General features: G+C 44.9%; 2 protein-coding genes across 2 annotated transcripts; both read left to right on the forward strand.

Annotated features, from left to right (window-relative positions):
- The first annotated feature begins 14,940 nt into the window (after positions 1 to 14,940).
- Positions 14,941 to 81,308, forward strand: TTK (TTK protein kinase). Its single transcript, XM_040428687.1, is given in 25 exon segments — positions 14,941 to 15,066; positions 22,554 to 22,711; positions 35,843 to 36,065; positions 45,662 to 45,768; positions 48,347 to 48,490; positions 48,581 to 48,695; positions 48,775 to 48,844; positions 48,923 to 49,008; positions 49,385 to 49,475; positions 50,357 to 50,492; positions 54,148 to 54,341; positions 54,724 to 54,857; positions 56,007 to 56,127; positions 56,296 to 56,388; positions 66,013 to 66,135; positions 66,137 to 66,174; positions 66,256 to 66,404; positions 68,051 to 68,082; positions 68,084 to 68,176; positions 68,795 to 68,875; positions 68,969 to 69,145; positions 70,251 to 70,265; positions 70,267 to 70,338; positions 77,395 to 77,497; positions 80,813 to 81,308. Coding segments are annotated over 24 exon segments (2,592 nt in total). The 5' UTR covers positions 14,941 to 15,066; positions 22,554 to 22,569; the 3' UTR covers positions 80,866 to 81,308.
- Positions 40,328 to 41,182, forward strand: LOC120998145. The gene is made up of 2 exons (XM_040428688.1): positions 40,328 to 40,351; positions 40,382 to 41,182. The coding sequence occupies exon 2, from the start codon at positions 40,389 to 40,391 to the stop codon at positions 41,154 to 41,156; it is 768 nt and encodes a 255-aa protein (XP_040284622.1). The 5' UTR covers positions 40,328 to 40,351; positions 40,382 to 40,388; the 3' UTR covers positions 41,157 to 41,182.
- Positions 81,309 to 144,179: the final 62,871 nt, after the last annotated feature.

Raw genomic sequence — 144,179 nt, forward strand, 5'->3', positions numbered from 1 at the left:
GGTGATCTCTTTACTGTATACCTTACTAGGTCTTAGCTCCGGTAACTAGTGATGTCCGGTTCATGAACGAATCGTTCATTTGAATCGATTCAGTTCAGTGAACCGGAGGAGTCGATTCACTTGAATGATCCGATCTGTTTGAATCGGCTCTCAGTCCCAGCACACAGACACTGCAGACAGAGACGCTCAGCTCACCACCTCACGCTGGCAGCAGGAGCCTGAGGGAGGGACTGGGGAGGAGTCAGTAATATGATCTTAGAGTGGAAGCTGCTTCTGCCAGCCCCACCCCTCCCCGCCCACCAACCAATCACCGACCAGAGCTGAGGGGGCGAGGCCAGCACAGTAGCAGCTCTGACGCGAGTCCTCGGAGTAGTGCAGGGTCAGGGAGTCTAAAGGAATCGAATGAGTCACAAGAACCTAAAGATCCGACTCAGTCAGTGACTCATTCGATTCATTGAGTTAGAAGAGCCGCGAGTCAGACTGTAGAACAGGTTACACTGAGGCTGTGAGTCAGACTGTAGAACAGGTTACACTGAGGCTGTCAGCTCTTGTTGCAGCAGTGATAAGGAGCAGAGAGATAAGAGAAGGGACAGATGACACAGAGTTTAGATTACAGGATGAATTAAATTAACCCTTTAGAATCAAATTGGCTTCTCAGGAGATATATATGTTAAAGGCATATATAGGCAGTACTACTGAATGAGATGCCTTTAACATATATATCTCCTGAGAAGCCAATTTGATTTGTGGGATCTGTGGATGGCACCGTTTAGGGGAGGGGGGGGATCTGTGGATGGGACCTTTTAGGGGAGGGGGGGATCTGTGGATGGCACTGTTTAGGGGAGGGGGGGGGATCTGTGGATGGCACCGTTTAGGGGAGGGGGGGGATCTGTGGATGGCACCGTTTAGGGGAGGGGGGGGGATCTGTGGATGGCACCGTTTAGGGGAGGGGGGGTGTCTGTGGATGGCACCGTTTAGGGGAGGGGGGGTGTCTGTGGATGGCACCGTTTAGGGGAGGGGGGGTGTCTGTGGATGGCACCGTTTAGGGGAGGGGGGGTGTCTGTGGATGGCACCGTTTAGGGCAGGGGGGGGGATCTGTGGATGGCACCGTTTAGGGGAGGGGGGGGATCTGTGGATGGCACCGTTTAGGGGAGGGGGGGGGGGATCTGTGGATGGCACCGTTTAGGGGAGGGGGGGGGGGGGATCTGTGGATGGCACCGTTTAGGGGAGGGGGGGGGGGGATCTGTGGATGGCACCGTTTAGGGGAGGGGGGGGGGATCTGTGGATGGCACCGTTTAGGGGAGGGGGGGATCTGTGGATGGCACCGTTTAGGGGAGGGGGGGGGATCTGTGGATGGCACCGTTTAGGGGGGGGGGGGGATCTGTGGATGGCACCGTTTAGGGGAGGGGGGGATCTGTGGATGGCACCGTTTAGGGGAGGGGGGTATCTGTGGATGGCACCTTTTAGGGGAGGGGGGGGATCTGTGGATGGCACTGTTTAGGGGAGGGGGGGATCTGTGGATGGCACTGTTTAGGGGAGGGGGGGATCTGTGGATGGCACCGTTTAGGGGAGGGGGGGATCTGTGGATGGCACCGTTTAGGGGAGGGGGGGGGGATCTGTGGATGGCACCATTTAGGGGAGGGGGATCAGCTCCCTGCTGCTGTGTGCACAAAGCACAGGGCAGCAGGGAGAGTGTAAAGTCCTATTCACCCTAATAGAGCTCTATTAGGGTGAATATGACAAGGGTTATACGTTCTAGCCCTTAAGGAGACTAATAGTTATTAAATAAAAAGTAAAAAAAAGTTTAAACACGCCCCCCCAAATATAGAAAACAATATATCGCAATATATATCGCATATCGCACATGCTTAAAATTATATCGCAATATAGATTTTAGGCCATATCGCCCACCCCTAGTCCAAATGTCAAACAGGGGGTATTCTTCTGAAGAGGCCTACAGGATTCTGACCCAGTCGGATGAGGAGTGGGAACCCTCATCTGACGAATCTAGCGGGTCAGAATATGAACCTGTAGAAAGCAGTGGCTCTCTGACCCAAAGTTCGGACGAGGAGGTTGAGGTCCCTGGCAGCACCAGGCGTACCCGGCCCCGTGTCGCTAGACCACAGGTTATGCAGGATCCGCTTCAAGAGCAGCAGAGTGGGGCTGTCGCTGCCGGATCACGTGGTGAGGCATACACCAGCAGCGCAGCCCTTCCTGGACCTAGTACCAGCACTGCCGTACAACATGGTGAAGTAGCGAGCACCAGAAGGGCAGTTGAAGCTGGTACGGTGGCACGTGCACTAGTTACCCCGTCGCAGCCACCGCACAGACAGGCCCGTAGAGCCCCTAGAATCCCTGAGGTGCTGGCAAACCCTGATTGGCAGTCACCAACTTCAGCCGCACCAGTAGTTCCCCCTTTCACCGCCCAGTCTGGAGTTCGGGTTGAGACGGCTCAGATCAGTACGGCCCTGGGATTTTTTGAGCTGTTCTTGACTGCGGAGCTCTTGGACTTAGTCGTGGCAGAGACCAACCAATATGCCACACAATTTATAACCGCAAACCCGGGAAGCTTTTATGCCCAGCCTTTCCGGTGGAAACCAGTCCAAGTTTCCGAACTTAAAATTTTTCTGGGCCTTCTCCTCAACATGGGCCTGACAAAAAAGCATGAATTGCGGTCATATTGGTCAACGCACCCAATTCATCACATGCCCATGTTCTCTGCTGCTATGTCCAGGACACGATTTGAGGCCATCCTGCGTTTCCTGCACTTTAGCGACAACACCACCTCCCGTCCCAGAGGCCACCCAGCTTTTGACCGGCTCCACAAAATTCGGCCCCTCATAGACCATTTCAACCAGAAATTTGCAGATTTGTATACCCCTGAGCAAAACATCTGCGTAGACGAGTCCCTAATACATTTTACCGGGCGCCTTGGCTTCAAACAATACATCCCAAGCAAGCGTGCCCGGTATGGGGTCAAATTGTATAGGCTCTGTGAAAGGGCCACAGGCTATACCCACAAATTTCGGATCTATGAGGGAAAAGATCAGACCCTGGAGCCGGTCGGTTGCCCTGACTACCTGGGGAGCAGTGGGAAGACAGTCTGGGACTTGGTGTCACCCTTATTCGGCAAGGGGTACCATCTTTATGTGGACAATTTTTACACAAGTGTGGCCCTCTTTAGGCATTTGTTTCTAGAACGGATTTGCGCCTGTGGCACCGCGCGAACTAGTCGCGTGGGCTTCCCCCAACGGCTTGTAACCACCCGTCTTGCAAGGGGGGAGAGGGCTGCCTTGTGTAACGAAGAACTGCTCGCGGTGAAATGGAGAGACAAGCGTGACGTTTACATGCTCTCCTCCATTCACGCAGACACGACAATCCAAATTGAAAGGGCAACCCGTGTCATTGAAAAGCCCCTCTCAGTCCACGACTATAATGCGCTCATGGGAGGGGTGGACTTCAATGACCAGATGTTGGCTCCCTATTTAGTTTCCCGCAGAACCAGACGCTGGTATAAGAAGGTGTCTGTATATTTAATTCAATTGGCGCTCTACAATAGTTTTGTTCTCTACAGTAAGGCTGGGAGAACACGATCCTTCCTCAAATTCCAGGAAGAGATCATCGAGAACCTCCTTTACCCAGGAGGTTCCGTGGCCCCATCCACCAGTGTAGTTAGCCGTCTACACGAGCGACATTTCCCCAGTGTCATTGCTGGTACCTCAACCCAACCGCCACCCCGAAAAAAATGTCGTGTCTGTAGCAGGAGTGGAATAAGGCGTGACACCCGCTATTTCTGTCCTGACTGTCCGGACCACCCTGCCCTATGCTTAGGAGAGTGTTTCCGGAAGTACCACACACAGGTACACCTAGCATAGGGATCACATCTCACCAGGACAGGCACACAGGGCTATTAGGGCCCTTTCTCTCACAGCTGCTGCAAACCTCTCCTTTCACCTGGGATAAAGTGCATAACGTACTTCGCCACATCTTTGGGCGATTTGCGCTTTGCACATTGTCCCATGGGGAAGGAGAGGTTTGTTCTATAAAGGAAAAAAAAAAAAAAAAAAAAAAAAAATTACCGGTAAGTAAAAAAGTTAAAAAAGTTTAAAAAAGTTTATATGTTCTGTTCTAAAGTTAATAAAGTTATTGCTTTGCGGCCTGGTTTTTTCTTTTTTGTTTTGTTTTTTTTACCTTCCAGGTGGACCATCCGATCGACCAGCTGCAGCACTGATGTGCATTCGGACAGAAGCATTGCGCTGCTGTCAGATTACACGCAAGTCGGTGTATGCGGCGCTGCAAGACGAGATTTCTCCTCTGCAGTAAAAGATATGTTTGCCGAGGCATATGAGCTGAGGAGGTGGCGGTGTTCATATACTTTGGCAAACACTTTGTATATATAAAAAAAAAAATCCCGGCAATGATTTATTCATCCACATCGATTGATGTGAATGGAGAAATCTGGTTTGCCAGGGCATACGAGCTGAAGTGGGTATGGATGTTGGGCGGAGCTCCTATGTCCTGGCAGACGCCTTTCCCCTCCTTTTTCTTTTTTTGGCAGAGATTTTTTCATCCACATTGATCGATGCGAATGAAGAAATCTGTGCCGTTCATTTTTTTCTTTCAGCCCAGAGGCTGAACGGAAAAAAAAAATCTCATTACCCGTATGCTCAATATAAGGAGAATAGCAGAAACTCCTAATGCTGGCCATACATGTAATGATTGCGGAGACCCTCAAATGCCAGGGCAGTACAAACACCCCACAAATAACACCATTTTGGAAAGAAGACACCCCAAGGTATTCGCTGAGGGGCATATTGAGTCCATGAAAGATTGAAATTTTTGTCCCAAGTTAGCGGAAAGGGAGACTTTGTGAGAACAAAATCAAAAAAATCAATTTCCGCTAACTTGTGCCCAAAAATTTTTTTTTCAATGAACTCGCCATGCCCCTCATTGAATACCTTGGGGTGTCTTCTTTCCAAAATGGGGTCACATGTGGGGTATTTATACTGCCCTGGCATTTTAGGGGCCCCAAAGCGTAAGAAGAATGCTGGTATCCAAATGTCTAAAAATGCCCTCCTAAAAGGAATTTGGGCCCCTTTGCCCACCTAGGCTGCAAAAAAGTGTCACACATCTGGTATCTCCGTACTCAGGAGAAGTTGAGGAATGTGTTTTGGGGTGTCTTTTTACATATACCCATGCTGGGTGAGATAAATATCTTGGTCAAATGCCAACTTTGTATAAAAAAATGGGAAAAGTTGTCTTTTGCCAAGATATTTCTCTCACCCAGCATGGGTATATGCAAAATAACACCCCAAAACACATTGCCCAACTTCTCCTGAGTACGGAGATACCACATGTGTGACACTTTTTTGCAGCCTAGGTGGGCAAAGGGGCCCATATTACAAAGAGCACCTTTCGGATTTCACAGGTCATTTTTTACAGAATTTGATTTCAAACTCCTTACCACACATTTGGGCCCCTAGAATGCCAGGGCAGTATAACTACCCCACAAGTGACCCCATTTTGGAAAGAAGACACCCCAAGGTATTCCGTGAGGGGCATGGCAAGTTCCTAGAATTTTTAATTTTTAGTCACAAGTTAGTGGAAAATGATGATTTTTTTTTTTTTTTTTTCATACAAAGTCTCATATTCCACTAACTTGTGACAAAAAATAAAAACTTCCATGAACTCACTATGCCCATCAGCGAATACCTTGGGGTCTCTTCTTTCCAAAATGGGGTCACTTGTGGGGTAGTTATACTGCCCTGGCATTCTAGGGGCCCAAATGTGTGGTAAGGAGTTTGAAATCAAATTCTGTAAAAAATGACCTGTGAAATCCGAAAGGTGCTCTTTGGAATATGGGCCCCTTTGCCCACCTAGGCTGCAAAAAAGTGTCACACATCTGGTATCTCCGTACTCAGGAGAAGGTGGGGAATGTGTTTTGGGGTGTCATTTTATATATACCCATGCTGGGTGAGAGAAATATCTTGGCAAAAGACAACTTTTCCCATTTTTTTATACAAAGTTGGCATTTGACCAAGATATGTATCTCACCCAGCATGGGTATATGTAAAAAGACACCCCAAAACACATTCCTCAACTTCTCCTGAGTACGGAGATACCAGATGTGTGACACTTTTTTGCAGCCTAGGTGGGCAAAGGGGCCCATATTCCAAAGAGCACCTTTCGGATTTCACAGGTCATTTTTTACTGAATTTGATTTCAAACTCCTTACCACACATTTGGGCCCCTAGAATGCCAGGGCAGTATAACTACCCCACAAGTGACCCCATTTTGGAAAGAAGACACCCCAAGGTATTCCGTGAGGGGCATGGCGAGTTCCTAGAATTTTTTATTTTTTGTCACAAGTTAGTGGAAAATGATTATTATTATTTTTTTTTTCATACAAAGTCTCATATTCCACTAACTTGTGACAAAAAATAAAAACTTCCATGAACTCACTATGCCCATCAGCGAATACCTTGGGGTCTCTTCTTTCCAAAATGGGGTCACTTGTGGGGTAGTTATACTGCCCTGGCATTCTAGGGGCCCAAATGTGTGGTAAGGAGTTTGAAATCAAATTCTGTAAAAAATGACCTGTGAAATCCGAAAGGTGCTCTTTGGAATATGGGCCCCTTTGCCCACCTAGGCTGCAAAAAAGTGTCACACATCTGGTATCTCCGTACTCAGGAGAAGGTGGGGAATGTGTTTTGGGGTGTCATTTTACATATACCCATGCTGGGTGAGAGAAATATCTTGGCAAAAGACAACTTTTCCCATTTTTTTATACAAAGTTGGCATTTGACCAAGATATTTATCTCACCCAGCATGGGTATATGTAAAAAGACACCCCAAAACACATTCCTCAACTTCTCCTGAGTACGGAGATACCAGATGTGTGACACTTTTTTGCAGCCTAGGTGGGCAAAGGGGCCCATATTCCAAAGAGCACCTTTCGGATTTCACAGGTCATTTTTTACAGAATTTGATTTCAAACTCCTTACCACACATTTGGGCCCCTAGAATGCCAGGGCAGTATAACTACCCCACAAGTGACCCCATTTTGGAAAGAAGAGACCCCAAGGTATTCGCTGATGGGCATAGTGAGTTCATAGAACTTTTTATTTTTTGACACAAGTTAGTGGAATATGAGACTTTGTAAGAAAAAAAATAAAAAAAAAAAATCATCATTTTCCGCTAACTTGTGACAAAAAATAAAAAGTTCTATGAACTCACTATGCCCATCAGCGAATACCTTAGGGTGTGTACTTTCCGAAATGGGGTCATTTGTGGGGTGTTTGTACTGTCTGGGCATTGTAGAACCTCAGGAAACACGACAGGTGCTCAGAAAGTCAGAGCTGCTTCAAAAAGCGGAAATTCACATTTTTGTACCATAGTTTGTAAACGCTATAACTTTTACCCAAACCATTTTTTTTTTTACCCAAACATTTTTTTTTATCAAAGACATGTAGAACAATAAATTTAGAGCAAAATTTATAAATGGATGTCGTTTTTTTTGCAAAATTTTACAACTGAAAGTGAAAAATGTCATTTTTTTGCCAAAAAATCGTTAAATTTCGATTAATAACAAAAAAAGTAAAAATGTCAGCAGCAATGAAATACCACCAAATGAAAGCTCTATTAGTGAGAAGAAAAGGAGGTAAAATTCATTTGGGTGGTAAGTTGCATGACCGAGCAATAAACGGTGAAAGTAGTATAGGTCAGAAGTGTAAAAAGTGGCCTGGTATTTCAGGGTGTTTAAGCACTGGGGGCTGAGGTGGTTAAAGGGATTGGCCAGTGGCCACTTTATGGTTATTGTTGAGCAACCAATCAGACTCTACCTTTCATTTTTCAACGCTCCTTTGGAAAATGAAGGGTGCAATCTGATTTGTTGCTGTGGGCAACTAAGGCGGTTTTCCTTTATATCAGTGTAGTAAATCTCCCCTAATGTGTTAGGGGTTATTGCAGTTTGTATTCCTGCTGTCAAAAAATGACAGAACCTTGATGGCGCCCCATTATAATTCAGTAGGGTCCGAATGGCACTGTTTAGCTTCATCACAGCCCTACATTCTGCTCACTTGTTGAAAACTACCAGGCAAAGCTGTATCCATTGCATCAGATGGATCCAACTGACTAATGTGGTACTTTGGGTTCTTAGGTGTCTGTTGTAGGTGCAGTGACCGGGTCGCAGGGGCAATATGTGAGTTACGGTGGACCGATGGGGGTAGTAGTAGTAGTTTACTCACAGTTCTGTAGAGCTCCCTGGGTTGGCGTGCAGTGAATGGAAGGACAGCACCAGTTCCTTCGCGGCACACTCTGTTGTCCAGGGACTCCCGCCGATGGTGGTTGAGGTGCCCTTGGTGGTGTGGTTTTTAAGGTGCCGTGGAGGCAGGTCCCTGGTGTTCGTGATGCCAGCACCGTAAGGTGCAAGGAGAGATAATGCCAAATAAGGAGAGAGTCAGGAGTTGGTAACAAACTGGAACTTTACTTGAATAATTGCCTTGAGGTAGTTATAATCCAGTAGTAGTGCTTTAGTATACAATAAGATGGCAGAGCTGCAAATCCCAACAACAGGCTCGGTAGGGCTGGTTAATACAGGCTTAGGTTTGGCTGGTGTGGGAAAGGTACTTTCTTTAGCTGTGGCTTCCCTCTAATAACCCAGACCTGGATCTTGATCAGAACTTTGCAACCAACAGGGCGGTCTCTCTAGCGGCAGGCATCAGTCTTCTGCTCCATTCTTTTGACAGGTTGCCTTAACACACAAAAGTCCACTTCGTCACTGGCTGGACAGTGGAACTACAGAAAGGATCCCATAACCTTGGCCTTGATTCCTTTTCTATATTGTCCTACTGGAGAGTGACCAAGGGCACACATCTGCATCTACATGCTAGACTTCTCTCCTCTCCTCCACTAACCTCTCATCTGATCTACTGTGACTGGCCTGTTCTATATATATGAGGATATGGCACCTAATGGTGACTGAAGGGTAGTGCAAGTGACCAGCCTGTTGTAAGGAATTTGCAGCTATTACAGACAAAATTGACATTAGCAAGACATGACATTATAAAAGGTTTATTGACCCACTTCTAGCACAGAGTAGGACATTGCATATGGACGACAGAGCTTTTCCTGTCAAATACGTTGTAATCTGTTGATGGAGGCTCTGACCTGAGCCTGGATACAGGTGTCTACAGAGCCTAACCCTGTACTATAATATACTACGTTACAGCATCCAATTGTATTGGTGTCATGTATCACCTGTCCACACCTCCCAACTATCAAAAAGCCCAAGGAAAGACAAGCTCAGCGATGCAGCAAATGTTTTTACACTAAGCCACGCCTCTAACTTCGCCCAATCCCATCCTCTAGAATGTCCCCTTAGTGTCTTGTTCACAATAGAATGCTTCCTTAGTGTCCCCACACATAGTCGATATGCCCCCTTAATGCCCCCACACAGTAGCTATGCTCCCTTAGTGCCCCCTCACACCATTAGTACCTCAACAGTTATGTCCCATTAGTGCTCCACATAGTAGAATGCCCCCTTAGCAGTGGCGTTCCCAGGGTGTTTGGCACCCGGGGCGGGTCATTTCTCTGGCACCCCCCCCCAATACTTGACCACATACCTCTGACATCCAGGGACATCTCCTGTCATGTAGACCTTCTCTTTCCTCTTCTCCTCCGTTAGACCGCCATGAGAAATTCTTTCAGCCGCATCTCGTCTCTACAGAGTTTGTAACACAGACACGTCAGATTTCTCAATTTTTCCATCAACCTCCCCATCCTGGTGTCCCCAACAGTGTCATCCTGCTGCCACTCCCAATACTGTGCCCGTTGTGCTCCCCAATGCCCCAGGTACTGAAAAAAATAGTGACCCCAGTAGACATAATTGGGGTCATTTATCAAACTGGTGTAAGGTAGAACTGGATTTCCAAAAGAGCTGTCAAAAATGAAAGGTGGAATCTGATTGGCTGCTATGGGCAACTAAGCCAGTTCTACTTTACACCAGTTTGATAAATTACCCCAAATGTTCCTATAGTGTCTGCAGCAGTTATAATGTCCCCTAGAGTACCCCCAGTAATAATAACATCCTATATTGTGCTCCAGGTAATAATCTCTGTATAGTGTCCCCAGAAATAATAGAATGGCCCCTACAGTGCCTCCCCAATAGAAAGGCCCCCATGCTGCCCCCACACAGTAGTGTCCCCCACACTGCCCCCCACACAGTAGTGTCCCCCCCACTGCCCCATACAGTAGTATCCCCCACACTGCCCCCATACAGTAGTGTCCCCCACACTGCCCCCACACAGTAATTTCCCCCACACTGCCCCCACACAGTAGTGTCTCCCACACTGCCCCCCACACAGTAGTGTCCCCCACACTGCCCGCATACAGTAGTGTCGCCCACACTGCCCCATACAGTAGTGTCCCCCACACTGCCCCCATACAGTAGTGTCCCGCACACTGCCCCCATACAGTAGTGTCCCACACACAGTAGTGTCCCCCACACAGTAGTGTCCCCCACACTGCCCCCATACAGTAGTGTCCCCCACACTGCCCCATACAGTAGTGTCCCCCACACTGCCCCCCATACAGGAGTGTCCCCCACACTGCCCTCACACAGTAGTGTCCCCCACGCTGCCCTCACACAGCAGTGTCCCCCACACTGCCCTCACACAGTAGTGTCCCCCACGCTGCCCCCACACAGTAGTGTCCCCCATACAGTAGTGTCCCCCACACAGTAGTGTCTCCCACACTGCCCCCCACACAGTAGTGTTCTCCACACAGTAGTGTCCCCCACACTGCAGTGTCCCCCACGCTGCCCCCACACAGTAGTGTCCCCCACGCTGCCCTCACACAGTAGTGTCCCCCACGCTGCCCCCACACAGTAGTGTCCCCCACACTGTCCCCATACAGTAGTGTCCCCCATGCTGCCCCCATTCAGTAGTGTCCCCCACACTGCCCCCATACAGTAGTGTCCCCCACACAGTAGTGTCCCCCACACAGTTGTGTCCCCCACACAGTAGTGTCCCCCATACAGTAGTGTCCCCCACGCTGCCCCCACACAGTAGTGTCCCCCACACAGTAGTGTCCCCCACGCTGCCCCCACACAGTAGTGTCCCCCACGCTGCCCTCCACACAGTAGTGTCCCCCACACTGCCCCCCACACAGTAGTAATGTCTCTTACATTACCCATATAGTAATTTTCCCCCCAAATAGTAATCTCTCCCATAATAATTTGCCCCCCACACAGTATCCCACCCCACATCCACCTGTGTGCACCCCCCTCATGTCAACCAAAGTTGGCACATAAAATAAAATAAAAAAATTTGCCCCCACACAGTATCCCACCATATTTTCCCCCCACACGTCCTCCTGTGTGCACCCCGGCCCCCTCATGTCCCCCAAAGTTGGCACATAAAAAAAAACAAAAACTAAAAGCTAAATACTTACCTGCGCTTGTTCGCAGAGTCCTGTCACTGTGCTAATGTGTCCCGACACAGGCACGCGCGCTGATGTCATCACGCGCGCCTCCGCCGGGATTTCACTATCGCATAGGCTTCAGGCCTACTAAGCCTGAAGCCTATGGCGGTGATCGGTGGCGGGGCAGGGAACTATGTGCTCCGCTCCCTGCCCCGCCGCAGTATGTGGGTGTCAGCGCTTCAGCAATGAGCGCTTCCATCTGAATTGATGGAAGCGCTCATTGCTTTTGAGCCTGCTGGCACCTGGGGCGGCTCGCCCCCCCCCCCCCTTCCCCCCCCGGGCACGCCACTGCCACTTAGTGTTTCAATTCCAATAGTGTTGCCCCCTTAGTTCCCCCTCATAATAGTGCTGCCCCCTTACTGCTCTCCTCACAATAGTGTTGCCCCCTTAGTGACCTCCTCACAATAGTGATTGATTTGTAGTGTTAATAAATTAAAAAAGTAATCCTCATCTAGCCCCGTTCCCCCAGTAAATGGAGCACATCATCCCCTGGCGTGTGCTCTCTCCTGCTCAGTTCAGAAGGGCTGATGATGGCACCACATGGCGCCTTCTGCTGGGGAGCGCACAGGCCGATGAATGGTGGAGCAGAGAGCTGACGGCCATCCACTTCACCATTGTACTTAACTGTGTATATGCCCTGAAGAGCAGGGCCGGTTCTAGGCAAAATGGGGCCCTGGGGCGAAAAACAATAAGGGCCCCCCATGACACTTGATGACTTTTACAGAAGAAACTGTATATTGTGGGGCACAGTGTATGCTATATGTGTATAACATAAACATATTTCACATGAAAACTTACAGTTACTTGGCTTGACCCTTGGGGATCTCGGACACCACTTCAACACTTTGGCCTGGGGCTCGGTGGAGCTGATGTTGTGTTTTATCCTAATGAGAAAGATTTCATAATAAGGATTTGGAGAAAGGGCAGAGGGATAGCAGAGCAGGGAGAGGCTGGTGCTGCTACTAGGGGGTCATACCATGGGGGATTAATAAAGCCCACCATAATGCCCCCCAGTAGTAATAATTCTCCTTATAATGTGACAGTGCAAAAAATACCCCGTTGTAATGCCCCCAGTTGAGCTAATGTCCCCATAGTGCCCCCATAATGTGCCAGTATAAAATACCCCTATATAGTGACCCCAGTGAATGCCCCCAGAGTGCTCCTCTCCCCCTCCCTCTTAGTGCCCCACATAATGTACCAGTATAAAATGCCCCATATATAGTGCCCAGTAGATGCCCTCAGTGTCCCCCATAATTTGTAAGTATAAAATACCCCTTCTCAGTGCCCCCGTAGATGACCCCATAGTAGTCCTGTCCCCCCTTCCCCATAGTACCCACCATAATGTATTCCAGTATAAAATGCCCCTATACAGAGCCCCCATATAAAATAACCGTTCTTTGTAGCCTCAGTAGATGCCCCTATAGTGCCCACTAATAATGTGCCAATAAGAAGTGCCTCCATAGATGTCCCCCAATAATGTGCCTGTACAATGTGCCCTAATAGATGCCCCCCAATCATGTGCCAGTAATAAGAGCCCCCCCACCATCATGCGTCAGTAACAAGAGCCCCCCCATATCATGTGCCAGTAGCCAGAGGACCCCCCATATCATGTGCCAGTAGCCAGAGGACCCCCCATATCATGTGCCAGTAGCCAGAGCCCCCCCCTATATAATGTGCCAGTAGCCAGAGCCCCCCCTATATCATGTGCCAGTAGCCAGATCCCCCCCTATATCATGTGCCAGTAGCCAGAGCCCCCCCTATCATGTGCCAGTAGCCTGAGCCCCCCATCAACATGTGCCAGTAGCCATAGCCCCCCATCATGTGCCAGTAGCCATAGGCCCCCTATCATGTGCCAGTAGCCATTGGGCCCACCCCCCTATCATGTCCCAGTAGCCAGAGCCCACCCTATCATGTGCCAGTAGCCTGAGCCCCCCATCAACATGTGCCAGTAGCCATAGCCCCCCCTATCATGTCCCAGTAGCCATAGGCCCCCCCGATCATGTGCCAGTAGCCTGAGCCTCCCATCATGTGCCAGTAGCCACCAGTATTGTACACACAAAAAAAAACCCACTTATACTTACCTCCTTGGCCTGTGTCCCGCGCTGTACGGCTCAGGGCTCAGGCGGCGCGATGATGTCATCGCGCCGCCCTCTGATAGGCTGCCGACCTAGTGCCTGCAGCCTATCAGAGGAAGGGGAAGGGACACACCTCTCCCTCCCCTGCCTCAGCACAGCCATCTGTATCGCTGTCCTGAGGACGGCAATACAGATGACTATGGAGATGAGCGCTTCCACAATGGAAGCGCTCATCTCCGTGTGACACTGACTGTCCTGCCTGCCTATAGTTAGTTGCGGGCCAGCGCGGGGGGGCCCCTAAGGACTCGGGGGCCCGGGGGCAATTGCCCCCCTTGTCTCTATCGAAGCGCCGGCCCTGCTGAAGAGGCAGATACAGTTCAAATCAGGACTTGCTGCAGCACTCCTGGGACCATGGGCAGGGTTGCCAACTGTCCAGAAATTTCTGGACAGTCCGTAAAAATAGGTGACTTTTTTCATGTGTCTGTAAAAAAATTGATGTGTCCGTGATTTTTTGAGACTTGACTAGACTATTTTGGTGTCAATTATCATTTTACAGCTCACAGTAAATGCTGGTAACGAGTTCTTATCAGTTTGTAGACATGTATTACTTATAATCTTTATCATTCATTATATTTTTCTAATATGTTTGTATAAAATGTTGGCTGTCTATGATTTTGGGATAAGTTGTCCAGAAAAAAAGAAAAATTCTGGTTGGTGACCCTGGCCACAGGACAGCCACTAAAATCCGGCACTGGTCCACCAGACCTGGGACATTTAGGAGGTATTCCCGTCCCTAAACTAGAAGCACAGATTAAAAAAACTGTTCAGGAAATAATATCCACCAACCACAGGATATCCTCCTCCACCATTGATAGTCACACCTTATAATCGTACATAGCCCTAAGCCACACAATGGTGAACTGAAGGAGATTTAATATTCCCAGCACACACACCAGACCCTATAGAATAGGGCTCATCAACCTTCGGCACTCCAGATGTGGTGAAACTACAACTCTCGGGATGCACACTTGCTTCGCTGTTCTCAGAACTCTCATCGACGTGAATAGAGCATGCTGGGAATTGTAGTCTCCCAACAGCTGGAAAGCCGAAGGCTGCTGATCCCTGATATAGAATATCCAGAAAATAATCCCACTGGGCAGGAAAACACAAAGCATCCTAAATAATCGCAGTCACATGACCTGTTCATGTGACCTAAACCTCCCGGGAGCCCATACACTCTAGGCATTACCCTGGCCTAACATTACATTGTCAATGAGAAACTTCCCTAAACCAACATGGCCGCGGCAGACTAGGAAGGGCACACTGTCAATTCCGCTTCCGTTTGCGCCGGCCAATCATATCCTATCACTGGGGAGGTGGCGAGTTTGAAACTAACGACTGTGTGTGCTGTATGAGTCGGGGCTGGGGCGCTGATCGCACTTGATAGTCCGCGGATTCTTCTCCGTCCCCGGCCTGGGACATTGAGACTAACGGTAGCCCTGGCTGACAGGTAGGTAGTGGCGGTGCACACTGCACTTGATGAAGTCACGGGCCCTTCCCCTGCACTCTCGTCTATGGTAATGGAGGGTCCCAAGGAGCCATCATGCCATTGATGTCACTGAGTGCGCAGGGATCAGTGGACTGTGTAGTAACTGATTACAGCTGATGACTTTTTACATGCATTTATCCGATCTGTGGATTTTTAGGGTTTTCCTAGCTCTGCACTCAGCGGCGACATTTAGGCTTCTTGCACACGAGCGTATTTTTCATCCGTGTGCGATCTGCATTTTTTGCGGATTGCACGCTATCCCATTCTCTTCTGTGGGTCTGCAAATTATAAAACACGTCTTATTATTGCCTGTATTGTGGACAAGAATAAGCGTTTCTATTGATGGAAGTGAGAAAAATGCCGCGTGCACAGGGAAGGTGTCCATACTTTGTGGACCTTAGTCCTGTGTATGTGGCATTAAAGGGGTTGTCCGGGTTTAGAGCTGAACCCGAACATATCCCCATTTTCACGCAGGCAGCCCCCCTCATTCTCCGATGCTCTCCCTTGCCCTGCGCTAAATCGCGCAGGACAAGGGCTCTTTTATTTACTATAACACACTGCCGGGCTACTGGAATCGTACATTTCCATTAGAAAAATAGCTCCTTAGCAATGCTGCTCTGTCTTCAGTTTACATAAGGGTACTTTCACACTAGTGTTGTTGGATTCCAAAACTGCCTATGCAAACGGATATCATTTGTATCTGCATCCGTCTGACAAATGCATTGAAATACCGGATCTGTCTCTCCGGTGTCATCTGGAAAAACGGATCCGGTATTTATTTATTTCACATTTCTAAAGGTCTGTCAATGCGGAAATTTCCTGAACACTTGGTACCGGATCCGGCATTAATACATTTCAATGGAAATTAATGCCGAATCCAGCAAGTGTTCTGGAATTTTGGCCGGAGAAAATACTGCAGCATGCTGCGGTATTTTTTCCCCGGCTAAATACCATAAAAGGGACGGAACGGAAGACATCCTGAACGGATTGCTTTCCATTCAGAATGCATTAGGAGAAAACTGATGCGTTGTTTTTTTCCGGTATTGAGCCCCTGTGACAGAAAACTTTATTGCTAGTGTGAAATTACCCTAACGCAGTCAGTGTTAGCACGTCTCCACTGTTATGTAAACCGAAGACAGAGGAGCGTTGCTAACGGTACTTTCACACTTGCGGCAAATGGTTCCGGCAGGCAGTTCCGTCAAAACGCATGCAAACTGATGGCATTTGTCCCAATATATTGAAATGCCAGATCTGTCTTTCCGGTGTCATCCGGAAAAACGGATCTGGCATTTATTTTTTTCAATTTTTTTGTGGTCTGAGCATGCTGCGGTATTATCTCCGTCCTGAAAGGTTAAAAAGACTGAACTGAAGACATCCTGATGCATCCTGAACGGATTGCTCTCCATTCAGGATGCATTACGATAAGGGTCCATTCACACGTCCGCAAATGGGTCCGCATCTGTTCCGCAATATCGGAAACGGGTGCGGACCCATTCATTCTCAATGAAGCAGAACGGGATGTGGAGAGCACACTATGTGCTCTCCGCATCCGCATTTCAGGAGCGCGGCCCCCAACTTCCGGGCTTTGGCCCCGAACTTCTGGGACGCAGCCCTGCAAAAAAAACAGAACATGTCCTATTCTTGTCCGCAATTGCGGACAAGAATAGGCAGTTCTATGGGGATGCCGGCCGGGTGTATTGTGGATCCGCAATACACCACGGACGTGTGAATAGACCTTTAAACTGATCAGTTCTTTTCCGGTATTGAGCCTCTGGGACGAAACTCTATGCGGGAAAAGAATAACGCAAGTGTGACAGTACCCTAAGGCGCAGAATTGGCCACTTTAGAGCTCTGTTTCTAATAGAAATGTATGATTTCAGTAATTAAAGTATATTACAAAAACGGTCAGTATCAATGCCCCTATACATTACACAAATAAAGATAAAACGGCAGTTACACTTTAACAGCAAGTAGAAGAATTAGCTGCCACATTGTAATTTTCTGGGAAGAACCGGCTGTATACAAATGATATGGTGAGAAAAGGTATACGTCCAGATTAATTATTCAAGCAAATATAAATGTTCATTGACGTTAAAACTAAAAAAAACTAAAAAAGTTTAATGGTATCCAGTATTAAGAAATCTAAGGGGTATGTAATCTCCAAACGTGATATAATAAAAGTACAGGCCAGGTATACCCCTAGGGTAATCTAGTGTGTATTGCCACAATGACCACCAGGGCTAAATGTACTGACTGGTGTTTTTGTTGTCACACATGTAATTATTGTCACATTTAACGTGCCTGCCCAACATATGGATAGATATATTTTTGGACCTCAATATCACGAGGTTACCATCCACATGATATAGGGATCAAATTGGGCCATATTGAATGTGCCATAATTATTGCTCCCTAGGGATAAAGACCACCAGAATCTAGGCAAGATATTCAGTGCTAGGCACGGTAACCGCACCTCTCTCGCCACCGGGATATGAGCGTCACCCAGGAGATGGCCGTGTACTATGCCATCCACCGGGGACGAAACAATGGTGCTTTACTCCCACTAGTAGATGTATCAGCTGATATGGTTCATATACAGCCAGCTAGCAAGGAGTACCGGTACTAGACGGCTCGACGCGTTTCTGTGCGCCTGGTACACGCACTTCTTCAGGAGCATAGCGCACCAGTTATAACAGAAGAGCCCTTCCTAAGCCGCACTTCTCTAGTGTGAGAGTCTGCGTTCTAATGTGACTTGATGTGAGCCACGCCACCATAATGTCCGCGAAGCAGGGCGTGTATGTGCAGTAATAAATAGGGTAAACACTCCGCTCCCCAGGCGTGCCCCCGTGTGTTCAGCCAATCCTGGCGAGAGACAAGTATCTAGTATCGCCGGTCCGCTGACAGGCAGGAGGTACAAAGTGCACCCCGGGGAAGGCGCCTCTGCGCAAAGGTAAATGGGGGAATAAACGGCGACCACACTTTGGAACGTACAATAATAAACAGCCGCAAGTAGATAACAGCAAAGGAAAAAATCATTTAAAGCGGCAAAGATGGTAATATGCCTAAAGACAATGTGACCACTACCATTAGATTATAAGAAGGGACCGGACACAAAGAGGGAGACCATAAGGGACGAAGTCCCAGTGTCATCAGGACAAAGAAAGGGGGCACAAAGTCCATAGGTACCATCTGGACACACACATCAACCCCTCCCGCTGATAACTAGGGTATAGCAAGCCAAGAACATATGCCCTGTACACCAGACCAGTGGACACAATGCCAACCAGAAGGGTACCAGAGCTACATCCTCTATGTGCGATAAACATAACCCACACAATTTTAGCATTAGGGGGTTAAATAAATGACGTGTACAAGACAGCATCATTGAGGCCATTGGGTTTAATGGTATGCAGTCTGAAAATCCATTGGTCCTCTATTTGCAACAAGATGCAGTCCACATCACCCCATCTTGATGACATATTGATCTGTTCAATGCCCTGAAACTTTACGGAGGTGACCCTGCCCTCATGACAATCTGCCACATGCCGAGCTGTTGGAGTATCATTAAATTTAGCAATGTCTGAGATGTGTTCACCCATACATCGCCTCAGCTCACGTCTCGTTTTTCCGACGTATTTAATGCCACAAATACATGTCGGTAGGTAGATCACCCCAGCCGATTTACAGTTAATAAATGATCTATTGTAGTAGATCTTGCCAGATGTATTGCAATTTGCAAAGGATTTACTTTTCTTGATATATTTGCAGAACTTGCAAGACCCACGAGGGAAAGTGCCAGTTAGAATATTTCATAGCCATGGTTGTTGTTTAGGACTCTGAAAACTGTGGACCAAGAGATCCCGAATATTCTGGCTACGGTGATATGTAATAGCTGGTCTTATCGGGGTCCGATCTCAGAATGTCCCAATTTTCCGCTAGAACCTGGCGTACTTCCTTATGGGCCCTGTCATAGGCCCCTATGATTCGCACGGCCTCATCAGCATCCTCTCTATTTTATTTTTTGGGGAGAGAAGTTAATCTCTATTAACACCCAGTGAATGATGATAGGCCTGCTTGAGCAGTTTCTGTGGGTAACCACGATGTACAAATCTCTCCTGTAATTCCTTCGCTGCATTTCTGAAATCGGCTAGTTGAGAACAATCTCTTCTAACCCTCAGTTACTGTCCTTTCGGAATGCCCTTTTTCAGGGCAACAGGATGCCTACTCTCCCACCACAAAAGGTTATTGGTGGCAGTGGACTTCCTGTATACATTAGTGATGATCTGGCCTGAGGGTTTAAGGGTGATAGATAAATCCAAGAACGAAATCTGGTTCTTATTAATTTCGGACATGAAAAAAAGGCCGAGGCTTTTATCATTGAGGGCTGTCACGAACTCCTGGAACTGTGCTCCACTGCCCAACCATAGGACAAGCACGTCAGAAACATACCTGACCCACAACAGGATCAGTGATGTAAAACGTTCCATGTCGTCGCTGAACACCACCTTTCTCTTCCACCAGCCCAGGTAGAGATTCGCAAAAGTGGGGACACAGGGACTGCCCATTGCGCAGTGAATATCATTTAAGCGGCCCAATACGTCCATCGTATCCCTTACGTATGAGGGTATACTACTGACGTATGATATCCACATACGTACTGATATTGGCAGTGAGACTGCCCATACCAGACACAATCTGCCTGCCCTTCAAAGGATCACACCCTTTAAGGGCTTTGGGCAGGCCCTAAAAAACGGCTGTGACAGGAAATTCTGGGAGGAGGAATGCATATTCGGATTTATTAATCAGCTCTGCCTAGGGGTTTTATGTGATACCTGGCCTGTACTTTTAATATTATATCACGTTTGGAGGTTACACACCCCTTTGATTTTTGAAGAAGTCGGCTGTTCAGCTATCAAGCTACTTTTATGTAATGTGTGTGGCCACCTTGTGCCTTCACACCAGCATATAGAGTGATATCAGAGTTCTTTGTCACAAAACATTTGTCATGTAGGAATACCTAAAGGGGTTGTCTGGGTCCAGAGCAGAACCCGGGCATATCCACGTTTTCACCCAGGCAGCCCCTCTGAGTTGAGCATTTCTTGCTCCAATGCTCCCCCTTGCCATGTGCTGTATCGCGCTGGACAATGGCTGTTTACCTTTTTGCACTGCTAGAAGGAGGCTTCTGCCTAGCAGTGATCCCGGTGACCTCACCGACACTAATGAACGGTCTTAACGCTGCCCTAGCCTGTTTTAAAGATCACCCATTAGTGCTAGTGACGTCATCGGGCTCATAGCCTGATACATCACTGGATCTTAAGAAAAAGCCCTTGCCCTGCGCTATACAGCGCGGAGCAAGGGAGATCATCGGAGCATGAAATAAGGGGCTGAATGGTGGAAGAAGGTGATATGTGCAGGTTCAGCCCTGAAAGGGGTTGACTAGTTGTTTTCATGAGTATGAGGACTCATCGGCATGTGCTAGAGCTTTTAGGCCTCGTTCACATCTCCGTTTTCGGATCCAGCAGTCTATTCTGGCACAGAGCAGCCTGCCAGATTCTCTACTACACCACTGGATTCCCGTTGACTGCAATGGGGTCCGGCAATGATCCGGCTGATTTCCATCATAAATGCTGGGTCTTGGCCAGAAGAAAACCATTGCATGCAGCGGTTTGTGTCTGGCCGGAGCAGCCTGCCAGATCTGAAAAATGGAGAAGTGAACGAGGCCTTAGGGCAGTATAAAACTGGTGTCAGATTCCCTTCAAAGGAATTGTCTGGGATTTTAACTATTGATGGCCTGTAGTTTGACACCCTGCTCTGGGGTAACTCCATCCATTGTGTAGTGGATGGAGCTGCTCACTGCAGTGCTGTTCATTCTCAACTCAATGGGAGCAACACTGCAGCAAGCAGCTCCATCCACTACTCAATGAATGGAAGTGTAGTTCACGTCTAGCTGCCTGAAACATCTGATCGGCTGGTGTGTGGAGTGTCGGACTCCTGCCGTTTAGATATTGATGGCCTGTCCTGAGGATCGGCCATCACTTGATAAAGGCTGGACAACCATTTAAAGAAAGTGATTTTTCGTTTTACTGGCCAGATCAGTAACTATTTCATGCTGCCCCTAGTTAGGGCACTATAAGACAGATTATTAAAGGAGTTCTCCAGGATTTTCCTTTTGATGGCCTGTTCTCAGGTTATTTCATCATTAAGAAATTGGCGGGGGTCTGACTTCCGGCTCCTATGCTGATCGGCTTTTTGAGTAAGCTGCGGCGCTCACCGGAGCTATGGTGAGCACCATGGTCTCCTCACAGCATCTCCTATTGGATAGTGGCTGTGCTTGGTACCGCAACCTGAATTGGACTGAGCTGCACCTGCAGCCTTTTGACCAATGAACAAGTGCAGTGGCCTCTTCATACAGCTGGGCAAGTGCAGTGGCCTTTTCATACAGCTGACCCTTGATGATCACATATTGAGGACAGGCCATCAGTATGAAAATCCCAGGAAACCCCTTTAAAATGTCACTGGACTTTGAAAAAAAAAATAAAAATTTGATATGCCATAGCAACATATCAAACATTTTGATAGGTGGAGGTCTGAGTCCTGAGACCCCCTCAAATCGTAAGTTCGAGGCGAGAATGGCACGTTAGCCGCCACTACTATACCTCTTATTACGCTGTGACAGTTTGATGTGGGATCTAAGCCTTGACTGTGGTGTAACTGATGAATAAAATTGTATTTACCTAATGTATATTAGAGAGGGTGAGCACTATAATAGTACAGGAGGTTTTTAAAATGTTCCCCTGTCTGCACAACCTATTTTTTATACATCCTGTTTAGGCCTCCCGTTTTGGGCAGAGTAGATAGTTACCAGAAAGAGTGTTCCCCTCTGGTGGACTGAGTGGGACCATGGGACAGGAGTTTCAGGAGAAATGGGTAACTACCCACAACTTCCAGGAGACTTCTGCTGGTCATGTTGTGTTTTCAGAAGCCGGGCCTGTGGCAATCAGTTGATGGAAGGTACAGCTTCTTTCTTGTAGGACGTGTGAACAGGAGCTGAGACATGAGACAACTATTTTATCCCACAGAAAGTGTATATCACCTATGCACAGGTGGTAAATGTCGGATTGTTGAGGTTCAGCCTCTGGGACCTCGAGTGTTCCAGAGAACTTAGGGACCTCAAGTCCACTCTCTGAATGGTGCAGTCCATCACTCCATCCCCTTCTTTGGGGCTGACGTAGAGTGTATTCCATCTGTTCCAAAAAAGTGAATGGAGAAGTGGACCGACCTGTGCACTGCCACACCATTCTGAGAGGGACAATAGGTGACAAATGCTTTTGTGCGATAACTGCACATGTGGTAATGAGTTGACTATTTCCATTATGTTATAATGTAGGCACAACCATTTGGTTGTATTTAGCATTATGAGATTGCTAACTTGACATTATCATTTTTAGTCCTGATCTGTATAAAATGGAGGATGAAGATATAAGTGAACGGAAGTTAAAGATTGCCTCCATTTTGGATAGAGTTAAGAGTTTCAAGACAAAGTATGGTAATGAAGATAATTGGACGGATGAACTAACATACACAAAATCATCTGCTGATACAACTGGTAAGTGCAGGCATTAGAATATTGGTTTTGGTCAGTAACATAACAATACAGGTGAAATTCGAAAAATTTGAATATCGTGCAAAAGTTCATTTATTTCAGTAATGCAACTTAAAATTAGAATATTGGGAAAAGGTTCAATATTCTAGGCTCAAAGTGTCACACTCTAGTCAGCTAATTAATCCATACCCCCTGAGCAAAGGGTACCTGAGATTGTGACTTTGGCGTTTTCATTAGATTTTAAGTTACATTACTAAAATAAATGAACTTTGCACGATATTTTACTTTTTCGAGTTTTACCTGTATAGCCTTCCTTGCATGTTGCATGTTAAAGCTTTTGAAATAGTTTACCAATTACCTTTTTAAATTCAGAATTATAATTACCTATTTAAATACTCCATTTATAGGGGATAGAGATAGAGAGAGATATATATATATATATATATATATATATATATATATATATATATACATACATATATATATACATTTTTTATTTTTTTTTAAAGTCTACACACCCCTGTTAAAATGTCAGGTTTCTGTGCTGTAACAAAATGAGACAAAGATAAATCATTTCAGAACTTTTCCACCTTTTAATGTGAGCTATAAACTGTACCACTCTATTGAAAAACAAACCTTTTGATTTTATTACAGCACTCAGTCTTTTTGGGTATGAGTCTATCAGCAAGGCACATTTTGACTTGGCAAGATTTTCCCACTCTTCTTTGCAAAAACACTCCAAGTCTGTCAGATTGCGAGGGCATCTCCTGTGCACATCCCTCTTCAGATCACCCCACAGATTTTCAATCGGATTCAGGTCTGGGCCCCAGCTGGACCATTCCAAAACTTTAATCTTCTTCTGGTGAAGCCATTCCTTTGTTGATTTGGATTTATGCTTTGTGTCGTTGTCATGCTGAAAGATTAAGTTTCTCTTCATGTTTAGCTTTCTAGCAGAAGCCTGAAGGTTTTGTGCCAATATTGACTGGTATTTGGAACTGTTCATAATTCCCTCTAGCTTTACTAAGGCCCCAGTTCCAGCTGAAGAAAAACAGCCCCAAAGCATGATGCTGCCACCACCATGCTTCACTGTGGGTATGGTGTTCTTTTGGTGATGTGCAGTGTTGTTTTTGTGCCAAACATATCTTTTGGAATTATGGCCAAAAAGTTCAACCTTGGTTTCATCAGACCAGAACACCTTTTCCCACATGCTTTTGGGAGACTTCAGATGTGTTTTTGCACAATGTAGCCTGGCTTGGATGTTTTTCTTCGTAAGAAAAGGCTTTCGTCTTGCCACTCTACCCCATAGCCCAGACATATGAAGAATACAGGAGATTGTTGTCACATGTACCACACAGCCAGTACTTGCCAGATATTCCTACAGCTCCTTTAATGTTGCTGTAGGCCTCTTGGTAGCCTCCCAGACCAGTTTTCTTCTCGTCTTTTCATCAATTTTGGAGGGACGTCCAGTTCTTGGTAATGTCACTGTTGTGCCACATTTTCTCCACTTGATGATGACTATCTTCACTGTGTTCCATGGTATATCTAATGCCTTGGAAATTCTTTTGTACCCTTCTCCTGACTGATACCTTTTAACAATGAGATCCCTCTGATGCTTTGTCAGCTCTCTGTGGACCATGGCTTTTGCTGTGGCATGCGACTAAGAAAATTTCAGGAAAGACCAACTAGAGCAGCTGAACTCTTTATTTGGGGTTAATCAGAGGCACTTTAAATGATGGCAGGTGCATGCTGACTCCAATTTAACATGATTATGAATGTGATTGCTTAATTCCGAACACCACTACATCCCCAGTTATAAGAGGGTGTGCACACTTATGCAACCACATTATTTTAGATTTTTTTTTGTTTTCTTCCCTCCACCTAAAAGATTTCAGTTTATTTTTCAATTGAGTGGTACAATTTATAGGTCACATTAAAGGTGGAAACAGTTCTGAAATGATTTATCTTTGTCTCATTTTTTTTTTTTACAGCACAGAAACCTGACATTTTAACAGGGGTGTGTAGACTTTTTATATCCACTATGTGTGTGTGTGTGTGTATCTGTGTGTATATATTAGGGCTGCACGATATGGGAATTTTGTGCAATTGCGATTAGGGCCCTAAAAATTGCGATAACGATATGCAATATTTTAAGGGAATTGTGCTAGAGGTCTATTTGCTTGGATTTTCAAGGCAAAAAGCACACAGAAATTACTGATAATGCTGAAATGTAGTTATGCTTGACTCAAGAACTGAAATGCACAGTGTTTTTCAAAATAAAACATCTTTTACTAAATTAAATAACATTTGCATTACTGCAAAAGTACAAAATACAAAACTCGCCATTTTCTTAATGGTACTGCACAGAACAGATAAACAGAATAAATAGAAGAACATTTGTTCATTAAAATAACTACTTGCCTCCAGCCCCTCCTCCCTCCCCGCACTGTAAATGATGTATTCGCCGGCCGCGCTGTGCAGCATAGCGGCCGGCGATACATCCGTGTCAGCCACGTAAAAAGTCAACCATCGCTTTATAAGACGCACTGCCATTTTCCCCTCACTTTTGGGGGGAAAAAAGTTTTATAAAGCAAAAAATATGGTAATACAATTGCAGCATTTTTGGGTCGGCCAATTGGCGATTGCGATATGGCAATTTATTGCGATTGCTTTGGCGATATATTGTGCAGGCCTAAAAAAATAAATATATATATATACCTGTCATCAATATCAGATCGGAAGGGGTAGCCGCCATCGCTGGAATTACAGTGGACGAAGCTCATGCAGCAGCTTTGTTCGCATAGGATGGAAGGCTCACGCATATCAAATATACGGTAGCATTTTGTACGATTCCACAATGTCCAGCGACTGGTCCTTCCTCGCAGTGCTAAAGGTATTCCAAGTTCCAGTGTCGCAGGGAAATCCAGAGGGGAGAACGACTCGGCTTGCTCTCAAATCCTCTATTACTAAGTTCTCCCAGTCACGGAGATATACAGACAAAAGAAAAAGGAAAACCTGTGGTACCTGTTATCCCGTAGAAAACTTTCTCTTTTTCTCTTTCTCAGACAGAGAGCAGACACATGGTGTAATGAATGGGGAATATAATATCTCCTTATGGTGTCTCCTTATATCTGCTTGGTCTAATGAACGGACATTTGAAAAACAACAGGATTTGAAAAAGATCTTGAGAATGAGTCCTTACTTATCTTACAGATCGGCTGCGGGAAAGCTTTATGGTCTCCCAATTGATGTGATCTCAGAGAGCTGGTGCCCCCACTGTCTGCAGCGGACTCTTTAGATCTTGTGGTTTGCCATAAATCCCTGGGGCAAATTTAAGGTGAATTTAGATGGGCCAATGGGCAGCAGATTGTCGGGAAGGAAGCGCGGCATTTACATGCAGTGATCACCTCCACAGTATGAGGACGAGGGATCACAATTGCGATTGCCCGCCCTCATACAGCAGCATTCTTTCTGGGCAGCAGATCTCTTTTTAGACTGCACAATCTGCTGCCCAGAAATGATGATTTAGGTGCCTGCACAAATGACTATCACCCAATAAATGAGCGTTACGCTTGTTCATTGGGTGATCGGCTGCAACTGTAGACAGGCAGGTTGTCAGGAATGAGTGTTCACAGGAACGTTCGTTCCCGATTATCTACTTGTGTTAATCCTCCTTCAGTCTAGTATTCATGTCAAGCAGTGTCGCACATTTGTGTTCCTAAATTCTTCCGGCTGTTTGAGATTGCCTTTTTATTTTACTATTTTCATTACTTTTTCATTGTGTCCTGGACTACAAATATGCTTAGCCACAGGAAAATGTACCTTTTTCTCTTTTTAATGGTGTGGTGGTGGGACCTCATCCTTAAGTCCCATTGCCACACAAGTTGTCTCGAAAGCTTGCTATGTAACATCATTGCTTCTATTTTTTTGTTAGCCGTTAAAAGGTTTCAGACCTGCAAGACGCTTATTTTGTGTCTCTTAAAGGGGTTAGCCGCATCTCCCTATTGCGCTGATCAAAACATCTGGTGACGGAATAGGGCCAGCCAATAGCAAGCTGCGACGGGGTCGAGTCTCCCTAGCATCACCCGCGATGCTAGGGAGGCTCCTCCTATGTTGGAGAAACAGGACAGAAACTTAAAGCTAGGATTAAGTCCCACCACCACACAATTAAAGAGAAAAAGGTGCATTTTCCTGTGGCTAAGTATTTTTGCCCAGGACACAATGATGAACACATGAAAGTGGTAATATTAAAAGATAATTTAAAATCTCAAAAACCAGAAGAATTGCCTGACATGAATACTGGACTGAATTTGTCCCCGGGATTTATGATGTACTTTAAGATCTAAAGAGTCTTCTATAGACATAGTGGGGGCACCAGGTTTCAGAGATATCATCAGTTTAGAGTAGGGATCGACCGATTATCGGTTTGGCCGATATTATCGGCCGATATTGAGGATTTTGAACGTTATCGGTATCGGCATCTATTTTGCCGATATACCGATAATGTATGGGGAACACAGAACGCGCTGCTCTCAGCACTCTCTGTGTTCCCTCCACAGCACAGGGGAGAAGGAAGCAGTGTCTCCCTCCCCCTGTGCTGCTGCTGCCGCTGCCGCCAATGAGAGGAGAGAACATAAGAGGAGGGGCTGTGGCCACCACTCCACCAATGAAGATGAGTCTTTCATTCATACACAGGAGACGGGAGCTGGCTGCAGAATCACATAGCCGGCTCCCGACCTCTATGAGCTGTAGCTGCGGTCCGCGGTAGTTAACTCCTCGAGTGCCGCGGATCGCAGCCACCGCTCATAGAGGTCGGGAGCTGGCTATGTGATTCTGCAGCCAGCTCCCGCCTCCTGTATGTGAATGATTGAGACTTATCTTCATTGGTGGCGCAGTGCGCCCCCCCCCCCCCAAGCCCCCCAGTATTAATCATTGGTGGCGCAGTGCGCCCCCCACCCCTATCCCAATAGTAAAAACATTGGTGGCGCAGTGGCCACAGAGTCCCCTCTCCCCTGCTCCTCCGATCGGAGCCCCAGCTGTGTAATCCTGGGGTTCCGATCAATTACCATGGCAGCCAGGACGCTATTGCAGTGCTCCAGACTAAAAAAAATACCTAGTAGCCATTGGTTCCTGAACTGAAAAATTTAGGAGCCAAATCAAATTTTTAGTCGCCAAATCGAAACTGAATCAAAATTTTGCTATCGTGACAACGGTACGCTGATCAGATCGGCGTAGGGTTGTTTTGAAACCAAAATTTTGATTCGCTTTCGTCACCATAAAAAAGTATTTTGATACTCAATACCGCGGCAAAAAAAAAAAAAAAAAAAAACACCAAAAAAGGCTGTGTGCATTTAGCATTTTATGAAACGTTCGGCCCATAATAGAACAGTCCTATGCTATTTTTTGGGGTGACAAGGTGACTAAAAAATGGCGAATGCTCACCGCATAGGAGATATTTTTTAATAATTTAATAGTTTGGACTTTTCGGACGCAGCGCTATGTAATATGTTTATTTATTTATTGTTTATATATTTTATATGTAAAATTGGGAAAGGGGGGATTTAAACTTAATATTTTAGGGTACTTTCACACTAGCGTTTTTCTTTTCCGGCACTGAGTTCCGTCACAGGGGCTCTATACCGGAAAAGAACTGATCCGTCATATCCCCATGCATTCTGAATGGAGAGTAATCCGTTCAGGATGCATCAGGACGTCTTCAGTTCAGTCATTTTGACTGATCAGGCAAAAGATAAAACCACAGCATGCTACGGTTTTATCTCCGGCGAAAAAAACTGAAGACTTGCCGGAAAGCCGGATCCAGCATTTTTCCCCATAGAAATGTATTAGTGCCGGATCCGGCATTCAGAATACCGGAATGCACCCGCACTAAATCCGGACCCATTCACTTCTATGGGGCTGTGCACATGAGCGGTGATTTTCACACATCACTTGTGCGTTGCGTGAGAATCGCAGCATGCTCTATATTCTGCGTTTTTCCCGCAACGCAGGCCCCATAGAAGTTAATGGGGCTGCGTGAAAATCGCAAGCAAGTGCGGATGCGGTGCGATTTTCACGCACCGTTGCTAGGTGACAATCGGGATGGAGACCCGATGATTATTATTTTCCCTTATAACATGGTTATAAGGGGAAATAATAGCATTCTGAATACAGACTGCATAGTAGAAGGTCAATATAATAAACATTGGTGGCACAGTGCGCCCCCCCCATCACCCCAATATAATAAACATTGGCGCAGTGCGCCCCCCCCCCATATAATAAACATTGGTGGCGCAGTGTGCCCCCCCCCCATCACACCAATATAATAAACATTGGTGGCGCAGTGCGCCCCCCCCCCCCCCATATAATAAACATTGGTGGCGCAGTGCGCCCCCCCATCACCCCAATATAATAAACATTGGTGGCGCAGTGCGCCCCCCCTCAATATAATATACATTGGTGGTGCAGTGCGCCCCCCCATATAATAAACATTGGTGGCGCAGTGCGCCCCCCCCATCACCCCAATATAATAAACATTGGTGGCGCAGTGGGAAGTGCCAATGAGGGTTAAAAATAATAAAAATGAGCTCAGTGACGTCACCACAGGTCCTGAAGAAAGAAGTAAGTACAGGAGACTGGCAGCTACGGATCAACTGGAGGAGGTGAGTAAATTTTCTTTTATTATTTTTAACCCTCATTGGCACTTCCCACTGAGCCACCAATGTTTATTATATTGGGGGGGGGGGGGGGGGGGGCGCACTGTGCCACCAACGTTTCTTATACAAATACAGGAGGCGGGTGCCGGTATCAAATAGCCGGCACCCGACCTTTGTGACAGGGGGCTGCGATCAGCTACAATTAACCCCTCAGGTACCGCACCTGAAGGGTTAACGCAACTGCAGCTGATCGCAGCTCCCTGTCATAGAGGTCGGGTGTCGGCTATTTGATTCCAGCACCCGCCTCCTGCATTTGTATTTCAGGTCAGTTTTCTTCATTGGTGGCGCAGTGGCCACAGCCCCTCCCCTCCTCCTCCCGTCTCTTCTTATTGGTGGAGGCGGCAGCAGCAGCACAGGGGGGAGGGAGAGACTCCTCCTGCGCTGCTGAGAACGATCATCAGCTCCTGTGCCCGCCGCTGTATTGAGCAGAGCTGCGGCGGCGGGTCTAGTCGCAAATGGCGACAAGACTAAAAAGTCTTGTCGCCATTTGTAAATTCTAAGTCGCATTGGCGACCATTTTGGTCGCCATCTGGAGCCCTATATTGAAGCCCTGGCTGCCATGGTAAGCTCCATGCTGCTGTGTGCACAAAGCACAGAGCAGCAGGGACAGTGTGAGCTCCTATTCACCCTGATAGAGATCTATCAGGGGGAATAGGACAAGGGTTCTAGTCCCTAAGGCTACTTTCACACTAGCGTTCGGGTGTCCGCTCGTGCGCTCCGTTTGAAGGGGCTCACGAGCGGCCCTGAACGCATCCGTCTGGCCCCAATGCATTCTCAGTGGAGGCGGATCCACTGAGAATGCACCCGAGCATTGCAGCGTTCGGGTGTCCGCCTGGCCGTGCAGAGGCGAGCGGATCCGTCCAGACTTACAATGTAAGTCAATGGGGACGGATCCGCTTGAAGATGACACCATATGGCTCAATCTTCAAGCGGATCCGTTCCCCATTGACTTACAATGTAAAGTCTGAACGGATCCGCTCAGGCTACTTTCATACTTAGAAAATTTTCTAAGTTTTAATGCAGACGGATCCGTTCTGAACGGATGCGAACGTCTGCATTATCAGACGGATCCGCTCCGAACGCTAGTGTGAAAGTAGCCTAAGGGGGTTAAAAGTTAGTAAAAAAAAAAAAAATACACATTAACAATAAACAAAAAAAATACACATTAACAATAAACAAAAAAAATACACATTAACAATAAACAAAAAAAAATACACATTAACAATAAACATATTAATTTTCAGCAGATTTGTGTAGGAAATTTTTTTTTTTTCTCAAATGAAAATTCCCAGAATATCGGTATAAATTATCGGCTATCGGCCTGAAAGTTCACAAATTATCGGTATCTTCCCTAAAAAATCAATATCGGTCGATCCCTAGTTTAGAGACCATAAAACTTTCACACGGCCTATCTGTAATGTAATAAAGAACTCATTCTCACAATTTTTTATATTCTGTTTTTCAAATCTCCATTAATCATACCATGTCTCTGCTCTTTTTTGTATGTGTGTGTGTGTGTGTGTGTATATATATATATATATATATATATATATATATATATATATATATAACATCTCTATCTCTCCAGTGAAAAAACACCCAATGCAACGTTTCAGCTCTCTCAATGGAGCCTTTGTCGAGCAGTGAACACACTGCTCTAAACACACATATAAGTAGGGCTGTGCATTAAGATTTACATAATTGTTTTCAATTTGTGAATAAACATGATTTGACTAAATCTAAACGGTGATTTTGATCATAAAATAATTTAATATAAAAGTATAATATCATGATTCAATCGAGTGTAATTTGCAAATATATACATCTCATGTCTCCCAAATACATTAGAATCCATAATAATATCTCATCAAAGATAATGAATATAATAAAGTGCACATGTGCTTATTGTGAACATAAATAAGGATTGAAATTGAAGACAAATACGCACCATGATTCTGTAGGTTAAACATTCGCCCCATGATGTACAAGGCACCTGCGCTAGTGTACATCAAACCAGCATGAGAACTCTGCGTCATTCACGTGCATGCGTACTGCGAAAGAGGCCGGCTTCCTGCCCATACATGAGATGGAGAGCTGGGTACAACCAATCTAAGGCTACTTTTACACTCGCGTTTTGTGCTGACCCGACATAAACGGATCCGTTCAGATAATACAACCGTCTGTGTCCATTTGTATTATATTTAACATTGCCAAAACGGATCCGTCTTGAACACCACTGAAAGTCAATGTCGGACGGATCGGTTTTCTATTTGTGCCAGATTGTGTCATAGAAAACGGATCTGTCCCCGTTGACTTACATTGTGTGTCAGAAGGGATCCGTTTGGCTCAGTTTCATCAGACGGACAGAAGAGCGCTGCAGGCAGATGTCCGCCTCCAGAGCGGAATGGAGACTGAACTGATGCATTATGAGCGGATCCTTTTCCATTTAGAATGCATTAGGGCAAAACTGATCCGTTTTGGACCGCTTGTGAGAGCCCTGAACGGATGTCAGAAACGGAAAGCCAAAACGCCAGTGTGAAAGTAGCCTTAAAAGATGTCAATTAATTATCTTTGATCAGATATTCTTATAGATTCTAATGTATTTGGGAGACATGAGCTGTATATATTTGCAAATTACACTCGATTGATTCATGATATTTTTATACTTTTATATGAAATGATTTTATGATCAAAATCACTGTTTATATTTAGTCAAATCATGTTTATTCACCAAATTGAAAACAATTATGTAAATCTTAATGCACAGCCCTATTTATATGTGTGTTTAGAGCACTGTGTTCACTGCTCCATTGGGTGTAATAAAGGTCCATTGGAGACCGGAGTGCTGCCTTGTCATCTTCTACATTAGTAACAGGTTTTTTTTCGTCCAAAACCTTCCAAGGACTTACACCTGGCATCTAAAAAGGAGTGCTGCTGTTACTTGCTATACAATGTACGGCGCTGTGCTTGGTAAGCACAGAGAAGGGCACGTCGCTCACAGGAGTGCCGGTGCCTTCTCAAACAGCGGATCGGCGGGGGTCCCTGGTGCTGGACCACAAATCAGATATTGAGGACCTATCCTGGGTATAGGTCATCAGTATCAGAATGCTGTAAAACCCATTTAGACCTGCAAGACACTTGTTTCTCTTAACGAGAGCACTAAACTAGTTTTCTACTGGCTAACACGGTACCAGACTTTTTCAGTTTTCTTTTGGAGCTCTGCAGAAACACTGGGACCCCCCCAGACCTAGCAACTTTCAGAGGGTTACAGAGGTCTTGAGAGTACCTCATCTCTGGTAACAGGGTGATGTGTAAACTATCAATATAACCCCCTTTATCGAATACAGCAGCTATATACAAGGTTGCTTCTTTTTTTTATTTTATTTTTTTATAATAATTTTTATTTAGATAATAAAGTTATACAAACACCTTATATAAAACAACATTCATAATACATTTTATAATTTATAAAAATAACCCCAAAACCACTGCAAGAGCAAAGAGGAGGGGGGAAGAAAAAACAAAAACAAAACATCATATTCTTGAAATTATTCCAGTTCCTCCATGTTCTTTCATGGGCATGCGTTTTGTTTAATTTGATATAACCTGCTTTTTCAATAGAACTATTTAAGTTCATCAGATTTATCCACTCCTTAACGGTGGGAACCTCAGTTCTCATCCATCTTCTAGCAACCAATAACCGAGCTAAAAAAAAAGATTTATAAAGCATAAGTTTATCTTTTGTTAATTTAAGGGGAATTTCTCCCAAAACATATACAAAATAAAAAGCTCTATACAAGGTTACATGAACATGGCACAGTCCACTGTGACAGTGGCCATGCAGAGTTCACTTGAACGAGAGCTGAGCGCCATAAGGGTCCATTCACACGTCCGTATGTGTTTTGCGGATCCGCATAACACGGACACCGGCAATGTGCGTTCCACATTTTGCGGACCGGACATCGCCGGAACTCTCATAGGAAATGCCTTTTTGCGGAGAAGTTCTATTTTTTTGCGGATCCGCAGATGCGGACAGCACATTCCGGCCCCATTGAAAATTAATGAGACTGCACCTGTTCCGCAAAATTTCGGAACGCATGCGGACGTGGGAATCGACCCTAAGCATGAACAACCAGAATGTAGTGGATGGAGCTTTCTGTTTCCGGTTCTACCAACTGTGGTTTCTGGCACCAGCAGATACCAGGAACAGCTGACTGGTGGGGCTGCTGGGTTTTGAACCCCCACTGATCTGATATTGATGACGTATCCTGAGGTCATCAATGTCCAGCCACTGGAAACCCCTTAGGGACACATTTATTAAGACCGGTGTTTTAGACGCACTATACCTGGCAGATCTTTGCGCCTTAATTTTCTATAGAAATACGTCTAATTTGGGCGTATTTCTGTTTAATAAATGACCCCCTTAATCTCTTAAACCTCCCTAATGTACGTCATGGATTGAAAAATTACATCTCGCTTCTCAATAAACAAACCCACATATGGCTACATCTCTGGAAAAATAAAATAACTGTGGCTTTTGGAATGTTTTAACATAAAACCTCTCCTTTTTTGGCACGAGATGTGCTATTATTATGCAAAAATAGTAAAACAAAAAAATATGTATTTGGTATGGTTGTAATTATACTGCCGCATAGAATATAAGCAACATGATACTTAGATTATGAGCCCCATTGGGAAGCGAGTGATGATGTCTGTAAAGCGCTGCGGAATATGTCGGCGCTATATAAGTGAGTAAAATAATTACATTTAAAAAAAATAATAATAAATGGTTATGCTGCACGGTGAATGGTGGTGCATAGTTTAAAACCAACATCCATGGTGGGGATTTATTTTTATTTTATTCCCTATTTCTTCCAAAAAAGAGGTAATGAAAGGTTGATCAATAATGCCATCAAAGAATACAACTCCTCCTGACAAAAACAAGCCCTTGTATGGTTATGTCGGCATAAAAATATAGTTATGGCTGTCTGAATTGCAGCAACACAAAAAAGAAAAAAAAAATTCCTATTGCCCTTAATGCCAAAATAGCCCTGATGCTTAATGGGATTCTGCGAGACCAAGAACCCTCTTTTCAAATGGCCAGGCAGGGTGCAATAATAAAAAGGTCTTACCTGTTAAGTGTTCTGCATACACGCTGAGCTCCCTTCTCTTCCGGTCGCTGCGGCGTGTGCAGGCACGTAACCCCTGATCCTCCAATAGATGCCCCTGTGGTAACAGTCACACACGGGGCTGGTCTGGATGTTTTCCAGTTCCTCCTGTAGAACACTTCTCCGTTATAAAGAGAACCAGTGGTGATCACCGCACATGACAATTGTGGACCGGAAGTTTAGATGTGTTTTCCCCCCCCGCAACGTATTTAGGTCATGTAATACATCTTTGTATATGACATTTGCAATATGGTGAGCTTGTATATAGATGTTACGGGTGGGGTCTCCTTAATTAACTAGAACAGAGGGCAGCTCCCCGTCCTTTAGCATTCAGTGTGACCATGAATAAAATGTGAATTTAGCCATTACCAGAGGCTCTGCGCCTTAAAGGGGTTGTCCAGGATTAGAAAAACATGGCTACCTTCTTAGGGTACTTTCACACTAGCGTTTTTTCTTTTCCGGTATTGAGTTCAGTCACAGGGGCTCAATACAGGAACAAAACTGATCAGTTTTATCCTAATGCATTCTGAATGGAGAGCAATCCGTTCAGGATGCATCAGTTCAGTCCCTCTTAGGTTTTTTTGGCCGGAGAAAATAACGGAGCATGCTGCAGTTTTCTCTCTGGCCAAAAATCCTGAACGCATGTAGGATCCGACATTAATTTCCATTGAAATGTATTAAAATTGCCGCATTGACGGATCCGTTCTTTCGGTCCACACATGCGCAGACCTTTTAAATCTGTGAAAAAAAGTATTTCACTGCATTTGTCAGACTGATCCGCATCCGGGTCCATCTGACAAATGCCATCAGTTTGCGTCCGGTTAGCGACGGAACTGCCTGCCGGAAACCTCTGCCGCTAGTGTGAAAGTACCCTAAGGGAAAAAAAATAAAAAACATACTTGTCCATAGGTGGTAAGTAAAACCACATACAACCTATGGACAGATGTGGTGCTGTTTCTGGGAGAAAGCAGCCATGTCCTGGACAACTCCTTTCAAACTTTTAGACAGATTTATTAATGCTGAAGCCAGGAGGTGGTGCGAATCGACGACTCATCGCAGGCAGCCATTTTCTCATGTTAGAGCTGAATTATGCCTTTTAATAAACTTACTCTAATAAACCATTTTTTTTTTTTACTGCTGTTTGACACCAGTAAAGAGGGGCATGGGTTGTAAGGATAGTTTTTACTGCAATATAACAGTGTATATAATAATATTCCCGACGAGCTAGTTATCACTGTATTCCTCCTTTCTCACAGAGCACTCTGGTGTCTTCAATCACCTTTTAACCCCAAAGACCCCAGAAGAATGGCTGTCTTCCCTCTTAAAACTGGAGAGTACGGGCTTGCCGCAGAGCGATCGGATGCTGCTGAATAAACTGATAGATAATTACACTCAAGCTGTTGGAGCGCTTTCTCCAGAGAAGCACAGCCATAATGAGAGCTACGCCAAAATCATGGTTCGATTTGCGGAGTTGAAAGCGTAAGTATGAAGAGTTAATCAAGTTCATATACAGCAAATGTCACATCTGGTTTGATGATACGTTGCAGCGGATTGATGTGCAAAATTGTGGTTTGTAAAGCCTCGTTCACACTTCAGGGATTGTGAGCCAACACCAGGTGGGATCAGAAACCGAACAGGGGCAGATCTTTCCAATATACCTCATCTCTGTGGAGGCTCCACCCCTGGTTTTGGCTCACAATCACTGATGGAAATATCTAAAGTGTGAACTAGTCCTAAAGCTATTTAAACAGGACTGGTCCCCCGGTTTGGGGCCTTTAAAGGGCTTCTGTCACCCCTCTAAAGTCATATTTTTTTTTGGGCTAGTTAAATTAGTTATATTGCGATATATGAAAATATAATGGTGTTACTTACTTTGATTCAGCAGTTTCTTCTAAAAACGAAGTTTTATAATATGTAAATTAGGTCTCTATCAGCAAGTAGGGCGGCTACTTGCTGGTAGCAGCTGCAGAAAACCGCCCCTCGTCGTGTTGATTGACAGGGCCAGCCGGGATCTCCTCCTCTGGCCAGCCCTGTCGGCATTTTAAAAATCGCGCGCCTGTGTTCATTCTGCGCAGGCGCTCTGAGATGAGGAGGCTCGCCTCCTCAGAACTCCCTCAGTGCGCCTGCGCCGATGACGTCTTCTATTTCGGTGATGTCATCGGTGCAGGCGCACTGAGGGAGTTCTGAAGAGGCGAGCCTCCTCATCTCAGAGCGCCTGCGCCGAATGAACACAGGCGCGCGATTTTTGAAATGCCGACAGGGCTGGCCGGAGGAGGAGATCCCGGCTGGCCCTGTCAATCAACGCAACGAGGGGACGGTTTTCTGCAGCTGCTACCAGCAAGTAGACGCCCTACTTGCTGGTAGAGACCGAATTTACATATTCTAAAACGTCGTTCTTAGAAGAAACTGCTGAATCAAAGTAAGTAAGACCATTATATTTTCATATATCGCAATATAAGTAATTTAACTAGCCCAAAAAAAAATAATGACTTTAGTGGGGTGACAGAAGCCCTTTAAACCCCCAGCATACTATTATGTAGATAGGGTTTAGGGTCCCAAACCTGCCCATATTAAACCCGCTCATTCCTGCAAATTGTAGTAAGTGAGGACTTGGCAGCATCAGGCATATGCCCATTACACCAATGATTAGTGGTCCCAAAACCAAGTGACAGGTTTAAGGGAGGCTTTACATTTTTGCAAATTTGAACATTGAAAGGTATCCTTTCACCTATTCTGTGGATAGAAGTGTTCTGATAGATGGTGGTTTGGCTGCTGGGACCCTCCACTGATCACGTGAACTGGCTTTCCTTGCCCCTCATCTCAATGCAGCAGTGATCAAGCATGGAATCAGCCATTCCATTCAAAGTTTCAATTTCGGGACTTCCCTTTCAACGCAGGCTTGCTGAGCCTGCCTCAGAAACTGTACTCATTGCTCACCTTTCAAGTATGCTAGGTCCACCTCGGTTCTCCCCAAATTTGCCTTTTTTTCGGGGTTCTCTGGTTTAGGCCTCTTGCACACAAACTTTTTTTTTTTTTTTCCCGCTTATGTTCCGTTTTTTGCGTTCTGTGTACGGAACCATTCATTTTAATGGATCCGCAAAAAAAAAAACGGAAGGTACTCCGTATGCCTTCTGTTTCCGTTTTTCGGTTCAAAGATAGAACATGTGCTATTATTGTCCGCATAACGGACAAGGATAGTACTGTTCTATCAGGAGCCAGCTGTTCCGTTCCGCAAAAAACGGAATGCACGCGGATGTCATCCGTATTTTTTGTGGATCTGTTTTTTGTGGACTGCAAAATACTGAAAAAGCCATATGTTCGTGTGCAAGAGGCCTTACTCTCACATTCAAAATTCCTTTGAAGTTGACCCAAGTGTGTGTCTGAATTGGGGAAATTAAAGGACAAGGACTGATGTGAGAGATGGCAATCTCTACAGCATTGTACAGTCGTGGCCAAAAGTTTTGAGAATGACAAAAATATTAGTTTTCACAAAGTTTGCTGCTAAACTGCTTTTAGATCTTTGTTTCAGTTGTTTCTGTGATGTAGTGAAATATAATTACACGCACTTCATACGTTTCGAAGGCTTTTATCGACAATTACATGACATTTATGCAAAGAGTCAGTATTTGCAGTGTTGGCCCTTCTTTTTCAGGACCTCTGCAATTCGACTGGGCATGCTCTCAATCAACTTCTGGGCCAATTCCTGACTGATACAACCCATTCTTTCATAATCACTTCTTGGAGTTTGTCAGAATTAGTGGGTTTTTGTTTGTCCACCCACCTCTTGAGGATTGACCACAAGTTCTCAATGGGATTAAGATCTGGGGAGTTTCCAGGCCATGGACCCCAAATGTCAATGTTTTGGTCCCCGAGCCACTTAGTTATCACTTTTGCCTTATGGCACGGTGCTCCATCGTGCTGGAAAATGCATTGTTCTTCACCAAACTGTTGTTGGATTGTTGGAAGAAGTTGCTGTTGGAGGGTGTTTTGGTACCATTCTTTATTCAAGGCTGTGTTTTTGGGCAAAATTGTGAGTGAGCCCACTCCCAGGACTGATGGTAGCGCTCACCTTTTCTTCTCCGGACAAGCCTTTTTCCAGATGCCCCAAACAATCGGAAAGAGGCTTCATCGGAGACTATGACTTTGCCCCAGTCCTCAGCAGTCCATTCACCATACTTTCTGCAGAAGATTAATCTGTCCCTGATGTTTTTTTTGGAGAGAAGTGGCTTCTTTGCTGCCCTTCTTCTTGACACCAGGCCATCTTCCAAAAGTCTTCGCCTCACTGTGCGTGCAGATGCGCTCACACCTGCCTGCTGCCATTCCTGAGCAAGCTCTGCACTGGTGGCACTCCGATCCCGCAGCTGAATCCTCTTTAGGAGACGATCCTGGAGCTTGCTGGACTTTCTTGGACGCCCTGAAGCCTTCTTAACAAGAATTGAACCTCTTTCATTGAAGTTCTTGATGATCCTATAAATTGTTGATTGAGGTGAAATCTTAGTAGCCACAATATCCTTGCCTGTGAAGCCATTTTTATGCAACGCAATGATGGCTGCACGCGTTTCTTTGCAGGTCACCATGGTTAACAATGGAAGAACAATGATTTCCATTTCGTCCACCATGACGGCTCTACTATGAGATTGACCCTTGACCTCTGTAGGGGCAGGAACACAGAGTTTAAAAGGCCACCACCCACACTCACCCTCAGTGTTTCCTGTCCCTACGGGGTCAACCACACAGAGAGCCCTCCTGGTGGAGTTGAAGAAAAAGTTTATTATTTTATAAAATACCTGAGGATTCCGTCCTCGTCCCCTGCCCTCCTGCGGTCTGGTCCAAAGCTGGGCAGGGGATTCATATGGAGCCGATCTCGCTTCTGTACCAGGAGCCTGTATCCCTCCCCACAGTGCGGTCCCCCTTCCCTATGTTGAGGAAGCTGACCGCAGGGAAGCAGCATGCTGAACGCCGACTCTGGGGCGGTGACGTCAGAGAAGCCTCAGCATTACTCTCTGCTCCCGGCGGCTGGAGGCGGAAGGGGCGGAGCTTGGATCGGGAGCACGGCGGTGACGTCAGACGCCGGACTGACTTCTTGTGGCGGCAGATTCAAACAGGCAGTGGCACCGATCTTCCTCCTGGCGCATACAGCACTAATGTCTGCTCCTGAAGCCCCGGACGCCTCTACATCCCAGATGGACTCTGAAACTCCCTCGGCTACTCCAACAGTGAGTTCCCCTGTGGGGAAAGACAAAATGATGTATCCTTTTTTGACTTACTTGCTGTTTTGTCTATTGATACCTGGCTGCTCCTCTCTTTTATAGGGAGTTAAAGAGCCCAGAACAAGGTCTAAAGTTCAAAGATGTGCAACTTGTAATAAGAAGCTTCCCGAGAATTATAAAAAGAAGCTCTGCCAGAGCTGCATAAAAGACCTTATAAAAGAGGAGCAGCCGTCAATTTTGTCCGAGGTCAAAACGCTTATTCAGAACGAAATTAAGTCCTCTTTGGCCTCCCTCAGATCAGCCCCGTCTACACCTCCCTGCTGCAAAAAAAACTAGATTATCCGCCCCATCCTCCTCTGTTTCGGAGATTATGAACGAGGGGGCCTCCACCTCTGGACAGAATGTGGACTTTGACGTTCTATCAGAGGGGGAGATAATGGAAGATAATAAAAAATATTTCTTTTCTTCTGAGGATATGGAGGAGCTATTGGGAGCTGTCAGAGCAACCATGGGGATTGAGGAGATGAAAAAACCAAGGTCCGTCTTAGACGAGATGTTCGGGGGACTCAGAGCAAAAAAGTTAAGTTTCCCAATGAATGAAAATTTAAAGGACATGATCTTAGACGAGTGGACTGACCCCGAGAGGAGACTAGGGGTATCTCGGGAATTCAGAAACCGGTTGTTGTTTGATCCAGCGGACGTCAAATTATTTAACGAGACCCCCAAAATTGACATCCAAGTGGCGAAAGTAGTTAAGAAGACTTCCCTCCCATTTGAGGACTCTTCACAACTACAGGACCCAATGGAAAGGAAAGCCGACTCTCTCCTAAAGAAATCCTGGGAGACAGCTATGTTTGGGGTCAAAACCAACATAGCCGCAACATCGGTCGCAAGATCTATGTGTTTTTGGCTTAACGAACTAGAAGAACATATCAAAAACAAGACTCCTAGGGAGGAAATATTGAGCTCTATCCCACTCCTCAAATCTGCCACGGCCTTCTTGGCGGATGCCTCGGCGGAATCGGTGAGGTTCGCCGCTAAGGATGCGGCCCTCACCAATTCCGCAAGGAGAGCTTTGTGGATGAAAGCCTGGGGAGGGGATAGAGCATCAAAAGCAAAACTATGCTCCATAGTGTTTTCTGGGGAATACGTTTTTGGACCCGTATTAGACTCTATCCTGGAAAAGGCTGCAGACAAAAAAAAGGGGTTCCCGGAAGAGACCAAAAAGAAGCCCTTTCGTTCCTCCAACTCCCAAACTAGACCCTATAGGGGCAAAGGAAAGGGGGGTAGGTGGAGTTACCAGAAGGGGGGAAAAGGCAGAGGTTTCCTTCTTAACCCCCAAAATAAAGATAAACAATGACGCCAGAGTAGGGGGAAGACTGCGGAATTTTCTGGCCCAGTGGGAGTCCATTACAAAAAATCCATGGGCCCTAAATATAATTCGGGATGGCTACCGGATAGAATTTTCCTCAGTCCCTCCAAAGAGGTTCAAAATAACCTCTCACAGCCCAAAAATAATAGAAAAAAATCTGGCAGGGTATCCTGCAACTTATAGACTCAGGCGTTGTGACAGAAGTCCCAAGTACAGAAAGAGGAAGGGGTTATTATTCCAGTCTATTTCTGGTACAAAAACCAGATGGTACCTTCCGCACTATTATAAATCTAAAAGGATTAAACAAAGCGGTCGCATACAGGAAATTCAGGATGGAATCTGTAACATCCATCATTCCCCTGATCAGAACAGGAGACTTCATGACGTCAATAGATTTAAAAGACGCGTACTATCACGTCCCCATAAACAGATCATCGCAAAAATTCCTCAGGTTTGCCCTAGTGGACAGCTCAGGAGTTGTAAGACACTTCCAGTTCACCGTGTTACCCTTTGGAATCTCATCTGCACCAAGGGTATTCACAAAACTAGTAGTAGAAATGATATCCCCTCTGAGAGCAGAAGGGATAAAATTTTTCCCATACTTGGACAACTTTCTGGTCCTGGGACCCTCGGAGCAGGAGACAACCAGCATTACCAGACACCTGATGCACAGGTTTTCAGACCTGGGGTGGGTAATAAACCTGAAAAAATCAAGTTTAGTCCCCTCAACCAAAATGAAATTTCTGGGGGTAATACTGGACTCGGTCTCCCAGGTGACATCCCTCCCTCGGGAAAAAGTTACGTCGTTTATGGAAAAAACACAAAAATTCCGAAGTCAATCCCAGTGCTCCATTCGCAATGCCATGAGCCTCCTAGGCACAATGACCTCCTGCATAACAGCGGTGTCTTGGTCTCAGGCCCACACCAGGATTCTCCAATCTTGGATCCTGAGAATTTGGGAAAAGAGACAGTGCTCTCTAGAGAAAAAAAATCCCCATCCCGAGTCAGGTAAAATCAGATTTAAAATGGTGGATGAAAGAGGAAAACCTGCAAAAGGGTGTACCCTGGGTAAAAGATCCGGAGATTCAAATAAACACGGATGCAAGTGGTACAGGATGGGGAGCAAAAATAGGCTCGATAAATTACCAGGGCACTTGGTCGGACGCCATGAGAAAATGTTCCTCAAATCACAGAGAATTGAGGGCAATCTGGGAGGTGCTGAAGGTGTCACAGGACAGGGTCTCTGGAAAACACCTAAAAATCCTCTCTGACAACGTAACAGCCGTAGCATACCTGAAACATCAGGGGGGCACACGATCATCAGGCTTAAAGGAATTGGCAGAAAAAATATTCTCCTGGGCGGAAAAGAACGTTCTATCCATCTAAAGGGTACAGAAAACATACAGGCCTATTTTCTCAGCAGAGTAACCATAGATCCGGGGGAATGGGCCCTAAACTCAATCGTATTCGAGCAGATTACCAGGAGGTGGGGGACCCCCAAGATAGACCTGTTTGCATCAAAAAAGAACGCAAAGGTCCATCTCTTTTGCTCCCTAAACCCAAGAGACAACCCTTGGGCGACAGACGCATTTTCAGTCAGGTGGTCTTGGGATCTAGCCTATGCCTTCCTCCCTTGGCCATTAATACCCAGGGTGCTGCAGAAAATAAGATCGGACCCAGTAACAGTAATACTGGTTGTCCCGTACTGGACAAAAAGGAATTGGTTCCCAGTGTTAAAAGAACTAGCTCTGGAAGAACCCTGGATAATCCCCCCACGGGAGGACATTATCTCTCAGGGTCCAATTCTTCACCAGAATCCAGGTCTTTTCAGACTATCGGTCTGGATCCTGAACGCGAAATCCTAAAAAGCAGAGGGATATCAGAGAAAGTCATAAACACCCTTAAGTCCAGCAGGAAAGAAGTTACTTATGCAATATATCTTAAGATATGGAAAAAATATTGTAGTTGGCTTGGCCAGACTCCTCCCGTAAACTCTTCTCCCAATATTAAAAAAGTGCTAGACTTCCTCCAACGAGGGTTAGATCTGGGCCTTAGACCAAGTACTCTCAAAGTACAGATCTCTGCTTTGGGGGCTTGTTATGATACGGACCTGGCCAGTCACAGGTGGATAAGGAGGTTCATAAAAGCTGCCTCAAGATTGAGACCTTCCCTAACCCCTAGGACGCCTCAATGGGATCTAAACTTGGTCCTAAAAAACCTTACGAATTCGCCTTTTTCTCCTACGCAGGATATATCTCTCAAACACCTATCTTTAAAAGCAGCCTTCCTAGTGGCAATCACTTCAGCCAGACGTCTGGGTGAAATCCAAGCGCTGTCCTGCAGGGAACCATACCTCACGATCTTCCCGGACAGAATAGTTTTACGTTTAGATCCAGGTTTTCTCCCAAAAGTGGTGTCGGACTTTCACAGAGACCAAGAGATCATCCTTCCATCTTTTCCCAAGGACGACCCATCACAAGATCAGTTCCAGCTCCTGGACGTCCGGGATACTATCATACAATACCTGGACTTAACAAAAGAATTTAGGAAAGATGATAACCTTTTCGTTCAGTATGGGGGTCCAAACAGGGGGAAAAAGGCATCCAAAGCCACGATCGGAAGATGGATCAGATCTACTATTATTTGCTGCTACCAGAAGTCGGGTCTAGATAGCCCCACGAATATAAAAGCTCACTCTACAAGAGCTATGGCGTCTTCATGGGCAGAAAGAGGAGGTGTCTCCCTTGACAGGATTTGTAAAGCAGCCACCTGGTCGAATATAAGTACTTTTATCAAACATTACCGGATTAATGTGTCAGCTTCTGCGGATTTAACCTTCGGTCAGAAGGTTCTACAAGCAGTTACCCACCCTGTTTAATAATCTGGTAGTTCTCATAGTAGAGCCGTCATGGTGGACGAAATGGAAAGACCGTAATTAGACTTACCGGTAATTCTGTTTCCTTGAGTCCACCATGACGGCCCAGATTTCCCCCCCTGAGATTTAAGGAGGGGTTGAGTATGAATTAATACTCAAAAAAAAAAAAAAATTTATATATTCATATACTTGCCTAGGTTAAGGCTACACCCACTTGGTAATTTGGAAAGCACTGAGGGTGAGTGTGGCTGGTGGCCTTTTAAACTCTGTGTGTTCCTGCCCCTACAGAGGTCAAGGGTCAATCTCATAGTAGAGCCGTCATGGTGGACTCAAGGAAACAGAATTACCGGTAAGTCTAATTACGGTCTTTCAAGCATCACCCTCCTTTTAACATGTCAAGTCTGCCATTTTAACCCAATCAGCCTGACATTTTAACCCAATCAGCCTGACATAATGATCTCCAGCCTTGTGCTCATCAACATTCTCACCTGAGTGAACAAGACGATTACTGAAATGATCTCAGCAGGTCCTTTAATGACAGCTATGAAATGCAGTGGAAAGGTTTTTGTGGGATGAAGTTCATTTTCATGGCAAAGAAGGACTATGCAATTCATCTGATCACTCTTCATAACATTCTGGAGTATATGCAAATTGCTATTATAAAAATATGTAATTCTCAAAACTTTTGGCCACGACTGTACAACATGTGCAACAGAAATAAACTGAAGAAATTGGTTTATACAATGTGGTCAAAAGCCGCACATGTTTTTAATAGTTGCTATCTGTTCTGGGTGCAGCAAGAAACCTTGCCCTCCATTGGGTGTCCCACTCGTCTGATTGGTGGACTTTAAAAAAATTAATAAAAGTATTCCCCATTTAAAGGGGTTCTACAGTTTGTTTTAACTGATCTATCCTCAGGATAGATCATCAGCATCTGACCGGCAGGGGTCCGACACCCGCCGATCAGCTGTTTGAGAAGGCAGCAGCGCCGTTGCCTTCTCACTGTTTATCGCTTGCCCAGTGACGTCACACGACTTGTATCAACTGGTCTGGCCCTGGGCTAAGCTCCATTCAAGTGAACAGAGCTTAGCCACGCCCAGGCCAGTTGATACTAGTCGTGACGTCACTGAGCCTGCGGTAAACAGTGAGAAGGCCGTGGCGCTGCTGGAGCGCCGCTGCCTTCTCAAACAGCTGATCGGCGGGGGTCCCGGGTGTCGGACCCCCGCTGGTCAGATGCTGATGATCTATCCAGAGGATGATAATCGGTTTAAACAAAACTGCAGAACCCCTTTAAGTTGTAATTGCAACATATAGAAGGCTTATGTCAGTATTTTATGAATATTGAGGGAAGTGTGATAAAAAAAATAAGTATAACTATAGCACAAGAGGAGTAGTTGCCCATAGCAATAAATCGGATTCCACCTTTTAATTAAAATTTTTAAGAGAAAATGAAAGTAGCAATCTAATTCATTGCTGGGGACATCTCCTCCACTTTTTATTTGCACCAGTTTTAGCATGAGAATAACCAGACTGTAAAAGTCACTATGTGGTTTTGGTGTTTGTTACGTGTTAACTGTGATGCTTACTTGTCATTTTTTATGTTTAATGCACTTTTTAGCATACTGGACCCAGATGAGGCACGGGACCAGTTCCAGCTTGTAAGATTGAACTGCAAAAAGTTTGCTTTTGTGCATGCTGCTTTTGCCCAGTTTGAGTGGTCTGAAGGTAATTTGTTAATATGCTTTTCTTATTCTGTTGTTCTGCTCTGTATGCACATGCAAATTTTTGTTTTCATGAAGAATCTTTATGATGGGTTAGACTCTGAGAAGGTACGTATCGCTCCCTGTCCCTGGCGCCTACCTTTTTGTCTGTCAGCAGTTTTATATTGACAGAACTACTTACACATTTCCTTTTAAACGGTTTTTCATGGGAGTTCAGTATGGATGGCTATCCTCAGTATAGGTCATCAACATCTGATTGTGGGGGTCCGACTCAACGCCTTCGTGATCAGCTGTTTGAAGAGGCCAGTGTACTCCCGCGAGCTCTGCAGCCTCGTCACAGCATGCTAAGCACAGCAATGTAAATTGTATAGCGGCTGCGTTTGATATTGCAGCTCAGGCCTTTCCACTTGAATGGGATTCAGTTGCAAATAGGCCATGTGACTCATAAAGGTGATGTCATTGTCCAAGGAAGATAGACGAGCGCCACAGCCTCTTCAAACGGCTAATAGGCAGGGGTGCCAGGAGTTGGACCCCTACTGATCATATATTGATGCCCTGTCCTGAGGATAGACCATCAATCTGTGACTCATGGAAAATGTCTTTAAATGTCTAACGGGAGAACACCCATTTTAGGCGACGGAACAGCGCATGTTTGATATAAAATGTTTTCCCAAAGTTGAAAAATATGCAGTAAACCTGTTTGAACAGTTTCACTATATAATAAGTGAGGTATATATATTCCTATACAGCTGTACACACAGAAAAAAAAGATCACGTGGTCCATCACTTCTGCCACTGACTTCCGCTGTAAAAATAAATTAAACTGAATTGTTATATACAATACACATACACCCACAGGTCCAGAAATATTTGGACAGTGGCAAAAGTTTTGACATTTTAGCTGTTTACTGAAACCTATTCAAGGTACTGGTATATAATCAATATGGGCTTAAAGTGCAGACTCTCAGCTTTAATTTGAGGGTATTCCTATTTGGCAGAAGGGTTTAGGAATTACAACTCTTTAATATGTAGCTGCCTCTATTTCAAGGGACCAAAGGTAATTGGACAGTTGTCTCAAAAGCTATTTAATGGACTATTCCCTCGTTAATCCATCATCAGTTAAGCAGGTAAAAGGTCTGGAGTTAATTCCAGCTGTGGCATTTGCATTTGGAAGCTGTTGCTGTGAACCCATAAAATGTGGTCAAAGGAGCTCTCAATGGAAGTGGCAAAGGCCATCATTAGGCTGAAAAAAAGAAATTCATCAGAGAGACAGTGGAAATGTTAGGAGTAGGGTTGTTTCTGGTATCGAATTTTCGATACCCAATCGATACTTTTGCCTGGTATCAACCTCGATACCAGGATTTGCCTTTTTTCGATTCTAGGCTTCGCTATTGCACAGTCTAGTATCAGAGAACAAGGAGCGCGCTGCTCTGTGTGCTCCGTGTTCTCCTCAGCAGCACAGGGGAGAAGGAAGCAGTCTCCCTCCCCCCTGCGCCTCTGCTGCCGCCAATGTTTTTTTTTGGCCATTCATTCCATGGTGCTATATATATTATACACCTATTAGTATATAGTATAATTATAAATTTAGAAACCACAGAGGCTTTTTTGACCATAATACAAAACCAGGATTTAGGTTGAATACATAGAAAGGTACAAGGTGCAGTGCTGAGCTGTCAGACATTTAGGAAATCGTTTGAGACAGAATCCTAGTATCATCCATTCTTCATGTCCAAGATATTGGCTGGTACGCAGTTCAGCTGCTTCTTATGTAGACAGTTGACCAAGTGCCTGTGATCCCGACATAGTCTCTGGCCAGGAGCAGTGTAAATTTAAGCACCGACTAGTCTTGCTAGGCTATCGAACCTGTCAGACGTGACTGAATCTGCAATGCGAATAGATTACCTTCTTCCACCTCTTTATCAGATGATGATTGAAGACTGCCGTGTAGTATTTTGAGGCTTCAAGGGGTTGGTTAGTCCAAAGACTAAGCTCTAGTCCTAGGCAGGTTAACTTCCATAGATATTAGGTCCATATAAAATCCTGCCAAAACATAGTGATCAGGGTATAAAATGCACACAGGGTGACAGGGCCACATGTCTCAGACCTCCTGTTTGTCACTTTCCTGTATTTATTGTTGAAGGAAAGGAACTCATGAGCGTAATATAGTTAATAAAATACAAGTAAATAAATTAAAAATGTTAGACTTTCCATCCTGACCACTCCATCTTCCAATGTTAGTTTCTCCTTTCGTGTTCTGTTTTAATTTGTTTCCCTCTAAAGTGTACTGGTCATTGGTGGTCTGGGTGCTGTGACCCTCACCAATCTTTAGAAAGCCTATGCCCCTTTGACACCCTCCGACTCCAGTGATAATAAAAAACTAATTGCCACTGATTGGACTCAGCGTACCCGTAGGCACCTCTGCCCCTTCTTTCTAGCGTTCGATGAGGATTTCATTGCCTGAACCTGATATAATTTTCTGGCATGTCTCTATCTGTCGAGTAGAAATCTCCAGCCTACACATTGGAAGTGGCAACCTTTTAGGGACAACTATAGACCTAACGTTATGGCTGTCATTTTGCCAGGAAACTTTAAAAAGAGCAAGCAGATTCTCCAGAAAGGAAAGGATTGCCGAGCTGTCCCTGCTGATATGATCGAGTTGGCCATGAAGAACTTGCAGTTGAAGAAACCACAGCTGATCTCTGAGGAAGATAAAGAAAACCTGTCCTGTAAGTAACTGCAATGTGAATGTGGTGGTAAATCTTTAGTATGCCTTCGATGTTGTCATTTAGATCAATTGTTTTTTGTTTTTTTTGCAGCGTCTTTGAGCCACCCAAATGAAGAAAATGTGCAGAGCTCTATGCTGGGAAGACCCCAGAGGATACGCAGTGACAGCTCCGATGAGCTCTCTACCAACTTGATCTGTTCAATTGGGTATCGCACTTTATGATTTTGCTTTTAAGTTTGATTGAAGTATATTTGTACCAGGCCTTAACCTAGGCTTCTTTTTTAGACAAAAGTTGAGCTCACCTGAAGAATGTGATGAAATTCCAAGGAAGCCTCTGACAAATGTGCCAAACAAGGTAACGTAGCATGCATTCACGGCCACTTACAATCTATGTGATTATACACTAAACATGATTAATTTTTATGCCCGCTAGACATGTCAGTTTGGGAGAGTCCCCGTACAGTCCTTAACTTCTCCAGAAGCTGATGACAGGAATATTTACACCTTTTCCAGCAAAAGGTACTAGTGTATATTTTTTTTTTTTGTTTCTTGTGGTTCTCTGAATTCTTAAAGGGAATCTGTCAGCAGTTTTGGGCCTCTTGCACACGACCGTATGCCCTCCGAGATATATGGTCATATAGATCATAAGATCATATGATGCGGGCGGCCCGACGTGCACAGCATCATTGTAATCTATGATGCTGTGTGCGCACACTGGTCTGATCTATACCAATGTACTACTGTACAGCGGCGGCAGCAGGAAGCGCGCGGCGTCATAGCAACCAATGACGCCATGCGCTTCTGCACTCAGAAGAAATCCAGGCCGGTATCACACGGTCCATGTTTCACGGAGGTGTGCATGAGGCTTAACTCTTTTTCTGCTTCTTCTTTTAAGACAACCACTAAGTGCAATGCGTGTGCCATTTCTACCTTCGTTGTCAAAACCGAAGTACAGTGGCGATGGCGATCATCTTTCCGGGAATAAGGTCAGCTACTCAATGTTTCCTTTTTTTTTTTTTTTTTGTTAATTATAAAAAGCTACAGCCAAAATATCCATGTGTACCCAATATATCTTGTACTTATTTGTCACAAATATCATAGAGGGACAGAAGTGCAAAAATCCATAGCAGAGTAATTAAACTGCTTTATTACACTACACGGCTACTGCATTGTCGACGGCAAACAGGTTAACTGAAGAGAATACAGTGCTCGTATGAGTGCTGCGGTCTCTTCAAACATCTAGTTGGCGGGGGAGTCGGACCCCCACCAAACATATTTTTGACCTATCGATGAGGATAGGTCCTTTAATATGGGAAAACCGGACAAACCCTTTAACTCAATACCCCATGCTGGTATAGAACATGCTTAAAATCTTCGCTGAAAGCTCAGTTTTGTATTAGTGTTTTTTTCAGAGGATACGTATGTATCAGACTTGAAGGGGTTGTGTGAGTTAATTAAAATCTTGGGCAGCTCCATCTTTTGTTATTTTAGTGCATTTACATAGGATGTTTTATTTAACTCGAGCAACTGCTTTAAATTCGTTTTACCATCTTATAAAGTGATGGTATCTTGCTAGGATATGACATGTAGGACCCCCAATGATCCCAAGAAGGTACCAACATCACCACCTTCACTATTTTTCCTTGCACAGCAGGACCTCAAAGGGCTGCAGCAGTGCTTCCTTCAAGTGAATGGGTTCATGTACAGTTCTCATTTACAGCTGGGGGCACACTGCTAAACCAGTACTTTTTTTTCATTCTTTTTCAGAATCACTGAGCTAGGACATCCCAGGCTGGATATTAGCTGACATATTAGTGTCATGTTTTCTTTGAATGTAATTATGTTCAAACGTTTGTCTTTTTCTTAGTTGTCCACCAGTAGTAGCCCCAATATAAGCCCCACAAGTGCACAGCAGTTTACAGAAGACAGTGTAGAGATGAAGACTCAATCTTCCGTAATTATCAGAAGAGCCAGTTCAAGCACCCGTGCCCGAAGTGATGAGGGTAATAATTATTTTTTATTATATCTTATTATATGATACCTGTGTTTAAAGTTTTAATTTATGTTTCTGGAGGGAATTTATCACACTCTGCACTGTGCATTTCTGTGACTTTTTGCACTATTTTAGTTTTGAAAAGTGGATGGGAAATTGGGCATAGATAGTAGGGATCGACCGATTATCGGTTTTACCGATATTATCGGCCGATATTCAGGATTTTGAACGTTATCGGTATCGGCATCTATTTTGCCGATATACCGATAATGTATGGGGAACACAGAACACGCTGCTCTCAGCGCTCTGTGTTCCCTCTGCAGCACAGGGGAGAAGGAAGCAGTGTCTCCCCCTGTGCTGCCGCTGCCGCCATTGAGAGGAGAGAAGATAAGAGGAGAGAAGATAAGAGGAGGGGAGGGGCTGTGGCCACCGCTCCACCAATGAAGATAAGCCTTTCATTAATTCATATACAGGAGGCGGGAGCTGGCTGCAGAATCACATAGCCGGCTCCCGACCTCTATGAGCGGTAGCTGCGGTCCGTGGCACCTGAGGGGTTAACTACCGCGGACCGCAGCTACCGCTCATAGAGGTCGGGAGCCGGCTATGTGATTCTGCAGCCAGCTCCCGCCTCCTGTATATGAATGATTGAGAGACTTATCTTCATTGGTGGAGCGGTGCACCCCCTCCAAGCCCCCCAGTATTAATCATTGGTGGCGCAGTGCGCCCCCCACCCCCATCGTAAAAACATTGGTGGCGCAGTGCGCCCCCCCAAGCCCCCCAGTATTAATCATTGGTGGCGCAGTGCGCCCCCCACCCCCATCCCAATCGTAAAAACATTGGTGGCACAGTGCGCCCCCCCCCCCCAGTATTAATCATTGGTGGCAGTGGCCACAGGGTCCCCTCTCCCCTGCTCCTCCGATCGGAGCCCCAGCAGTGTAATCCTGGGGCTCCGATCGGTTACCATGGCAGCCAGGACGCTACTGAAGCCCTGGCTGCCATGTTCAGCTCCATGCTGCTGTGTGCACAAAGCACAGAGCAGCAGGGACAGTGTGAGCTCCTATTCACCCTAATAGAGATCTATCAGGGTGAATGGGACAAGGGTTCTAGTCCCTAAGGGGGCTAAAAGTTAGTAAAAAAAAACACACAAAAATATTAAGTATAAATGAAAAAGATTTACAAAAAAAAAAATACACATTAACAATAAACATATTAATTTTCAGCAGATTTGTGTAGGAAATTTTTTTTTCTTCTCAAAAATGAAAATTCCCAGAATATCGGTATAAATTATCGGCTATCGGCCTGAAAGTTCACAAATTATCGGTATAATAGATAGCCATTCCCTACTTGTCTACTTTATTTGTAGTATGTTATATAGAGCTACTAGTTATCGGCACTGCTCTCTAATCCTAGTTTTGTTACGGAGCTGCTGTGCTAGGACAGTGCCCACCTAGTTTAACCACACCACTACCATTTACACACTTCTGCATTTGTCACTGGTGGGTTCCCATATGCTGAGCCCTTCCATTTTCTAGAACGCAGGGACTTTGTAGCTGTAAGGGCTGTGCCCTTTTGGATTCAATCTCTCTCTTTAGGCTTCACTTGGAGGAGACTCCAAGAGAGCCAATGGGGCATGGTGCCTAGCTGCTTTCTAATGATCAATGGGGTGTGACTGCCCAAAATGACATGTCAAAAGTTGTGGAAAATGGCATGGGGAAAGTATTGCAGAAAACAGAATTTGAGAATGTATAAATGGAGGCCTCACCATCCAGATTTTGTAAATAAAAAATAAATAAAATAAAAAAAGTATGTGAACCCTTTGGAATGATATGGATTTCTGCACAAATTGGTCATAAAATGTGATCTGATCTTCATCTAAGTCACAACAAAAGACAATCACAGTCTGTTTAAACTAATAAAACACAAAGAATTAAATGTTACCATGTTTTTATTGAACACAGCATGTAAACATTCACAGTGCAGGTGGAAAAAGTATGTGAACCCCTAGACTAATGACATCTCCAAGAGCTAATTGGAGTGAGGTGTCAGCCAACTGGAGTCCAATCAATGAGATGAGATTGGAGGTGTTGGTTACAGCTGCCCTGCCCTATAAAAAACACACACCAGTTCTGGGTTTGCTTTTCACAAGAAGCATTGCCTGATGTGAATGATGCCTCGCACAAAAGAGCTCTCAGAAGACCTACGATTAAGAATTGTTGACTTGCATAAAGCTGGAAAGGGTTATAAAAGTATCTCCAAAAGCCTTGCTGTTCATAAATGGAGAAAGTTCAGCACTGCTGCTACTCTCATTAGGCGTGGCCATCCTGTAAAGATGACTGCAAGAGCACAGCGCAGACTGCTCCATGAGGTGAAGAAGAATCCTAGAGTGTCAGCTAAAGACTTACAAAAGTTTCTGGCATATGCTAACATCCCTGTTAGCGAATCTACGATACGTAAAACACTAAACAAGAATGGATTTCATGGGAGGATACCACAGAGGAAGCCACTGCTGTCCAAAAAAACATTAAACGTGCAGCACAGTTTGCACAAGAGCACCTGGATGTTCCACAGCAGTACTGGCAAAATATTCTGTGGACAGATGAAACCAAAATTGAGTTGTTTGGAAGAAACACACAACACTATGTATGGAGAAAAAGAGGCACAGCACACCAACATCAAAACCTCATCCCAACTGTGGTGGTAGGGGCATCATGGTTTGGGGCTGCTTTGCTGTGTCAGGGCCTGGACGGAGTGCTATCATCGAAGGAAAAATTAATTCCCAAGTTTATCAAGACATTTTGAAGAGGAACTTAAGGCCATCTGTCCACCAGCTGAAGCTCAACAGAAGATGGGTGTTGCAACAGGACAACGACCCAAAGCATAGAAGTAAATAAACAACAGAATGGCTTTAACAGAAGAAAATACGCCTTCTGAAGTGGCCCAGTCAGAGTCCTGACCTCAACCCGATGGAGATGCTGTGGCATGACCTCAAGAAAGCGATTCACACCAGACATCCCAAGAATATTGCTGAACTGAAACAGTTCTGTAAAGAGGAATGGTCAAGAATTACAACGGTGCACGTCTGATCTGCAACTACAGGAAACGTTTGGTTGAAGTTATTGCTGCCAAAGGAGGTTCAACCAGTTATTAAATCCAAGGGTTCACATACTTTTTCTACCTGCACTGTGAATGTTTACATGGTGTGTTCAATAAAAACATGGTAACATTTAATTCTTTGTGTGTTATTAGTTTAAGCAGATTGTAATTGTCTATTGTTGTGACTTAGATGAAGATCAGATCACATTTTATGACCAATTTGAGCAGAAATCCATATCATGCCAAAGGGTTCACATACTTTTTCTTGCAACTGTATCTAGGTGTGCGCTGTCTAAGGTCACTTGCTAGTGTTATGGTCAAAGTTTTGCAGTGATTTTTATACAAAACCTAGAGTAGATCCTTCACCAAAATAAGTTAAAGTAAAAAGTATTTGCACAGGTTCTGTGTTTTGGTGCTGCTGCTGGTTTTGGATAAAAACATGGTATAAAACACACAAACATAGTACAAAAACATACAAATATCATAAATCAGTCCAATTGTTTTAGGAGGAAAGTACTGTTTCAGTTTAATATTGTGCTTGAATTGTTTTTTTTCCCCTTTTTTATATTTAGACGTGCATATGGACGATACAGACTCTACCACAGCTCCATATAACCCTCAGGAAATTAATAAGCAGTCTGAAGTTCATGCTGTAATTGATGGCAAAGATAACCTCAAGAAGGCTGATCCACCAAAACCCACTATTGTGGAAACCGAATGGAAATGGAAAGTTCCTGAGGTGCCAAGTGACATTTTCCAAGCGGAGGTGGTTATTCCTTTTACCTGTTTTTAGTTTAATTAAAATTTGATTTCTTTGTGGGCTTTGCCTAGATACGTAGGTTGTTTTGTTTCATATATTTGAGAGTGGATGGAAAGAATCATTGGTCATTTGACTAAGGGGTCATTATTGACTGTCTATATTAGAAAAATACTGTGCATATTAAATTGTCTTCATCTCAGTGTTTCTAACTCTGTGGGGGTCTCGGCACTTAGGCCACCACCAATCTAAAGCTTTGTCGCATATCAAAAGTTTTACTAAACTGTAGTTAATCTTAAGATGTTAGTGAATATATTCATAGTATAATAGTGAAGTGGGATTTGTTTGTATCTGTATGGTAACTGTATGAAAACTAATCTGTCACATTTAGGGAAAGAGGATGAGTATTGAGCCAAGCGCTTATCCTGTGCTCAAACGAGTATCTCCACCAGGGCCATCTCTGAAGTATGATCCTGCCTTAGTTTGTGGGACTCCTGCCAAACCACAGGAAGATTATATGAACTGGTAACTGTATACACATGCATTTATTACTGTCTTTCTCATGTAATTGGTTTTAGTATAATATAACCATTCCTGTGTGAGACATTCCATATAATCAAAAGGGTTTTCCAAGACTTTACAACTGATGACGTGTTCTCAGGATAGGTCATCTGAATCTGATCGGCCGTCAGCTGTTTGAGAAGGCACCGGCGTCCCTATGATCTCCGCAGCCTTCACCTTGCTTACCAAGCACAGCGCTGTGCATTGTATAGCAGCATTTCTTGGTATTGCACCCAACCCCATTCACTTGAATGGGGCTGAGCTGCTCTTAGTCAACGTGACCAATGAACGTGTTGGTGGTCTAGGAGGGGCTGAGAGAAGGCCAAGGCGCTACTGTGAGTGCTGCTACCTTCTCGAACAGCTTATCGACGGGGGGTCCTGGGTATCAGACCCTCACCAATCGGATACTGATGACCTATCCTGTATTAAAGGGAACCTGTCACCTGGATTTTGGGTATAGAGCTGAGGACATGGGCTGCTAGATCGCCGCTAGCACGTCCGCAATACCCAGTCCCCATAGCTCTCTGTGTTTTTATTGTGTCAAAAAACGATTTGATAGATATGCAAATTAACTTCAGATGAGTCCAGCGTGAAGGAGCCCAGCACCGCCCTGCATCCTCCGAATCTCCTCCTTGCTCCCCGACGTCACAAAGCTAGAGTGCCGTAATCTCGCGATGCGCGACCTAGCGCATGTACAGTTTGTTCCCAGAGGCTGATGCCAGCAAAGGGAAGGAACACTATGCCGACACTGCACATGCGCTAGCTCGCGCATCGCGAGATTACGGAGCTCTAGCTTTGTGACGTCGGGGAGCAAGGAGGAGATTCGGAGGATGCAGGGCGGTGCTGGGCTCCTTCACGCTGGACTCATCTGAAGTTAATTTGCATATCTATCAAATCGTTTTTTTTGACACAATAAAAACACAGAGAGCTATGGGGACTGGATATTGCGGCGATCTAGCAGCCCATGTCCTCAGCTCTATTGCCAAATTCCAGGTGACAGGTTTCCTTTAAAGTCTCAGAAAACCCCTTTAACTTCACATATCCCATCACCTTAATTTCAGCATGTATAAAAACCTGCCTCATTAAGAAGTTTTTTGGTTATGTTTGCTTTAGTTTTAGAACGCCTGTGGTGAAAAATTCTCTAGGACCTCTTTCGCTTATGTCTACTCCATCTGACAACCGTTCCAACTATCTTCCACACACCCCGGCCAATTCCCTTCTACAACCGTTTCCGGTAACTTGCCAGCGTCTTTTTAGTACATATTGAGTGTTAGATGTAACATAGTTTATAAGGCTGAAAAAAGACCTCTGTCCATCCAGTTCAGCCGGTTCTCCTGCAAGTTGTGATAATTTATGTGAACGTTTTCAAAGACCCTTGCAGTTAACGTGTTTCTTTTTGTAGATTGCACAACCACTTACATCGAGTGAATACATTGTAGTCAAAGGGCGAGTGTATGCAGTTTTGAAACAGATCGGGACTGGTGGATCTAGTAAGGTAAATGCTGACTTTCTTGTGTAACAACTCAGTATGAATACTGATTTTTATTTAGTCAGTGCCACCTTATGACCTGGGCTCTACCTTATTGTATAATTGGGCCAAGTGATAATAAATAGGTAACAGATGCCACCCATTAATACATGTTCAACAAACGTCTGAGGTTTCCGATGGCAAATCCCCCTGACAGAATTCTTAGACCAAGACGCTGCATAAGGACATATTTGTACTTGAATACTTCCATATCTATTCCATTAGTCAAAAGGCGGTCAGCGTTTCCATCTGTGAATGGTCCGTGTCTGTTTTCCTTTGTGTTACATCTGTATTCCACAGGCATTGAAATTAAAGGGAGGCTTTCACCAAATATGACCATTACAGACCACTCAGATCAGGTTCTCCATTACTTTCCCCAAATTACTATGGTACCTTTCATATTGCATTCCATCGCCGATTTGCTCCAAAAAACACTTATACCATATGGTAATTAGGTTCTGAAGGTGCCCAGGGGTGGCGTTCATGCGGCCAGTGCTCAGGTCCCTCGGCGCTTTGCTTACCAAACCCCTCCTCTTTCACCCCTCTGGCCCGCCCTTGTTTAATCTGATTACCTCCTCCTTTCTGTCTGAAATCCCACGTCCTTTTGCCGCTCCACACATTCCCGGCTCGTGCGCACTGCATTGCCCATTATGGGCAGAGGTACAGGGACTTACAATGCGCCTGCGCAACCCGATCCAGCCGGCGGAGGCATGGAATTTTAGACGGAGAGGAGAGAGGTAATCGGATTAAACAAGGGCGGGCCAGAGGGGGTGAAAGAGGAGGGGTTTTGTAAGCAAAGCGCAGAGGGACCTGGGCACCGGCAACATGAACGCCACCCCTGGGCACCTTCAGAACCTAAATACCATATGGTATAAAAGTGTTTTTTGGAGCATATCGGCGATAGAATGCAATATGAAAGGTACCATAGTAATCTGGGGAAAGTAATGGAGAACCTGATCTGAGTGGTCTGTAATGGTCATATTTGGTGAAAGACTCCCTTTAATTGACATTGGGGACACAAGAACATGAGTATGTTTTGATTGTCCATATTGCCTTTGCTGATTCATTTTCCCATCACATTATACACTTCTGATTTCTAGGGTCACAACCACCTTGCAATTTCCTATGGTGTGCAAGCACGGCCACTGCTACTGAATTGTAGGGTGGTCGTAACAATGGAAATAAGCATTGTATAATGTGTTGGAAAAATAAAGCAACCCAGCAACGAAGGCAATATGGACAATCACAATACATTAGTAAGTGCCTGGTATTAACTTTGTCTACATGATAAATGCTATTTGCAGAAGTGAGACAACCCCTTTAAGGTGCATAAACCTCATTCTGGTAGGCTCCTCCATCACGCTTAGCACACCTACTTTTCCTGGTGTGAATTCTGGGATTTCCACCCCTTGTTTTTCTCTATCCCAAGGATTATTTCCTTTCTCCAGTCCAGTTTTTGAAAATGGTTTGGGTCTGGCATCTCTTAAAGACCAGATTTCTGCCTTATCTATGCTGTTCCAGAAGACCCTAGCCTTCTTTCCTTTCCAAGGTGGTTTCCTTCTTTCACATTAAGGCCTCATGCACACAACAGTGTTTTTTTACTGTCAGTGATTTGGCTTCAGTGGTCCGTGTCCGATTTTGCTTCAGTTGTGTTTCCTTGTGTCTTCCTTTTTTTTTGTCTGACGGGGAAAAAAAGGAAGGGTAATGAAAAGTGTAATTTTATTGCACCAAGGTCTTGTAGAAAAAAACGGACATGGACACGGATGACATACCAGTTGTGCATCCCTTTTTTTTTTGTTTTTTTTTGTTTTCCACTGACAAGAATAGGACAGGTTATATTTTTTTGACGGACTGGAATCACGGACGCGGAGAAAAAACGGCGGACTATCGTTTTTTTTTCACAGCTCCATAGAAATGAATGGGACCTCCCCTAAACTGTGAAAAATGACGGAACGGACGCGGATGCACACAACGGTCGTGTGCATGAGGCCTTATGATGACATTGTCCTTAAGTCTCTCTGTCCCAACCAATCAGTTCAGTCTTTCTGTCCCAGTTGCTTTACTGGCTTGATGTTGTCCAGGCAATTAAAACCTGTCACTGGCAGAGCCCCCTTAATTGCTCAGACTTTTTGTCATTCCAGAGGGTCCATGCAAGGGCCTGCTAGCCTCCAAGGCATCCATCTCCTGCTGTCAGTAGTAGCCCATTAAGGAAGCCTGCCTGCTTAGGTCCTAGACCTCCCGTGTCAGGTGACTGCTCGTTCAGTCGGGGCCTCCTGTGCAGTTTGACATTAGGCTTCTGCTTCCCAGATCTGCAAGGCTGCCACCTTGGGCATCTCGCCATATTTTTCCAAATGTTATCAGATTCATTCCCTGGCCTCTGCCAAGCTTTTCAAGATCTCTGTGCGCTATGTTGTTCATGTCACGGTGCTGTGTCGTCTCTTTCTCCCCCCCCCCCCCCCCCCCCCCCAATGCATTCCAAGCGAGAGGGACTTTATGATAAGGATAAAAATCCAATTTCTTGTTAGTCATTGGGGGACACGGCACCATGGGTATACGCCCAGCTACCACTAGGAGGCGACACTAGATATGAAAAAGGTTGGCTCAGCCCTGGTGGGCTATACCCTCTCCTCAGACACTAGGCTAATCAGTTTTAGTCTAGTGTCTGTAGGAGGCAGACACGACCTGCTCTTCTCCTGCAGGTCTTTCTGCTGCTACTTTTTTCTTTTTTTCTTTTTTCTCTTCACTTTACAAGTGCAGGTTTTATCCTGCAGCAGGGGGGGTCTTCCTTGTGAAAGTCCACTTTAGTAGCACCCCGTTCGGGCGCATACCTCAATACCTCGCTGGTCACCCAGTCCCCCATTATTGCATCCGCAGTGGAGTACCAGTAATCCCACTCTAGTGCGAGTTTACCGAAGGGGTGACCCTGCGGCACCCGAAGACGCCAGATGGTGAGTATACTCCCTACCCTAGTTAGGGACTACTTCCCTCCCATCCATCCATCCCCTCCCCCCTGGCCGTCCTTCTCTTCCTCGGCCTCTGGCGTGTGCCTGGAGTAGGCCGCGACAGTTTCTGCCTTTTTCCTGGCATCCAGGATCTGTGTGGCTCATTTTCTCTCTATATGGGGGTCGCTATGACCCCTCCTCCCTCAGGGCATTCCTTCCTCCCCTCCCCAGGTCCCGTGTTGTCCGCCCGCTTACGGTGCTTGATTTTCAGCTGCGGCATTTACTTTAGTCCTCGGCTCCGGCTGTGACAAGGCCGCATCTGGTTTATGATTTTTCCCTGCCATCCAGGGGTTGTATTGGGTCATTTTTCTCACCAATGGGGGTCGCTTTGATCCCCTTTCCATGCCTACCCTTTTTTGTAGCCTTTTTGGAGCTTTTTTCTGCTTCCCAGCAGGATCAGTCCGCCGGGGTGTGCCTCATTTTCGGATACACTATCTACTCTAGCCTCCGGCTTCTGCCAGGACTAGGCCAAACTCTTTCGCGCCATTTTTTTCTGGCTTCCTGTTTTTTTCTAGGGGTGTTGCCTTCCTCATGGCCTTCTATAGGTCTCTGTATGGAATTTCCGGTGGGAGGACGAGATGTCCTTCTTCCCAGAGCGTGCTTTCCCCATCTTCACAGTGCCTCCCGCCCGCATGTAGTGTCATTGTTGAGACGTATTATCTTGTGCCCCTGTTCGGTGGTTCATGTTGTGGCAGGTCCCCTTGCCCTCCATCCCTCCCCCTGGGTTGCATCTGCTCCTGCGATGGCTGGGTGTTGCTGTGCTATCGGCTTGGCTGGCCTGCATGCGGGGCCTGTATCATGGGCTCAGTTGGGTTACCCTAAACTTTTTTCAGGGTAGGGTTGTTTTGATACAAAAATTTTGATTCGGTTTCACACTGCGCTACCAATGATAATTAACGCTGATCGCAGCTTCCTGTCATAGAGGCTGGGCGACGGGTATGTGATTCTGCACCCAGCCTCCCGCCCCTCTCTCTCCTTATTCGTGGCACAGGGGGAGGGAGAGTGACTCCTTCTCCCCTGTGCTGCTGAGGAGAACACAGAGCGTGCTGATAGCAGCGCGCTAAATGCTCTGTGATACTAAACTGCGCAGTAGTGCATCCTAGTATCAAAAAATGTCAAATCGAGGTCAATACTGGATAAAAGTATCGAAAACAATTCTAGTTCAGGGGTCACCTTCACCCCACGTGGGTTCCTCTACTCCACCGTAGCCGGCGCCCATTCTCAGCTATGATGATATTATGGTGCTCTTCCTTGCCCTCATGCGGTAGCATCACCCCCTTTGCTTCCTGCCTCAGTCCATATCAGGGGGCAGAGTCGAATAGCGGCCTAGGGTCTCCCCTCATAGGTTCCGCTCATCTCCTGGATCCTGAAACTCCTCAGGTTTCTTCTGCCTCATTGGGGGACTCCTCTGCACCGATTCTGACTCTGAACAGAGCATCAGGCGGTCTTCGACCATGCAGAATCTCTCTGGGTGGTCAAAGACAAATGTCCACTGAGGAACCTCTCTTCTCCAGGGTTGGTATCCCCTTTAGTGGATTTCCAGATGGCACTCCCCTGGTTGTACAGGTAATTTATCCACACAGGTAAGTCAGCTTGCCGCCTCCAGTAGGTGGTGCTTTACCCGCCACTGTGTTTAGCACTTCGGCACACCTATGTGGTGTCTCAGGTACGTGCGCCTTCCCCTTCGCAGGGGGGTACTTGTACTTTACTAATACCAGGGGCTATATTCAACACACCCTCCTAGTCTAAGAGTATTTCAGGCCACTGTATTACTTCAAAAACACAGAAATATAGTGGCAATACTGGAGGAGCTGCTCAACCCCTAACACTGTAGCGTGTTTTTTTTTAATTGGGGGAGCAGCCCCACCGCATGTGAACCGCAGCAAACTACTATCCCCAGCAAAAAAATGCATACGGTGGAGGATGTCGGCACGGTCCACATGCACCACAAGGGCATCCTACACAAAACGGAGCATTGTGCGGATGAAAATATAATCATATAAATCACAGAAAAAATGCACCAAACGGATATGCCACTGACTATACTGGCTAGTCATAAATGCAGATATTAAAAGCTGAGACTTTCGCCAATATATTCCTGTCAGGAAAATATCGGAGCCCTTCATGCACTACGTCACGGTCACTCAGCATGGCAAAGGGTCCTACCACTACGCTAACTATGGTGTGAACAAGGTCTGAAGGTGATGAAATCCAGCTCAAAGCCAAGCTTCCACACAACCGCCTAGCAGGACAACTAGTGCAATGTGAACAAAGCAAGACTGTAAGCCACACCCATATCAGACCATGTGATGGAGGTTTCTAGGTGCAAAAGAGAGAGTGTTTGAATGCCAGGTAAAGGCACATACACTACATATAAAACAAAACAAAAACACAGAAATATAGTGGCAATACTGGAGGAGCTGCTCAACCCCTAACACTGTAGCGTGTTTTTCATTGGGGGAGCAGCCCCACCGCATGTGGACCGCAGCAAACGACTATCCCCAGCAAAAAATGCATACGGTGGAGGATGTCGGCGCGGTCCACATGCACCACAAGGGCATCCTACACAAAACGGAGCATTGTGCGGATGAAAATATAATCATATAAATCACAGAAAAAATGCACCAAACGGATATGCCACTGACTATACTGGCTAGTCATAAATGCAGATATTAAAAGCTGAGACTTTCGCCAATATATTCCTGTCAGGAAAATATCGGAGCCCTTCATGCACCACGTCACGGTCACTCAGCATAGCCAATACACCATCCTGCAGCTAGTGTGCTCCATGCAACCCTATTACTCCCTTATTAAGCGGAGTACCTGTACCATCTTCAGATGCTATAGCCATTTCACCTGTCTGGTTCTAATGCGCCCCATGCACCATATTACTCCATTATTGGGTGGAGTACCTGTACAATCTCCAGAGGTTGTAGCCATTATACCTGTCTGGTTCTAGTGTACACCATGCAGCCATATTTCTCCCTTATCAGGCGAAGTACAGATGCCATCTTCAGATGCTTTAGCCATTGCATCGGTCTGGTTCTAGTGTGCACCTTGCAGCCATATTACTCCTTTATTAGGTAGAGTACCTGTACCATCTCCAAATGCTGTAGCCATTACACCTGTCAGGTTCTAGTGTGCATCACGCAGTTATATTACTCCTTTATCAAGCGGAGTACCTATACCATTTCCAGATGCTGTAACCATCGCTCCACTCTCATGATGGTGTGCACCATGCAGCCAGATTACTCCCATTCTCAGGCGGAGTATTTGTAGTATCTCCAAGTGCTGTGCTCTATTGGTATGATCTGGGGCCCATACGGCTCCTGCATTGCCCTTTCCTGGCTCTGTGTGCTAAGCAATCATGTGGCCCCTCTTCATACGGAGTGATGGTACCATCCCCAGACACTGTATTCATCACTCTTTTCTGGTTTTATGATGCATCTGGCACCCCATTACCGTCGTCCTCGGCGGTGTGCTTGTACTCTCTCGAGGCGCTGTATCCGACAAGCCATCCTGGTTGTAGTATGTACCTGGTAACCATATGTTTTCCCCCCCTTCTTGGGCGGAGTAGAGTTGCAATTGTTAGATGAAGTATATGGCTGGCCTGTTCATATCTGACACCCGGTGCAGTACCTCCTGATCCAGGCCCTCTGGGTGCACCAAGTCTTCTCATTGCCTCTGTGCTAGGCATGATTTTTACTTTATTGCTTGAAGTATTACTTAACAGGACTTCAGTCCTGTTATGCATCAGAAAACCACACTTCCCTCCACCATAGGCAGGTTGTTGGCTATCATGCTAGGTTTGTTCTTTGTCAACCCTATAAAGTACTACAGTATTCTCACAGCCACGTTACCCCATTTCATGGATGGAGTACTCTCGTCGTTACCTCCTCTGCTTTGTTTTTACAGAGCTACTTGGTGAGTGGAATTTTCCGCTGCTCACTCTGGTATCGGACATGGTCCCGCAGTTCTTCCATGGTCCGGGCGTTCTTGGTACTCCCTTATGATGTTTGATTAGTTGTGCTACATGACAGAAGTGCCGTTCACTTGGGCCTTTTCGTTGTCTGCAGCTGTCAGTTTCTTCCCCCTTCCTTGGGGGTTTCATTGTGCTCTGGTGGTAGCTGGTATCTTCATGTCAGTGTAGTCTCTCCTGGCTTCCCCTGGCGAATTCTGCATCCTTTTCTGACATATGGATGTCTGGCGATTCTTTTACAAAATCCAGGGTGCTGTACTTGCCCCTTCTGTGGCAGTGTTATACAGTATGCTAGTCACTACACTTGGAATGGTTGGTTAACCATGGCTGATGTTTTTTCCTTATGGGCGCTAAATTTCATTTTTCCTTTGATAATCTGTCTATTATCCTCATGTGGTCCAGTTCTGTGACCCTACTTGAGCCTCTGACTGGATAATCCTGCTTGGAGTCCCTGCCCCAATGATTCTTAGACCATCTAGCTGGCCGGTTCCCTCTAGGAAACTACTCATGGCATCTCTGACTGCACATACTCTGTATCACAGCTGCTTCTTTGGGCCCGGTTTGGTTCTTTTCCCTCCTGGGTCCCCATAGGCTTGTTTCCCTCTTGAGATTCTAACCTCTCTTCCTGTCTCCCCAGATTCAGGTCCTGGTACCTGGGAGTTTCTTACTCCGGTTTGCATTCTACATTCATATTGGCCACTGGAGCTTTCCCTCGATTTGAGAACTGTTCCTCCTTAGGCTGTTTGGAGTTCTCTCTCTTCTACTCCAATATCTGTCAGATGAGTGTGTCTCCACTTGTGTTACCAGGGCCCTGTGACTGATTCCTTTTTTCCTGAGACTTCATGTTGCCAGGGATTTCTGTGGTCTTACATTTCACAGTGATATTTTGTTCCAGTTTTTCTGAGGCTCGATTCTCAAAATCTTTCTGTGGGAATGTCTTTACGTTCCCCTCTCCTGGCCATTACCAAGGACCCCCTTCTCCCCAAAGGTTGGCTGCTTTCTCTGGCAGGGTGTTTCTCTTTTCCCACCTGCCTTAAGGAGGCTTTCTCCCTTCCCATGGTGAGTCTTTGCTATTCTTTCTCTCTATTGTTCAGCCTCCAGTGCTTCCTTGTTTCCTCTCTTCCCTGGCCTTTACATGGTGTTTGCCACGGACAGGCCATGTTTTTGGTTGAGCCAATTTGGATTTTTTTCCTTGCCTTACTGGTCGGCTTCCTTTGCTTCCAGGCCTTATGGAATCGCCTTCCTTTGCCGAGGGGTGGTCCACAGGGTCTTCCTTTAGTTTGTCTCCAGGGAGTTTTTTCCCTTGGTTCAGGACTGATCCTGTCCTGTCCTTTTCCCAGGCATTTTCTCTCCTGCCAGGTTCCCTCATGGTCTAATTTTTCTTGTTGTGTCTATCCTTTTTATAGATCCTCCTCCTGGAGCATCCTTCTATAAGCAGAGCGCTAGGCCATTCCGAACAGATGCCTTCCGGTTGTGCTGCTCTCCTTTTTCTTCAGTGGGACCCCTGGTTCTTCTAGATCCTTCCTCTGGCTCTCTAGTGCGCATTTGTTCAACTCTGTTCTTGCGCAGGACATCTAGCCCTGCTCCCTATCCTCTAGCTTCTTTATTTTTCCCACCTTGGGTGGAGCTGGGTGTTTCCCTTTGTTCCTTTTCTTGCATATGGCCTTTTTTTCCAGCCACTTGTCCTTGGGATCCTGGCGATCTCCCACAATTTTTTTTCTTTGGACTCTTCCTGGTCCTGGAGCCTCTTGGCTCACTTCCTTAGTTTTCTATCTACCATTTCATGCTATGGCCTCTCCTGGTCTGGTTGGGTCACAGGGTTCTCCTGCACCTGTGCGCCCAACTTTTTGCATGAGATTTCCTTCCCACCCTCGGGGACGTCCCATGGTGCTGTGTCCCCCAATGACATTAACGAGAAAATTGGATTTTTGTACACAGATCCCACCCTTTTTGTTTTCATTTCTCTTTCTGTCGCTGGGCTGCTGTTCTTCTTCCTTCCCGGGTCTAGGACATGTTGGTACTTTGCTCTTGTTTCTCTCTCCTACTGCTATTGGTACAAACTGATTAGCCTAGTGTCTGTGGAGAGGGTAATAGCCCTCCTGGGCTGAGCCAACCTTTTCGATATCTAGTGTCACCTCCTAGTGGTTGCTGGGCATAAACGTATGGTGTTCCCCCCCCCCCCCCCCCCCCAAAGAATTGAACGAGAAAGGGATTTTACGGTAAGTATCCAATTTTTCCAGAGCACCTCCTACCAATGGTCAGTGACAGCCACTGATGCCATCTGTGTTCTGTCAGTGGTTTTCACAAACTCATATACAGCTACGGGGACGGGACACTGCAGCCACAAATATTTATACTGTGGCAGAAGCAGATCGCAGGAATGTGGAGTCTGCGCAGTAGAACACTGAAGGTGAGTGTGCACAGCCGGCAGGGCAGGGTTTGGAACTGGAGCCATTTTGTTTTGTCATTTAGAGGGGCCAGCACTGCAAAACAGGTTCAGCTGCCCCGTCCGACAGACCATGTCACAACAATTGACAGGTTACTTACTCTCCTGTTATATTCTATCATTATGACAAAAGGTGTACAGAATTTGCACCTCTTGTGTTACAGGTTTTTCAGGTCATGGATGACAAGAAACACTTGTATGCAATAAAGTTTGTGAACCTGGAAGAAGCCGATACACAGACTATTGAGAGCTACCAGAATGAGATCTCTCATTTACATAAGCTTCAAGCAGCACAGCGATAAAATAATTCGCCTGTATGATTGTAAGTATGGCTCTACGTTTATTACAAGGGCAAAATAAAAGCAAACTCTCTAGATACATATTTCTATATTTTATTCTTTTTAGTGAATAACCAAAGAACACATCTACATGGTGATGGAGTGTGGAAATATTGACCTTAATACTTGGCTCAGGAAGAAGAAGACTATTAATCCATGGGAAAGAAAGAGCTACTGGAAGAACATGTTAGAAGCGTGTCATACAATCCACCAGCATGGTAGGTCGTTACTACAACTGGTCAGGATGCATAGTCTGCTTACATAGGTGCAGTAGCGTCAGCATCTTCTACTGGGAAGAGTGTTAACAGTTACATGAGTCACATTATCTCTGAGCTTAAAGGGTTTGTCTCATCTTAGACATTGGTGGCATATTACTTGGATATGTCTCCAATGTCAGATAGCGATCTTCAGAATGGCACCTCCAAAAGGAGCAGAGAGCAGGCGCTGCCGCCGTCCATTCATTCCTGTGGGATTGCCGAAATAACCAAGCACTGGCTCGGTTATCTCCGGCAGTCCCATAGAAGTGAATGGAGTGGTGGCCTCCCCTGCCCAGCGTGAAAGTTTGGCTATTTTTGGAGCTCCCATAGAAATGAAATGGAGAGCATGCCATGCATGCAAGTTGCACTCTTTCTGTAGATAGGTATGGGTCTGAGGTGGCACACACCTATCTGACTTTGATGGGATATCCTAGGATATAGTATCAAAGTCTGAGATAACAAACCCCTTTAATGATGATTAACATTAAAGGGAACTGTCACCGGGTTTGGGGTATAGAGCAGAGGACATGGGTAGCTAGATGGCCGCTAGCACATCCGCAATACCAGTCCCCATAGCACTTCTGTGCTTTATTATTGTGTAAAAAAAAACAGATTTGATACAGAGTGCAAAGGAAACCTGAGATGAGTCAGGGACAGAACACATATCAGGCTAATTTGCATATGTATCAAATCGTTTTTTTCTACACAATAAAAGCACACAGAGCTGTGGGGACTGGATATTGCGGATGTTCTAGCAGCCATCTAGCAACATGTCCGCAGCTCTATACCCCAAAATCCCGGTGACAGGTTCCCTTTAAGAAGTTGGGAGTGATTGTCATGGGAGGAAACTAACAAGGATGTTAATAATGTAAAGCTATGTGAATGGTGCGGTTGTACTTGGATCTCTCTGCATCTATTTGGCTTGGTTCCCATCTGTGTTGTCCCATGACATGGAGAGCCAAATCCATACATGACAGACATAAACATTGGCCAATGGAACCCACTGACTGGGGCTCATTCAGGCCCGCTGTATGTTCTGTTTTTGTTCCGCATTTTTGCGGAATGGGTGCGGACCCATTATTTCAATGGGTCCGCAAAAATATGGCGAACAGCGCACCGTGTGCTGTCCACATCCATTGTTCTGTTCGGCAGCCCTGCAAAAAATATAGGGAAGGTCCTATTCTTGTCCGCAATTTCGGACAACAATAGGCATTTTCTATGAGCGTAACCGCAAAACACACATGGTTGTGTAAATGTGGCCTTATACTGTGGACCATCTGGTTTCTTCAGTTTAGGAGAAAATAGCCTGAATACCAGTTAGCAGGTTGTTATGCCATTACAACTAGCAGCCAAAGCCTTTAAGAGCATCAAGGGCATCCTTTCAGTTGCATCAAAAATCTATCAGCAGGCTATGGTCTGCAGCCCTTGAAATTTGAAATCAAGCATTACATAAAATGTAGTAATTTTTACAAGGACTAACTTCTACTCCGGGATAACCTAAATTATATTGACAGATTCTAGGAAAGTCTACAGATGTTGTTGTGTTTTTATGAGCTACATAATTTACTTTGTGCAGACAGAAATGAAATATACGTATATCTGTATAGGTATTGTTCACAGTGATCTGAAACCGGCAAACTTTTATAATAGTTGATGGAATGCTTAAGCTGATAGATTTCGGCATTGCAAACCAAATACAACCAGATGTAACCAGCATTGTGAAAGATTCCCAGGTATGTATACGAACGCTTACAACTCTGTTCTCTAAGGGATTCAGTACTTGATTGAGAGGAGTCTGTCAGCAGTTGTCAATGCAGAACTGCTGCCAGACAATGTACGTAGGGCCAGGAGGTAATACTTACTGCTGTCCCTGCCTTTTAGTTAATGGAATTCCACTAGAGCAGCTGCACCGCCCCCCTCTCCTCTAATAGCGTCTTGTCGGATGCTATAGCTATCACTCGCCAGCAGAGGGGAAGGGCTGTTGATGTAAAAATGCTGAAAGAAGTTTTCCTATTGTTAAAATCAGACATGGCATAAGATAAGTAGGACTCTGACTGCCTGGGCTCCGTTAGCCCTTGTCATCCAGGCTTGACTTTGCTCTGCAGACTCCAGGTTGACTCCTAATAGTCCTTGTGTCTCCAGGAACAGCGGAAACTCGGTCAACAGCAGTTGAATGGGCTTCTCAGTTTGTTGTTGTACCCCACAATTATACATTTATGGCATATTGTACAACATAAATAGTTGGAAAAGTTCTTTACATAACATTTCCTTTATCACATCTCTATTTGTACTTTAAAGGCTTCTCAGATTTGCACTGGGTCACCTACCCCATTTCTATTTTTTCCATTTAGGTGGGCACAATTAATTACATGCCTCCTGAGGCTATAAAAGACACAACATCCTTTGGAGATAATGGAAGGCCTAAGTCAAAGGTAAAATCTTTCATTTCTTTATGCTTTAATTGGTAGGAAAATATATATATTTCACTTATGTAATTCAACCTATTTTGATTTATGCTTGTTTAGATAAGTCCTAAAGGAGATGTGTGGTCGCTGGGCTGTATTCTGTACTGCATGACCTATGGGAAGACTCCGTTCCAGCATATAACTAATCAGATCACAAAGCTCCATGCAATCCTGGACCCCAGTCATGTGATAGAGATACCCGATATACCAGAGAAGGACCTTCAGGACGTGCTCAGAGTAAGATTTGTCTGGAGAAAAAAAATATGTACCCTTCACCCAAATGATATTTGTGTAATAAATGCCTTTCCTAATAATATTAATTGGACAATTGGGCCATTCTTCTCCTTTTTTTTTTTTTTTTTATCAGATTTTTTTTTATTAATATTATATGTTCAGTGCAATTGGGCCATTCTTAATAAAAAGCCCACTGGAGGAAGGTCCACAAAATCTGAGACTCGTACGTTGTAAATGACATTTTCTGCTATCTGTGTGCCAGAAACTGAAATCTCCTCCAGCTAGATGCCATTTCAGTCATAATCTACACCAGTTTTCTGGAATAAATTGTTGTAAATGTGTCTGACAGCAGTGGCCCCCTCTGCCAAGCTTCGCCCGCTTTTTAAAAAAGTGAGACGGAAAACAGTCACAAAATGCTCTTGTGCCAAATGATGCAACTTTTTAATGCCAGAAACTTGAGCATTAGTTTTATATTTTGAATCTACATAAAATGTTTGGGTTCGGGTCTGTTTCACATCTGTGCTAGTCATGTTTATTGTTTCTGTTCTGTCATAGGAGCAGAATAACAAAATGATAACAATGCTGGGTCTGTCCATGACTGACACCGGTGCAACCCGAAGGACACCAATGACTATAATGGGGTCCATCATGGTGTCTGCCGTTTTAACGGACCAAATAGCGCAGCGGTGTTTTGCTATTCTGAATTGTAAAGTGATGAGAGAATATGGGGTGGCGCTATATAAAGATTACCTATCATTCTCTCAGACAGTAAGGGAGGCTCCTACCAGAACATTTAGCGCAGGGTTCAGCCTAGTTACTGGAAATACTTTTCTTATTACCGTACTTATTTTTGAATGAACTATGCATATACTAAGTGAAAAAAAAAAAATTGTGATCGTCTATGCATGCAGTCTGCAGACTTCCATGTTTGAAGGGAGTCTGTCACCTCCTCTGTGCTGTCTTCTGTGACAGGCACATCATTGCCTGCTATGTGTGCCCATAACGTAGTCACTGGGTTATCCATTTAAACAACGCTGGCATCGCACTTAGGATGGACACCTTGGCTGTGTGTGTCATGACCCTTTTATTTTTATTTCCTTTTTCATAGAAATGTTTAGTGAGAAAACCCTAAGGAACGAATATCTATCGCGGAGCTCCTGGCTCATCCCTATGTTCAGCTACAGCCGCAAACACGCAGCAGGTATGTAAATGGACAAGCTGCGCTGTCTGTAGTTGGTGCTGCTATATGGTGCCCTCTGTCTGCCCTTTCAGCTGCCTTTGGAATGAAGATGCGCCCGGGTACAGAATAAGTAACTTTAGGCAGGAACGGTTAATCTGTACAGAGCAGTATTTAATGGTTAACAAGCTGCAGAACATTTGATGGTTAAACATACAGACAGTTCTACTGTTAACAACCATTCACAGTTTAATTCTGGCAAATGACTTTATTATTTTGTAAGGTCATGTCTTACACCATATACGGCTATCTTCATGGTTCTGCTGGTTTGTCTGCACTCTTCTGTCCACCCACAATGCACTGCACTGCTTAATGGAAGACCAGCAGAATTCTGGATTTGGACTCTGCTGTGACTGTGCCTGATACAGCAGCTGTTACATTCAAGTGAACTGGATTTAAAGGGGTTATCCCATGACTTGCGTAAAAAATGAAAATCAGACATCATATAGTACACAGCGATCTCTTTCTAACAAAGCTAGAACCAGCCCTGTACCTCACATGGATCCAGATATCTCCCCGTGCATTGCTCTGCTAGATTTATATCAAGCTGGCAGATCAAGGGGAGTGTCTTTTCTGCTGCAGCTCAGGGGGCGTGTCTCTGCTCTCCCTATCACCGCTCAGGAGGCAGCTGAAGGATGAAACTGAGCATGTGCGCCCATCTCAGTGAGCTGGACAAAGAAATGAGAAAGAACAAACTGCAGGTGGCGCTATACAGATAAATTTTATTGATTAACTCAGTGGCTATGCTAAATTTTTAACTACATGCAATTACAAAAGAGTTAAGATTCAAGTGCTGGTTTGAAAACCATAGAATATTTTTCGTGGGACAACCCCTTTAAAGGGAATTTGTCACCAGTTTTATGGTGTCCTGACTTAGGGCAACATGAACTAGTACAGATCCCCTTCGTAAAATGCTGGGTCACCTTCTTTAAATGGCTCAGCCACTTTGCCAAAGTCTTGTATAGAACAGCTCCAGCGCATAATGAGTTCTGACTATTCATGAGCTCCTGGCTTTCTCCACCCCCTGTTGCTGATTCAGTTGGAAAAAAAACTGTCAATCAGAGGCAGGTGGGCGGGGAGAGCCATGAGCTCATGAATATGGGGACTCATTGGCATGCGCTGGAGCTGAAGCAGAAAACTGGCGACAGATTCCCTTTAAAGGAGTTATCCCATGATTGATGTAAAAAAAAAAAAAAATCGGACATCCCCCCCCCCCCTTCTAACAAAGCTAGAACAAGCCCCGCACCTCACATGGATCCAGAGATCTCCCCATTCACTTCCCAGGGGTAAGCTTGGGATCTAGTGATCACCGGTCAGTGTGGTTTACTAGAAGTACAGTGACTGAGTCACACCACACAAAAACAAACGTTTTAGATTTTAGAAAAACTGACTTTTTCTAAAATTAGATTAGTGGTATGCGTCCCTATCAGATTGGAACAGTTTCAATGGAGTCCAGGAGAAATGGGACTACCTCAAAGTGGCACTATTGAAAGCAACAGAAAATTGCATTAGGCTTGTCAGCAAAAGCAAAAAAAAGGGAGACCACTGTGGTACTCAGCAGAAGTGGCCAAAATCATTAAAAACAAAAAGATAGCATTTAGTAATTATAAAAAAAAAAACACGAGGATGACAGGCAAATTTATAAGATTAGGCAGAGAAGGGTCAAGCAAATTATAAGAGCTTCTAAAGCACAGGCAGGAGAGAAATTGGCTCAGTCAGTGAAAAAAGGTGATAAGACATTCTTCAGATACATAAATGAAAAAAGGAAACTAAAACAAGGAATTACCAAATTAAAAACAAAAGGAAGGTATATGGAAGAAGATAAAGAACTAGCTGACTGCCTCAATGAATATTTCTGTTCAGTTTTTATGAAGGAAAAGGACCTCAGTTAGGAAGGAAGACTAATGAATCTTTTGATGCATGTGTCTTTACAGAGGAAGAGGTTCTAAGTCAGCTGTCTAAAATTAATACAAATAAGTCACAGGGGCCTGATGGGATACACCCAAAGCTATTAAAAGTGAACTAGCAAAACCATTAACAGATTTATTTAACCAATCACTGGTAACAGGAGTCGTCCCAGAAGATTGGAAATTAGCAAATGTTGTGCCCATTCACAAGAAAGGTAGTAGGGAGGAATCGGGCAACTATAGGCCAGTAAGCCTGACATCAATAGTGGGGGAAATTAATGGAAACCATACTTAAGGAGAGGATTGTGGAACATCTAAAATCCCATGGATTGAAAGATGAAAAACAGAATGGGTTTACTTCAGGGAGATCATGTCAAACTAATCTTATAGATTTTTTTTGATTGGGTGACTAAAATAATAGATGGCAGAGGTGCAGTAGACATCGCTTATCTAGACTTTAGTAAGGCTTTTGATACTGTCCCACATAGAAGGCTTATCAATAAATTGCAGTCTTTGGGCTTGGACTCCCATATTGTTGAATGGATTAGGCAGTGGCTGAGGAACAGACAACAGAGGGTTGTAGTCAATGGAGTATATTCAGACCAAGGTCTTGTTACCAGTGGGGTACCTCGGGGATCTCTTCTGGGACCCATATTGTTTAATATCTTTATCAGCGAAATTGCAGAAGGCCTCGATGGTAAGGTGTGTCTTTTTGCTGATGACACAAAGATTTGTAACAGGGTTGATGTTCCTGGAGGGATACACCAAATGGAAAAGGATTTAGTAAAACTAGAGGAATGGTCAAAAATCTGGCAACTAAAATTTAATGTTGATAAGTGCAAGATAATGCACCTGGGGCGTAAAAACCCAAGAGCAGAATATAAAATCAGTGATACAGTCCTAACCTCAGTATCTGAGGAAAGGGATTTAGGGGTCATTATTTCAGAAGACTTAAAGGAAGGCAGACAATGTCATAGAGCAGCAGGAAATGGTAGCAGAATGCTTGGGTGTATAGGGAGAGGAATTACCAGTAGAAAGAGGGAGGTGCTCATGCCGCTCTACAGAGTACTAGTGAGACCTCATTTGGAGTATTGTGCTCAGTACTGGAGACCATATCTCCAGAAGGATATTGATGCTTTGGAGAGAGTTCAGAGAAGAGCTACTAAACTAGTACATGGATTGCTGGATAAAACTTACCAGGAAAGATTAAAGGACCTTAACATGTATAGCTTGGAAGAAAGACGAGACAGAGGGGATATGATAGAAACTTTTAAATACATAAAGGGAATCAACTCGGTAAAGGAGGAGATAATATTTAAAAGAAGAAAAACTGCTACAAGAGGACATAGTTTTAAAGGGTTTCTACCATCAGAAATACTGTTATGTAGCTGACATTAGCGATGCGCTAATGTCAGCACTACGTAAGTGTGTTTTTTACCTTTCTCCCTGCAGCCGTTTTGGTAAAAAAAAAAAAAAGCACTTTTAGAATATCCTAATGAGCCTCTAGGTGCTATGTGGGCGTAAAATCAGCACCTAGAGGCTCCGTCTACTCACCCTTTATCCCGCCCAGGTCCTCTCTTCTGCCGCCCCGCTCCTCTTGATTGATGTGACGGTTCGCAGCAGCGTTGACGAAATCCAGCGCCTGCGCGGTTCACTTCTGTCTTCGTCGCAGTGAGTGAGTGATGCGCTCCTGGTGCCGGATTCCTCACTGCGCCTGCGCCGACTACGTCAAGTGAGGAAGCCGGCACCAGGAGTGCAGCCTTCACTCACTGCGACGAAGACAGAAGTGAACCGCGCAGGTGCTGGATTTCGTCAACGCTGCTGCGAACAGTCACATCAATCAAGAGGAGCGGGGCGGGCAGAACAGGGGACCTGGGCGGGATAAAGGGTGAGTAGAAGGAGCCTCTAGGTGCTGATTTTACGCCCACATAGCACCTAGAGGCTCATTAGCATATTCTAAAAGTGCTTTTTTTTTTTTTACCAAAACAGCTGCAGGGAGAAAGGTAAAAAACACACTTATGTAGTGCTGACATTAGCGCATCGCTAATGTCGGCTACATAACAGTATTTCTGATGGTAGAAACGCTTTAAATTAGAGGGGCAAAGGTTTAAAAGTAATATCAGGAAGTATTACTTTACTGAGAGAGTAGTGGATGCATGGAATAGCCTTCCTGCAGAAGTGGTAGCTGCAAATACAGTGAAGGAGTTTAAGCATGCATGGGATAGGCATAAGGCCATCCTTCATATAAGATAGGGCCAGGGGCTATCCATAGTATTTAGTATATTGGGCAGACTAGATGGGCCAAATGGTTCTTATCTGCCGACACATTCTATGTTTCTAGGTTGCTCTGCTAGATTATCTTCAGCCCTCACCCTGTAGCTGTCACAGTTTCTAACAGAACATATGGCTGGTGACAGTTGAAGATATAAACTGAGTGCGTTCGACCAGGTCAGTGAGACGGAAAAAAAATTATATAAGGAAGAGAATAAACAGCAGGTGGCGCTATACAGATACAATTTATTAAATAGCTCACTGGTTATACTAAATTTTTAATTGCTTTCAATTACAAAAGTATTCACATCCAGGTGCTGGTTTGAAAAAATGTAGAATATGTTTCACAACACCACTCCTTTCACTGCAGTACCAGACACGGCCACAACCATACGTATAGAGCTGTGCCTGGGTAAACAAAGGGGAGTATAACAAACCTCATAATTCAGCTGACTGACAGGGGTGCTGGACTTGCACCAATTAGATATTTGAGTATGCAATTAACTATTGGAACTTACTGTCGCTAAAATATAACTTTAATGATCCTCCTATCTGGCGTATGCACCATAAATTATTACATTTTCAGAAAAACCCTTTACAGTTTATGTATGCCATAGATTTTAATGATAGGATGTTGTTAACTTCTGGATTTAAAGGGTTTGTCTTATCAAAGATCAATGGAGTCTGACTGCTATTATCTCTGAAAGTGAAGGCCCCTTTACATAGGCCAACTCAGCAGGCAATTATTAGAAACTAATCATTCGTTTCCGATAATTGCCTGCTCGTCATAGCCTCTCCAGTCCATTCTTAATCCATGTATCCACTTTTCTCTCTACTACCTCGTCGCCAAATATATGCAAATCACTCGGCAGCCTGTTCCCCTTAGGTATCTGTTCTAATCTCCCTATACCTGCTAATCTCGGTATTAGGCCTTTTTTTCTGCTCTCGTCAAACCCTTACATCTCCATCTTGAATATTTCTCCTGTGCTTCCTCCATACTTTGGAAATCAATACCTTCCTATTTTTAAATATCAAGTGTCCGCTGGGCATTCGTTCATGTGTAAGGGTCCTGATTATTGCCATCAAACCCGCTGCTCTCATCTTGATGGACATCATTTCCAGGAGACATGGAGCACTTTGCAGATAAGGAAACGCCCAGTAGACACTTAGGCCTCTTTCACACGGGCGTTGCGGGTAAATGTGTGGGTGCGTTGCGGGGAACACCCGCGATTTTTCCGCGCGTGTGCAAAACATTGTAATGCGTTTTGCACTCGCGTGAGAAAAATCGCGCATGTTTGGTACCCAACACGAACTTCTTCACAGAAGTTCGGGCTTGGGATCAGTGTTCTAGATTGTATTGTTTTCCCTTATAACATGGTTATAAGGGAAAATAATAGCATTCTGAATACAGAATGCATAGTACAAACCGCGCTGGAGGGGTTAAAAAATAATAAAAATAATTTAACTCGCCTTAGTCTACTTGATCGCGTAGCCCGGCATCTCCTTCTGTCTTTTGCTGAACAGGACCTGTGGTGAGCATTAATTACAGGAACAGGACCTTTTGATGACGTCACTCCGGTCAATCCATGATCCATCACCATGGTAAAAGATCATGTGACGTACCATGTGATGACCGGAAGTGACGTCATCAAAGGTCCTGTTCCTGTAATTAATGCTCACCACAGGTCCTATTCAACAAAGGAGACAGAAGGAGATGCCGGACTACGCGATAAGGTGGACTAAGGTGAGTTAAATTATTATTTATTTATTTTAACCCCTCCAGCGCTGTTTTACTATGCATTCTGTATTTCAGAATGTATTATTTTCCTTATAACCATGTTATAAGGGAAAATAATAAAGATCGGGTCCCGATCGCCTCCTAGCAACCGTGCGTGAAAATCGCACCGCATCCGCACTTGCTTGCGATTTTCACACAACCCCATTCACTTCTATGGGGCCTGCGTTTGCATGAAAAACGCAGAATATAGAGCATGCTGCGATTTTCGCGCAACGCACAAGTGATGCGTGAAAATCACCGCTCATGTGAACAGCCCCATAGAAATATAAAGGTCGGTATTCAGTGCGGGTGCAATGCGTTCAACTCACGCATCGCATCCGCGCGGAATACTCGCCCGTGTGAAAGGGCCTTAGGGTTGTATTACACCAACAGAGTATCTGACAGATTTTCTGAGCAATCATTGGTCAGATGGCATTTACACACACAGATCTTTTGTCATAACTCACTAACTATTGGTCTGTTTGGACAGAGATTGGTCAGAGAATTCCTGTTGGTGTAATACAGCCATTAGGACACCCACAAGTAGTATGCAAATTCATTTTCTCAGGTATGCTTGGTTCATGATACCAAGCATGGGATTTTTGAATTTATTTCCCAGCCTACTAACTGATTGCCTTTAAAGGTGTTTTCTGAGCATTTGGTCTAATTACCATATGGTGCTTACCTGTGGAGGGTAGCTCTTTTATATAGCTCTTACCTGCTCTTGCCTCCCTGATGGCGCCATTTTCCGCTGCACTGGTGCACGCTGCGGGCTCTTCCTCCCAGGTCTCGTCCGGATGTGGCAGATTATTTTTCTGATCGCTGCATTGACTATAATTCAGCTGAACAGAAAAGAAGCGGTCACATCTGATCGGTACCTGGGCAGGAGAGCCCACAGCGTGCAGCAGAGACGGCGATATTGAGGGAGGGTGATTGCAATGTAAAAAAGCTTCCCTCCACTGGTTAACACCATACGGTAAGTAGACAAAATGCCCAGACAACCCCTTTTTAAATATGTACTGTACAGGGCAATATAAATAATAATAGAACATTATTGATTACAGAAGAACAAGTACAGAAGGGAGCCACAGAGGAAATGAAGCGTATTCTCGGTCAACCTCATTGGACTGAATTCACCAAATTCCATATGCAGAGCGGCCAAGGTGAGTGCAGTAAATGTCACCATATACATTATCTTCATATAGGGATATATTCACCCCGTGTATCATCCCAAGGTCCCCTACTTATCTGTCACACAGGATTTCCCCATACATTCCTGACCGTTATCTTATTAGTACAGCATATTCCTAGAGTCAACACTGCATCATAACTTTTATAACGGGTGACTCATTAGATGTCTTCACTCTTTCCTTTTAGGGCTGGGGGCTGTAAACCCTGATGTAATAGTGATTAACAGCCTGCCTGCGTGCTTCTTTCACTTGGGGTTATGTCCATGAGAGTTTCATTGATGCGCAAAATTAAGTGGACCGTGTTAGCGCTGCCGACGTGTCTGGTTCAGGAAATGCTTATATTTGACCGTTAATCCCTTGCCGCCATAGTTTTGGCCTTTTTGACAAGCAATTTTTATTTTATTTTTTTCATTTTCTGCCTTCTCGGAGGCATATCATTTTTAGGCTACTTTCCCACTAGCGTTTATTGCGGATGAGTCAAGGATCTGCAAAAACGCTTCCATTGCAATAATACAACCACATGCATCCATCACGAACGGATTCCGATTGGATTAGGTCTTCTATAGCCAAGACTAATCAGTCTTGTCTCCATTGAAAGACAATGGGGGACGGATCCGTTTTCTATTGTGCCAGATTGTGTCAGAGAAAACTGATTCGTCCCCATTGACTTACATTGTGTGTCCGTCTCACTCCGCATCCCAGGACAGACAGAAAAACGCTGCAGGCAGGTGTCCGCCTCCAGAGCGGAATGGAGACTGATCGGCGGAAAAACCTGATGCATTCTGAGCGGATCCTTTTCCATTCAGAATGCATGAGGGCAAAACTGATCCGTTTTGGACGCTTGTCAGAGCCCATGACGGATCTCACAAACGGAAAGCCAAAACTCTAGTGTGAAAGTAGCCTTATTTTTTTTTTTTCCATTAACACTGCCGTTGGTCTTTTTGTTTGTTTTTTTGCTTGATGAGTCGTAGCTTGTGCTTTGGGCATATTTTTAACTAAATGATTTGGAACACACATAATATATTCATTATGTTAATTTTTTTTGCGGGGCATGGGGGAAAAATAGTAATTTCGCCTTTTTTTTCCAGGCAGCTTAAATCCTTAAAGAGGTTGTCCGAGTTATGAAAAAAAAAATTAAAATAGCACGTTAAATCTGATGGGCAGCAAGTTGTAGTTAAAAAAATAAAATAAAATTATTTCCTCATTTCCCTGGTTCTCTTCTGGCTCTTTGTTTACCTGCAATAAGAACAATCTCTCCTCTCCTGTATGTGTAGAACTACAAGTCCCAGCTGTATAATGACACTGCTAAGGGAGTGGATACAAGAGCTGCCCTGAGTGACATGTTTGCCTGCTGGGAGACTGAGCAGCATGTTGTATGTGTAGAACTACAAGTCCCAGCTGTATAATGACACTGCTAAGGGAGTGAATACAAGTACTGCCCTGAGTGATATGTCTGCCTGCTGGGAGACTCTGCAGCATGTTGTATGTGTAGAACTACAAGTCCCAGCTGTATAATGACACTGCTAAGGTAGTGAATACAAGAGCTTCCCCGAGTGACATGTCTGCCTGCTGGGAGACTCTGCAGCATGTTGTATGTGTAGGACTACAAGTCCCAGCTGTATAATGACACTGCTAAGGGATAGAATACAAGAGCTGTCCTGAGTGACATGTCTGCCTGCTGGGAGACTCAGCAGCATGTTGTATGTGTAGGACTACAAGTCCCAGCTGTATAATGACACTGCTAAGGGAGTGGATACAAGAGCTGCCCTGAGTGACATGTCTGCCTGCTGGGAGACTCAGCAGCATGTTGTATGTGTAGAACTACAAGTCCCAGCTGTACAATGGACACTGCTAAGGGAGTGGATACAAGAGCTGCCCTGAGTGACATGTCTGCCTGCTGGAGACTGAGCAGCATGTAGTATGTGTAGGACTACAAGTCCCATCTGTATAATTACACTGCTAAGGGAGTGGATACAGAGCTGTCCTTGAGTGACATGTCTGCCTGCTGGGAGACTCGGCAGCATGTTGTATGTGTAGGACTACAAGTCCCATCTGTATAATGACACTGCTAAGGCTACTTTCACACTTCCGTTCAGAGCGGGTCCGTCTGCATTATAGTTAAAAAAAATTCTAAGTGTGTAAGTAGCCTGAACGGAATCCGTTCAGACTTTACATTGAAAGTCAATGGGGGACGGATCCGTTTGAAGATGAGCCATATAGTGTCATCTTCAAACGGATCCGTCCCATGACTTACATTGTAAGTTCTGGACGCATCCACTTGCTCCGCACGGCCAGGCGGACTCCTGAACGCTGCAAGCTGCGTTCGGGTGTCCGCCTGCTGAGCGGAGGCTGAACGCTGCCAGACTGATGCATTCTGAGCGGATCCGCGTCCACTCAAAATGCATAGGGCAGTACGGATGCGTTCGGGGCCGCTTGTGAGCCCCTTCAAAAGGAGCTCACAATCGGAGCCCCGAACGCTAGTGTGAAAGTAGCCTAACCCTCAGTTCAGACCTGAGCGTTTTACAGCGCGTTCCTACGCGCTGTGTTAAAACGCTCAACAAGGAGAAACCAATGCTTCCCTATGGCAACCAGGAATGGTTTCTCACCTGGACGTTTTACAGCGCGTAAGATCGCGCTGTTAAAACGCCCGACGCTCAAACAAGTACATGAGCGTTTTTTTGGGCGTTTTGTCGCGCGTTCCCGTACATAGACTTTCGGGAACGCAGCGACAATGTGTGTTCACTTGTTCCTCCTGTATGCGCGCTTGTAAACGCCCGTACAATCGCGCATACAGAGCGCTCCTTTCAGAACGCTCTGGTGTGAACCCAGCGTAAGGGAGTGAATACAAGAGCTGCCCTGAGTGACATGTCTGCTGCTGGGAGACTCTGCAGCATGTTGTATGTGTAGGACTACAAGTCCCAGCTGTATAATGACACTGCTAAGGGAGAGAATACAAGAGCTGTCCTGAGTGACATGTCTGCCTGCTGGGAGACTCAGTAGCATGTTGTATGTTGTAGGACTACAAGTCCCTGCTGTATAATGACACTGCTAAGGGAGTGGGATACAAGAGCTGCCCTGAGTGACATGTCTGCCTGCTGGGAGACTGTGCAGCATGTTGTATGTGTAGAACTACAAGTCCCAGCTGTATAATGACACTGCTGATACGCACATGATCCTACCTGTTCTTTAGCAGAATCTCTAGTCTGTCAGCTCCTGTGCCAGCTTTTTGTCTCCTCACTGCCTGCAGCTACTCAACTAAACAATTAATGTTTTTCCCCTTTCTTTCAGAGTTTTATATGATCAGTGTAGCAGCGGCAAAAGCTGGATCTAACTACATTTAGCAACCAGCACAGATCAAAACTCAAGGACAATGAAGTGATGCAGCCTCAAAAAGCAACACTAGGGATCGGAAACATGGTAATTGTTTGCTGGAGTTCAGAGGATATCCTCAGCATGTGCAACCACTTCATGACTGTTCACTATTAGGTGTTTTCTGCATCTGTCCACTCATCTGCTGTTACCTTGTAAACCTGTGTAGTAATGTTATACTATTAGAATTCTAGCTTTAAAGTGTAGTGTATACTTAAATGCATATCGGACTTCACACCAGATGAGCAGTAGAACTGCCACCTTTTCCAAAGTCTGTTTTGATGACAATTGAAGCCCTACGTACACCAAGGGGGTTCTGAAGACACACTAAGGCTCCTTTCCCAGTCCGTAGTGTTTTGCGGAATCCGCAATACACCCGGCCGGCACCCCAATAGAACTGCCTATTCTTGTCTGCAATTGCGTACAAGATAGGACATGTTCGTTTTTTTTTTTTTCGGAGCCGTGGACCGGAAGATCGCGGGGCGCGCTCTGGAAATGCGGATGCGGACAGCACACTGTGTGCTGTCTGCATCATTCCTGCCCCATAGAGAATTAATAGTTCCGCACCCGTTCCGCAGAATTGCAGAACGGATGCGGACCCATTCTATGGACGTGTGAATGGACCCTAAGGAAGTTTTCCAGTGTTTTATATTGATGGCCTTTCCACAGGACAGGCCGACGGTATCAGATTGGCAAAGGTCTGACACCCCACACATCCACTTATCAGCTGTTCAGGAGAAGTTCTGGAACCTCAGTAGGAGCAGTGCTGAAGTAACCAGCTCTGTCCACAATGGATAGAGCTGTGTAGTTCTGGAGCCGCAGCTACTCCTGAATAAGTGATTAGCATGGGTTCTGGGAATCGGACCCCCCAGCAATCTGATATTAAAGTATTAAAATCCCAGAAAACCCTTCAGTGTTTGAGGACATCATCAGGCAAGGCATTGACATGGAGTGTGCATCACAGTTGCAGCAGTGGTGTAACACAATGACTATCATTGCGTGACTACCATGGTAGATCATGCCTCATTGTAAATATGCTCAAAACTTCTAATAGGGTTCCCTTATTTTTAATAGAGTTTTATTTTTTCTGGACCAAGCATCTTAATTGCTTTTTCCACACATCTTACATATGTCTGAGAACACAAATTTGTTTATGTGCATATGACTTCTGAAACGCCCGAGAATTGAGTATCCATAGACGGGGTGCATATTTTGTTTTAGGACCACAACAAGAATATCGTGCATCTCGTGTGAATACCTGCAGAAAATGTGATTTTATTTGAAGGTTGTCACACTTCACACCATTCTTCATTTCTGGGCAACATGCTGTAATCTGAAGTTCTAACATAAAATATAAATGTAACAGGAAAAGACTTCCCAACACATAATTTAAGAAAATCTTGATGAACCATTGGGTCATTTATCAAACTGGTAGAAAGTAGAACTGGCTTAGTTGCCAATAGCAACCAATCAGATGCCACATTTCATTTCCAAAGGAGCTGTCAAAAATGAAAGGTGGAATCTGATTGGTTGCTCTATGGGCAACTAAGCCAGTTCTACTTTACACCAGTTTAAAACAAATGACCTCACATGTCCTTGTTGACCCCACCAGTGTTTTGAAAGAACGAGTCCTGACCTCGCTTCTATTTAAAATGACTGCACCTGAGTGTTGAAGTCGATAGAAGTTACTGGTTCCCAGCTCCCAGATGCCCACCAATATGGCTTATTTAATATTTTACTGTTCCAATGCGTCTAAATTAAAAAAAAATTAACTATTTTACAAAGTCTTCGTTAAAAATAGCGATCTGTTGTGTCCATAGCTGTCATGCAGACTTGTGCCTCTGTGTGTAGTCTGATTTTGTCTGCCCTTTTACTGTCTGTAGGTTGGCTCTGGATAGGTTATCAGTATCTGATTGGTGGGGGTCTGACACCCGGGACCCCCGCCGATCAGCTGTTTGAGAAGCCACCTTGCAGCTAACCCTAGGTCAATAACGTCACATGATCTAGGTGCAACTTGGTCCTATTCAAGTGAATGGGGCTGAATTGTGCTACCAAGCACAGCCGCTATATCATATTGGTAAGTTTTGAGGAGGCAGCAATGCTCACTGGAGCTTCATGGTCTCCGGTGAATTAATAAAGCTCATTGAAAAAATTAACACCCAGATAGATGATGTCCCATTCTACTTTCTCTGGTAACCAAATGTTTTCATGTTTCATGCACTATGTGGCGTGTATTCCTGGTGAGGCCTGTTTCACACTACTGGCATAGTACCTGCAGGCTGTTCTGGCAGAGAACAACCTGCTGGAGCTATCTCGGAATGCGTTTCCGGAATGACTATGGACTATAACTGGGTCCAGCAGAGAACCGGCTGCTGGAACTAGGCCGGCTGTGTGAAACCCTAAGGGCTATGGACTGTTTTGAGTGTGCGGTGAAATTGCTTTTTTGTACACGCAGAGGTGGTTTGTAGTCAGTAACCATGGAGACACATAGGTCTGCATAGGAGCTGTGAACACAAAATTGGTAGGAAAGGAATTCTTAAACCTAGACTTCTTGATAATTTTCTTCCTTTTTTTTTTTTTTCTGTTTTAGATGCAATGGACAAATTAAAAAATTGGTCAACATTGTCATCCAGGAGACACACCTAAATATCCATCAGACCTTACTGCTCTTGAATTTTAATAAAATGATAAGTCCATTATTGCAGTCACAGTGAGCTAATATGGTAAACCAAAGGTTCAGCTTGAATTTTATCCGTATGCTTCGCTTGGTATCTCAACAGAGTATGCTAAAAATAACCAGTACTAGACTTAACACCAAGTCTAAAGATGGTCAAAGCTTTAACCCTCAGTGTGATAGAACTTTCATTTTTCAGTAGGAATATAGATAGAAAAAAGCAGTAAGCACTTCAGTAGAGTGTTCATTTGTGGTGTGCATATATTTATTTTAGCTACTTTCAAGCAGTCCTAATTCATTAGAATCAGAGGTTCCGCCGTATTCCTTCACCTGTCAGTGTAAATAAGTTGTACTGTTCCTGTTTTTGGTTGTCGTTTTCTTTGTGTATGAATACATGCATCATGAAAGTAATTAATTTCTCTTGGGCAACTTGTATTTGGAGTTGATACAAATGTATACATTTTAATGCACTTTTGTATATTCATTTCTCACCCCTTCCATCTTTCATTGCAAGCTGTACATATGCTATTCTTAATGTTGTATCTCTTTCTCCACAATTGCGCAATGGAAATCTATTATGATAACACGGACACCATTAAAACAAATAATATTGTTACATGATTTTTGTGTCTGCTTCCTTCATGATGCGTATCTTGAAATTGTACGTATTCTACCGGGAAAGAAAAAAAGAAACTTAACGGGACGGATTCGTTATGCAGCCCATAGACTACTATTATGACGGAATGAATAACTGAATGCCTCTAAAGGCATAGAATTGCGTTATGGTCCATGGTAACGGAATCCATAACGCAATTCACCTTTTACCAACAATCGAAGTGTGAACGAATTTCAAAATATGAAATTCGCTCATCTCTAGTTCCAAGGTACCACTTGGAACCGAAACAGAGTTCGGTAAAATGTTTTTAACAGGTAGAAATTAATTTCTGAAGTCTTGCGAGACTTCCCGAAGTAATAACTTCGGCTCATAGGAGCCAGTACTTTCTAATACTGTACGGAGCGCTTGCGAATGTAAGACAATACCAACACCTGATTAATAATTTTGAAAGATGGGAATCCTAAGTTTAAGAGCTGCAAAGGGAACCATACTTGCATGCTTCCTGACATCTTTGCTGCTCCACTAGATGTAAACTTACTGTTTTGATGCTGCCACAGTGGTGACCTGCTCCCTCGGGTGATGTGATCTTTTGTCATGACACAAGGGGAGCAGGTCACCGATGCATCAGCGCCAAACAGGAGGTGTACATCCAGGGAGCCCAACAGAGCAGTTGTTTCTGGCAACCCTGAAAAAAAAAGTGCACATCCACTTTAAGAAAATGGGTGATTAGATTTTTTTTGTCCATGGGATCGGGGGACACCAACCTTATGTATAGGCCCTTATGGCTCCAATGTACATAAGGAGCTGAGTCATAAAGTCACAATAAAATGGCGAGAAAATGCCTCTCTTGTAGAACTCCAGGCCTATTCTATTATTCATCGTTTAAATTAAATGTAAAAACCAAACAGGCAATTTGTGTTCATACTGGGGAAAGACTAGGGGTGGGGGAAGGAAGGCTAAATCCCGGCCTCAAATTAAACACAAGCAAATCAACTGAAGGGGAATTAGAAATTTTTACGTTTGCTTGTGTTGTCTGAAGATGGGCGATTAGTTTTGCAAGAAGGACTGACATTTGCTCCCAGCAAAAGTTTCAAGTATTTGTTTTACATAACATATATTACGAAGTCTGGTTTGTGTATATAAGCCATTTCCAATAACATTTTCAGGTTCTCTACCGAAATCAGATGTTTTCATCCATACCAGTTTTTTTAAACACTTTCTTCAAAAGTATGTCCAGCATTCGGCATCCTATGTTAAAGAGGACCTTTCATCAGTTTAGCCCTAGTCTAATTATGGTCTTACCTTATAGGGTGGCTCTCACTGATGCCATGGCACTTTTTTATTTTAATTTTTTTTCCAAAGACTGGCAAAGATTTCCAAAGGAATGGCAAAACAGCGCCAAAAGAATAGATGCTCCAGAATTGTTATTACATGGGAAATGCATGAAGCTATTAATTAAAGCAGGCATGTTAGGAGTGGTGGCAGATCCTCTTTAAGCAGTTGGCAGGAGCAGCAACACAGCTTCTGGCAGCTGGCCCCTTTTTTCTCAAGACCATCTTCCTTATTTCCCATGTCCCAAGCCACACTGGTGTCAAGACTCCTTTCATATGCACCTGCTGTAACCGACCTGCGTTGTAGATGGGCCAGCCTGAGCCTATCTACACCCAGTGTCTTTCTCCTCTCCCAGATCACCCAGGCCCTCTCTCCAGGAGTCTGTCCCCCTACAGATTTGGGGCTTCTCTCTTACCCAGGCATAGGTAAACCTTTCATGCTCTCCCAATCTGTTGAGACTACTTTTGTCCTGGTATCGTATCTACCGGGATTTGCTTTTTATTGATACTAGGCTGTGCTGCTGCTCTCAGCGCGCCCATGTTCCCTCAGCAGCACGGGGAGAAGGAAGCAGTTTCTCCCTCTCCCTTGTGCCGCTGCCACCAATGGGAACAAAGAGGAGGGGAGGGCGCACTGCGCCCACCAATGATAATTAACGTTTAATATATTACAAATACAGGTGTCTCAAACACATTGCCAGCACCCAACCTCTGACAGAGCGTCGCGTCCATGGCAATTAACCCCTCAGGTGCCTCCGCATCCCCTCCCGGTTCCCGATCTCAGGCATCCTCCCTCTTAGGTGGGTGAGATTTCAGATACAAAGATGGACCTGGAGCAGTCTTCCCAGATTGCGTCTATGGGGGATAGTCTAAATGCGGCTATCCGTGACACCTTCCAAGTTCAGGAGGAAATTTCCTCCACCAGGGAGTGTCATTTTTGCATTCAAGGCAGACCCCTAAGTCCTTCCCTTTACACAACGATTTTTCTGTAGTTGTCGCAAAATCTTGGGACCAGCCAGTTCTACGCTTCATTGTTCCAAAGCGGTTGGACCTGCTCTACCCTTTTCCAGCTGATTGCGTGGAAAAATGTGCCTCTCCTCCGAAGGTGGACCCACCGGTTGCTTGCCTGGCTGAGAACTCGGCTATCCCGGTGGCAGACTGCTCCTCTCTCCGGGACCCGGTTGATCTGCGCATTGACTCGCTATCTAAGTCGATCTTTGTGGCCAGTGGTTCAGCATTACGTCCGATCTTCACATCTGCTTGGGTAGCCAAGGCAGTCTCGGAGTGGGCCCTCTGTTTGAACCAAGACCTTGCGACCAATCTTCCCCCTGCGGAGCTCCAGTCATTGGCGGTACAGATTTCCCAGGCAGGGAAGTACCTCTGCGAAGCTGCTCTGGACGCGGGGACGATGGTCGCCCGCTTCTCGGCTCTCGCGGTATCTATCCTCTGAGAGCTATGGCTTAAGGTCTGGGTGGCAGATTCGTCCTCTAAACACTCTCTCTTTCAAAGCTTCCCTTTGCCGGGTCTCGACTCTTTGGTGCCCGGCTGGATGAGATTATTTCGGAAGCAACGGGTGGGAAAAGCACCCATCTGCCTCAACCCAAGGTGAAGCGTTCCTTTCGTCTTAGGGTCACATCTTCCCGTTACTAGTCCTTTCGTAGTTTTGCGGGCACCCGTCCGGCAGCCCCACCTACAGCTAGACCATCCACTCAGGACCAACGAAAAGGTTCATCCTTTAAACCCCAGCCAGCATGACGTCCGCGGGCTCAGCAACCTCGTTCCGCTCCCGGGAAACAGCCTTCAGCATGAATATGCGCCCCCCCCTTACAGGTGGGTGGTCGTCTCCTCTTTCAGGAGATGTGGTGGACTCGTATAGCAGACTCATGGGCACTCAAGGTGGTTACATCAGGATACAAGATAGAGTTCAAGTCTATCCCGCCCAACCGTTTTTTCCTCTCTCAACCTCCCAGGGATCCAGTTCGGGCTGCTTCTTTCTTTCAGGCAGTTTGGTCCCTTCTCACAAGGGGGGTGATAACTCCGGTCCCCTTTGAAGAGAGGTTTACGGGTTTTTATTCAAACCTGTTCGTGGTACCCAAGAAGGAGGGCAATGTCTGCCGAGTACTGGACCCCAAAGTAGTGAACCGCTTCCTCCGCATTCAGCGATTCAGGATGGAGTCACTTCGCTCCGTGGTTGCTTCGTTGGTGCAGGGGGAACATATGGCATCCATAGACATCCAAGACGCCTACTTACACGTTCCCATCGCAACCATTCATCAACATATTCTTTGGTTTGCCATTCATTCGTGTCAATACCAGTTAGTCGCCCTGCCATTCGGCCTGGTGACCGCTCCGAGAGTGTTCACAAAGGTACTCACTCCCCTTCTGGGCCTTCTGCGATCCAGGGGCATTACTCTTCTCCCATATCTGGACGACATCTTGATCAAGGCTCCTACACTCTCTCTCAATGCGAGCAGAGTCTTCAGATCACTTTAAGCACCCTATCCCGCTTCGGATGGATAGTCAATTGGCGGAAGTCCTGCCTGTCTCCCGCCACAGAAGTCAGGTTTCTCGGCATGATATTTGATTCAGGTGCAGCGTGGTGCGCCTGCCACTGGACAAGAGACTGGACATTCAGAGGTCGGTACGTCTGCTACTCCAGTGCCTCAATCCGCAGTTCTATGGGGTGTTGGGCATGATGGTGGCCTCCTTCGAGGCCATACCTTTCGCTCAATTCCAAATGAGGTTTTTTCAACAAGCCATTTTGTCATCCTGGGACAAATCTCTGGATCGCAGGATTCATCTGTCTCAGCAAGCACGTGCGGCTCTCAGTTGGTGGACCGCGACTGCGCATCTTTTTTACGGGGAAATCAATCCTTCCAGTGACATGGATGATCATTACAACCGACGCCAGCCTTCATTATTGGGGCGGGGTCTTCGCCACATGGATAGTCCAGGGCGTTTGGTCTCCATTGGTCCAAACTGCCCATCAACATCTTGGAGCTCCGGGCCATCTATCTCTCCCTTCGCCATTGGACTCCCCTCTTGTAGGGTCGTCCGATCAGAGTACAATCGGACAATGCCAGAAAGGTCAGGTCTCAGCCCTATCTATTTTTTTTTCCACTGTACTCTGGTTTTCTTAGGTCCGATCAAGACCTTTTTACAAGGATGGGCTCACACTGTACCCCCATATCAGTCGCCTTTGCACTCTTGGGACCTGAACCTGGTTCTGGGTTCGCTCCAGGCCGCTCCATTCGACCCTCTGAGAGAGGTCTCCATTAGTTTGCTTTCCTGGAAAGTTGCATTTTTGTTGGCCAATACATCTATTCGACGGGTTTCAGAAATGGCGGCTCTTTTCTACAAGGAGCCTTTCTTGGTGTTCCATCAAGACAAGGTGGTACTTCGTCCAGTACAGTCTTTTCTACCAAAGGTAGTTTCCGCATTTCATGTTAACGAGGATATTGTTCTACGCTCGTTTTGCCCTAAACCTTCTCATCCACGGGAGGTTTCTCTCCATTGTCTGGATGTGGTGCGGGCTCTGAAGATATACCTGTCTGTGGTGGCACCTTTTAGGCGCACGGATGCTCTGTTTGTGATATCAGAAGGCCCCCGTAGAGGTTTGGCGGCTTCCAAGGTAACTATTGCCCGGTGGATTTGGTCGGCCATTGCCGAGGCTTATCGCTCCAGGGACAAGGTGCCTCCGCCCGGGATCACTGCTCACTCTACCAGAGCGTTCGGGGCTTCTTGGGCACACCTCCACCACGCTTCTGCGTCTCAGTTGTGTAAGGCGGCTACTTGGGCTTCCATACACACCTTCACAAAATTTTACCGAGTGCATTCCTTGGCCTCGGCAGATGCTGCTCTCGGTCTTAGTCTTGCAGGCCGCAGTGTAGGGACTTCCATGATGGAGATTGTTTCGGGGAATTTGGTTTCCCTCCCCGGGGACTGCTTTAGGACGTCCCATGGTCCTGTGTCCCCCAATGATATGAGTGAGAAAACGACATTTTTATGAACTCTCCTGTAAAATCTCTTTCTCTATTGATTCATTAGGGCACACAGCACCCACCCGCATATCTTTTTTGTAAGGCAAGTGGTGTCTATGTTTTGCCAGTTGGGACCTTGTGTTTGGTTCGGTCTTATGGCAGTGTGCAGTTCCTGTTGGTTTTCAGTTTAATTCTGCTTCTCCTACTGCTGGAGCACAAACTGATATGCTCTCTCCAGGCTGGAGGGGGTATAGCCTGCAGGGAAGGAGTTAAGTTTTCAGCCTAGTGTCGCTTCCTAGTGGCAGCAGCAAGCTATACCCTCGGTCCTGTGTCCCCCAATGAATTAAGCGAGAGAGAGAGATTTTACAGACAAGTTCACAAAAATCTCGTTTTTGGTATCGAAACAACCCTAGTTGAGACACTTGAGTACTTGCCTACCCAAGCTGCCACTGAATTGACCGTTCCCAGGCAGTCCTTTCCTGAACTGCCCTGTTCTGTGTGCAGAAGCAGATCCGGCAAGTGGCCTAGGGTCTTTCCTTGCTGGTCATGCTCCTCAGTGTCCTCTAGACCTTCCAAGGACAAAATGACTACTGACAAACCACCTCCCATTTGTCCAATTTTTGGGGGACTTCTCTGGCTCAGACTTTGATTCTGAGCAGAATATCAGGCTGTCTTCCACCATGCAAGATTTCATCAGGGCAGTTAAGGACACCCTACAGGTTAAGTATGACTCCACTTCTTCCTCCCAGGCGGAAGTTTCCTTCCGCCTCACTTGGTGCTCCCCCTGGTATTCCTTAACCATAGATTTTGACAAGCTTTTTTTCCAAGAAATGGCAGCTTCCTGAGAGACATTTGCCCTCTTCCAAGAGTTCTAATATTCTGTATCCTTTCCCTGAGAAATCGGTCTCTGAGTTGGTGGACCCTTAGGTGACCAGTCTTGCCAAGGCCAACACGTTGCCAATGGCAGACGCTAATTCTTTCTTATCCCCTGGACACCAAGAAGGTGTATTTGATCTCCCAGTCGGCGTTTGCCACTGTGGTTCAGCTATCTGCCTTTACTGCTTCCTGGGTTGGTAAAGCCTGCAGAGTTTGGTCGAGAGAGCTTGTTCAGGGTTGCTCTTTTGATGCCTTCCAGGAGGAGCTCCAGCTCCTTGTGTCTGTTCCTTCAGGCTTCCAAGTATTATTGTGATGGCTACTGGGAGCCTGCTCACTGAACTGGCATGGCTGGGGCCAGAACTTTGCCACCCACCGCACCAGATGGCTCCATTTCTGAGCGGCTAATGATACTTCCAAGCAGGTGCTTTCTCTGTAACTGGCAAGTCTCCGTCCCCTCCAGGTCTATGGGGACCTTCTCTGGTGGCTTTTTTCCACAATACTATTCCAGGGCAAGTCCTCTGCCTGGGAAGCAGTTTTCAGTGTCCTAAGAGCCTGAGGACTTTGGTCCAAAGAGGAGTCCTTGTTCCATATCACTTTTGAAGCTCAGGGCCATCTTTTGGCGTTCCCCTACTGGACATTTTCTCTTTGGGATCTTCTGGTCAAAATCCAAACCGAAAACTCCACAGCCTTTCTTAACCACCAGGGTGGCAATGTTGGGAGCCTCTTGATCTCTTCTGTAGGCAGAGTGCCGTGGGATAACCAGGCTCTCACCATCAATGCCCTGGTTATGCCTTGTTCTCTCTACCCCTCATCTGCATTCTCAAGGCAAAGGTCTTTCCAGACATTCTGGTGGCTCCAGACTGGCCCCACCGTGCTTAGTATGCAGACCTAAATTTTGATCTGGGTGCTGTCCAGCTCTCCTCCTTTGAGCCCCAGTGGGAGATTTCTCTTTGCCTTTGGTCTTGAAAGGTTGCATTTCTTGTGGCTGTCACTCCCTTTCACAGAGTTTCTGAGTTGGCTGCCTTGTGCTGTAAATCTCCATTCTTTGATCTCAGTCTTGTCCCAACTTTTTTGGCCATGGTGGTTTCCTCCTTTCACATCAGTGTCCTAATCCCTTTCATCCAAGGATTGTTTCCTTCACCGATGTCCAGGTGGAGCAGTCTAATTGTCTGTGACAGAATCCTTCCTATGTTTGGATTCATTCTGGAGGGCCAGTGTAAGGGTTTAGCAGCTTCCAAGTCTTCAATTTCCATATGGATTCTGTGTATGATCAATGATGTGGCCAAGGGCAAAGTTCCCACTTTCCAGGTGACTGCAAACGCCACCTGAGCCAGGGCTTCCTGGTGGTTTGACATCAGGCTTAAGCTTTCCAGCTTGGCAAGGCTACCACGATCCTGTGTAGGATGTCCATTGTGGTACTTGTGGTCCGCTGCAGGCATCCTCCATTGTATGCATTTTTGCTGGGATTGCCATTAGCAACGGGCCACAAGTGCAGGATCTGCCCCCCCCCCCCCGGTATAGATGCACCCCTGCATATGGGGTTGAGCACTTCCTGTTTTTTAATACCACCCCAATTTGTAGTTTGTATTTTGAATTTATGGAGGTGTAGAAACTCCTAGTCTGAATGTGCCTTCATTTCCATCCACAGGCAGCATTCTGGTGCACATGTGAGGCCCGGGCTATATCAGCCAGTCTTGGGTGGGGCTCAGAGCTCTCTGCCTTCTCCCATTGTATGCATGGTCACATGCTGGAGGTTACTGGGAAATTGCTTTGAGTCGGACCTTGCGCACCTGTAATTCGCCCACTGGCTCCTGGTATTGCCCATACGGCCCAGGTAGGTTTAGCGTTAGGTTCCCGAGCTACTTGAGAAACTTTGGCGCGGTGCTTGGGCTCAGACATGTCCTCCAAGCAGGATATGTTGGCTAATTCTCAATTTTACACCAGTACGAGGGTTAGTAAGACTGCAGAATGCACCTGTCTTTGTTTTTGTTATGTTATTAAGGCTACCACTAGGCCCTTATTCTGCACCTTTGCCAGGATTTACCAGATCCACTTCTTGGCCTGTTCCGATGCCAGTTTGGCTCATAAGGTTCTGCAAGTGACTGTGTGCCAGGTGGTCACATGACTAGTCTTTTCCCACCGCCAGGAACTGCTCTAGGACATCCCATGTGCTGTGTCCTGCCAGTGCCATTAACAAGATCCGATTTTTGTACTTACCATAAAATCTGTTTCTCTTTGAATGCATTGGAGCACACAGATCCTGCCCTGTTTTTTTTTTTTTTGTTTTTTTTCCCTGCAATCCTGCTCCTGGGCTGTTGTTGTTTTTAGATCTCTTCTGGGTTCAGGACATTTTTGTTTCCTGTTACAACATTTTTATTGTCTCTCTCTCCTACTGCTATCAGTACCAATTGATTAGCCTGGTGTCTGTGGTGAGGGTATAGCCAATCTGGGCAAAGCTAACACTATTTCTAGTGTCTCTCCAGGAGACTGAAGGATTCATTTCATTTAAAGGGAATGGGTCATCAGAAAATTTGTTTTAATCATGTTTTTATATTTAACATATTAATAAAGAATTTTAGTTTTCCATGTCAATATGTATATTTAAACAAAAACCATAAAATCCTGCAGTTTTTTGCTCTGGCCACTATGTCAAATAATTGGCACCACTTCTTGGTCTGTACAGATCAGTTTACTGCATTTACCTGCTTATATGTCATTCTAATCCTGCCTGTAATGATATCACCTCCGTGTATGGATAAGGCAGGATCCACTATTCACAATAGGTGATTGTGAAAGTTTATTCTTTCCTTGTACAATGACCTCTGCACAGGTCACAGAGCATACCTAGAAAACTCTCCCATAGAAGTCAATAGTGGCCCCTCCTGACCATTGTGTCTATGGCCCATGGGGCTGCCATAAAGCAATTTTTATGTTTCAAAGGTATTAAAGTTTTACACAATAATACGATACAGATCACATTGTGCATAAAATAAAGGACAAATTGTCCAGTCAAATAGGCAGTCCAGACAAATAAAATAAAAGACATAAAGACAGAAAACAAATTATACAAAAATAAAAATAGCATAAAGTCAGGGTTAGCAATCCTGCAGTTCTGCATCTGTAAGACTTAATCTCAGGTGGCGAACAATGAAGAGAAGACCCACAATCTCATCCATCTCCTAGTTGCGTATAAAATATACTGTATCCTATCAAAGTTCAGGGTAGAGAGAAAGATTGGCAGAATGGGGGGAGGACGACCAAGGCTCCCAGACTCCTTCAAATAAGGTAAATGTATCCGAACGGATAGCTGACAACCTTTCAAATTGGTAAATCTTGTTGATCCTATCAATCACCGCTTGGTAGTTCAGTGATAGGGAACGCCACTGGGAAGCAATATGGATCCTAGCAGCAAGCAAGATAAATTGGGCCAATTTAAATTTAGCGTTTGTTAATTTTGATGGCTTGTCACCAAGAAGAAAGACCGAGGGTGTAGGGGGGGAGGGCGTGCCCCAACAAGGATGAGAGCAAATTGCAGATGCGACCCCACAACCTGGAGACTATGGGACATGTCCACCAGGTATGAAACATCGTGCCCTCCTCTCCACAACCCCGGAAACAGGTAGAAAGGACCTCTGGGTAGAAGTGATGTAGTTTGGCCGGCACCAGATATGTCCGGTGAAGGATCTTAATTGAGGTTTCCGCCAGAGTGGTTTGCCACGACCCCCTCGAGAGTGTTTGGGAGCGTTGGTGCCATCTAGATACACTGGATTCCTCTAATAGATCAGCCTCCCATTCCAACATATAATGAAGCTTAGAGTCCTCTGGGGGTGCAGTGAGGGTAGAATAAATCCGGGACAGTATACCCTGCTTATATAGAGAGAAAGACATTAGCCTTTCAAAAGGGGTATAGTCAATTTTATGGGAACCAATCTTTAGGGAGTGGAGAAAGGAGAAAACTCTCTGGACATTAAACTGCTCACAAACTGATGGAGTGAATTTCTCAATGAAATCTGGCATAGTTAGGATTTTACCCCGCACTAGGAAAGCCCGGAGGGAGCACAAATTTTTTTCAACCCACCACGAAAAGGCCCCAGACTGAAGTCCAGGGGAGAAAGCCGGATTACCCAGAAGCTATTCTAAGGGGGACGGTCTAGATTGGAGAGAGCGCTTGAACCTAATGGATCTCCATAGGAGCAAAGCGTAATAGGAGAGCATGGATTTGGTACGGAGTGAAGAGGGTAACGAGGAGGAGGTCCAAATAAGGGCTCTCCAGGAGTACGGTTTTAACAATGATTGCTCAAGAGTAACCCATATAGGTTGAGCTCGTGCAGAGAGATGCGTCAGAAACAGTTGGGCCAATCTGGCTGCCCTGTAATAATGTGCTAAGTCCGGCACTGAAAGGCCTCCATGAGCCTTGTGGCGACACATGACAAGTTTAGAAATGCGTGATCGTTTGAGCCCAAATAAATTTAAGGATGTCAGCCTGGAGAGCCCTTAGGTCAGACGCTGGGACTGGGATCTGAAGGGTGCGAAATAGGTATAGTAGCCGCGGAAGAACCACCATCCTCACTATGTGTATCTTACCCACCCAGGACACCGGGAGGGATTCCCTTGCCTGCAGGTCCTTCCGTATCTGAGTGAACATGGGGGGATAATTATATTTATATAGGGTGTTGAGTGTCTTGGTTAGCAATATACCCAAGTATGGTAAGAAGTGCGGGTTGTGTTGAAATGGGAACCCGTCCCGAAGGGTCCCACAGGTCCGAGAAGTGACATTACTCAACAAAAGCTCAGATTTGGATTGGTTAACTTGTAGGCCTGACGCGGCTGAGAGAGACTTGAGAAGGGACAAAAGGGAGGGGAATGAAATGATAGGGTTGATGAGTGTTAGCAAAAGGTCATCAGCAAAAAGGCTCAATTTATACTCCACACCCCCAGCCGAGAACCCTGTTATATCTGGATGGGATCTAATCTTTATCGCTAATGGTACCATAGCTAAAGCAAAAAGGGCTGGGGAGAGGGCAACCTTGGCGTGTTCCTCTAAAAATTGGTATAGATGAAGGATGCGAGGAAGGTAATTTGAGGCGAAGAGTACAGAGCTTGAATAGTGGAGAGGAAAGGGCCTCTAATGTTGAAATGAGAGAGAGTCCGCCAGAGATGGGCCCAGGAGACTGTGTCGAAGGCCTTCTCTATATCCAGCGCTAATAAAGCTACTGGAGTTGCAGTCCTGCTGGGTATAAAGCCAACCTGATCTTTGTGTAACAGGTCAGGGAGAATTCTATTAAGTCTACGCGCCAGGATGGAGGTGAATAACTTATTATCAAGGTTCAGGAGTGAGATGGGTCTATAGTTGGAGGGCAGGAGAGGGTCTTTATGTGGTTTGGGGATCACTGTGATTTTGGCCGCTAAAAACTCGGGTGGGGGTGTGGAGCCTTGTAGCAAATGATTACAGTATTGGGTAATGAAGGGGATTAGCTGGTCGGCAAATTTCTTAAAGTAAAGTGCTGTATAGCCATCCGGGCTTTGGGCCTTTCCTAGTTTCAGAGCTTTGATTAAGTCACCTCCTCTGCCGTGATAGGACTATTAAGTTCCTCTAGCGCTGCAGATGAGACCCTTGGGAGGGAAGCAGAGGATAGCAAGTCATCTGCCTTATTGCTAGGGTCGCCATTTTGTACCGAGTATAGATGTTTGTAGAAGGATTTGAAGGTGGTGTATATGGTGTCTGGGTGAGTGGTGGTTCTACCGGATCGTGTACGGATTTGATAGACTTGATTAAGTCTGTGTGGCCTTGAGTTGGCGAGACAACATCTTATCTGGTTTATTGGCATATTTGTAATAGTAAGAGGACGTCCAACGGGCTATTTCTGTATTGTTCGAGAGTAGGGCATTCAATTGAGTTTTGGTGTCTTTTAATTTCCTTCAATAAGTATAGGGTCGGGGTTTGCTGATGGGCTCTCACCAATTTAGCCAATTTAGACTCTAGTGTAACCTGAGCTAAGGATCTGTATTTTTTGAGTCTTGAGGCCACCTGGATGAGTTTGCCCCGCATGAAAGCCTTCTGAGTCAACCACAGGGTCATAGGATCAGTGGCCGGAGTGTTATTCAACAAAAAAAAATGTTTAAGTTAGTCTAGTTACGTATTAAACACAACCGGTCGGGTCAGCAATGATTCGTTCAGGCGCCAAGTAAAAGGGACATTAGAGCTACTGACTAGTACGAAATCAGCTATGACCATGTCATGGTCCGATAAAGAGGACACAACATGTCTGGAGTAGGCTAGGGAGGGAAGGCAAGAGGAGGAAGCTAAGATTAGATCAATTCGGGTGTATAGTTGATGGGAAGGGGAATAGTAAGTATATCCCCTCTGGGGGCCATTGTGCTCCCTCCAGGTATCCGCCAAGGACAGGGATTCCATCACTTGTTTAACTTTGACGTTGTGGGACGATGGGTGCGTTTGAGCTAGGGGGGTGGAATGGTCAAGCACTGGGTTGGGTACAAAATTAAAGTCACCACACCACAGTAGTTTGTGGTAGGTGAGGGGTGCAATCATGGAATGCATAGAAACAAAAAAGGCAATAGGATCCTCAGTGGGTGCGTACACATTTACAATACATAGGGTTTCTTCCCTGTAAGTGCCCAGGAGAATTACATATCTCCCGTTAGGGTCTATTATGGAGTGTAGGAGTGTAAAAGGAAAGGAGTTACGCAGTAGGATGATAGCCCCCCTGCTTTTAGAAACATAAGTAGAGGAATAGAAGCGTGTGTATTGTGGATGAAAGTATTTAGGGTGAGAAGTGGGCGTGAAGTGGGCCTCCTGTAGGCAGATCACATCGGGTGTATGTTTAATATACGTAGAAAAAGCAGACTTACGCTTTCTGAGGGAGTTAAGTCCCCTTACGTTGTGTGATAGTAACTTACACATGGTAGGATGACCAGGAATATGTAGGGAGGGCAGAGTGAGCCCATGCGATCCGCCTCAGGAGCGCCACCTCAAGCCGCCACCTATACAATAAAGCAATATGAGCAATTCCCCTGACATAGACAAAGACAAAAAAAGGAAAAAAAAACAATAAGATGAGAACATACAAAACAGTATAGAACTAAGCCTAAGTAGGCCTGAGAAAAATAGGTGGGTGCAATAGGGTGCGGTGTGGACTCAAGCGAAGTCTCCCAACCCAGCCTAAAGAGCCCAAACATGGGGGCAAACATGACAGTCCTTCACGCCGAGTCCCCAGTAGATGTTGAGCGTCGGGAAAATAGCAGCTACTGGTGAAGGGACTACAAAGTGAGAGCTAGTGTCTTGTAATACAAGAAAGTGAGAAAAGGGGTATGGAGTGGAACCGTAGGATAGAATAACAATAATCCTGATGCCATGGCAGGCCAGGGGAACACGAGCAGAAGTCCCGATCTTAAGCAGGTGGTGACGAAGTCGGTCTCCGCGAAGTTGAGGGTACCGTTGTCCAGATCCTGGATGGCCGTTGCGGTTCTGGAGCTGGGTCTTGGTCACATGGAACTCCTGCCTTCCGTAGGATCTCGATTCCCTCTCTGGGTGAGTGGATCACATGTTCCCGAGAGTTAAGTCAGAAAGATAGGGAAAAAGGGAATCCCCATTTGTCGAGGTTACCGGCCTCATGTCCCTTCGTCTGCGGAGGGTGGAAGGAGCCAAGTCGGCATAGAGATGTACTGAAGGGGGGAGACCGGGAAGTTCAGTGAGGTTGCGGGCGGCAGACAGAATTTGATCCCGTGTGCCCGGGTGATGAAATTTAAGAATAACGTACCTAGGCAAGGCATCTGAGCGAGGTCTCCCTAGGGCTCTGTGGACCCTATCCATCAGGAGTTTCGCTGGATCTGCCTGTGGCAGCAGGGCCTGGAACAACGCAGACAGAGTGGTCGAAAGGTCTGTAAAGATTTCGGGCAGACCCTTGATCCGGAGGTTACCCCTCCTGGTTCTATTCTCCAGGTCCTCTAGTTTGAGTTCCATCGCTGCGATCTGGGCAGCTTGAGATAGAATGTCCGCCTTGTCTGAGTGTAAGGCATCCGATAGGTCATCAGTACGCGTCTCCAAGTCAGAGACCCGGGTGCCTAGGTCATGGATCTGGCGGGAAAACTCGTCCACTGCTTGGGACAGCTCAGAGCGGAATAGGGAGGCGATATTTTTATAAAGTTCAGCCTGACCTGGGTCTTGGATGCCCGGAGACAGCGAGGTGTTGCTGGCTTCCGAGGACGCTGGGCTCCGGGATGCAGGGGCCCGAATGCCTGAAGAGCTCCGGCAGGGTCTGTGAAGGCACGGGTGTCCCCATCGATTTTGTCCTCCCTTTGTTGCGGGTCATCATAGGAGTCCCTTGCATGAAGGTTCAAGCCCGTGGAGCCGAGTAATCAGCGCTAAATGTGGGGAAAGTTCGGCGCGAGGAGCGGAGCTCAGGGGAACACGTCCGCCATGCGAGCCTGGCGCATGCACCCCCATAAAGCAATTTTTAATGCTTTCTAAATGCTGTTAAGAACAGTTCAGGCAAGATGGAAGCCCCCATAGTAATGTTTAGGAGAGCAACTGTAATCCAAAAATAAAATCAGATTAGAAAAAAGTGTTGCTATCTGGTTTTAACTGGCAGATAAAATTTCTGGTAACACATTTCCTTTCAGGAGGGCACATTTAGGTTGGTCCAGGGAGATGGAAGTGCAATGGATTTAATAGTTCTTACTTTCAGAAAATTCATAATTGCTTATGTATTGGAGCAAAATGTATGATCTGATAATTCATGTGTTTATTACAGTAATCAGATAGTAGTATTTGTCCGCTGAAGTACATTGCAGGCTTACCTGGGGTTATTCTATGTCAATAACCTTCATATGAGTAAATAACACCAGGTAACCATTTAACTTGGAGAGTAGTCTTCAAAGGAGTTAGAGGAATTTGTTATTTAGCAGAGTTCTATATGGGAGAGGATTTCTAAGCAGTATATTAAATGGGTTGTCAGCAAAAATGGGCAATGCTTGCAAACAGACTAAAATAAAAACTCCATGTACTACTTACCCAGTAGATCCAATACTGCCATCCTAGTTCTGGCTGGTCAGGCTTTGCTTTCCTGTTTGCTGTGGTGTTTTCATGTCAATAACACGTGACCGCAGCAGCCAACCACTGGTGAGCCAGTGCTACTACATTTATATAGTATATGTCCCACAAAAAACAAGGCCTCAAATAGTGTTAAAAAATAAATAAATTATGGCTGATGTAATTCAAGGAGGCAAAAAAAAAATCTTTTGGATGTTCTGGATTTTCCCTAGTTAGCACAGGTATTCTTGTCTTACTCAACCGTTCAAGGGGTTATCCCACAAAAAGTATTATTATGCAATGAATAGGACTTTGCAGATTAAGTGTTGTTGCAATATACATGCAATAAAAATATTGAGTTTTTTTTTTGTATACCGTACATTACATTTTCCTCTTTGCGAGCACCCATGCTGTTTATCCTTTTGAGTCACCTTCTTGTTAAAATAACAGGCTCAGTAGGTTCCATGTTCTCTTCTTCCTTTCATTGCCAGAGGAGTCATCAGGTGATGTGGCCCACACATCATTCATTCATCCCCACACTAAATTGATAGAAATATATAGCTATATCTCTCAGCAGAGAAGGACATTTTTGGGGCATTGCATACCATATATATATATATCTCTGGGGCTATAGCTGATGGACTATTTTGTATGCAAAGGAGAAAGGAAAAACCTATTTGTAATGCATCTTGGGAGATGTGGGTGCTTGACTGTTTTATTATGAGATGAGCTGCTGTCCACTCACAGAAACGGAAGAAAGTACTCCAGATGTTGGAGTACTCAAGTTCTAAATTCAAGGGATAAAACCTTGAACCAGTTCAAGACCGGACCATTTACTTCCTTCGTGACCAGGCACATTTCTCTTTTTTGTTTTTTTTAAAGTAAACATGTCTTTGAATGACACACCTTTTTTTTCCGTTCAATTATGTAAATCATTTTTATGTCTTTTTTTCGGTAAGACATGGGGCTTTGTTATTTTTATTTTAGTCTGTTTTTCAAGTTTTTTTATTTTATTTTCTTTTTATAGCACAACATGCAACTAAAATTTATATATTTTTTTTTTTATGATGTCACCTTTCCATAACAGACATTTTGATATATGGGATGTATGGATCTTGGGCGAAATGCTAGAAGCTGCAGTGTGGAATGTTGCAAAGCTGATCTTGGTCTGCTAAGACCCAGCAGCTCACGTGCATACACCCGGCTCCGACATAACTGCAGGGACTGGATCATAAAGCAGTCATGTGATCGATTAGATGTTAGCGTGAAAACGATTAGCATACAGCTGCTTATAAAACACCTGTGCTGAGAACAGTTAAGGGGGAACCTCCTCGATAACAAGATCTTGAGCCACAGAGTTACACTAGGAATCTCCTTCTGGATTCTGCTTCATCCTGATTTCCAGTTTCCCTACAATCCCACATCTCATATAGGGTCCCTAGCTGTTCCAATGGACTCTCAAAGGGAATCTGTCATCATTAACCCCTCCCCCAATTACTATAATGCATGGATAGCTGAACAGAGACAGATTCCAATGATGTAATTATCTCTGAACTCCCTTTCAGTAAAGTAAAGCCTGTAATGGTCAACGCTCTGTATGGTAAATTAAATAAATATCTAGAAGTCTCCCGCACTGTCCTTTAGAGCATGGGAGTACGTGAATGCATTACAGTACGGAGCATGGACAATTTGCCAGCATATTGTGGGGAAGTGAAAGTGAATGCAGAAATAATAACTACATTTGTGGCTCTTCCGCTATCCATGCATTTTAGTAGTTCAGATAGGGCTTTCATGATGACAGATTCTTTTTGACTTTTCATCGGGGTATTTCTCTGCTAAACTTGTTATCATAACTCCGTTTTCCTTACTACACATATGTTCTTCGGTTATCTTAAAGGGGTTAACAGAGACTGGACAAAATTTGGCAAATGTCTGGACTGGGTATAAAAAGAACAAAAAAAACAAAGACCTTGTTAGAGCATTTAGTGCCACAGCTCTGGTCCCTGCCAGACTGAAACGGCTGAGGCCATTGATTGGCTGGCAGTGATCACGTGCAACTAGACAGCACATCACATTTCTGGCCCAATGGGGACTGGAGCTGGAATGAGAACGCTGGGCCAAGGTGTTTTAATTTTTTTTTCTCACCCTGTCCAGCCCACTGCCAATTTTTGTCCAGTACCATATACCCAGTCCTCTCCTTGGACTAGTTTGTCTCATCATAGTATATAAAAGGTTTCTATATTCCCCTGCAGTTAATCATAGTGATCTTATATTGGATCCCAGTTATAGAATCTGTCTTCCTAGTTCTACCATTTCCCACCCATTCTCCTTCCTTATGACTTACCCATAGGTTTCATTATTATGATCTGTTCTGACAAATGTGGCTTAAAGGGGTTGTCCAGCTTTCAAAGACTTTGAGCAGTACCCCCGACCCCTGCGTCTCCCAGTTGGACCTGTGGAAGGAAGCATTTTTACCTGCTCCCCCTGCTTTGTTCGGGCTCCTTCAAGCCACCATGTTCCGGTACCCACTTGTCAACTTCCAGAATGAATGGTGGTCATTCTTGCCACTGCAGCCAACAACTTTCCGCAGTGGTGACATGTCGTCTAAGTGGCACAAGAGACCCAGTGACATATATTTTGGGGGGACCAGTCAGTAGTTCCAGTGGCACACTTCACCCCTTAACATTCCCGAAGTTGATGTTTGTAATTACTCCTTTTGGTTCTGCTACTGTTAAAATACTGTAGACTGGATTTGGTAATTTGGTATTATACTTTATAAATCAAATAAGTTAAGACTATGCATTCTGGCCTACAGAAAAAAACATGGCTAAAAACCCCTAACTGCAGCTCTGTTCTGCTGGACTACAGTCCCCAACGTTCCTTGTTGTTGGGGCACAGGCTGCACAGTGTGGACTTTATCTCATTCTGTACTGGTCTTGAATGAATAAACATTTACAGGTTTGTAGAATAATGGAATCCACCTTCAGCCAATCCTGTTGCATAAAAGCTAATTCAAGATCAAATAACCTCAGAAGCCTGTTACTCATCTGATAATACAGAAAAAAAATATATAATCTGAGGTTACTGTGGGTTGAAAAAAATAAGATTACTTGCTGTCTGAGTGATATAATGTTTATGCGATAAAAATATATGGCTCATGTTTATTTTTTTCCCGAAGCATAAACCAAACTGCCATTGAATAGATATCCCCTATAAAGTAATGTTCACACTCTGCTTATATGCTGAAGATTTTCATGTGGAAAATCTTAAATGTATTATACAGTCCTGATCAAAAGTTTAAGACCACTTGAAAAATGGCAAAAAATCATATTTAGCATGGCTGGATCTTAACAAGGTTCCAAGTAGAGCTTCAACATGCAACAAGAAGAAATGAGAGTGAGACAAAACATTTTTTGAGCATTCAATTTAATGAAAACAACAAATAAACTGAAACAGGCTGTTTTTCAGCTGATCAAAATTTTAGGACCACATGCCTTTAAAAGGCCAAATCTGTGCAAAGATGTGGATTCATTGTCATTTTCTGTCAGGTAGTCACACGTTGTGATGGCAAAGGCAAGAAAACTCTCCCTTTTTGAACGTGGTCAGGTTGTTGAACTGCATAAGCTGGGTCTCTCACAGCACGCCATCGCTGCTGAGGTGGGATGCAGTAAGACAGTCATTTGGAATATCTTAAATGATCCTGAGGGTTATGGAACAAAAAAGTCAAGTGGAAGACCCAAAAAAATGTCATCAGCACTGAGCCGGAGGAACCAATTGGCTGTCCGTCAAGACACTGGACGATCCTCGACCCAAATTAAGGCCCTTTCTGGTGCTGACTGCAGCCCCATAACCATCAGACGGCATCTGAGACTGAAGGGCTTCAAAAACAAAAAATGTCTTCAAAGACCTCATCTCCTTGAACGCCACAGAACTGCTCGTTTGGACTTTGAATGTCCCATGTTTGGTGCTCTCTTGCAAAGGTGAAAGAAAGTTTTATTCTCTGATGAGAATTTTTTTTACCTTGATGGTTTCCAACGTTACTGGCATGACAAGCAGATCCCACCTGAGATGTTTTCTACGCGCCACAGTGGAGGGGGCGCCATAATGGTCTGGGGTGCTTTTTCCTTCAGTGGAACAATGGAGCTTCAGGAAGTGCAGGGGCGTCAAACGGCCGCTGGCTATGTCCAGATGTTGCAGAGAGCATTCCTCATGACTGAGGGCCCTCGTCTGTGTGGTAACGACTGGGTTTTTCAACAGGACAACGCTACAGTACACAATGCCCGCAGGACAAGGGACTTCTTCCAGGAGAATAACATCACTCTTTTGGCCCATCCTGCGTGTTCCCCTGATCTAAATCCAATTGAGAACCTTTGGGGATGGATGGCAAGGGAAGTTTACAAAAATGGACAACAGTTCCAGACAGTAGATGGCCTTCGTGCGGCCGTCTTCACCACTTGGAGAAATGTTCCCACTCACCTCATGGAAACGCTTGCATCAAGCATGCCGAAACTAATTTTTAAAGTGATCAACAATAACGGCGGAGCTACTCATTACTGAGTTCATGTTTGGAAGTTGGATTTATGTTTTGAGGGGGGGGGGGTTATTTTTTTTTTGGAGGTGTGGTCCTAAACTTTTGATCAGCTGAAAAACAGCCAGTTTCAGTTTATTGATTGTTTTCATTAAATTGAATGCTCAAAAAATGTTTTGTCTCACTCCCATTTCTTCTTGTTGCATGTTGAAGCTCTACTTGGAACCTTGTTAAGATCCAGCCATGCTAAATATGATTTTTTGCCATTTTTCAAGTGGTCTTAAACTTTTTATCAGGACTATATTACCACTAAGGTAGATGAGATTTTCCAAAATCTCTAAGATGCAGAAAAGCTTGACCTGTGGTGCAGATTTCACCCTTGGCAATGCAGAGGTTAAATAATTTTGGTAAACCTGCAGTATTTGTGCAATACAATTCATACCATTTGTGTATTTTTTGCTACGGACTTCTGGCTGATAAGCAAATGGGAAATCCTCAGTGATCAGTCCTATGTGGACGTACCCTAAGAAGTTTTAAAGATGTTTGAAGGTGTCTTGTACCTATGCTGATTTCCAAAGCCATAGAGCACCCAAGCCCCTGTGGCACTAATCATCACATTTTCAGCAAACCATTATTGATTTCAGTGGCTCTTGCGTTGCATGCTTTGCCTGAAATTTGCTTCAAATGAAATCTCTACATAGTGTTGAATAATTTGAGACATAGTAATTCTGAGAGCGCTGAACTGAATATCGTCTAATATTAGATTTTATAAATCTAATATTAGACAATATATGGAAATGCAGGAGGTAAAAGCAGGTGAAACAAAGGAAAGCAAGTATAGCGAAACTACATTGTTGCAACACTGTTATGAAATGAAACATAAATGGCGTGATTTAAAATGGCTAGTGCTGGATTGCATTAATGAAGGTGCAGTTGTATTTAAAATAATATCTGTGTTTTAAAAAAAGTGAATAAAGCTCAAAATCCTTCTAATAGCTTTTATTTCCATACACACAAATGCATTGGGAACACTAGACATTCTATTCCAAATCAAAACATGAATAAAAATATACCAAACTTGTGTTGTTCCCCTAAATTTTTTTTAAGAAAAGTGAATATTAGACTGTTCAAAAAAATAGCAGTGTTTGTATTCTTCTTTACAAACTCAAACATTCTATATATAAACTGAAAAATGTGTGAAGATTTTGCTTTCCTTTGAATCACTTAACTAATATTTAGTTGTATAACCACTGTTTCTGAGAACTGCTGTACATCTGTGTTGCATGGAGTCAACCAACTTCTAGCACCTGTGAACAGGTATTCCAGCCCAGGATGATTGGACTACATTCCACAGTTCTTCTCTATTTCTTGGTTTTGCCTCAGAAACTGCATTTTTTATGTCACCCCACAAGTTTTCTATTGGATTAAGATCCGGGGATTGGGCTGACCACTCCATAACGTCAATCTTGTTGGTCTGGAACCAAAATTTTGCACGTTTACTGGTGTGTTTGGGGTCGTTGTCTTGTTGGAACACCCATTTCAAGGGCATTTCCTCTTCAGCATAAGGCAGCATGACCTCTTCAAGTATTCTGATGTATTCAAACTGATCCATGATCCCTGGTATGCGATAAATAGGCCCAACATCGTAGTATGAGAAACATCCCCATATCATGATGCTTGCGCCACCATGCTTCACTGTCTTCACAGTGTACTGTGGCTTGAATTCAGTGTTTGGGGGTCATCTGACAAACTGTCTCCGGCCACTAGACCCAAAAAGAACAATCTTACTTTTATCAGTCCACAAAATGTCTCTTTAGGCCAGTCAATATACAAGCAGAGCCCTTGTAGCACTCGGTGGATATTTCTGCTGGAGTAGGGTTCCCACCCCTTTTACAATAGATACAAAGACTCCAGCCAAGTCGTATTTTGATGCAACTTCTTTTATTTGCGTACAGAAGATAGTTGCTGCGGCGGTGTGACGTTTCGGCACCTCCGTGCCTTCATCAGACTGCAGCAAAGACAAGTAAATATACTTCAGTGAGTATAGTGCATACAGTACAGTATAACATGACAGCGGATGCGTAGCGCATGTCTATATATGCATGGTATATCCACAAACGTATACATTATGAAAAACCGTGGAGTTTTTTTTAAGGAAAGAAAAGGGGGGGGGGAACAAGAAAAAAAGGGAAGGGTAATAGTACAAATGCGTAAATACAAATGCTGGAGTTTAAGGCTAAAAGAGCCTTTTGTGGTAAGGACACAGTCAGGTGCCGATATCTCTCAATCAAACACATGGAGGGCTATGATCTCAAGTTAAGGTAATTCACAGGTAAGTGAGTGCTTATTCATACATTCTATGGTTATATAATTATCTCTGGTACCATATTATTAACAGACCAACTCTTGATGCATAATAGGTGTAATGAAGGGGGTCTAATGCCCCAGGAGCAACTTACCTAGTGCCGCTGGTGGAGGGAGAAGTCACATAGATGTGGACGCAATAGGAGTAACATGCGGAAGTACCGCTGAGAGCCACTGTGGTCACAGTGTAAGGTATTTAAATAGCCCAGCGTTGTCCCGCCAAAATGACGCGCCTCCGGAAACCGGAAGTGCGTCACCTGGAACGCACACTATTGCCGCGATGCGTTCCACCAACCGGAAGTATGTTGGTGGAGCGCACAGCGGTGCCAACAGAAACAATGGAAGAGGGAGGGCAGACAGGACGAAAGGGGTGCAGATATGGTATGGTAGGAATGCTCGTGGGCGCTTTGTGGTGATCTCATCTTGGTTAGTGTGCTGACTGGTGCGTTCCATTTCGCAAGTGCTGCGTTCCGCCGACCGAAAGTTGGTCATGGGGGTGTGTCAGTGTGCTAATTGATGGGTTCTATGGCAACAGGGCTTGTGTACGGACATAGGGGGAGGGACCTCACGATCTTACTGGTATAAGGCTATAAGGGGATATAGTAACTATATGTGTACAGAAATTAGAGAAGCAAAAGAAAAGGTCCTATTGAGTATGAAAAGTCATGTTTAAAAGGAGGCCGTATAGTCGGTATGTTATAGCGGGGACAGTAATTGGATCTCAGAGTTGTTATGGGGGCGGGGTCTGTGTCAGGAGTTAGGAATAATAAATGTAGGTGATGAATAGAGATGATATGTGTGTAAGACAGGGACGTACTATTGGATGTATCTTAGATATGTACATGGAGGTGACTAGTTGTATTGTGAAATGTAGTCACTGGTTATGAGTGTCATGGTAGGTAACAGTGCAGTGATGACAGCTACGTCACTATGGCGACACACGGACATGATTGTGCAAACGAGATATAACATACAACATGGGTTCACAGTGAAATACAACATAAAACATAGAATATAGGAATACATTATAATACACAAAGGATACATTGCGGCACTAGAGTGGTCCTGGAGTATCAATGGGCCTGTGAAAAGAGAAAAAAATAGGTAGTTAATTGATGATCGTTAAGATGGTTATAGTAGGGTTTGTATTTCATATTCCCTGTTTAGTCCCCTTGGTTCCATACTTTCCAGTTTATGTATCCAGAAGGCCTCTCTTTGTTTAAATAGTTTGCTCTGTCGCCACCCCTTCTTGGTGCTGGGATGTGTTCTATAACCTGGTATTTGAGCTGAGAAATGGAATGTGAGGCCTGGTTGAAATGGTGTGGGACAGGGAGCAGGAGATTTTGTTTTCGTATTGATGATTTATGTTGACAAATTCTGTTACTGATGGTTTGTGTGGTTTCGCCAACATAGATAAGTCCACATGGGCATTTGAGTGTGTAAACAACGAAGTCAGAGTCACATGTGAAAAAGTCATTTATCAGGAACTGTTTGCCTGTGTATGGGTGGGAGATACTATTGCCTTTTTTTACGTGGGAACATTGAATGCAATGGTGACAGGGAAATGTGCCTTTCTTGGATGTCCTTAAGAATGTCTGGCGGGATACTCTAGTGGCTGAGCCAATGTCTGCTCAGACTAGTAGGTCTCTTAGGTTCTTATGCCGTCTATTACACATAAGGATTGGGTTTTTAAACTCCTCAATGTCTGGATAGGCTCTAGCCAACAGGTGCCAGTGGGATCTAAGGCTATTTTCCATTTTTCTTGTGCATGGGTGGTAGGTGTGGACAAATGGATGCGCTTTCCGGTTTGCCGGTTGGTATTACGGGGGTGTATAGGATGTTTTATTAGGTGTGCGGGATAGCCTCTCTCTTTGAAGCGTTCCTGCATCTCTTCAATTCTTTTGGTCTGTGTTGGCTCTGTTTTTACGATTCTGTGTATCCTCTGAAATTGTGACATCGGAAGTGATTTTTTGGTGTTGATTGAATGAAAGCTTGAAAAATGTAGCAGGTTGTTCCTGTCAGTGGGTTTTCTGTACAGGTCCGTTGTGAGATTTCCATCTGGATTTTTGGATATTAGTGTGTCTAGGAAGTTAATTGTTGTGGGGTCAAAATGTATGGTGAATTGAAGTTCCGGTGTGATGTTATTCAAGAAGTTATGGAATGTGAGTAATGTTTCAGTGGTTCCGTTCCATATGCAGAAGATGTCATCAATATATCTTTTCCACAGTTGTATATGTGTTATGAAGTTGTTGTCAGCATATACGTATGTTTCTTCAAAGTTGGCCATGTAGCTGTTGGCATATGGGGGTGCCACATTGGACCCCATTGCCGTCCCTTGCTTTTGTAGATAAATCTGATCTTGGAACAAAAAGAAGTTATGGTATAGGACTATAGAAAGTAGGTCCTTACACAGACTGATCACATTTGGATGTTTGTCTGTTTTCTGGAGTATTTTGTCAACTGCTGCTATACCTTTTTATGCTGAATTGAGGTGTATAAACTGCATACATCCCAGGGGACTAGGATGGTGTCTTATTGTATGGGTCCAAGGTTTTTTAAGGTGTCAAGAAAAGCAGATGTGTCTAGTAAGAAAGATGGAGTTTTTTTAATCTCAGGGGTCAATATTTTTTCTAAGAAGATGGAAAGGGGCGAGAGAATGGAGTCAGTGGAAGCTACAATCGGACGGCCCGGTGGATTGTGCAGATTTTTGTGAATTTTGGGTAGAGTATAAAAGACAGGGATGATTGGGTGTCTGTTTGTCAGAAAGTTGGCTGTCTCTTGGTCTATGGTTCCTATTTCTATATGTCGTGTTAGTGTCTCTTGGATCTTCGTGGATATGTCTGTAGTTGGATTGTGGGTGAGTTTTTCATATACGTCTTGGTCATTTAGCTGCCTTAGAATTTCAGCTGTATAATGGTCCTTATCTATTATGACAAGGGCCCCGCCCTTGTCGGCTGGTTTGAAGATAAGGTTCTTTTGTTTGGTTAGATTTTTGAGTGCCTGTTTGTCAAGCTGGGTGAGATTATTTGTGAATTTAAGTTCGTATTTCTCTACGCTCTTCCTAAAAGAGTGCATATCCTTTTGTACCAATGATATGAATGTCTCTACTGGTGGTTGGGTTTTAGGTGGCATGTAGGTGCTCTTGCTTCGTAGGGATAGTTCTTTGCTTGAAATAAGGGTATTAGGACTTTGAGAAATGGTTTTCTCTTTTAATGTGCTGAAATGTGCTGTGAGTCTAATGCGTCTGTAAAATCTGTGTAAGTCCAGTTCTAATTTGAAAGTGTTAAGTATGTGGGATGGGCAGAAGGATAAGCTTTTTTCTAGAAGTGTCATGTCTGCTGGACTAAGTGATTGAGATGATATGTTGACTACCAATGACTGTGTCCTTACCTGTGATCTCGTAGTCACTGATGTCGACTGTGTTCCCTGGAGGTGTGCTCCTCTGTGGGATCTTCTTTGGCCTCTTGGTGGTCGAATGTCTGGTTGTCTCGAGCGGTAATGTGGGTCCCGATTAGACCCCGAGTTTGAGGAATCGGTTGAGGAGGATCTCCATCTGCTATTAGTAGTAGTGGTGTCAAGCCATCGGTAAACTCTGCTTAGACGATAGTCCTCAGTGTCTCTGCGGAATTTGTTTCTCTTGGTATCTTCGATTTCTTTTCGTTGGGTTGCTAGATGTGTTTTTAATTTCTCCTGTAGTTTGTCGTAATCTTCTTGTGAGAGTATTGCCTTTAGTTCATCCTCCGTACTCTTAATTAGTTCTTTGGTGTCTGAGATGGCTTGTTGTAGAAAGAATAACGTAAGTGTTATGATGTCAAAAGAACATTTGTTGAGTATCTGTTCAAATTTAGAACAGTACTCCGGGTTGTCTTTGAAAAAAGTAGGTCTCGTCCGTATCCTCAGACCTCGAGGTATACGTTTGACCTTGAGGTACTCGGCCATAGTAACGCTGTGCAATTCGAAGCTTAGTAGTTTTCTGGATTCTCTTTCCAGGTCTCTAGCCTTGAACTCCGAGCTAGGCGTTTGTAGAAAGTCACTTGTGAGGGTGACTTTAGATAGGATAGAGTTGATTTCATCCTCTTGAAATGAAAGCGTGTCGCTTGTCATGTTTTTTCACGGTGCTTCACCAGGTTAGGGATTCTTTACATATACAAGCAGAGCCCTTGTAGCACTCGGTGGATATTTCTGCTGGAGTAGGGTTCCCACCCCTTTTACAATAGATACAAAGACTCCAGCCAAGTCGTATTTTGATGCAACTTTTTTTATTTGCGTACAGAAGATAGTTGCTGCGGCGGTATGACGTTTCGGCACCTCCGTGCCTTCATCAGACTGCAGCAAAGACAAGTAAATATACTTCAGTGAGTATAGTGCATACAGTACAGTATAACATGACCACGGATACGTAGCGCATGTCTATAGGCCAGTCAATGTGCTCTTTGGCAAATTGTAACCTCTTCAGCATGTCTTTTTTTTTCAACAGTAGGACTTTTGCAGGGGCTTTTTGCAGATAGCTTGGCTTCACATAGGCGTCTTCTAGTTGTAACATTGTAACAGTACTCACAGGTAGCTTTAGACTTTCTTTGATCTTCCTGGAGCTGATTGTTGGCTGAGTCCTTTCCATTTTGGTTATTTTTCTATCCATTTGAATGGTAGTTTTTCGCTTTCTTCCTTTCATGTTTTAGTTGCCATTTTAATGCATTTGCGATCATTTTAGCCGAGCAGCCTATCATTTTCTTCAGAATTTCAGAGAGAAATGCACTGTAACCAGAATGTACAACATTTGCTGCCTTCCTTCCTTCCTTCCTTCCTTAAATAAGGGCAATAATTGCCACCTGTTTTTCAAAGAATGAATGACCTCACTCATTGAACTCCACACTGCTATTATTTTGAACATGCCCCTTTCAATAAGTGATTGAATTACACAGAATCAGCAGCATGCATGTCATGACTGTTGGGTCTGTTGGATTTCTATTACTCTACTACACCTGCTAGTAAATTATTTGCCATATAGAAAGATTATTTCTACCAAAAACAGTGACTGATCAGGTTAGTGATGTCTGACTGCTATTATTTTGAACAAAACTGTACTACTCTGGCAGAAAACAAACAGAGATTGCTACAATACGAGACTAGATGAATAATGAAAATGGAGACACTATATCCTAAAGGGTTAAATGAAATTTGCAACTTTAAGGTATTTCTATAATCAGTATCTCAGTAACTGGTTTGAAATGCAACTTAAATATTTTATGTACGTCTGTGAAAACTGAAGCTGTTAATGAATATATGTAAATGTGAAATGATGATGGAAAGATTTAAAGCGCATGGTTAGAACCCACAGGCACGCATGATTAAGGGGGCGTGACCCCCGAAACGTCGCGCAGCATGGGGTAGCAATCAGTTCAGCGCTCTCAGGATTACTATGCATTACAGTGATTTATTTATATGAAAAATAAAAGGACTGAAAAATAGAAGCAAAACTTCAAAAGAGTGAGTATTATTTATGCCTCACAAATAACCTTCTGAATAAGACTAATACGACTGAGTGGATTTTTTGGATATAATTGTGGAGACTGAGTGAGGTTCTGAATCAGCTTGTGGTATACAGGTGGAGCAACAGTTGATGATTGAATTTGAGCTCTAAAAACTCCCCCTAGAAATCGGTGGTGACCTGACTTCATGGACTACATTGATGTTCTTTTTAATCAAATCTTTATTTCAAATTTTCCAATAAGTATCCAGTATATCAGATACAGGAAAGAAGAACCACAATAAATATACAAGAATGGCAACAGAGCCAATTGGTCATGAGAGCTATGGTAACATAACGTGCTTCTTTAGTATAATAAAGCAGATATAGTACACAAGTGACATTCCAGACAACAATGTATAAAAGCTTCAAGGACAAAGGATTTGTTAGTATTTAGTAAGACCTTATGTAGATTAAGGCAATTGTAGGTGCGTTATTATGAAGTATTAGAGTTATAGTAGTTCGTACTCCATTTATACCAGGGAGACTATAAGGTAACATGTTTGTCATGAGACATGGTTTCCCAGCTAGATAGTTCCTCTAACCTGCAGATTGCCTGAACTTTTTGGACCCATTCTCTTATGTGCGGGACCTTATCTGATAGCCAATATAATGGGATGAGCAACTTAGCTGCTGCAATCAGATATGGATGACATATGTGTGCTGTCAATAGGACATGAAAAATGTTGGTCCAAAGAGGAACTCTTCAGTAAAGGTATATTAAAAACATATGTCATATTCACAAACCCATAAATCTGCAACGTGTATTCATTTTTAGGCTCATAGCCAACACAGTCTGCTGTCCTGTAAGTAATCATCCGAATATACATATCATGATGATTGAAGAATTTAAATAATTTTTATTAATTGATAGGCACAATTCGTATGAATTGTGCCATATAAATATCAATCACAGGGGGAATGAGGTATTGGATAAATGTGCATGTCTGTTGCTAGAAATGGAGACCATCAGAGCTGTGATGAATGAATATCTGCCAAAATTATTTGAACATACAATTCACTAAACAGTCACGGATGGAAATAATTATAATGTAACCATAAGCTTATTATGTGCTGTCATATAAAGACCATAATAGAGATATATTACATCCAACTCATAGATTTCAGTCATAATTTACTCTAGCTTTCTGGTGATACTTATGTTAAATATGTTGGGATGAGGAGACTTCACCCTCTTCCACCAAGCCCTGCCCCACTAAGCCATTAGTGCAAGAATAACTTATGGATGCCAGAAAACTCTTTAATACTCACTAGATGTGTGCTGCACCTTTTATTTTGTTGGATGCCTTTATACATATCCCATCATAAGGATAACCTTACTGTATGTCATTTGTCCATATTTGTGGTAGTTTCCTTTGTGGTTGGATGAATTGATTTTTTTTTTCCTGTTGCTCAATTGATGGTGGCAAATGACACTGGATGGGAGATACTAAATGTTGAGTAACTGGAAATCACGACATTGCAACAATTTACAGATACATTTTTCTTTTTTTTCTTTTCGTTTTTCTTTTTTATTTCAATTTTATAAGAACATATACAAAATCAGAAAAATACAAAAATCCATATTACACCAATGAATATAATAACATTTTACCCCAACTACCCACCCCCCACCCTTTGGAGAGAGAGGGACGAGAAAAAGACAAAACACAAACATCCGGCCCTAGTTTAACCATTTTTTCCATATTTCATAAATTTTTTCTGTTCTCTCACTATATCTCTCAGACACCCGTTCCACTTTAATCAAATTAGCAACTGCTTCTTGCCACTGTAGGGGGATCTCCATTTGCCCATTTCCTAAGTATAAGAAGTGTAGCTTGAAATAGTACTTTACCTAAAACCAATCGTATCTCTTTATTTAGCTTAAGATGTTCAGTTGCCCCTAATATACAAACTACTGGGTCTTCAAAAACTTGAACACCCAGAAATACTAATATAATCTCTGCAACTTCTTTCCAATACCTAAAAAGTTTGGGGCATCTCCAAAAACATTGTATGAGATCCGCCTTCTCTCCCCTACATTTTGGGCACTTATCAGAAGTTCTCACACCCATTCTCTTTAACACCCAAGGAGATCGATATAGCCTATGCACTATAAAAAAAACTGAGATATCTTATGTGAGCTCTTTCCGACACCGTAGTATAACTTCTAAGAGCATCATTCCATTTTTCTTCCGTAAAAGACAGCTCTTTTTCCCATTTTCCTCTGGCAAGTATTGTAATCCGTTTTTTTCCCCCTTCCATCAAAATCTCATATCTTTTTGCCGTTGTTCCTCTTTTTTCTACTCCATTGATACATTTGTCTATTCTATCTGATTGTTCCTTTCTATATTTATCTAAATGCACCGATGTCTTCATAGCATTTTTGAGCTGAAAATATTTATAGATATCCTTTTGGGGGATCCCAAACTCCCTGACCAAGGTGTGAAAATCCTTCAGTTTATCTTCCTCAAATACTTGACCTAGATATTTCATCCCCTTTTTATCCCAGTCTATATAAAACCTAATCATTTGCAATTCCTTTAAATTAATATTTTTCCAAATCGGTGTGTATTGCAAATAACCTTTAAAGGGACACTGACAGGCGAAATCAGCATATATAGTTAGATATATCACATTACAGGTCTTATAGAGTCTTTTAAAAGCATATAACTATCCCCCCTGTCCACCTTATAAAGAGCGAAATATAAAGTTTTATAACCTGCTTCTCCGTTCAGCAATCTGCCCAAGGGGCGGCGTTTCATGTGAAAATGCGCCCAGCCAGCCTTCCCAACTGCCGTTCTTAAGCCCCGCCCAGCTCATCATTATTCACTTCGCTGAGCGGGGCTAGAACTCTCCCCAGTCCCGATCCTGCGCCTGCGCAATTCAATCCTCCGGGCATCGTTCATGCCCAATCTTCTGCGCCTGCGCCCCGCCGTGCCGTCGGACGCACTATAATTAACCCCTTATATGATGTGAGTGAGCAGCGCTCTGAAGCGCTGCTCTGAACAGTGCATGGCTGAGGCTGCAGCTGCCTCAGCCATGCACTGTTCAGAGCAGCGCTTCAGAGCGCTGCTCACTCACATCATATAAGGGGTTAATTATAGTGCGTCCGACGGCACGGCGGGGTGCAGGCGCAGAAGATTGGGCATGAACGATGCCCGGAGGATTGAATTGCGCAGGCGCAGGATCGGGACTGGGGAGAGTTCTAGCCCCGCTCAGCGAAGTGAATAATGATGAGCTGGGCGGGGCTTAAGAACGGCAGTTGGGAAGGCTGGCTGGGCGCATTTTCACATGAAACGCCGCCCCTTGGGCAGATTGCTGACCGCAGATGCAGGTTATAAAACTTTATATTTCGCTCTTTATAAGGTGGACAGGGGGGATAGTTATATGCTTTTAAAAGACTCTATAAGACCTGTAATGTGATATATCTAACTATATATGCTGATTTCGCCTGTCAGTGTCCCTTTAATCTCTTATATTTTTATAACTTCCACTTATATATACTCCATTGAATTCAATATTCTATTTCCTGTGGTATTTTTCCCCAGTGTACTTGACTCCAATACCTCTAAGTGATTCATTTCCCCTCTCCACCCCATTTTAATTAATTCCTGCCTTCCCACCAAACCATTAAAACTTCCCTTTATCTGACTATATTGTGTTATTAAATAATAAAAAAAACATTTGGGAACAGCTAATCTATCCTCTCTTACTGGGAGCTGAAGCACTTCTCTCTTTAACCTAGGAATGGCACCTTTCCAAATAAAATCCCCCATTAGACTATCTAATAGCCTAAAAATCTTCTTCGGCAACCTCATTGGGGCATTTTGTAGAACATACAGTATTTTTGGAAGAATAATCATTTTTATTAGATTTACCCGACCCTGAATTGACAATGGTAACCTTTTCCAAATGTGTATTTTAGTTCTAAGTTCTTTTATTAAGGGGAGTACATTTAACTTTTCATATTCTATATTTCCGTAGATTTGTATACCTAAATATTTAAAACTCTCGTGTTTCTCAAGCACATGCACCCTTGAGTTCTTCTGTGATTTCCCCTTCCCTAATAACATCATATGGGATTTCCCCCAATTAATATTGAAACCAGAAAAAAAAACGAACTTATCTATTATGTCTATTACTCTATTAAACTGATCCCCAGTATTGTGCATAAATAATAAAATATCAGCATACATTAATAATTTTTCGTCTCCTTCCACGTATTGAAAACCTTTACACTCCCTATCATTTCTTATTATACATGCCAAGGGCTCTATTGCAATAGCAAATAGTAATGGGGAGAGAGGGCATCCCTGCCTAGTGCCCCGATAGAGGGCAAGAGGCAGGGACAAGCTCCCATCCACCATCACCCTAGACCTCTGATTGGAATATATAAGTTGAATCCATCTTATAAATCCCTCCCCTATGCCAACCCTTTTCAAGACTGCTCATAGATACTCCCACTCGATACAATCAAATGCCTTTTGGGCATCCAGTGAGAGTATAGCTTTCTCACCAATTTCTGTTTTATTCACTTCAATATTAAGGTACAACCTTTTTATATTTGAATAGATCGTTCTTCTGGGTATAAAACCTGTCTGATCTTCATGGATTATACCTTTAATCACCTTAGAAAGCCTACCTGCCAAAACCTTTGCCAAAATTTTAACATCCGTGTTTAACAGAGATATTGGTCTATATGAACTGGGGTCTAGTTGTCCTTTACCATTTTTTGGAATCAATGTAATAATTGCTTCTTTCATAGAGTCTGGTAAATCACCTATTTTTTGGGCCTCACACAGTGTCGCTCTTAATTCTAGTATTAAGACCTGCGCAAAGGTCTTATATATTTCGAAAGGGAGTCCGTCACACCCTGGTGTTTTTGCAGGTTTCACCGTACCCAAGACCTCCTGTATTTCTAAAATAAATATTTCTTTTTCCAGATATTCCTTTTTGGCCTCTCAGAACAATCTGATCTAAATATTGGTCCAAATCTATTTTTGAATATTGTACCCTAGACTTATAGTTATAGTTCCTGAAAGTAATCCACAAAAACTTTTTTAATTCCTTCGGGTGAACTGACTATTTCGTATTATCTCTAATCGCCCCTATCCATGATTTCCCTCTCTGATTTTTTACTATACCTGCTAAAATTTTGCCAACCTTTTCTCCCTCTGAGGCTAACCGAAACCCTTGGAGACGCAATTCTTTCCTACTTCTCTCTAACTGATATATTTTTAGCTTTCAATGTTCATCCTCCCATTTCTTCTTGTTATTTTCAGTAGGGTTCATTATAGATACTAGTCTTGCTTCTTCTAATTTTTTTTTTTCCAGTGAATTCCCTTTTTCTTTAGTACTTTTCTTCCAATAATTCACCTTTTTAAACAACAATCCTCTTAAATATGCCTTGGCAGTATCCCAGAATTTTTTAACTCCACCAATATACTTTCTTTATCTGAGATTAATGATAACCAATAAGGGTTGAACTTAAACATTGGCAAGTTTTGCTTTCTGTTCAAGTCCAATTCCATTACCACAGCACTATGATCGGATAAGGCCATAGGCAAATACTTTATCTTAATCCTATTTTGGAACATTACATTTCTATTTCCCAAAACCATATCTATTCTTGACCACGTTTGATGTGATTTAGAATAACAGGAATACATGGTTTCTTTCGGGTTCAGATAGCGCCAAACATCAATCCAGTTAAATTCCAAGGCCAGTTTAAACAAATCTACATTTTGTGTTCTTACCCCTCTGCTAGACATTCTATCCCGGAGTGGATCCATTACAGCATTGTAATCTCTATCGCAATCATTAGACATTCTTGTCTATACAACATGAATCTATGCAACTCATACAACACTTCTGGCTTATATGGTGGTGGAATATATATATTTGCGATTACCCTTTTAACCCCTTCTATATTACATTGTAAGAAGAGGCACTTAGCACAGTCGTCCGCCTCGTATGCAACACACTCAAATTTAAAGTTATGTACCAAAATTGAGACCCCTCTGGAGTAAGTAGTGTATACCGAGTGGTACCCTTCCACTATCCATCTCTTCTCCAACCACCTTAAGGATTCTTTATCTAAGTGTGTCTCTTGGAGGCAAACGATGGCTGGCAGGAACCTCTTCATCCACTCAAGGATAGCGTATCTCTTTACTCTCTCTCGTAAACCTCTTACATTCAATGAGAGAATCTTAACCATCTAGCAGAGAGGGAAGGGGAAAAAAAACACACACACCCTCTCTCTCTTCTCCAAAATACCTCCCCCCAAACCTTCTGAATAGCTCCCCCTCTGCTGGTCAGCAGTCGAGGCAGCTCCATTACCTAGCATAATGGCTCCTTATCCACCCCCTCCCCTCAAAAACCCATCCCGTCCGCCCATTCGTTAACTTCTATAGGTGTCTGAAAGAATTCAACCCTTTCTTTGTATTCCACCCTTAATTTTGTCGGAAAGAGTAAGCTATACTTCAAACCTTTTTAAAACTCTCTCCCACCCCCTTTTCCCTCTTTCCCTTTCCCTCCTCTTTCCCCGCTCACCACTATTACAACTATTCCCCAACTATTATCTCAGAAGTACAGTTGTCTTAATCAACCACATTAAATCAGATATCATCAAATACCGTCGTGGCCAAAAGTTTTTGAGAATGACAAAAATATTAGTTTTCACAAAGTTTGCTGCTAAACTGCTTTTAGATCTTTGTTTCAGTTGTTTCTGTGATGTAGTGAAATATAATTACACGCACTTCATACGTTTCAAAGGCTTTTATCGACAATTACAAGAGTCAGTATTTGCAGTGTTGGCCCTTCTTTTTCAGGACCTCTGCAATTCGACTGGGCATGCTCCCAATCAACTTCTGGGCCAATTCCTGACTGATAGTAACCCATTCTTTCATAATCACTTCTTGGAGTTTGTCAGAATTAGTGGGTTTTTGTTTGTCCATCCGCCTCTTGAGGATTGACCACAAGTTCTCAATGGGATTAGGATCTATGGAGTTTCCAGGCCATGGACCCAAAATGTCAACGTTTTGGTCCCCGAGCCACTTAGTTATCACTTTTGCCTTATGGTACGGTGCTCCATCGTGCTGGAAAATGCATTGTTCTTCACCAAACTGTTGTTGGATTGTTGGAAGAAGTTGCTGTTGGAGGGTGTTTTGGTACCATTCTTATTTCATGGCTGTGTTTTTGGGCAAAATTGTGAGTGAGCCCACTCCCTTGGATGAGAAGCAACCCCACACATGAATGGTCTCAGGATGCTTTACTGTTGGCATGACACAGGACTGATGGTAGCGCTCACCTTTTCTTCTCCGGACAAGCCTTTTTCCAGATGCCCCAAACAATCGGAAAGAGGCTTCATCGGAGAATATGACTTTGCCCCAGTCCTCAGCAGTCCATTCACCAAACTTTCTGCAGAAGATCAATCTGTCCCTGATGTTTTTTTTGGAGAGAAGTGGCTTCTTTGCTGCCCTTCTTGACACCAGGCCATCTTCCAAAAGTCTTCGCCTCACTGTGCGTGCAGATGCGCTCACACCTGCCTGCTGCCATTCCTGAGCAAGCTCTGCACTGGTGGCACTCCGATCTCGCAGCTGAATCCTCTTTAGGAGACAATCCTGGTGCTTGCTGGACTTTCTTGGACGCCCTGAAGCCTTCTTAACAAGAATTGAACCTCTTTCCTTGAAGTTCTTGATGATCCTATAAATTGTTGATTGAGGTGCAATCTTAGTAGCCACAATATCCTTGCCTGTGAAGCCATTTTTATGCAACGCAATGATGGCTGCACGCGTTTCTTTGCAGGTCACCATGGTTAACAATGGAAGAACAATGATTTCAAGCATCACCCTCCTTTTAACATGTCAAGTCTGCCATTTTAACCCAATCAGCCTGACATAATGATCTCCAGCCTTGTGCTCGTCAACATTCTCACCTGAGTTAGGCCTCATGCACACGACCGTATTTTTTTGCGGTCCGCAAAACGGGGTTCCGTTTTCCCGTGATCCGTGACCGTTTTTTCGTCCGTGGGTCTTCCTTGATTTTTGGCGGATCCACGGACATGAAAAAAAAGTCGTTTTGGTGTCCGCCTGGCCGTGCGGAGCCAAACGGATCCGTCCTGAATTACAATGCAAGTCAATGGGGACGGATCCGTTTGACGTTGACACAATATGGTGCCATTTCAAACGGATCCGTCCCCATTGACTTTCAATGTAAAGTCTGGAGTCCCTTTTATACCATCAGATCGGAGTTTTCTCAAATCCGATGGTATATTTTAACTTGAAGCGTCCCCATCACCATGGGAACGCCTCTATGTTAGAATATACTGTCGGATATGAGTGAGATCGTGAAACCTCATTTCCGACAGTATATTCTAACACAGAGGCGTTCCCATGGTGATAGGGACGCTTCTAGTTAGAATATACTACAAACTGTGTACATGACTGCCCCCTGCTGCCTAGCAGCATCCGATCTCTTACAGGGGGCCGTGATCAGCACAATTAACCCCTTAGGTGCCGCACCTGAAGGGGTTAATTGTACTATCATATCCCCCTGTAAGAGATCAGGGCTGCCAGGCAGCAGGGGGCAGACCCCCCCCCCTCCCCAGTTTGAATATCATTGGTGGCCAGTGCGGCCCCCCCCCCCCCTCCTCCCTCTATTGTAATAATTCGTTGGTGGCACAGTGTGCCCCCCCCCCCTTCCTCCCTCTATTGTAATAAATCGTTGGTGGCACAGTGTGCGCCCCCCATTGGCCCCCCCTCCCTCTATAGCATTAACAACATTGGTGGCTAGTGTGCGGCCTCCCATCTTCCCCCCCCCCCCCCCCCGATCATTGGTGGCAGCGGGTTACTAGCAATAGTACAATAGTAAAGATTCATACTTACCTGGGAGCTGCGAGGTTCGTGTCCGGCCGGGAGCTCCTCCTACTAGTAAGTGACAGTTCATTTAGCAATGCGCCGCACAGACCTGTCACTTACCAGTAGGTGGAGCTCCCGGCCGGACACGAACATCGCAGCAGCAGCCTGGAGCAGGTAAGTATGAATCTTCTACTATTGTACTATTGCTAAGTAACCATGGCAACCAGGACTGTAGTAGCGTCCCGGTTGCCATGGTTACCGATCGGAGCCCCAGCGATTAAACTGGGACTCCGATCGGAACTCCGCTGCCACCAATGATGGGGGGGGGGGGGGGAGAGATGGGAGGCCGCACACTGGCCACCAATGTTGTTAATGCTATAGAGGGAGGGGGGGCCGATGGGGGGCGCACACTGTGCCACCAACGAATTATTACAATAGCGGGAGGGAGGGGGGGGGCGCACACTGTGCCACCAACTAATTATTACAATAGAGGGAGGGGGGGGGCCGCACTGGCCACCAATGATATTCAAACTGGGGAGGGGGGGGGGAGGGTCTGCCCCCTGCTGCCTGGCAGCCCTGATCTCTTACAGGGGGCCGTGATCAGCACAATTAACCCCTTCAGGTGCCGCACCTGAAGGGGTTAATTGTGCTGATCACGGCCCCCTGTAAGAGATCGGGTGCTGCCAGGCAGCAGGGGGCAGTCTTGTACACAGTTTGTAGTGTATTCTAACTAGAAGCGTCCCCATCACCATGGGAACGCTTCTGTGTTAGAATATACTGTCGGTTCTGAGTTTTCACGAAGTGAAAACTCAGCTTTGAAAAAGCTTTTATGCAGACGGATCTTCGGATCCGTCTGTATAAAAACTAACCTACGGATCACGGACACGGATGCCAATCTTGTGTGCATCCGTGTTCTTTCACGGACCCATTGACTTGAATGGGTCCGTGAACCGTTGGCCGTGAAAAAAATAGGACAGGTCATATTTTTTTCACGGCCAGGAAACACGGCTCACGGATGCGGCTGCCAAACGGTGCATTTTCCGTTTTTTCCACGGACCCATTGAAAGTCAATGGGTCCGCGAAAAAAAACGGAAAACGGCACAACGGCCACGGATGCACACAACGGTCGTGTGCATGAGGCCTTAACAAGACGATTACTGAAATGATCTCAGCAGGTCCTTTAATGACAGCAATGAAATGCAGTGGAAAGTTTTTTTTGGGATTAAGTTAATTTTCATGGCAAAGAAGGACTATGCAATTCATCTGATCACTCTTCATAACATTCTGGAGTATATGCAAATTGCTATTATAAAAACTTAAGCAGCAACTTTTCCAATTTCCAATATTTATGTAATTCTCAAAACTTTTGGCCACGACTGTACAACTACAGTTTGCAATATATTAAAATATTATCGACAAACAGTCCAATTAGACAAGACCATACGCTTCACCTTAGTCCAGATATTATTACTGTTATTGGGGGGGAAATTATTTAGAACAGGGAATGTTAATGATAGGAGGAAGAAAAAAGGAATCCAGTTGGCAAACTATCAGTGCATTTCCTGTTATCCAGAGGTAGTCACATAAAACAACTCCAAAAAAATCTTTGTTTCTTAATCTGAGCGAATTTAGTCAGAGGAGGAGATGGAGAAGCCACAGATTCAGAATAATTAGTCCAACGAGAGAGGTGCTAGCCTGATACCTTTGATGGAAGGGGTAAGGTTAGGATTGGTTAGTCCCTGGTTAATCCGGGAGAGTTAGACAGAATTAGAAGGGGTTAATCCCATGAGAGAATTTGCACAGAGGGTTAAAGTCAGGGTCAGGGTTACAATATAGATATAAATATATATAAAACGGTCACTGTACACTGTACTCCACAACCGTCTGGATGTCTTCACCCCCCTTTTTCTTTTTTTCTTCCTTCCCTCTTCTCTCACTTTTTCCTTTTTCCTTCCTCAAGGGACGATCAACCCCCACAAACAAATGCTGAAGAGTGTCCAAACAGCCTCCAATTTCCACTCTCCAGCTTCCAGCCCCTCTCTTTTTTTCACCCCTTTGGCTATAACACGGCTTCTATATTTGTAAGATAAGTCCCACCTAGCCGGCAGAGCTCCTCTTCTCTAAACAGCTGCTCGCCTCCAATAACCTCCCTCAATAGCCTTGAATCCCGCTCACACGTCAGGCCACCCGGGGGGGAAGCGACTCCACAGGCTTGTACAAGCGCTACCTTCTCCGCATACCGCACTCAGTCGCTCCAGCTCACATCAAGTTCCGCGACCAAAGCGTCGCCAGATCCTCTACTCCTCCGCACCTCTGCCCCGAAAACTCACCACCCAGGTATCAGCCACGGCGTCCCCGACAGAGACATCGCAACGGCGGTGGGCAGGCGGGCCGGCAAGCGAGCAGGGGGAAGGGGGAAAACGGAGCCTAGTGTCAGACGCTCGCATGCTCCCTCAGATATCACAGATACATTTTTCAGTGTGAGATTTATCGATCAGTATGTCTGCAAGCACAGAGAGCTTCCAGAGGATATCTCTTCAATCTCAAAGAAGTATGTGTTGTCAAAAATACACTCGTGTGTTTTTACACTATGGGTGAAGGCACCTTTCATAAGAGTAAGGCCTCTTGCACACGACCGTATGCCCTCCGAGATCTACGGTCCGTGAGCGGGCCATATGGCCCGGAGCAGCATTGATCGTGCGCAGGGGAACACACAGCATCATAGATTACAATGATGCTGTGGACGTCGGGCCGCCCGCAGGACTATTGTCCCGCACTCATATGATCATATGGCCTGCTCACAGACCGTATAGCTCGGAGGGCATACGGTCGTATGCAAGAGGCCTAAAGTAGTAGAAAGTACTTTAATAAATTAACAACCTTGTCAATAGGATGTGTCCCTATGCACTCTCTTTTTGTCAGAACTAGAGATGAGTGAATTTATTGAAATTTGTTTTAGGGTCCAATGCTAATGAAATGGTTAAAAAAATAATTTTTTGGTCCGAATCAATTCTACCCAAACCAGGAGTGCTCCAACTGGCCTGAAAATTGGTGTATGACACTCTAGGACTATTTTTTTTCTCTCGTGTCTTTCTCTCTTTATGTTTCAAATGTTTTCTTTCCGTCTCCCCCCTTCTAAGCTCTTTAACACAAAGCAATAATAAATAATGTCAGACTGGCACTGACATATAACGCTATGAGTAAATGCATGGTGTTAACAGCCTGTTTAAAAACACAATTCACCCTCTGATTTTTGCTTTATAACATTAACTTCTTTGTACACTTATAAATAGTGAAAAAATTGCAACAGGTTTTTTGGAAAAAAAACAAGCCCAATTAAATGCCCTACGGCTGTGGCCACACTATACACTGGCATTACTGTATGTGCAGTATAAGGGTACTTTCACACTAGCGTTTTTCTTTTCCGGCATAGAGTTCCATCCTAAGGGCTCTATACCGGAAAAGAACTGATCAGTTTTATCCCCATGCATTCTGAATAGAGAGCAATCCTTTCAGGATGTCTTCAGTTCAGTATTTTTGACTTTTTAGGACGGAGAAAATACCGCAGCATGCTGCAGTTTTCTCTCTAGCCCAAAAAACTGAACACATGCCGGATCCGGCATTAATTTACATTGAAATTTATTAGTGCCGAATCCAGTATTAAAAATACCGCAATGCCGGATCTGTCCTTCCAGTCTGCGCATGCACAGACCTTTAAAAATGTGGGGGGAAAAAATAGAAACGGATCAGTTTGTCCGTATGACAGACGGATCTGTTCTTGCAATGCATTTTTGAGATGGATCCGGATCCGTCTACAAATGCTGTCCGTTTGCATGCGGATTGCCTGATCCGGCAGGCAGATCCGGCGACGGAACTGCTTGCCGGATCACTCTGCCACAAGTGTGAAAGTACCCTAACAATTACAACAGTTTTTTTGATAAGGAATGCAGTCCCAATGAAATGTCCTCTGGCTGCAAACACACTATACAGTTGTATTCTAATATATGCTTAATTTTACAATTATATAAGGTGGATAAATTGCAACAAGTTTTTGTAAAAAAAAAAAAAAAAAAGAAAAGATGTAATTGTGCAGCATATGCAGTAAAATATATGCTGCTGGTGACACATTTAGAAAATGTAGAAACTTTGCAACAAGTTTTTGGACAAAACACATGAAGTTATGAACAGCTCCAGCTGCCCTCACTGTAAAACACACATTACACGAATTGTCTCTAGGTTGTCCCCAATGATAAAGCTTGACTTTATACCTAGTAAATCAATCTACCTAACTAAATATATCTTCTTCACAATTCCTATATTGTCCCTGCAAGATCCTATAATGGCTGCCTTGTGTCTCTAAGCTTGAGTTCACATCAGCGTTCAGCCTTTCAATTCTCCTGCTCCGGTATAGGAGCTGGAGAATGGAAAGGATGGATTTGGCACATAACTGGGCTGACCGGAGCCTACGGACCCCATAGACTATAATAGGGTCCGTTAGGTTCCCGCTCAGAGGAAGGTTTATGCGTGCAGGACTTTTGTCTCTGCTTCAAAAATCTTCCTCTGAGCGGAAACCTAAAGGACACCATTATAGTCTATGGCAGTGGTCGGCAAGCCGCGGCTCGCGAGCCACATGCGGCTCTTTACACACTTTAATGCGGCTCTTCTGCAGGGCTCCAGATGCCATTAGCGACTAGACCCGCCGCCGCAGCTCTGCTCAATACAGCGGCGGGCACAGGAGATGATCGTTCTCAGCAGCGCAGGAGGAGTCTCTCCCTCCCCCCTGTGCTGCTGCTGTCCCCGCCGCTGCCAATAAGAAGAGACAGGAGGAGGAGGGGAGGGGCTGTGGCCACTGCGCCACCAATGAAGAAAACTGACCTGTTAATACAAATACAGGAGGCGGGTGCCGGAATCAAATAGCCGGCACCCGACCTCTGTGACAGGGAGCTGCGATCCGCTGCAGTTGAGTTAACCCTTCAGGTGCGGTACCTGAGGGGTTAACTGCCGCTGATCGCAGCTCCCTGTCACAAAGGTCGGGTGCCGGCTATTTGATTCCGGCACCCGCCTCCTGTATTTGTATAAGAAACGTTGGTGGCACAGTGCCCCCCCCCCCCCAGTATAATAAACGTTGGTGGCACAGTGCCCCCCCCCCCCCAGTATAATAAACGTTGGTGGCACAGTGCGCCACCCCCCCCCCCCAGTATAATAAACGTTGGTGGCACAGTGCGCCCCCCCCCCCCCCCCAGTATAATAAACGTTGGTGGCACAGTGCGCCCCCCCTCCCCCAGTATAATAAACGTTGGTGGCACAGTGGGAAGTGCCAATGAGGGTTAAAAATAATAAAAGAAAATTAACTCACCTCCTCCAGTTGATCAGGTAGCTGCCGGTCTCCTGTTCTTACTTCTTTCTAGTTTCTTCAGGACCTGTGGTGACGTCACTGAGCTCATCACATGGCCCATTACCATGGTGATGGATCATGTGATGAGCACAGTGATGTCACCACAGGTCCTGCGTCCTGAAGAAACTAGAAAGAAGTAAGAACAGGAGACGATCAATTGGAGGAGGTGAGTTAATTATTTTTTTATTTTTTAACCCTCATTGGCACTGCCCACTGCGCCACCAATGTTTATTATATTGAGGGGGGGCGCACTGCGCCACCAATGTTTATTATATTGGGGTGATGGGGGGGGCGCACTGCGCCACCAATGTTTATTATACTGGGGTGTTGGGGGGGCGCACTGCGCCACCAATGTTTATTATATTGGGGTGATGGGGGGGGCGCACTGCGCCACCAATGTTTATTATACTGGGGTGATGGGGGGGGCGCACTGCGCCACCAATGTTTATTATATTGAGGGGGGGCGCACTGCGCCACCAATGTTTATTATATTGGGGTGATGGGGGGGCGCACTGCGCCACCAATGTTTATTATATTGAGGGGGGGCGCACTGCGCCACCAATGTTTATTATATTGGGGTGATGGGGGGGGGCGCACTGCGCCACCAATGTTTATTATATTGAGGGGGGCGCACTGCACCACCAATGTTTATTATATTGGGGTGATGGGGGGGCGCACTGCGCCACCAATGTTTATTATATTGACCTTGTACTAAGCATTCTGTATTCAGAATGCTATTATTTTCCCTTATAACCATGTTATAAGGGAAAATAATACAGTGAATAGACTTTCATCCTAGGAACCATGCGTGAAAATCGCACTTGCTTGCGATTTTCACACAGCCCCATTAACTTCTATGGGGCCTGCGTTGCGCGAAAAACGCACAACAGAGCATGCTGCGATTTTCACGCAACGCACAAGTGATGTGTGAAAATCACCGCTCATGTGCACAGCCCCATAGAAGTGAATGGGTCCGGATTTAGTGCGGGTGCATTCCGGTATTTTGAATGCCGGATCCAGCACTAATACATTCCTATGGGGAAAAATGCCGGAGCCGGCATTCAGGCAAATCTTCATTTTTTTTCGCCGGAGATAAAACCGTAGCATGCTACGGTTTTATCTTTTGCCTGATCAGTCAAAATGACTGAACTGAAGACATCCTGATGCATCCTGAACGGATTACTCTCCATTCAGAATGCATGGGGATAAAACTGATCAGTTATTTTCCGGTATAGAGCCCCTGTGACGGAACTCAGTGCCGGAAATGAAAAACGCTAATGTGAAAGTACTTTAAAATATTAAGTTTAAATCCCCCCTTTCCCAATTTTACATATAAAATATATAAACAATAAATAAATAAACATATTACATAGCCTTTTTAGTCACCTTGTCACCCCAAAAAATAGCATAGGACTGTTCTATTATGGGCCGAATGTTTCATAAAATGCGAAATGCACACAGCTTTTTTTGTTGTTTTTTTTTTTTTTGCACGGTATTGAGTATCACAATACTTTTTTATGGTGACGAAAGCGAATCAAAATTTTGGTTTCAAAACAACCCTACGCCGATCTGATCGGCGTAGCGTTGTCACGATACCAAAATTTTGATTCAGTTTCGATTTGGCAACTAAAAATTTGATTTGGCTCCTAAATTTTTCAGTTCAGGAGCCAATGGCTACTTGGAATTTTTTTTTAGTCTGGAGCACTGTTCTGTGTGCCCGGCGCCCGCTCCCCTCCCTCCTCTCGGGGGCGGCAGCCTGCGGCTGTCCTGCCTACATGTGTGCCGTGCGGCGCTCAGGCCAAAGGAGGCGTCACTGACTGTCAGTGGGGCCGCGGCGGAGGGAGGCGAGGAGGCGGAGCTGCTCTGTCTGCTATGACCTGTAAAAGCTGCCCCTCCAGGCTGGCAGCAGAAGAACACAGTCACAGAGTAACACTGAGGCACGACTTGTTGGAACTTGGCCGACCCTGCTGGACTCTAGTCTGGACTCTGGAGAAGACACCTTAAGGCAGAGCCAGCTGAGATTGGAGCCAGGACCAGACCGACCCCACTCCAGCCAGACCCCAGTGATATATCAGGTACCGACTTCAACATTGTCCCTCATCATGTCACCCCCCCGATGGTGCAGACTCCAACATTGTCCCCCATTAGGGAGCATAATGGATGGGGGCTGACGGCTGTCATGGGGGGCATGATGGCTGACATGGGAGTAATGATGGATGGGTGCTGACGGCTGACATGGGCATGATGGATGGGGTGCTGACGGCTGACATGGGCATGATGGATGGGGTGCTGACATGGGGGGCTGACGGCTGACATAAGGTCATGATGGCTGACATGGGGGGCATGATGGATGGGGGCTGACGGCTGACATGGACATGATGGATGGAGTGCTGACATGGGGGGCTGATGGCTGACGGCTGACATGGGGTGCTGACGGCTGACATAGGGGCATGACGGCTGACATGGGGGGCATGATGGATGGGGGCTGACAGCTGACATGGGCATGATGGATGGGGTGCTGACGGCTGACATGGGGGGCATGATGGCTGACATGGGGGGCTGATGGCTGACATGGGGGGTAATGATGGATGGGGGCTGACATGGGCATGATGGGGTGCTGATGGCTGACATGGGCATGATAGATGGGGTGCTGACGGCTGACATGGGCATGATGGATGGGGTGCTGACATTGGGTGCTGACGGCTGACATAAGGTCATGATGGCTGACATGGGGGGCATGATGGATGGGGGCTGACGGCTGACATGGACATGATGGATGGAGTGCTGACATGGGGGGCTGATGGCTGACGGCTGACATGGGGTGCTGACGGCTGACATAGGGGCATGACGGCTGACATGGGGGGCATGATGGATGGGGGCTGACAGCTGACATGGGCATGATGGATGGGGTGCTGACGGCTGACATGGGGGGCATGATGGCTGACATGGGGGGCTGATGGCTGACATGGGGGGTAATGATGGATGGGGGCTGACATGGGCATGATGGGGTGCTGACGGCTGACATGGGCATGATGGATGGGGTGCTGACGGCTGACATGGGCATGATGGATGGGGTGCTGACGGCTGACATGGGCATGATGGATGGGGTGCTGACGGCTGACATGGGCATGATAGATGGGGTGCTGACATGGGGGGCTGACGGCTGACATAGGGGCATGACGGCTGACATGGGGGCATGATGGATGGGGGCTGACATGGGCATGATGGATGGGGTGCTGACTGCTGATATAGGGGGCTGATCTGAGGTATGATTAACATTGGGGGTCTGATTGGTGGTCTGACCTGAGGTATAATGGAAAATATTGTTTCTGATTATACTCCTCTAAAACCTATGTGCATCTTATAGGGCGAAAAGTACAGTCCTCAAACCAGATCGAAGATATCAGGACCACACAGAGGAGAAGCCAGCTGCTGCAGACAGAACCAGGACCAGGTGAGCTGCGGGCGGGGCGGTGGGAGAAGGGGGTCACCGAGATGTAGCTTCGCTTGTGTTGCCAAAAAATCCTTGCACAGGCTCTGGTCACGTCCACGTGACAGGGCCGGTGCAAAGAGTCCCACAGTACCCGACCTATGTGGATACTTGCATGCACAATATTCTCAATAAAAACTTATTGAAACTAAAAACAGTGTACCATCCTATGTATTTTCGGTTTTAAAAATGTGGCTCTCAAAATAAATTTCAATCGTGGTTTTGGCGAGATTTGGCTCAGTTGAAAAAAAAGGTTGCCCACCACTGGTCTATGGGGTCTGTGGGCTCCGTTTGGCTCAGTTATGTGTCAAATCCATTCTTATCGGAAAGGCTGAACACTGATGTGAACTCAGCCTAATTAGTGTCTGCCAGAGATAGGGAATACTTTTCCTGTCCCATGACTGACTGACTGACCTCACAATTGCCTCTGTGCTTCAGAGCTAGAACAGAGGCTGATAAACCGGCCAATATCCTCCTTCCTGATTGGCTGTCAGGCTGACTGCCAAGCGTTGTGGCGACACCTGCTGGCCAGGGCTCCTCCCATGGCCATGTGATCCTCCATCTTTATGTTCGCTGCCTTTTATTCCCTCATTAGTCTACTGAATTTTAAATGTTAAATAGCCTGTGCAGTTTTGCAGGATTTGTCCGAAGTGAATCGCCAAAACTTGGATTAGTTTGGAAGCAGAACTTTGATGAAATTCGTGAAGAATCTGATTAGTTTAGTATCAATTCTCTTATGTCTAGTCAGAACTGATTGAACAGTGTGAAAATTTGCAGGGACCCCACCCCCATTAAGAAAGGGAATAGAGGGTCTTCCACTGGTTGCAACAGGTTTCTTTTAGGCTACTTTCACACTGGCGTTTCTGGGTCCGCTTCAGGGTTCTCACAAGCAGCCCAAAACGGACCAGTTCAGCCCCAATGCATAAGGATCCGTTCAGAATGCATCAGTTTGGATCCGTTTCGCCTCCATTCTGCTCTGGAGGCAAACACCAAAACGCTGCTTGCAGCGTTTTGGTGTCCGTCTGACGATGCAAAGCCAAACGGATCCATCCTGATTTACAATGTAAGTCAATGGGGCAGATCAGTTTTCACTGACACAATATGGTGCAATTGAAAATGGATCCGTCCCCCATTGACTTTCAATGTGAGTCAGGATGGATCTGTTTTGACTTAGACTTTTATGTTCTGAACGGATCCAAGCGTTTGCATTATTGGTGCGGATCTGTCTGTGCAGATACAAGACGGATCCGCACCGAACGCAGATGTGAACGTAGCCTTACCTGCTATAAGTTTTTCTTTCTCGTTACTAATTAACACATGAAAATAAAGGCTAGATATGAATATAGTAAGGAAAGGTGCATCTTTATGCAATGAGCATGACTCCAAGCACATGACAATTCAGTATATTGCTATAAATATATATATATAAACCACAATCTACAAGAAATGTAAAGATAAGATGTACTTTGTAAAGGGCATATCTATGGTGTGACGATTTGCTCTTTGCTCAACATTTTTTTTTTACAAATTAAAACCACATAGTGACACACATTTATTTTCTGATTGTAGATTTTTCTGTTCTATTTTATGTACATGACATCTTGCTGAGCATTCAGCATTCTTTACAGCAGCCACATGCGCAGTATCCCAGAGCAGGGGTTATCTACAAATGGTTTGTTTTGTAATGTATTGTTATGCTATGTATTATACCCAGCATAGCTGTGTATGGATGGCACAGCCATGGTTAACAATCCTGGCTCAGGTTGGGTGGGGATCCAGAAATCGCCCCCATCTCAGTTGAGAGTGAGAGTTCAGACGTAAAGGAAGCTGTGAACTATGCACCTTCTCCTTAGGCCTCAAGTTCCAATAGACTAATGTGGATATATATATATATATATATATATATATATATATTAGTACCAAAGAGGGGCACTACCATTCTTACACCTAGCTACTGTCTCTAATGGCTAGCAAAGAATGTAATATGTGTATTTATTTCCAGGTCCTCTGTGCCTTAATAATATTGCTATGTAACGTATGTATTGTAGAAGCAAAGACCCATTTTTTTTGGCCCAGAATATTTTAAATCAGGCATGCTCAACCTGCAGCTCTCCAGCTATTGCAAAACTACAACTCCCAGCATGCCCAAACAGCCTACAGCTCTCAGCCTAAGGCCTCATGCACACGACCGTTGTGTGCATCCGCGTCCGTTGCGTCATTCTTCACAGTTTAGCGGAGGTCCCATTCATTTCTATGGAGCTGTGAAAAAAAACTGATAGTCCTCCGTCTTTTCTCCGCATCCGTGATTCCAGTCCTATTCTTGTCAGTGGAAAACGGAGGATGGACCCATTCAAGTCAATGGGTCCGTCAAAAAAAAACGGATGCACAACTGGTATGTCATCCGTGTCCGCGTCCGTGTCCGTTTTTTTCTACAAGACCTTTATGCAATAAAATTACACTTTTCATTATCCTTCCTTTTTTTCCCCTGTGAGACAAAAAAAAAGGAAGACACAAGGAAACACAACTGAAGCAAAATCGGACACGGACCACTGAAGCCAAATCACTGCCAGTGAAAAAACACTGTAGCACACCACCGTGTTCCGCGGCTGAGAGCGGTCCGTGGTATGCCAGGCTGGATTCCTGTTCAGAGCAGGAGCGCACGGCGTCATTGGTTGCTATGACGCCGTGCGCTTCATGCCGCCGCTGCTGTACAGTAATACACTTGTATAGATAATACGAGTGTATTACTGTAGTGCAGCGGCGGCATGAAGCGCACGGCGTCATAGCAACCAATGACGCCGTGCGCTCCTGCTCTGAACAGGAATCCAGCCCGGCATACCACGGACCGCTCTCTGCCGCGGAACACGGCCGTGTGCATTCGGCCTAAAGCAGGGCATTGTGGGAGTTGTAGTTTTACAACAGCTGGAGGGCCGCAGGTTGAGCATGCCTGTTTTAAACCATTATATTTCGATAGCCAAAGTCTATATTAATTCTGTTTTATAGCCTGTCCTCTTTCTAAAAAATAACTTTTATTTTTATATTTAAAATAATCAAAAGAAAATGTGTTCTTTTTTCCAAAAAGCCTTTTAGTGACGATAAAATATTCAAAACACATCAGTGTTATTTCTTTTTCTTTTCTTTCTTTTTCACTGGTTACTAGAGATAGTGATATATCAATTCTGTGTATAAACAATAGATGTGTTTTCTTTCACACTATCTTTGTTTTTATATTGGGAATTTTTTATGGATTATTTTATATTATTCATATAAATCATATACACAGAAAGATATATATTTCTTATTAGTGTGCCTGTTATGAAAAGTATTCGCTTTCTTTCTTAGGGTACTTTCACACTTGCGGCAGGACGGATCCGACAGGCTGTTCACCATGTCGGATCCTCCTTCCGCTATTTCGCCAGACCGCCGCTCCGTCCCCATTGAGCTCCGGCGCAGCACGGCAGTGCACGGCGAAAGGCCGCCGGACTAAAAGTCCTGCATGTCCGACTTTTTAGTCCGGCGGCTCTCGCCGTGCACTCCCGTGCTGCGCCAGAGCTCCGCCCCCGTCCCCATTATAGTCAATGGGGACGGAGCGGCGGCACGGCGAAATAGCAGAAGGATGGATCCGACAGGGTGAACAGCCTGTCGGATCCGTCCTGCCACAAGTGTGAAAGTAGCCTTTAATCATATCACCTTGTTGCTTGTTTATTCTCATTTGCAACATTAGTATCTGTTGCAAATAAACACTTCCTGGATCATAAGTTAATACCAATTTATCTATTGTGAAGTGTTTCTCTGCTAATAATATCACATGCTCAACAGGACTTCTCATATAATTTACTGTCTCTATTCCCTTACTCTAGTTCAGGGGTGGCCAACAAAGAGCCAGGAAAAAAAACAACGTATGACTGCCAGGAGCCACAAGCTAGACATTTAGGGTCCATTCACACATCTGCAGTGTTTTACGGATCCGCAAAACACCGGGCCGGCACCCCAATAGAAATGCCTATTCTTGTCCGCAGCAGTGGACAAGAATAGGACATGTTCTATTTTTTTTGCAGAGCTGCGGACCAGAAGTTTGCGGTCACGGACCGTAAAAGCAGATGCGGACAGCACACTGTGTGCTGTCCGCATCTTTTCCGTCCCCATTGAAAATGAATGGGTCTGCACCCGTTAGGCATAATTGCGTAACGGATCCGGACCAAAAATGCGGACGTTGAAATGGACCCTTACACAAATATGCGTGCACACGACAGTATTACTGCAGTACTTGAGTTTTCAAACATTTATAAGTGTATTTAAACCACCTTTCTACCTGTAATGTAGAAAACTTTAGTGAGACTTCTGGCAATCTTTGTTTTTCACAATGTGTTTCAAATCTGGCTTTTATTCAGTCTTTGCTACTCAAAGCAATTCTTTCACATGTTTCAGGGTGGAAAAAACAGATTCACAAACATAGGTTGAGCCAAACATTGACAGAAGCTTCAGTGCAGCTCGTTTTACATTGGGATACTTCTCCATAGGCACGATTTTCCAAAACTCCAGGGTTCCCTCATTCAGAAGTTCAATCATCTCAATTTGAGTTGTTGCTTCATCTGTCACCAGTGGGGGTTTCAAATGATCTGAATCGACAGCAGAAGGGTTAACGAGTAGGGTTGAGCGAACACGAACTGTAAAGTTCGGGTTTGTACCGAACTTTAGTTTTTTTTGTACCAGGACCCGAACCCGAACATTTTTGTAAAAGTTCGCTTTCGTCGATTTAATGGCGCATGTTGAAAGGCTGCAGGGCAGCCAATCAACAAGCGTTTAACTCGTGTGCCCTTAGAAGCCATCACAGCCATGCATACTAATGGCACGGCTGTGATTGGCCAAGTGCAGCATGTGACCCAGCCTCTATATAAGCTGGAGTAACGTAGTGCCGCACGTCACTCTGCTCTTACTAGTTGTAGGGATAGGATGCTGCTGCTGTGAGGGAGAGAATAGGAAAGAATCTATCTGATATCTGCACTTGGTGTGAATTCAGCGATCTACAGCATTTTTTGTTTTGGGGGTGCAATGCAACATTTTTGTACCCTGCCCTGAGCCCAGTGAGACTGAAAAAAAAGTTTTAATTCGTCTGTTAGTTAGGTGGGCGTCGGCGGCCATTTTGTGCAACAGCAGTGCACCAGCACTGCATATGTGCCAGGGACAATCATTTAATCCTGTTCTTGTAGTTCAGTGGCCGACATAGACCATTTTTAAAGTGCACCTGCACTGCATATGTGCCAGGGGAAGGGAATATAATATCGTCTGCGAGTTCAGGGACCCAGGGGGTGACATATTCCCATTTGTTTCTGTAAAGTACCCCTGTGCTGTATTTCTGAGAGTAAATTTAATCAGTTAAATCCATCTGTTCCATAGTGGAGTGACATATTTACATTTTTTGTTGTAAATTACCTCTGAGGCCTGCACTGCATATGTGACAGGCAGGCACATAAATTCAGCAAATCCATCTGTTCCATTGTAGGGGTGACATATCCACAATTTTTTAAGTAAAAAAAAAACCTGTACTTAATTTGTGAGATTGAAATATAATCTCAGTTAAATCCATCTGTTTCATTTATGGTTAAAGAAACCCTTTTTTTGGGGGCAATAAAGTGCCTTTTTGCCCTGTACTACATTTCTGACAGTCCAATAAAACCGCCAAATACTGCAGTTACATTCTTGGGCTTCAAATTCTCATTTTTGGGTGTAAAGTACCTCTGAGGCCTGCACATGTGACAGGCAGGGACATAAATTCAGCAAATCCATCTGTTTCATTGTAGGAGTGACATATCCACCATTTTTTATGTTAAAAACCCATGTGCTTCATTTGTGAGAGTGAAATATAATCTCGGTTAAATCCATCTGTTTCATTTAGGCCTCCTGCACACGAACGTATTTTTTTGCGGTCCGCAAAAACGGGTCCCGTTTTTCCGTGATCCGTGACCGTTTTTTCGTCCGTGGGTCTTCCTTGATTTTTGGAGGATCCACGGACATGAAAAAAAAAGTCGTTTTGGTGTCCCCCTGGCCGTGCGGAGCCAAACGGATCCGTCCTGAATTACAATGCAAGTCAATGGGGACGGATCCGTTTGACGTTTACACAATATGGTGCCATTTCAAACGGATCCGTCCCCATTGACTTTCAATGTAAAGTCTGGAGTCCCTTTTATACCATCGGATCGGAGTTTTCTCCAATCCGATGGTATATTTTAACTTGAAGCGTCCCCATCACCATGGGAACGCCTCTATGTTAGAATATACTGTCGGATATGAGTTAGATCGTGAAACCTCATTTCCGACAGTATATTCTAACACAGAGGCGTTCCCATGGTGATGGGGACGCTTCTAGTTAGAATATACTACAAACTGTGTACATGACTGCCCCCTGCTGCCTAGCAGCATCCGATCTCTTACAGGGGGCTGTGATCAGCACAATTAACCCTTCAGGTGCCGCACCTGAAGGGGTTAATTGTACTATCATATCCCCCTGTAAGAGATCAGGGCTGCCAGGCAGCAGGGGGCAGACCCCCCCCTCCCCCCTCCCCAGTTTGAATATCATTGGTGGCCAGTGCGGCCCCCCCCCCCTTCCTCCCTCTATTGTAATAATTCCTTGGTGGCACAGTGTGCGCCCCCCCGCCCCCCCCCTTCCTCCCTCTATTGTAATAAATCGTTGGTGGCACAGTGTGCGCCCCCCCCTTCCTCCCTCTATTGTAATCGTTGGTGGCACAGTGTGCGCCCCCCATTGGCCCCCCCTCCCTCTATAGCATTAACAACATTGGTGGCCAGTGTGCGGCCTCCGATCTACCCCCCCCCCCCCCCGATCATTGGTGGCAGCGGGTTACTAGCAATAGTACAATAGTAAATGATTCATACTTACCTGGGAGCTGCGATGTCTGCTTCCGGCCGGGAGCTCCTCCTACTGGTAAGTGACAGTTCATTTAGCAATGACACTTACCAGTAGGTGGAGCTCCCGGCCGGACACGAACATCGCAGCAGCCGGTAAGTATGAATCTTCTACTATTGTACTAACTACTATTGCTAAGTAACCATGGCAACCAGCGTCCTGGTTTCCATGGTTACCGATCGGAGCCCCAGCGATTAAACTGGGACTCCGATCGGAACTCCGCTGCCACCAATGATGGGGGGGGGGGGGGGGAGATGGGAGGCCGCACACTGGCCACCAATGTTGTTAATGCTATAGAGGGAGGGGGGCCGATGGGGGGCGCACACTGTGCCACCAACGAATTATTACAATAGAGGGAGGGAGGGGGGGGGGGCGCACACTGTGCCACCAACGAATAATTACAATAGAGGGAGGGGGGGGGCCGCACTGGCCACCAATGATATTTAAACTGGGGAGGGGGGGGGGAGGGTCTGCCCCCTGCTGCCTGGCAGCCCTGATCTCTTACAGGGGGCCGTGATCAGCACAATTAACCCCTTCAGGTGCGGCACCTGAAGGGGTTAATTGTGCTGATCACGGCCCCCTGTAAGAGATCGGGTGCTGCCAGGCAGCAGGGGGCAGTCTTGTACAAAGTTTGTAGTGTATTCTAACTAGAAGCGTCCCCATCACCATGGGAACGCTTCTGTGTTAGAATATACTGTCGGTTCTGAGTTTTCACGAAGTGAAAACTCAGCTTTGAAAAAGCTTTTATACAGACGGATCTTCGGATCCGTCTGTATAAAAACTAACCTACGGCCACGGATCACGGACACGGATGCCAATCTTGTGTGCATCCGTGTTCTTTCACGGACCCATTGACTTGAATGGGTCCGTGAACCGTTGGCCGTGAAAAAAATAGGACAGGTCCTATTTTTTTCACGGCCAGGAAACACGGATCACGGATGCGGCTGCAAAACGGTGCATTTTCCGATTTTTCCACGGACCCATTGAAAGTCAATGGGTCCGCGAAAAAAAGCGGAAAACGGCACAACGGCCACGGGTGCGCACAACGGTCGTGTGCAGGAGGCCTTAGGGTTAAAAAAAACACCTTTTTTGTGGGGGAGCAATAAAGTACCTTTTTGCCCTGTTCTGCATTTCTGGTAGTTAAAGAAATACAGTTAAATCCATCTGTTTCATTGTATGTGAGAAAAAAACTTTTTTTTTTTGTCAATAAAGTACCTTTGCTGCCTGCACTGCATAGCAGACCAGGCAATAAGTTTATAAAACTTGTCTGTTCCATTGTTGGGTGACATTAACCCATTTTTCCCGTCCAAAAACCCCTGCTCTGCATTGTTCACAGGGAACTTAATTTAGTAAAAACGTCTGTTACTTTGGTGGGTGACCCTGGTCGTGGTGCTGCTGGTGTTGGTGGAGCTCCTGTTGCAGGGAGAGGACGTGGTTGATCTGTGCCAGCTACACGCCCAAGTGAAACACCTTTCTCAGGTGTGAGTAGGCGACAGAACCTTTCTTTATTATTTGGTAGACCCGAATGCGGCTCTACGAATGGTGAAGCCAGAACAAGTACAGGCGATAGTAAATTGGCTGGCTGACAGTGCCTCCAGTTCGTTCACATTTTCTCCCACCCAGTCCCCTGCTGAAAGCTCAGAGTTGGCACCTACAGCCCATGGCCATCTGTCTTTCAACTCACCCCCTTGCAAATCAGGCAAGCAGTCTGAGCCCCAAGTCATGCAGCAGTTTCTTATGCTTTTTGATGGCTCTGCTGGCACGGTTTCCGTGGGCCATCCACATAGCTCTGCCCCAGAAGTGGAAGAGGTTGAGTGCACTGATGCCCAACCACTTATGTTTCAGGATGAGTACATGGGAAGACCACTGCAGCACGTCTCTGATGATGACGAAACACGGGTGCCAACTGCTGCGGCTTTCTGCAGTGTGCAGACCGACAAGGAGGGCAGGGGTAAAGAGTGGGTGGAAGATGATGTGGAGGTCCTCGACCCCACATGGAATCAAGGTCATGTGAGTGACGTGTGCAGTTTGGAGAAAGAGGCGGTGGTCGCACAGAGGCACCAGCGCAGCAAAAGAGGGAGCAGGGTGCAAAAGCATCTGTTACATTCTTGGGTGACATTTTACCATTTTTGCCATATACAAACCCCTGCTCCGCATATGTGACAGAGACCTAAATTTCAAAAATTCGTCTGTTACATTAATGGTTGACATTAACCCATTTTTGCTGGTGAAAAACCCCTGCTCTGCATTACTGACAGGGAACTAAATTTAGTAAAAACGTCTGTTACTGATCGTAAGATGCGCGACTACAAGCGCACGCTGGTAGATGTGCTGCTGATGGCATTCCCACCTGACAGCTGGGTCTCAGTGGAAGCACAAAGCTGAGGAAGAGGTTGCCAACGCAGCTGGTGCACCGCCAGCACCTCAGAAGGCAGGGTTAGCATGGCCGAAATGTGGAAAAGTTTTGTCAGCACGCCACAACAACCAGCACCACCAGCTGATATGGAACGTCTTAGCAGGAGGCAGCATTTCAGCAACATGGTGGAGCAGTATGTGTGCACACGCCTACACGTACTGACTGATGGGTCTGCCCCCTTCAACTTCTGGGTCTCCAAATTGGGCACATGGCCTGAGCTTGCCCTTTACGCCTTGGAGGTGCTGGCCTGCCCTGCAGCCAGTGTATTGTCTGAACGTTTGTTTAGCACGGCAAGAGGGGGTTATCACAGACATTAAAATGAACCAGGCAGGGATCCCACAGGACTTGTCCGTACCTTGTGCAGAATAGACATGTATACCGGCTTCACCCAGCCATTCTTGTACTCCAGTGCACTTTCTCTTTGATTTTTATTTATTTTTTTCCAATGTTTTGGGGTCTACCCAAATAAAAATAAAAAAAACTGTGTTGGCTACCTCCTCCTCTTCCACCTACACAGCCACATCCACCATCTCCTCAACCTCCTACGCCATATAGACCTCCTCCTCCTAGATCAAGACTATTATTTTGAATTTTTACGTATTTTATGTTATTTTAAGTCATTTCCCTATCTACATTTGTTTGCAGAGCACTTGCCATGGTCTTAACCACATTTTGCTGCCTTTTGCAGCCCTCTAGCCCTTTCCATGACTTTTTTTAGAGCCATTTTAGTGCTCCAAAGTTTGGGTCCCCATTGACTTCAATGGGGTTCGGGGTCAAGTTCGGGTCCCGAACTCGAACTTTTTTGCGAAGTTCGGCCGAACCCGGAATGTAATTTGTGGCCTCTTCAGTTGTAGATCGTGAAATCTGTCCTCAAAGGTCTGTTGTAGGTTTTCAAGTAGTTCTGCTTAGTAAGAAGTTCTCCTTTTTAGCATTTCAGCAGCTTGGGCACTTGCATTTGCCACAGAGGGGAAATGTGTTAGTTCTCCCTTTCTCAGATGGGTTTTAAAAAGTTTGACCTTGTAAACAAATGCAAAAACTGTTTGCACTAGATCGGGCAGTATCTTTAATTTCCCTTGGAGCTCAAGGTTGAGTCTATTCAGGTGGTGCAGCATGTCCACCAGAAATGCCAGATCCCAAATCCACTGGGAATCAGAGATCACAGGATAGTCTTTGTGTTTTTCCTCCAGAAACAACTTTACCTGACTCAAAAGTTCAAAAAAATAAGATATCACCTTACCTCTTGAAAGCCACCTTACAGAGCAGTGAAGCAGCAAATCACTGGGAAGGTTCTCATCAAGGTCGGCAATGAGATTTCTGAACTGTCTGTGATTAAGCGCATGAGTGCGAATAAAATTGACAATTTCCAGAACAGGCATCATGACATCATCTAAATTTTGCTTTTTAGACACCAGCTGCTCCTGATAAATGATGCAAAGAAATTTCCAAAATTCTGGAAAGCGGTCATCACATTTACATAGCCCGACAAGGCCATTCACAGATCCTATCATAGACGGTGCTCCATCTGTGGTTATGGCTGTAAGTTTTGATAATGGCAAATTTGCCTTTTCAACTACAGAATTTGCCTTTTCAACTACAGAACTCTTTCATATCGATGCCACGAGTTCTGTCTGTTAACGGGACAATATCCATATTTTTCGCCCTATAAGACGCACCTAGGTTTTTGAGGAGGAAAATAAGAAATAATATTTTGAACCAAAAGGTGTGCTTTTGGTGGGTTTTGAACTAATTGTGGTCTGTGGATGGCGCACTGTTATGGGGGATCTGTGGGTGACGCAGTGTTATGGGGGATCTGTGGGTGACGCACTGTTATGGGGGATCTGTGGCTGACGCACTGTTATGGGGATCTGTGGGTGACGCACTGTTATGGGGGATCTGTGGATGACGCACTGTTATGGGGGATCTGTGGGTGGCTCTTATTGGGGTCTCTGGATGGCACTGTTATGGGGATCTGTGTATGACAGTTATGGGGGGGATCTGTGGATGACACATATATAGCATCTTATGCTATGTGTCATCCACAGATCCCCTCCATAAGTGTCCCTGTAGTGAATGACCCTCAATACAGGGGGTGGGGGTCGCATCTGCTTTTATAATGACAGCGGGGCCCGTGCAGTGACTGTATTCTACTACACGGGCCCCGCTCACTGTATAATCGTATCTCTAATAGTTAATTGTTATGTATATACCGTAATCGCATAATCAGCGCCTGTATACTTACAAGCGCTCAGTAGGTAGCAGAGAGGAGGGAGGAGGCAGGCCGGGAGGACGATCGCTGGCAGCGTGAGTCACTACGTCACGCGCCTGCTTCATTCATAAAGTGGGCGGCATTCGCCCCATAAGACGCACTGCTATTTCCCCCCCCCACTTTTGGGGGGGGGGGAAAGTGCGTCTTATAGGGCGGAAAATACAGTAGCTCTTCTTTTATTGTACAGTTGTCTGATACAGACCGTACAAGAATTGCCAACTGAGGCTTGTCTTGTATATCAGTAGACTCATCCAGTGCAATACTGAAATACTGCTGACTGGCTTTGATTTTGTTTGGATTCCTAGTTTTGTTTGGTTTCCTCTAATTATTTTTCGTCCTATGTAAGACACACCTAGGTTTTACAGGATAAAAATATGAAGAAAAAAAACAATCTTCATCAGACCTAAGATAAGACTACCAATCCTCATCAGACCTCCAAAATAAGACCCCTAATGCTCAGATGAGATATTACAAATCAGAAAACCCCCCATGCTCAGATCATCTGACATGGGAAGAGATGTGAGCATGGGGTGTCTGATTTGTGGTGTCTGATGTGAGCACTGGGGGGCTTATTTTGTGGGTTATTTTGTGGGCTTATTTTGTGGGTCTGATGAGGATTAGGGATCTTAATCTAAGCTCATACTACCCCCATGTCAGATAAGACCCCCATGCTCACTTCAATTAAAAAATAATAATAACCTTGCATCTTCTAATCCGTGCCCCTGTCCTGCTCTGTAGGACCGGGGTGCTCTCCACAGTGACCTGACATGTACATGCTCAGATGACTGCCTCATGCTCAGATGGCACCCTTATACTCCGATGACGGCCCCATGCACAGATGACGGCCCCATGCACAGATGACGGCCCCATGCACAGATGACGGCCCCATGCTCAGATGACACCCCATGCTTAGACGACAGCCCATATGCTCAGATGACAGCCTCATGCTCAGATGGCACCCTCATACTCAGATGACGGCCGCATGCACAGATGACGGCCCCATGCAAAGATGACCGCCCCATACTCAGATGACCGCCCCATGCTTAGACGACAGCCCATATGCTCAGATGACACCCTCATGCTCAGATGACACCCCATATGCTCAGATGACACCCGCATGCTCAGATGACCCCGGCCCCACCCCCATTCTTAGATCATGTGTGGGGGGATGATTTGACATAGGGGAGATGTGAGCATGGGGTGTCTGATTTTTGGTGTCTTATCTGAGCTCATACTACCCCCATTTCAGATAAGATCCCCATGATCAGTACTTCAATAGTTTTTTGTGGACTGTTCTTCATGTGTAGCAGGTATATCCTGCCATACCTATGCTACCGCTGCTCTGGGGACTGTGGCGCCCTCTCCACAGTGACCTGACGTGCACAGCATCAGGTCAGAGCGCGGGCCTCCTCGTACTAACTATGTACTAACGCTGTGCGTGTCAGAACATCGTGGAGAGCGCTGCTGAGAGGAGCGCAAAGTAAAGAATAGCTGGCCCGCTACCCTGCGAGCCGCAAGTAAGAGCTGGCAGCAGGGACAGTGTGAAGTCCTATTTACCCTAATAGAGCTATATTAGGGTGAATAGGACAAGGGCTCTAGCCCCTAAGGGGGCTAATAGTAAATAAAAAGTAAAAAAAATTAAATAAAAAATACTAAAAGTTTAAATCACTCCCTTTTCCAATTTTACATATGTTTATTTTTTATTGTTTTTAAATTTTATATTACATATTGCCATGCCCGAAAAAGTGTGAACTATATAAATATAAAAAAACTATTTCCTATGCGTTGAACACCGTAACAAAAAAAATAAATCACAAACGCGTGATTCACCATTTTTTGTCATCTTGTCCCCCCAAAAAATAGGATAGGACTGCTCTATTATGGGCCGGACGTTCCATAAAATATGGCATGCACACAGCTTTTTTTGTGTTTTATTTTTTTTGCATGTTATCGAAATCGAATCAAAATTTTGGTTTTGTGACAACCCTAGTAAGTGGAGGCGCGCAGTATGGAGACCAAGTCAGACCTGCAGAGTAGCAGGTGCCTGATCAGGAGCCCGGTGCCCGATCAGGAGAGGTAGGCGATTTCATTAAATTATAGTACTGAGCATGGGGGATCTGAGCACGTGGGGGTCTGATCTGCATCCATTTAGAACGGATCAGTTTGTATTATCTTTAACATAGCCAAGACTGATCCGGCTTGAACACCATTGAAAGTCAATGGAGGACGAATCCGTTTTCTATTGTGCCAGATTGTGTCATAGAAAACGGATCCGTCCCCATTGACTTACATTGTGTGTCACAACGGATCATGTTCTGAGCGGACATCGAAAGGACCCCATTATAGTCTATGGGGTCTTTAGGCTCCGTTATGCTCAGTTAGGTCTCAGTTATCTGCAGAATCCGTCCTTTCTGCTTTCCTGCTCCTCAACGGAGCTGGAGAACAGAAAGGAGAAACGGTGATGTGAACGAGGCCTTAGAAGGAAGGCTAATACTTTTCATAACAGGCACACTAATAAGAAATATATATCTTTCTGTGTATTTTGTTTATATGGATAATATAAGATTCCCAATATAAAAACAAAGACAGTGTTAAAGAAAACACATCTATTGTTTATACACAGAATTGATATATCACTATCTCTAGTAACCAGTGAAAAAGAAAAGAAAAAGAAATAATAAAACTGATGTGTTTTGAATATTTTATTGTCACTAAAAGGCTTTTTGGAAAAAAGAACACATTTTCTTTTGATTATCTAATTTATAAAGCTGTGTGTGTGTATGTACGCTAAAGGAATTTGCACCGTCGCATTTACAATGACGAAATGTGGCACACAGGTACATCAGGTGTCCGGGAAGGTTTTAGACCGGGTCTCAGCTCTCTAGTATCCACTGTTCCTGAGATATTCCCAAAAAATGCATTAGCCAATAGAAGCTTGGTCACATGACACTTATCAGCCAATAGAAGCTCACAGGCCGTTAGCCTCCACATACA

The sequence above is a fragment of the Bufo bufo genome, chromosome 4 (genome assembly GCF_905171765.1).
Source record: "Bufo bufo chromosome 4, aBufBuf1.1, whole genome shotgun sequence".
Classification (NCBI taxonomy): domain Eukaryota; kingdom Metazoa; phylum Chordata; class Amphibia; order Anura; family Bufonidae; genus Bufo; species Bufo bufo.

What these genes read in the sequence shown, in the direction of transcription:
- LOC120998145 (XM_040428688.1), top strand. Translation starts at nt 40,389, where the DNA reads ATGAATGAAAATTTAAAGGACATGATCTTAGACGAGTGGACTGACCCC.